General features: G+C 42.3%; 5 protein-coding genes across 20 annotated transcripts; 3 read left to right on the forward strand and 2 right to left on the reverse strand.

Annotated features, from left to right (window-relative positions):
• The first annotated feature begins 10,470 nt into the window (after nucleotides 1–10,470).
• Nucleotides 10,471–17,200, forward strand: CD8A (CD8 subunit alpha). Its single transcript, XM_062574513.1, has 6 exons — nucleotides 10,471–10,516; nucleotides 11,196–11,564; nucleotides 12,371–12,432; nucleotides 12,893–13,043; nucleotides 14,382–14,412; nucleotides 16,692–17,200. Exons 1-6 carry the CDS (start codon nucleotides 10,471–10,473, stop codon nucleotides 16,744–16,746), a joined length of 714 nt encoding a protein of 237 aa, XP_062430497.1. The 3' UTR covers nucleotides 16,747–17,200.
• A 9,125-nt stretch (nucleotides 17,201–26,325) lies between these two features.
• Nucleotides 26,326–50,895, reverse strand: RMND5A (required for meiotic nuclear division 5 homolog A). Of its 2 annotated transcripts, none has more exons than XM_062575135.1 (9): nucleotides 50,660–50,895; nucleotides 46,915–47,057; nucleotides 39,034–39,168; nucleotides 38,760–38,860; nucleotides 33,562–33,728; nucleotides 32,495–32,660; nucleotides 31,047–31,149; nucleotides 29,504–29,658; nucleotides 26,326–28,072 (listed from the first exon to the last, which is right to left on the reverse strand). In XM_062575135.1, the coding sequence occupies exons 1-9, from the start codon at nucleotides 50,799–50,801 to the stop codon at nucleotides 28,009–28,011; spliced, it is 1,176 nt and encodes a 391-aa protein (XP_062431119.1). In that variant the 5' UTR covers nucleotides 50,802–50,895; the 3' UTR covers nucleotides 26,326–28,008. The 2 variants fall into 2 exon arrangements, with proteins under 2 accessions (XP_062431119.1, XP_062431120.1); XM_062575136.1 differs by lacking the exon at nucleotides 50,660–50,895 and adding an exon at nucleotides 50,123–50,229.
• A 185-nt stretch (nucleotides 50,896–51,080) lies between these two features.
• On the forward strand, nucleotides 51,081–74,438 carry RNF103 (ring finger protein 103). 13 transcript variants are annotated; one of them, XM_062575153.1, is made up of 5 exons: nucleotides 56,651–56,919; nucleotides 58,636–58,775; nucleotides 69,517–69,632; nucleotides 71,829–72,239; nucleotides 74,085–74,438. In XM_062575153.1, the coding sequence occupies exons 1-5, from the start codon at nucleotides 56,694–56,696 to the stop codon at nucleotides 74,098–74,100; spliced, it is 909 nt and encodes a 302-aa protein (XP_062431137.1). In that variant the 5' UTR covers nucleotides 56,651–56,693; the 3' UTR covers nucleotides 74,101–74,438. The 13 variants fall into 13 exon arrangements, 11 of the variants coding, with proteins under 11 accessions (XP_062431133.1, XP_062431131.1, XP_062431137.1 ...); XM_062575154.1 differs by lacking the exon at nucleotides 74,085–74,438 and adding an exon at nucleotides 72,788–72,858; XM_062575149.1 differs by lacking the exons at nucleotides 56,651–56,919; nucleotides 74,085–74,438 and adding an exon at nucleotides 51,081–51,286 and having other exon boundaries at nucleotides 71,829–73,975.
• Nucleotides 74,439–76,854: 2,416 nt separating this feature from the next.
• Nucleotides 76,855–93,708, forward strand: CHMP3 (charged multivesicular body protein 3). Its single transcript, XM_062575156.1, has 6 exons — nucleotides 76,855–76,964; nucleotides 81,647–81,707; nucleotides 88,722–88,901; nucleotides 91,167–91,288; nucleotides 92,310–92,424; nucleotides 93,168–93,708. Exons 1-6 carry the CDS (start codon nucleotides 76,920–76,922, stop codon nucleotides 93,299–93,301), a joined length of 657 nt encoding a protein of 218 aa, XP_062431140.1. The 5' UTR covers nucleotides 76,855–76,919; the 3' UTR covers nucleotides 93,302–93,708.
• Nucleotides 93,709–97,596: 3,888 nt separating this feature from the next.
• KDM3A (lysine demethylase 3A) lies at nucleotides 97,597–127,770 on the reverse strand. 3 transcript variants are annotated; one of them, XM_062575141.1, is made up of 26 exons: nucleotides 127,683–127,770; nucleotides 127,086–127,280; nucleotides 124,243–124,398; nucleotides 121,983–122,093; nucleotides 119,654–119,756; nucleotides 118,088–118,212; nucleotides 117,796–117,868; nucleotides 117,622–117,710; nucleotides 115,886–116,037; nucleotides 114,305–114,876; nucleotides 113,092–113,293; nucleotides 110,913–111,127; nucleotides 108,211–108,363; nucleotides 107,910–108,005; nucleotides 107,454–107,581; nucleotides 105,458–105,644; nucleotides 104,852–105,021; nucleotides 103,889–104,125; nucleotides 103,275–103,446; nucleotides 102,272–102,362; nucleotides 101,658–101,788; nucleotides 100,644–100,763; nucleotides 100,415–100,554; nucleotides 99,110–99,286; nucleotides 98,893–99,027; nucleotides 97,597–98,351 (listed from the first exon to the last, which is right to left on the reverse strand). In XM_062575141.1, exons 2-26 carry the CDS (start codon nucleotides 127,257–127,259, stop codon nucleotides 98,271–98,273), a joined length of 3,990 nt encoding a protein of 1,329 aa, XP_062431125.1. In that variant the 5' UTR covers nucleotides 127,260–127,280; nucleotides 127,683–127,770; the 3' UTR covers nucleotides 97,597–98,270. The 3 variants fall into 3 exon arrangements, with proteins under 3 accessions (XP_062431125.1, XP_062431126.1, XP_062431127.1); XM_062575142.1 differs by lacking the exon at nucleotides 107,910–108,005; XM_062575143.1 differs by lacking the exons at nucleotides 124,243–124,398; nucleotides 127,086–127,280; nucleotides 127,683–127,770 and adding an exon at nucleotides 123,673–123,737.
• Between the last annotated feature and the right edge of the window lie 5,385 nt (nucleotides 127,771–133,155).

A 133,155-nucleotide genomic window follows, 5' to 3' on the forward strand; every position in this document is an offset into this window, starting at 1 on the left:
CCTTCTCCCGTCTGCCCCTCTCCACCTCCTCCCAGGAGCAAGGCACTTCCCTCTCCAGAAGGGAAAAATAACGGGGTCTTGTGCATAGCCCCAAGCCCTCAGATCAGCGGTTGATAAACGATGTCACCTTAAAAGACATTAAAAAACCCACAAAAACTAAAATAAATATGCCTCTCAATAGGAAAAAGAGATTTTTGTGGATCTCTAGGTCTAAATACAAAGTATTATCCAGCTCATGCCCACTCCCACGAGTCACTGGGCGGTCGAGTGTAAAAGAGACACAAAAACGACACTTTGGAATAACCTACCACGTATTCAACATGTTTTATTCAGTGCTATGTTAGAAAAAGGACTACAGTTATTCTTTCAATAAGCAGTGCACGTATATCTTGAAAGCATTAGAATATTCTAAGGACAGACAGCAGAGCAGAAATACGGGTTATGCGTTGCAGTAAATAGTCTTATTGCTTTTGGAAAACTTCTGCCGATAGTCTAAAAAAATAGTAATTATATTGTTAATCTTTAAGGAGTATCCCAGCTGGTACTCTGCTATTGGCAGTGCTCTATTTTTCTTTATTCTTTTAATCTGCTCAATCATTTCTACATTCAGTGGTCTGTGTTTTTATAACCCAAACAATTAAACACAAAATCAGGCACAGCTGAAAATATTCAACTGAAAGCAAGCTAGTGACGCTAGATCAGGAGTTATAACTGACTTTAAAGCAAAAATAAAATATTTGCAGAGTCATAAACATATCAGTTTGGCACACCAGTGCAGAAAGGATGAGTAACATCTCTATTAAATTATTAAACCGGAAATCTATGCAAAGTGGAAAGAGATATAGGTATCCACTGGTGCTATTTATACCCTTATGTATTTACCCTTGGTCAACACGGCTCAAGGTATGAGAGCTGGCCATTAAATATCTTCTTCCTGCAGGAAAAAAAAATAAAAGGGACTTTGAGGCAGCTGGACCTGTTGAACGTCCACGTGGGAATTTCTAAACCTACGTGCTGCGGGATGCCGGAGCGACGTTCCCGGGAAAACGCTGGCTCCGTCGTGCCTCCCGGCGGCTCAGGCTCGGCGCGTCGCCGGCTGCAGCTCGCTGCTGCCCCGCTCCCTACCCGATACAAAGCAAACGAGTTAAAGGACTCGGAGCGCGTTAAAAACAAATCTGGATAAACGATGCATTTTGCTTCTCTAGCAGCCTGCTGACGCGTGGAAGATGTTTGTGAGAACGTTTGAGGCACTTGTTAATACACCGGTGGTTGTTCCGTATGAACCAAAACTCACCCCACACTTTAAATATTCTTTTAGAGGAGTTTTAATATTCCCTCTCCTGCAAAAGACATGCTTTAGGGTCTTTTAGCCTTTAAGGTATCAGGGTGTATCAAGGAGGACCACACAGTGCTTTTAAATAAGGGGATATCATTATCACTATCTTCATTTTCCAATGTGATTAATAAAAGTAAAGCTAATGTGAAACCGTAAAAAAACCGATTTTCTTCTTTTTTTCTCTTGCAAGCGACACCGCATCCCTGTGCCTTTGCTCGCTGCACACGGGCAGCGAGCGACCCGGGAAGGGAACCTGCAAAGCTCGGGTGGGAAATCGTCCCGAGACACCTGCCCGCCCGCGCCCCGTCCCGCTCTGCTTACCCGGCCCCGGTGCCGGGCGCGATTCCCCCGCTCCTCTTCCCCGGCGGCGGTTCAGCCGTGCAGCCGGGACGCCGGGCAGCGAGTCGCGGGCTGGAGCCAGCCCTCCCGGGGCAGAAAGCGGCCGAGGGCGGCGCGGAGGAGACAGCGCGCACCCCGGCACCGATGCCGTGATCTCGCCCACGGGATTTCCTGCCCGCTGCCTCCCGGTGAAGAAAGCCGGGGTCAGAAAGGCCTCCTGCACCTCCCCGCACAAAATTGCAAAGTCTGGCTAAGCCCGGCCCGGGAGCGGGCCAGGGCACAGAGGAGCAATATTGCCCCGGGTCCCCTCTCCACGCAGCACGCAACCATGCAGGGAGCGCGGGAGAGCCCCAAGGGCCTCGTCCTGCCGGAGCAGCGTGTCCCCCGTGGGACACCGAGAAAGGGGACAGGAGAGGGCCACGGGGGGCTCGAGCCATTCCCCAGCCCAAGTTACTGTTTGGCCACTGCAGCCAGAGATTCGGGGTTGAAAACCGCACACGGTTCCCACGCACGAGTCTCCTTCCCACTGTGATGCAGAGGATGGAGCTGTCGGGAGAGCTACGCGATACAGCGGGGTTTACTTCTCGGGGTGAATTTCCTCGGGCTGAGCCAACAGCTAGGTAAGATTTAAGTGCTCTGCATTAAAGACTGAGATAATTGGAAAATTACTGCTTCAGAGGAAATGGATGTGGAGTTGTGCAGCAAATGGTTTCCTTAAAATGATGCATTGTAATGAGGTCTTATATTAAACAATATCAACGTGAGCAGTTTCATTCAGAGCAAAGGTCCACCGAGGCCACCATTCAGTCTCCAACACTGACTACAAGCAGTTGCCTAGAGAAAAATAAGGACATAGTCAGCATATACAATACTTCTCCTTAATATTCTGACTGTTTTCAACCCAAAAGATTTCCTGAGCTTGCTGCTGTGCATTAAGTAACCCATACAAGATCTCTTCTCCAGTCTCTGCTTGACCCACAGAGTCTTTCTGCAACCTCTGAGTCCTTTGGCAAGGAGTCCCACGGCCAGCTGGCTGCATGAAGGTCACCTGGTTTGAACCTGATGCTCGTCAGCTTCACCCACCACCCCTTACTTCACAGAATCACAGAATGGTCGAGGTTGGCAGGGACCTCTGGAGATCATCTAGTCCAACCCCTGCCCTGCTCAAGCAGGGTCACCCAGAGCCCGCACATCCTGAGCTTGCCCATGAGGATGTTATGGGAGACAGTGTCAAAAGTCTTACTGAAGTTGAGGTAGACAACATCCGCTGCTCTTCCTTCATCTACCCAACCAGTCATTCCATCATTATCAGGTTGTTTGTGTACGATTTTCCCTTTATGAATCCATACCTTATGAATCCAAGTATGGACAGCAGTGACCAAACTTCTCTCTTCACAGTCCCCAGTCATATATGTTCCAAGATACAAAACATATTCTAAGCACACAAGCACTGGTGGGAAGTGTCTAATGTGCTATTGGAAACTCTGCACATTATCTGTACTTTCCATATTCTAATAATCTCACAACTTGAGGATTTTACAACCTCGAGTGTAGAAGCAATGGCTGAGAGTCATACTGAAAAATCAGAGATCTTTCCTTTCTAGTGGCACATGACACATATTTAGAGCCCTGGTGGGGCTCAGAGTCTCTGACCAAACCTAGAGTTGTAGGAAACTGCACTGCAACCTCATTACAAAGTTCAAATCAAGACCCTGTTTGGGGGGGGATTTTATTTTAAAACAAAACCAGTTTCACTCATTCCCACTCACAAGCTGAGGCACAGCTCTGGGACACGACTGGTGGCATTTCAGTGAGCTCCAAAGCCCTGGCCCTGTGAGACCTCCTCCAGCTCCACATCTCCTTGTCTCCAAGCAAAGGCTGTTGTGCAAAAGTCCTTCCACCAGCTGCCGCTTTGGAATAACCCTGTGCCACAGCGTTCGTTGCTCTGTCCCTAACTGTACATAAATTTTACTGGCCCTTTGGTGGACGCTGAGGTGGGCGTGAGCATCCCAAGCGAGGCACTGTGGGAAGCAGGAGCAAAGGCACCCGCTGGCTTTCAACACCTACGAGGCACTGGACAGGCAAACTGGATTGCTGTCGGAAACCAACGGCCTGAACTCTTCCTAAGACTTATTCTAAGCAGAATTTAGGAGGACACCCAGAAACCACATATAACAAATAAAAAGAACCGAATGTGCCCTTATGTGTGTTGTTTCACCCAATTACTTTAAACCGGTTCCTGATCTGGGATGAGGGGAACCTGCAACTTCGCAATCCCAAAGCCAGATAACTCTTCCTCCCACAGGATGAAATTCAGCCCCACATGGCAGCTGATACAAAACCTCACTTAATTCCTAAAGCCCTCTCTCAGGAGGCAGCGGGGCAGAAGGGAGGAGGAGAATTGCATTTAAATGACGCCAAGACATCAGCACAGCAGCTGATTTGGCCTGGTGCACGCTACAGAAACGTAGCTCCGACAGAAACGCGCTGCAGGAAGGCCAGGACCGGGCACCTTTCCTGCTACTTCCTCAGCCCCCAGGCTGAACCGCACTGCGATTCGCCCGTTTGCAGAGAGTCGAAGTCCTTTCAAGGCTGATTTCAGTGTGTTTTGTTGACGACTGGGGGAACGTTAAACCATCCGCTGCTTTTTGATGGAACCGTCTCTCCTCCCCCCCTGCCTCTTCTGAACCAGATCCCCTGTTTACGGTTGTGTCTTCACAGGGCTAATTCTACTGCAAGGGGGGAAGGGGTAGTTTGTTTTTTTGTTTGGGTTTTTTTTTTTTTTTTTTTTTTAGTAAATGCAAAACAGGGAAGAAATAACTAATACAAGCCAGCCAATGGCACTGACAGGACCACAAAAGAGAAGAAGCAAATAATCTCAAGGAAGCCACAGAGTGCCACCCAGGCAGCACTGCTGGCAGGAGGTGTGGGTAGTCAGAAACGGGGAATGCTGCCGCTCCACCAGCTCTAATCACCTGGGGGAATTCAAGTTCCCCCTCAGGGACCTTAAGAGCAAAGACTCACAGCAACACCCTTCTCTGGCAGAGTCCTCCATCCCTGCACAAAAGGGCCCAGATACTCCCTGGAGTGTCCCCACCTGGCTTTGCTTCACCGGGACCTCAGGGAGGCAGGCCAGCATTGCGCTAAGGGAGGAGACTAGACGTGACAAACCTCCAAACTGGCCGAGTCTCAGCGCTGAGGAGACAACGCAGCAGGATCCAAGGCTGTGAGAGCCCAGGGAGCCTGAGCTAGGAGGCCTGCTACCAAACAATGTCTCAGACCCATTATAATTTGATTGCAGAAATGGGGTTTGCAACATCAAACTGTGAGATCATGAGGCCAGTTCATGAACTAAAGACTAGAATTGCTGTTCAGACAAAAATTGATATGCTATAGCTGAGATAATTTTTCTTTTCCTAAAGAAGGCCCATATTTAGTGCTAGAAGGTACGAAGTCTTTTTATAGTCCTAGACCAAATCTCAAGTCACTGCAGTATTTAGGAGATTGGGGCTGCAGAAAGCCAGCCTTTCTGCCAGCCCCTACTGTGGTCAAAGCAGTCCCCTTTCCAGAGGACAAAATGTAACCAGCCCCCAAACGATGATATCATCGACTGCTGATCCACCAAATGTCTGCACACATCAGCTCTGCAGCATCAATACAGAAGGTGCAGGAAGCCTGAATAAAGCCATGCACGCCAGGTATCGCAAACTCTTTAACACACCCAAGTCTCCTTACACCAAACTCAGCTGACGTACCTACACGCACCAAGATTATGGAGGGTTTTGACCTAGTGATGAGGTGGAAGGCTGGGCACTGGAGAGATGAGAGTGCAGGAGCATCTGTGGATTGCAAACTGTATTCTAAGTTACGTGATGTTTACGTTAGGAGTATCCAGAAGAGAGTAACAGTATTGGCCACTATACTGGAAACATACAGCTAGAGTGGAAAGAGAGTGTGTGACTATTGAAGGTGTGACAGTCACATTCTCCAAACCCCTTCAGTGCTACGGCTTTGCAAAGAAAAGGGGGCAGCCAGGTGTTCATAAACCGCAGCTTTATTTCACACCGGATAAGCCGCATGTTATAGTCTCAACTTTTTTTTTTCCTTCGTTCAAACAAAAGTTTGCGATTCAAGATGAAATTTTGAAATTCTTAATTTAAACTTTCCATTCTTCTCTTATCACAAGGCCCTTCAGGGGTGATTTTAATGTGAACAAAAATAATCATCAAAGCTGACATAAACACAATCGAATGTCACACTCTGAGTTATCACAACACGATCAGCTGCGGGGATCAAGAAGCACCTGTCATCTTAAGCAACCTGCATTGTTGCTTAGTTGTGGAAACAGGTTTCCTTCTTCTGAAGCCTTGTGGAGAGAGACCATCAGCAGAAGGAACAACTGACCTGAGAGAACATGGTCACTTTGATGTTCTGCTAGTATCTCCTGGCCATCACGACGTAACTCCCATGTCCCGAGACAGGCTCCTGCTACCAACCACGCAGTACCGTAGGACACCCACACCATGTCTTACTGCCGCTAAGCTGCTGAGTTTGTTACTGCTACAGAAAACTCGCTGATGCTCTGTACAACTGATCCTTCCTCAAATGGCTAAGACATCAGTCATACCCAAAACTCAGAACTTGATGCCCCAAGTGCCCTCTCACTTTCAGTGCCTTCTCTGTTAAATGGATGTAATTTTTAAGTACTTTGAAAAAAGAGCTGTTTTATTAATTTACAATTTCTAGAAGGACAGGGACAGAGACTTAATAGGTAACCCATGCAACCCCACTAATGTTTCCAAAAACCAAAATGCCCCTCATTCCAAAGCCCACTACAGAACATATTAGTACAAATATGTGTTCAGACGGGGTCTGTGTTGGAAAATCTCTCTGGCTTCACCTCAAATCTCCTCAGCAAGTACAGAGAAAATTGATCCTGAACTTACCTCTTGCCCATTCCTGAGATGCTAGTCCTTGTCCATCTGTCTCTTCCCCAAGTGATTTTTTTCTCCTCTCTTTGCTCACAACTTCTGTTTAATTGTTGACATAAATAAATTAAACAGAGACCTCATTCTCCCCAGCTTCTACATACTGCAAACCTTCCTGCTTCTATTTCTCACTGCAGAAAGGACTTGCATACCTGAAAGCTCATCTCTTTTCCAACTCTATCAGTTGCTCACATCAAAATTAGACCTCCACCATCAAATATTGCCTCTCTTAGAAAATCAGTGTAAGGTAAATGACTTTTGTTTTACAAATTCACTAGGATTCTGGGGGAACAATCCTATCTGCAGTGGAGGGAAAGATCTGACATGCTGATATGCTGCTTTTCTCCTTCACTGTGCCCATCCCATCTTTGCACGTGAGGTGACCACCTCTGGATCAGGATTTTGTTACATCATGGGGTGGCTGACACCCCACCAGTACTCTTGGCAATCACTGGTTTGGCAGGTAAGAACCCAGCAGGGCTAAGGAGTAAAGAATCTTAGTATAAGTGGATCTGAAATATTACAATTTGATTCAGGTTGGCCTTAGTATGTAATAAATCAGCCTCAGACATAAGCAACATAGGTTAGAGTTCACCAGCAATCAGAGCCCTGTGACTGAACCTAAAAGTAAAATGAAATTTATTGGTAGGTATGGAAGAAAAAAATTACCTTCTACTCTCTAACCAATCTGTCTGATCCCCTCATATCTCTTATACAATGTTCTGTAGAAGTAACTGGTTGTCTAAACTGCTTTTTCTTCCTTGGGCATATCATAACTGTGGCACTGCAACAGAAATTATTAATAAAAACATGTTATTAACACCAGCTTTCAGTGATTTGACTTCTGGTTCTCAGTCTAATGATGAAAAGTCTACTGCAGAGTATCATCTAGAGGACAAACTGCCAAATCAGAGCAGGCTAAAATCAAAGAGGTTCCTTAATTAATCTCATTAACCACCTTAACCACCCATTTCAGAGTAGATAATCAGTGCAGAACACACGTATAGCTTCTCAGTTGAAGGTGCTTGCTTGAATTTGCATTCTTTGCATTCAACGGGAGATTCACAGCATTAAGTCAAGGGACCTCAAAACCCACACACAGACCTGGCGGGGCCAATCTCACCAGATTTGCACCCCTCGGTGCCACAGCTCCCTGACCCCAGTACAGCTGAGATCAGAGCACATCACCATGCTGCCAGTCTAAATTATTTATATAGGAGCCGATTTGAAACTACAGGTTTTTTGGAGGTTCTGTTTTTGCCTACAGCTTTTCATACTCAAATAATTGCCATCGCAACTGTTTTAGTCTCATGTGTTTGTTGCTATAGAAACCCCTTTGTGCTAAGCAATATATAAATACAGGGACAAAAAAACATGACTGCAACCCCAGTTGATGTATTATTTAGGAGACAAGAGAGGGAGGTGCAGGAAAAGGTTGGGTTCATCTGATCAGATGTCTCCATGGGAGCAACATTTCCTCAGCTCCTTTTTTTGGCCAATGAAGGGTGTCCACGTTGAAAAGAGATGTATCACAGCCTGCCTGCATCTGTGATCTCTCCACTGACAACACACTTTTGTCTTGCCCTAAAGGGGTCTATTCATTAAGATATGCTATGCAGCATAAAGGAATAGCTCCCCCTAAAGCCATCTCCTGAGACTCAGCAAGGCTCTCCTTGTCCCACCCAACGCAGCGGGCAAGCAGCAAGAGAGACAGCAGCTGAAGGCATCTCTCTTGTAGTGCTGTGTCATGAAGCACTTCAGCAAAGAAAAATATCCAAAGGAAAAGGAGTCCTTTGAACATCTTCTCCTTTATTGTAATTATATAGGTTCTCCCAGCACCTAATTATACAGGTCTCCCATTACCAAATACCTGAGGACATTCACTCTGCAGTATAGGCAGGGCAGAGTGCTCTTGGGCAGAGCAAGAATCTACTCCTGCTACGGGCTGCAAAGAACACATCCCCCGTAAATTAACTATTTGCCAGTAAGTTTGTTTTCATTCAAACCACACCGAACAAAGAGCATCATGGATATTCCTCCTTGGGTCCCTTGGTGGGCCATGCTTTTTAAAGTGCTTCTGAATTTTGCTTTTGCATCACAGGGTTGTAATAGAGGTGCAAGTGGGGGCATTCACCCAGGAGTCTTGGTGTCAGGTAGGAAGTGGCTCTCTTCAGCATCTCCGAAAACATGAAATTCAACTTTAGCCATCTAAAAGGCAGGCACGTAACTGAAATTCCTTGCCTACATTCCTCCACTAGCAAACGAGGATGGACACCTCCAAAAGGCAGTATATCTCATTTTAAGAGAAGTGTGAATTCTATTTAGGATATGGAGAATAAACTGTCCACTGAAAATGGAAGGAGCCCAGGCCAATAGTATGTTCTGACTTGGAGATGGCAGGAGGGTGAAGGGATGAATTTCACCTCAAGTCTGAAGTTCATGTTTGCCTGATGGGAGTTCTAGATCTATAATTCTTGTAATGATGAAAATTATGTTCTTTCATTTTGCAAATATCTGCTCTACTCAGGCAATCATCAGAAATCTCACAGCCTCATGAAAGCATGAGCTGCCAGGTCTCAGCATGCCCAACAGCAGCTTTCCTTGCTCCCTCAAGAGGCTTTGATGCCCTGTGAAATAAACCCTGTGCCTAAAATAGCTCATTTGCCCACAGCCATCATCTCTAAGTAGCAGCCACAACAGCAATCACATCAAGGTTAGCAGCACCTGGTTTCTGATGTGCCCAGGAAAGGGGGTCTTTCTTTGCAAAGAGGTAACAGAAAAACAACTTGCACAGGGAAAAAAAAACAACAAAAAAAAAAAAAAGGCGAGATAAAAACAGTAGGAAAGCCAGGAAGTATCAAAATAAGAAAGAAATGAAAACAACAGCCCAAAGCCTCTCCGGTCTGGTGAAAATGTTGCTCTTGTGCTGTGCAAAGAAGCAGGAAGTATAAACCCCTACCCATGTGCAGCTGGTGACCAGGAGACAGCAGCAAGGGCCCCATGTGTCGATGCCTTTCAGGGTCTATTTGGCAAGGCGGAAGGCACTGTGGTTACAGTAGAAAACCTCAGAATGTTAAAGAAAAAAGGCATACCATCGGGATACGGGGCTTTCTTGATGGGTTTCACACCACACAGACCATCTGCCTTGCACAAAGCAACTTCTGTAGAGAAATTGCAAAGAACAATTGCAAAAAGAACAATTGAGCAAAGGCACCAGCGGAGCCAACCTACATGTCAGCAATGCATGCTCTCGGAGAGTTAAAAAAATGTATGTCTGGATACATGCTGTAAAATACCACTGTGGACTTTCTTGCTGTATAATAAGATACACTACACTTTGCTGTCCACACTAGAGCACTTTGGAGCACACAAGTGAAGGCAGAAAAATCTCTTCCAAGAAATGCAACTTGGGCTCTGCATCCCAGACATGGGATATTTTTGTGCTTCCTGCAGAGTTGAACCTGATGTAAATCCCCCAAATGGCTGGGAGACAGCAATCTGCAATGGCCAATCCCATCTCAAGCACAAGTGTTGTCAGTATTAATCTCTAGTGAAGTGGTCGAGACAAAGTCCTTGACATTCCTTTAGAAAAAATGATAAATGAGCCCAAATATTGTATTAGAGCTGAATTTCTTCAGAAATCGTTTTTGTGCTTCATTCTGCCACAGATGCTGAAAATTGTCCCCTTACATAAGAGGGTCCTGATGACATCACATCCTCTCCAAAAAGCGAGCCTCTGAAGTCAACCCGGAAAGATCATCTTCATACTGCTGCGCCGTCCTTGAGGACCATCATCACTAGGAGCAAATGGGCAGCTCTCCTTTGCTGTTGTTTCTGCTCAGTCTGGATCTCTGTGAGTATGGAACCAAGGAGGTATATGACCTTGTTCGGGAGGAGCAAGTTAAATGGGAGGTTAAGGTGTTCTCCTTTGTCTGAATCTGAGAAACCAGGCAAAAAAAGTCAAAGGGAAAAGAAAAAGCAAACCAAAAAGTCTAATTTTCAGGTTTGCTTGGTAAACGCATGAAGTGGAGGTATAAAACATCTTCTGTCCATCCGTGCAGGGCAGTGAGCGGTGTGACTCTGGTGTTACACTACCTGAAAAAGAGTCCAGCCAGAGGACTCTTTCTGGAAAGGAGGGTAAAAGGGAGGAAATGAGAATTTCATCAGTCAATATTATTAGGGAGTCACTTCAAATAAATTGAGAAATGGTACCATCCTGGAAAAGGCACCTGAAATGCATCTCTGAATGGCAATATCTGTCTTTACAGACTAAGTGGGCAACTGCTGAGCACCCTCTAAGCATGATCTTAGCAAGGGCTCCAGGGAAATATTTAAGTCAGCCAGATGGCATGGTCCTCCCTTTACATTTTACTCCACAACCTGTGTTTCTCCATAGCACTAACCAGCAAGGAAAAAGGACCAAGCCCCAAGGAGCAGACCCTGTGGTTTGTCCGGAAGGGACATTGCTTTTTCCAATCGTTTTCGCTGAGGACGAGCGAGCTGTGAATGGAGACGAGATTTCTCTCTTGCAGGCTGCTCTAGGATCCAGGGCCAAACAAACAGGATGACAGCCAAGTTTCGGGACAGCAAGATCACGCATCCCCAGCTGCGGCAGCGGCTGGAGCTGGAGTGCCTGTTTTCCATCAGGGACAGCGGGGTGTCCTGGATCCGCCAGGACAAGGACGGCACCCTTCACTTCATTGTGTTCATTAGCTCCCTGTCACAAACGACCTTTCAGAGGAACGAACGAACATCTGCACGCTTTGAGGCAAGGAAAGGCAGCACATCTTCCCAACTGGTTGTGAAGTCTTTCTCTCAGCAAGACCAGGGGAATTATTTCTGCCTCATCAACAGCAACCAAATGCTGTATTTCAGCACTGGCCAACCTGCCTTCCTCCCAGGTCAGTAATATCTTTGTCAACTTCTGCTTGCTCTGCCAAAAGCCTCAGCACCCCTTGCCTGTGCCTTTTCTAACCAGAACCATCTCCCACAAACCCCAGGTCCTCTGCCTGTTTGCCCAACACACCTTGTAATCAGTACGTGGTCCTTCTGCCAGAGGCTCTCTGCGCACCAGCTCTCCTGGTGAACATCCCCACAGCCCTCCTATGCGTGCTGCACCTCCTTTTCTCTTCACCTCCACTGACTACCCATATTATCAGGGTTTGGGAATCCCCAAATAGGGTGCAAGGTCTATACAGCCAGCTGGGGTACTGTCCCTGCCCAGAGGCAGAGAAGATTGGACAGACCCAGGGTCACCTTCCCATCCTATTCACAGCTCAGAAGGGATGGGACTAAAACCAAGTCTACAACCACCTCCTTCTTCCCCATTTTGCAGAGGCCCTGGAAGTCCTCTGAACCCAAAGTACTTTCAGCACCTCAAAAAAAAAAGCAAAGTAGAGGTTGCACTTGGGAAATAAAAATTCCCCGGGGCTTTACTGATAGCTACTGCGAAGAAGGGGCTCAGATGGTCTAGGGGTTGTGGCAGAAAATAAGAGAGAAGGAGTCTGCAGCTCTGCTGGGCTGTGATCCTGGGAGATCCCGCTCGGGGGAGCGCTGCAGGGGGGAGCTGCAGTCCAAAACGGGCTCTGCAGAGTCACCCAGGAGCCGAGTCCTGTGCTGGCCGGGGCGGCAGAGCCAGGAGGAGGGAGAGCGAGCGCGGCTTTTCTGCGTTTCACTACCTGCCCTATTCCTCTGTTTTCCCGCACAGTCACAACCACAGCTGCACCCACCACCGAGAGCAGCACCGCCGCGACAGCGACCTGCCCAAAGGCACCCACCGCAGGTGAGGGAGCTGCCGGGAGGGAGAGGGAAGGAGCCGGGCGCCCTGGGCCCCTCTCGGCCCACGCGCGGGGCATCCTCCGTATGTGCCGCTTGGCCACGTGCCGCCGTCCTACCTTTCTCCAGGCCGGCAGCGGCATTTCGGGGGCTGAAGAGCCACGCGAAAGCTTGTACTGACTAAAGGCGTTTGGGGAACGGGGGGAGAGGGACGATCCTTTAAGCTCTGTCAGGGTTGGCTCAGGGGCAGGGGAGAGGCTCCAGGGGCCGCGAAGGACACGCGGGCTGGGCTCGGGGACCCGCCGGTGACCACCCCGCCGTCTGTGGGACGGGGAAGCCCTCCGTCTCACCTACAGCTGAAGCCAGCCTTGCTGAGGGCAGGATGGGACCCTCGGCTGAGGGCTTCTGCCCGGCTCCACCAGCGCTGGCCGCAGCACCCGTCGCGAGCGCCTAGCACCTCTCCTCTCCTCTCTCCTTTACTCCTGCAGGGAGAAGCAACAAAACATGGCTGAATTTCTCCTGTGACATTTTCATCTGGGTTCCCTTGGCTTCCAGCTGTCTTCTCCTCCTCATCGCCCTGGTGATCACCATCATGCTGTGTCAAAGTAAGAGACCCGCGCTTAACCCCCACCCCACAAGTAGTCCTCTAGCCTCCCACCGAGGAGCACAGTCCTGTCCTTCAGGGGAACGCGTACTCTGCAGCCGTTCCCCTTAGGTAGACCATTCTTAAAATCGGTTCCCATATTCACCCCATCTCTAGATTTAGCCTGAGGGGGAAAAAAAATCAACTTTGATACTAAAAGGCAACACATTAGAGAAAATTTACTTCACCAAACGATACAGGCTCACCCTCATCAGTGCATCAAGGAGAAAGAAACCAGAAACCAAAACACTTTGATTAAGCAGAATAAATACACCTCAGCACAGGAGTTGCAAATTCAGATGCCAAGACTCCTGCTGGCGGCTTGAGCTGGCAGCTTAATCACATAGGTTCAGAGACTGGCAGAGTTAAAGCAGTAAGGCAAAATCCCCAGGAATGCAAAAGTCTGTTGGTAAAACTTTGTATCTGAAACACCTCTGATTACCTGAACAAGCAGTGAGTGCAAATATATTTAAATCAATTTAAATGCTCCCTGAAATGTGTTTTCTTCTGGGAGAGGCGCCCAGCTACACGCGTAAGCTATGCTGATCTCATTAAACCATTTTCATTTCATTTAATCGCTTCAGCCCATTTGTGAAGAACGCTGAAATGTTTCACCGCTGAATTAATATAACTAGAACCTCGCCGACCCTTTAGCCTAAAGCTGCCCTGAAGCGACCCAGCAGCCCTGAAAAGCCCTAATAAAGTCCTCCGTCGTAGGCAGGAATACACGAAAAGGCGGCTGACGAGCCACGGCCAGAGTTGAGGGGTAGCAGCCGCGCGCAGGCGGCCGTAACTGGGAAGAGCCAGCGCCAGGAGCCTCCTTCCCAAGGCGAGGGGCAGCGCAGCGAGCCCCGCCGCCCCCCGACGCTATTTCTTTTGGGCTAAAATGAACGGCTCTACCTTCACAGTAGCACCAACGCACCCTGAAGTAACGGCACGGACGTTACAACAGGGAAGAACGTTACTCAGCGGGACGGACCTTCAGCTGGTATCAGTCAGCCCAGTTCCACGTTGCGGGAAGACGGGATCTCGGCCACCCGGGTTTGCAGCCCGGGTGCGGTCGGTGCCACTCGCCTGCTGGAGACATAGCTGCTGCCAGTGAATTTTCAGCAGCGTCCCAAGCTCGCTGGAGCCAGCGCAGAGTAACGCGCCGTCGCCGTGCCCAGGCTGACCTCGCTACCGCTCGCCGCGTGAAAACGCTCTTGAACCCGTTACAGTCCTACGCTGCCCGAAGGCGAGCAGCAGCGGCGTTTTCTTCGCTAAGCTGCTTTGAACTAAAACGTTTTCTTTTCAATTTTAGAAGCCAGGAGACGAAGATGCAGATGCAAAAGGTAAGCGAACGACAGCTGTTGCTGATTTTTCTCTTGAACTCGAGCACATCTTGCACAGAAGTGATAAAGCAAGCAGGTGCCAAGAAAAAAGGTTAAGACCCCTTTATCTGATATAAAGTGGAAGGGAGGGAATTGTGCAATTAATTAATTGGGGCTGGGAGGGGTAGACGGTTCTTTTCTCCCTTGTTTTGTTTTTGTTAATATTTAATAATTCAGATCACAGTACTGCCATTACAGTATACGCTAAACAGAAAGAGAGGAGACGCTCACAGCAGTCCGAAAGCTCTCCACATCGCCCAGTGCTCAAAACTAACGTTGTATTTGTGCATTTCCAATCATCCGGGTCTCGTGATTTTCCAAGCACCCTTATCTCCTGACCAGGAACAGAGGATCCTGCCCCCTCTCTCCAACGCTGCTCTGCGGCACCTAGCCCCGTCCAACAGCAGATAACGTGCACGCTCCGAGCTCACGTACCCACCTCCCTCCATCGCTAGAGTAGCTGCAAGGGAACGTAGCTGCGAGGGGCTTCAAAAAGGGGCATTTTTAGAGTTTTTTGCAATCTCTTATGTCAGCCTGAATTTCATGCTCTGCTTTATCGAGTGCTTTGGCTGGGCTAATGCAGAATTTCATCCAGTCGACAGCACTGCTCTAGCACAGACCAAGGGGGTGACGGTATTTCATTTCTCTCCTTCCCCAAACCGTTCCCTTGAATTCTTCACTTGTCCACCAGGTTACATCCCCGGACTAGATACAAGTTATACTATCACCACCGAAATCTCCTTCTGCACAGTTTTGAACCATCACCATGGTTTTGGACCAACATCACCATGGATTTACACTTGTATCCCCCCAGCGTGCCCTAACTAACAGGGCTTCTTGCTTACAGGGTCAGAAAGGCTGATGTGGCCCCTAGACTTTCCCAAGAAACAGTAAGTTAGACATGTGCAGCTCTAAAGTTAACCAATTTTCTAGGGCAAACAGGAATCCTTTTTTCTGCTCCTCCTCTTTCCAGCCCTCTTTCTTCTCCCCAGCCCACTCCTCCTGAGCCACTAGGAAAATACCACGGGAATAAGAGCAATCGCAGGGTGGAAATTTTTCCATTTTTGAAGAAAACCCTCTGGTCCACGTTTTACGTCTGCAAACTTGACTTCCCTGCAGCCTGTTGCTCCACTTCTTTCAGGCCGTTGCCTGCTCTGTGCATTTGCAGCCTTGCGCAGCGAGCGCGTCCTCGGGCTCGCGTTCAAAGCGGCACTCCGGCGCGGAGAGCCCCGCTACACACACGCCGGCACCGCGCTGGCGTTTAGAAAAGCCGGGTTGCGAAGGAAGTTCGGATGAGTATTTTCACCCCCTAAATTCCTTGTTCCAGGTGCACAGGTTTCATAGTTACAAAATGAGTAACACTTTAGTTACCTAAACTAATACAACCACTCAGAAAAAAAAATTACTAACAGGAAACATCTCCTTGTAACAAAGGTCTGCTCTTGTAGCAGCGTCTTTAGGACGAGACCTACATTCTTCGCTTATCTATATCCCTGGCGCCAGCGCTGTGCAAGGACGTTTGCTCCCTCGGTGTAGGGGGGGAACAGGCTGCAGAGCTCTCCAATTTTTTTACTGACGGAGTGGTTGGATTCCAAGCGCTTTAGAAATCACTTTATCAAGAGGCAGCTCTCCTACGGCAGTGCTAACACAACAAAGTTCTGTTTGAAGCAATTGCAGCATTTTTAAGCTTTTTCTTTTTAGAGAGGAAATCCCTGCTGCCGCGAGCAGTTCCCACTCTATCACTTTGAGAGCACGGCTGGAGTTTGCGAAGCCTCCTTTTAAACTAACCCGCAGGAAACTAGCCTGCAGCAAGAAGAAAGCTCTAGGAGAACAGCTCACCCGGCTGCAAACGCCCCGGAGCTCCTTGCAGCTGCCCTCCCCGGATTTCGGGACGCAGCGCAGCACCTAACGTGCTAGCCGGGCCGGCGCTCCGAGCGCTCCCGATCACGGGGGAAAGCTTGGCGACGTGCCAGGAACCTGCAGAGATCGGGAGCAAGCAAAAAAGCCTCCACTTTTTTGTAATTATTTTAACACTTGGTTAGCAGTGTATCTTAAGAAAGCCGTTGCTACAGGCTGGCACACAGCTCGCTAGTCTGAAAAGGATTTGGCAGCACTTCACAGCCTTCTGCTCCAGGTCCCAGGGCTGCCAACCAAGGCAAAAGGAGCTGATGAGCAGCGACACAATAATCGCCTTCCCGTTCGCTTCACGTGAGACTAAATCAGAAATATTTCTCTTTCAGACCTGCAAACGAGAAGCCCAAAGGGAAGCCCATCATGCCAAACCAACGTATGTAAGCAGCTCCACCTTTTTGCTTCTGGATTGTCTTCAGAGAGCTGCTACCGTCCAAGCCCATCACCTACATTATCCGTATAGCTAATATTTCTCACGCGCTCTATCCTGCCGTGTTCGAAAAGATGAGAGTTCAGACGGAGCAGAGCCACCGCGAGCTAGAGCCGCCTCCTCTGCGAACAGCACGCTAAAACACAGCTCCTTCCAAAATTTACTCGGGTTTCTCAGATCGGTTCCCAAGACCAAATGCCACCTTTAGTCCCAATGACAGTGGCCCACAGTGCAGGCAAAAGAACAGGCTGACGCCGCTTTGTATCAGCACTAAAGAGAAATATGGGCAGTGGCCGGACCTTTGCTCAAGGACGTGCCATGATTCTTTCTAAAATGCAACAAAAAATTTGAATCTGCCACAAGAATGATTTAGAAATAGAAGTCCTCCCTTAACCCACTCTCTTTTCATGGTGCCATGCATCTCCTAGAGGTTTTACTGTTTTATCCAACGTAACACAATATGCTGCACTGAGGAGGTAAATGCCGATTAAAAGGTTTTACCTTTATTACAGTCCAGGAGGCTAAAGTTAACTGCTTCCCTCTTGCTGCCCTTGCTCAGCTGCTAGTCCCACTCCTGCTTGTTTCAGCGGGAGATTTCCCTGAACAAGGAATCTGAGATTTTCTTCCTTTCTGGAAGCAGTGGTTGGGCAGTGAAAAAGTCTATGCCACTTGCGTTGGTTAAGAAGGATTTTTAGCATACCAGCTTAGGGCTGATATGACAGGAATGAGATCTGCGTGGTTTTTTTTTAGCTCTGTATTTAATGTAAATACTTCTTTATTACACTTGCAGATAAAGAACTGAGAAAAAAAAAATAAAACAGCATTTCCAGCTAATCTTACACATGTCTATTACTTTCTTTTGCTCCTACCCTCAGAAAAGCTAAAAACCTAGAGTGAAAATGTAAAACGATGGTTAGAGGGAGTTTTGGGTAAGGGAAGAGGCAGGCTCCGTGATTCCCATACCAGCCTGACCTTTAGGATGCCCCAGTTCAGCTTTCAGTTTACCCCAGCCTAAGACTATGTCTTTAAAACTAGCTTTCCCAGGGGCTTTAAAATAGGCCTAGTACAACGTCTTGTCTCAGAGGGTGTTTTGAAGGTGAAATGAAATACTCTGGAGATGCTCAGATATCCTGGCCAAGGGGCTGAAAAGAATCTGAAGGATGAAAGCAAGCTCTTTGCTCATCTTCCCCCTTGCAAACAAGTGGGAAACTAGTGAAGTTCAAGGAAGCAGTTGCAGAGAGGAGCACAGTTCTTCCAAACTCCGCTCTCTGCAATATTTTACTGAAAAAAAAAATATTTAGGGAAATCTAAAAATAGCATGCAAATACAGAACAACAGAACTATATATGTAATATAAAGTAAGAACTACATCAGAAAAGTCTTACTATTGAAATTCCTATACATTCTGAAACAGGAAAGAACAGGAAGATGCATCCAGCCTAGCAGGGGAGACCTCACCGAAAGCCCAGGGGCTATGTACTGAAGAAGCAAGGGCCTCGTGCACCTGCAGCACGGGCACGACTCCAGAGCCAGCCGTAGCACTCAGACGCATTAGTACAGCTACACAAACCGGTTGCCAATCTGTTCTAGGCAGACTACATCCATTTCTTAGCCTCATTTTAATGTCCTATTAAAATGTTACCTAAACTAGTCCAACCTCATCGTACGGTCAGTTGATTCCTTTTACCTCTTCTCTGTGACCATCCATTTTCATTATTATCTTGTCCTGTAATCTTTGGCTGGCTACAAAAACCTATGAACATCACTACACTCCCATTAGCATTCCTTGAATCCATTTCCTACTTGTTCTTGACACTAGGTGCAGTTGTTCCACGCTGGATTTGCACAATATACTGGAGGTTTGGTCTACATTGTGGGCAGTAAATACTGCCACGTTCTTGCAAACCAGGCTGGCAGGAAATGCTCCACCTGAACTGTCACTATCACAAAAATCTAAATCTTGTTATTGTACAATGACGGGAGCTGTTGAACTTCGTATCTGAATGTAGGGATCTAACTTACTGCATCTACAGAAGCAACACAATAGCTACACTTAATTAACTAACGTAAGGAAGGGAGATAATAGTTAGAAGACAAGGTCAGCATGATTTAAGTTGTTCTGGGAGCTAACAGTACAAAGGGCTACACACAGTTACAAAACCTGCTCAGGAGAAACCGAGGGGAGAGAGAAAGACTCTGAAGATCTTCCTTCCCTTACGGCTGGCCCTTGGGAACACAGATATGAAGACTTAACAGTCTGAAGAATAATTTCTGATTCCTTGATTTTGTGCTAAACAAAGTATACTTTGCTTTAAATATCTACAGATACGAAGCACCCTGACCAGAGCTTGTAGAAAATCCTGCGAACTAAAGAAACTAAGGAGTTTTCTCCCCTATCCCTCTCTGCATCCAAACAAAAGACCATTATTTCACTCAGCTGTAAGGTCTGTTAAGTTCAGAAAAGAAAGTCCAAGCAGCTCATGCAGTAACTGATGCAAAGATCAAGTTCCACAACTGATATCTCGTGAACCACTGCTTATCACCGGATGCAAGTGGTACCTTTGCAGTGACGATGGTAAGGGTCAGTCCACTATAACATCAGAGAGGCATGAGCACTTAATCCAAACATGTCCTTCTGAGGACTCCTATCATGGGAACCATCTGCTCTAATGTTAATCCTCTCAACTGTAGACATTGAGCTCCTCAGTCAGTGGAGGGAGGCTCCTCCATGGGGCAAATCTTCCTGCTCTCTGGCAGGTGAGAAGACTGGAGACATCTCTGCCACCAGAAGCACCTGAAGGAGTCCAAACCACCGACTTAGCCTGGACATGTCTCCTTCAGCTTGCTGAAGACAGAGGCAAGGCCCATCCTTGCTGCCTCCAGAAGGGTCTTGCAAAATGCCACTTAAAGAAGGAGTCGCTGGTTTTTTTCCCTTCCATAAACATCTGTTCTCAGACTTTGCACTCCAGCTTCTCCTCTTCTGCTCCATTTTCTTTGCAGGAAAAAGGTTAAAATGCATTTGCATACTGTCTGTTGTTTCCCACACAAGGCCAATACTACATATGGGAAGCATTTCCTTCAAAATGCATTTTCCCTAGCTCAGCAGCTGAATGTGGCAATCTGTGGTACTGTAAAATCAAATGTGCAGTGTTAAACATTGAACAGAAAGCCTAGCAAAAGCGCTTTTCTGTATTTTACTCTGTAAATTATGCTAATCTGTCAGATGAAATGATTATTTCACAATCCGTGCATTAAATATTTATTGCTAGCTCTATTGCTTTGAGAACACAGAGAGGTCAATCCTGTGGTGAACAATTACTTTTATTGTATTTAAAATCATGGAGATAGATATATGTGTGTGTGTGTGTGTAAATATATATATATATAAAAAAATAAACATATATATTGATATATAATGGGAAAAAGGTATTTCAAGGGGATGAACACATGTGCAACAACTTTCTCACCACAGAAACCATGTGCAATCCTAATACAGGATAAGCATAGAGCAAAATACCACCCTAAGCAAGGCAAAATGTATCTAGCAGCTCTTAACTACCGGCATTACCAATGCTCCTGTGTCCAACACTGCACTAAGACCCTGCTCATGCAATGAGATTTATGCAGTCAAAGCTCTCCTGATGCCCCAGGTGAACATAGTGAAGGAACTGGAGGAAGCATAGGCTTTTCTAAGCAACCTTCATTTCAACTGGAAATCAACATCTGGAAAAAAACAAAAAAACACAGTACTCACAGTTGTAATTACCCTCCTGAATACTGCATAAAACCCACCGCACACCGGGGGTTACCTAATTTTTGATCTCTGGTTGATCTTTTAACCCTACTGCCAAATTTAGCGGGCGCCTAACTCCCTCTACGCACTCGTCAAGCCGAACCGACGACGTGCGCTCTGCTGGCCGCAGTTCACAGCGCGCAGCGGGCACCTCTGCTCACGCGGCGGGCGTCCAGGGGAAGCGTGAGAGCACTGCCCGTACAACACAGTCCCTCCTCGGAGCTCTGTATGTTTTCCATGCAGAGAAAGCAAGTTAATGGACACATTACAAACTCTCCTCCGTGCCAATTTCTGGACAGCGTAATCACAGCTGTCATCTATGAGGCTATAGTTTTTTACAGCATATAATCACACCATTAAAAAAAAATACCATGCCTGTTCATTGAACTCGATTAGCAGTTATCAGCTTCTTACTTGCTAACTATGAGCCGGATGTCACCTTCAATTCTCTATCTTCACTCATGCCTTCACATCTCTTTAAAACACTTGGTGGGCTCTGATTTGATTCTTAGATCTGTAAAGATGACCAAAGGGATCACTCAAACTACGCATTAAGGTTGGCTGCAAACTGCATATAACACAGTAGTAGAACTCCTACCCCCCTATATTTTTTAATAGGTATTATGAGCAAGCGTAAGCATACTCAGGAATGACTTTTGAAAGCACTTCCATCTTGCTGCCCATGGACTTTCCGTGCGATACTACAAGTACATGCACCCAGCCTGTTGTCCATCCTAGGATACCTAGAGGGAACTTGTTCACTTACTCTTCCAGTTCCTCATGGATTTTTCTGCCTGTGAACCAACGCAACTGAAATGATACATTTTAGAAGCAAACCGAATCAGTGCCAATTTACCCTTAATACTCCGTAATGCAAACTGCTGTGGTTCAGCATTTGCTACAAAAACAGCAAAATCATCTTTGCAGAAGAGTAGAAGTCTGAGAGAAGCAGAAGAGGCAGTTGGAGCAAGAATGAGGATCAATATGCTAGAATAAGCAGGTGCTCTCCTTAGTCACCGCCCCAATTTCATGCCAACACCCCAAAAATGAGGGACATCTCACTAGTAGACACATCCATGAGAAGTCAGCTTTAAATCACTAGACTAACTTCACCAGCAAACCCTCTAGCAGAGGCAGGGACACAGCACAGTCCCCAGAGCAACACTTGGCTTCCTTAACCAGTTCTTCCCTCCACATAGTCCCACAACCAGTTCACCTCCCAAATTCCAGTCAGTTGTAGTCAGCACTGCGTACACCTACTTTGATTTAAGCCTATGGCTCTAGAAGGCCAGCTAAGTTTCCCATTTTAAGTGTAGAGATGAGTAATAAACATTCTTCATAATCAGCTTAATAAGAGTTGGATTTTCTTCACAAGATCAACACTTACCTTTGCACCCCTACTGACAAGCTATAGGGTGGAAGGCAAAACCAGACCACATCTTTTGCACTGACATTATAATTATCAGCTGTAAATGTCACTGCACTGGTGGGAAGGAGCTGTAAGCCACTCCAGCCCAGCTGCAGAGGTGAATGACTAATGTGGCACCCATACTAGAAGGCAAAGAGATACCTCTAGCAAGTCAAACAAGCTAAGAGCAATCTGGCTATGTTTGTGGTTGAGCAGGAAGCCCAAGCTGCAGATTGCACCAATAAGGCAGGAAGGGCTGGGTGAGCTAAAGCCTAGCAAAACAGCTCAGGAGTGCTGCTTCCCTGTGCAAGAAGTTGTTGTGCAGGCCCTAAAGGTCTGGCAGCTTTTTGCTAATAGCACACAGAGGAGGTTCTGCGTCATGGGGAAAGGCCACTTCATGGGGTGCAGAGGCAAAGCTATGAGCTGCCAGGGTTGGTACGAGGATCAAGAGAGAGCTCCTAGGGATTGAACTGCTGGGGCTGGAAAGGTGTTTCTAGAGGTTAGTCACCGCAAGGCAGTGAAGACTTGGAGATAAGGAAGGATTTCCAAACAGAAGGGGAAGGTACAAATTCATCCAGAGGCTGAGGATTACCTAATAGTGGAGTGGGGCAAAACTCACAGAAGGTGATGAAGTCAAAGGAAACAACAAATGAGCGAACACTTTATAACAGAAAGAATGAGAGCTGATTTAAAATTTAAACATAACCTCAACTAACAGAGAAAAAAAAGGGGGAGGGTTCAAGACAGTCACTGAAAGCCCTGTGAAACTGAGGGGAGCTTCAGATGCCCCCGTAACTTAGACCACTAAGAATTTGTCTGCAGTAGACACCTGCTTCTTCCTCATTCTCAGTTTGCTTACTCTGAAATAGGCTGAGAAATAAAAGGTTTTCATGAGTTAAATAAAGTCCCAAATTAATAAAAGGGCCAAGAGAACCCCAAAAGAGCCAAGAACTGACTCGGTTGGTTGAAGTCAGTCCAAGCCAGTACTTGACAGATGGCCTGTCACAGGGAAGGCACCAAAGCTCAGCCCAGACTCCTCGGACTGACGCTACGGTAAGCTTCAGTGAGCCTAACTGTGCATTTTGTGGAAGCGCTTGGAAGCCAGCCCATAAAAACCTTACCCTTGGTGCCGTGTTTCTACCGCATTCAAGAAGGAAAAAAAGTCAGGAAAAGGTAAGGACAGACAGACAGGAAATTCTGGGAAGGACAGTTAACAGAAGGTAAAATATGACATCCCTGTAATTACATTTCTTCCTCCTGATTCATCTGAAATCAAACCTACTTGACATGCAGGGTCAGCATGACCCATCAGTCAGTAGATTCCAACCCTGGGCTCTACCTGCTGAATACACAGGGCATAATTTTTGTCCTAGGAGAGCTATCACATAAGCTTGTGCTACCTGTTTTTCGAAATCTATTGTAAAAATCTAGAAAGCCTGGAAAAATACTGGAACTTACTCTCAGTTCTGGGAAGAAAAATCTGTCAAACAAAAACAGTTGATATATGCACATATTTAGCTCCCCTACCCCACCCCCCGGGCAAATGTCTCACAGATGATACAAAAGACTTGAACCAAAACACTATCTGCATCTTCCTCTATTTTTTTTTTTAATCTCTTTAGCCAAAGTGGAAAAAAAAAACCACACCCCACCATGATAACTTCACACAGTTGCTACGAAAGAAGAAACCACTGCCAGTGTTACCACGGCTGAAAATAAATGCGAGGAAGAGGAAGCACAGGGGAAAAGGGAAGATCCATTTTCAAAGGCTGAGTCCCAGCAGGCTTCGTTCACTCCACTGCAGGTCACATTACCCCCCAGCTTCAGCACTGAGCCCCTGTTCCAGCCCACACTGGAGCTCTGCTGTCTGGCTATATTTATCATAATCCTCCAGATTTTGGAAAACTCTTAGTTCCAAAGTAGGTTACTAACAGAGCCACACTAGCAACGTGTTTTTATTTGAATATAGAGATACAGCTGTCCTTCCTCTAACCACACATTGATTTTCTGCCACCCTAAGTGCATGCAGTGAAGGAATAAAGGAATAAAAGTTAATGCACAGCCAAACACTAACATGGTTATGGAAGAAGCAAGGTGTTTCCCTTTACCTTAAGCTATGAATTGAAAACTGCAGAGGATAAAGCAAATAATGTAATTTTCAAAGGCTGCTGGCAAGGAACGACAGATTGTTAGCTGGATTCCTCCCTTCTCTACTCAGTTATTCTTACTGTCGATATTTTAGCTTTCATGATTTCCTCCTCTTCCTTCATGCTTTACATGTACAGTTATCGTCCTGTGAAAGTGCACCCACCACATCCATACGGCTGCACACTCCAAGTTTATTTTAATTTCTTGCTTTATCCCTGCTTCTACCTTTAGGTTCTGACTGCTTTTATAATGAGGATTTTATCAGCTTGTGTTAAGAGCTACTGTAAGGCAGTTTGATATGAAAATACCCGTTCCTGCATATAGGCCCAACAGGATTCAACAAGAATTTGCAATAGGCTATGGACAACTCCATTTTCCACACTTCCCTACAGAAATGCTAATTTAATGCAAACAGGAAGTCATGAAGGAGTATTATCCACCCTCTTCTCCCACATACATACTTAAAAAAAAAAAAAACTCTCCTCTTACATATACGTATTAGGGCCTGAATTAAATCAGCAATAGTAATGTGACACTACACTACAACTTATTACAGATCATCTCTGCCACTCTTTTTCCCTACTCTCAAAGCACCTTTCCCTTCACTGCTTTCTCCTATTCACAAAAGGAGAGCACAAAAAGGGACATGGATCATGGAAGATCACACACACACACACAAAAAAGGGACATGGATCATGGAAGATCACACACACAAGAAAAAAATAAATAAACAAACTCTGCACAGAAAAAAAAAGCAGTATTTTGCATTAGACAAACCAACCTTGCAAGGAAGATCTAACCCAAATTTCCTCTGCTAAAGCTGGCAACTTGGCTCTAAATAGTCATAAATACCTGAAACCTGCAAATTTTAGCAGTAGCCACCCTGTAAAATGTTAGGAAGAAAGAATGGAAGAGACAGGAAGGAGGGAAGTTTAAGTTAACAGAGATCAAAAGCTCTAACTCATTACTTCTAATACCGAGCTTTTACTGCAGCTTCTATACACAACAACTAGCAGCTTGGCTTATGGATAGAAGACTGAAATTAATACAGTACTTCCTGAGGGAAATGCACTGGTTTTAGTAGGCAGTATTATTTGCTCAACCATCTCTAGTTGCAATTTTTAGAGCTGATGTCACTGCAGGAAAGTCTCCTTTTTTTCAAAATACTTCACAACGCAGGTGAGTACTAAGAGCACTGAACAGGAGGGTAAGAGCATCAGCTTTGCGGTCAATAACTCTTAACGACCACTTAAGGTCAAGAAGACTCTGCACTATTTCCTAATATCTGTTTTTAAGATCTAATTATGTTTTATATTACAGCTCAGACTTAAAACCCGAGAAGAACAAATAGCAAATCTATTGTGATATAAGACAACACACAAAAATGAACATTAAAACTCAGTCCACCAGTGGACACAGAACTAACACTATTATCAAGCCATTGCTATAGAAATCACATTTATAAACATCCATTAACACTTTTCTACCATGGATGTCCCCAAACTGCATAGAGAAAATGTACACATATCAACTGCTATTACATTTTAAGTACTAAAACTATATATTATTACTTGCTTTCCCTTGTACAAGCACTTTCTCAAGTCATCAGAGGTATATCAGGCATTCGGAGGAGACACCACACATCACCACAAAGGTGAAACAGAACGACTGCAGCAATCAAAATCTAGACAGGGTTTCACAGATGCCCAGCACAACATCCCATTACTTGAAGCTTGCAAGCATTCTAGGTTAAACTGCTAGCATCATCTGTTGGTGGAGTCTTAAAAGTGCAAGCAATTACTTTTAAGTAAACATACAGGCAGCTTGGAAATTATCTGGTGGCAACAGCTGTGTTTGTGAGTTAGTTATGTATCTATATTTGCATCATTTAAAAACAAGACACTCTGTATTAGAAAGGTTCTAGTATCTAAGTTGAATTTTTAGCTTATTGCCTTTTAATACTGGCACTACTTTTGTATACCAAGCATTTGTGTTAAGGGCACTATCACCATTAACCAGCATTCACATCAATGCCAACATACGAGCAGTATGTCAGAGGGAGATGCAGCATTTACAATTAAGCATTTTTTTTTTAATAATCCATATGCCATTTCATTTAAAATCAAAGCATTAAGCAATTCCAAAAGAAACAATAAAAAGTAATTTCAGCAAGACTATAAAACCTGCATGAAAAATAATCTCCTCACCCGTTTATTGTTGATTTTATCACTTGGTAGCCCAGCTGTTCTGAACTCAGTGTGAATACAACTTAAGTTTTGCAGAAAGTCACACACCTGTTTTTGTTTCCACATATATCAAACATTTAAAGTTTAAAATTTGTATGCCTCGGTTTGTTCCTCTTAGCGTCTCTTTAAGGTTGTGCATCGTCACTGATCCAGCAGAGTCCAAGTCAGTCTCCCAAGACAGGCGATAAACAAATGCAAAAGGTGCAGATTTCTCAAAGACGTTCTTCTCTGTAGTGCGTTGTGCTAGTGCATTCAACCAGTGTGTCAGTATTCAACCATTTAAGTTTGGGGTTGTTTTTTTGTTTTTTAGGTTTTTTGTTTGTTTGTTTTTACTACACAATACAGAAATATATATTTTACATGTAGCTTTGCATGCCTTATGGCTGCTTGCCCTACTATAGGACAGTGCAATAAATACAAATATATGCACACTAGAAAAGACTTAAACTGCCATAATCTACATCTGGTTTATGAGTACAAATTTATCTAGTCAACAATATGACAAATTTAGCAGAAAAAAGTGGCAATGGCAGTAACAGTCTACTACAAAAACAAGGCTAGAAGCAAAGTGTTCTCAAGCTACAGAAAGTTTGCTACCTTCTAATATAACGACGTAGGGCCCAAATCTGCAAAGTGCAGAGTCGTGATCAGTAGATTGCATCAGAGCATGCTTTACTCCCATTTAACAATGAATACTTCTACAATTTATTTGGCTTTGATAACTGTTTATAAATAGTACACTATAATGACTATTAAACTATACAGCAACATGACATTTATAGCCTAATCTTGAACACAAAGTTCAAAGAACATGACTACAAAGGCCCAAGAGCAAATGTCATCGACTAAAAGCATTTCCACTTCAGAATTGCATTTTATTGAATATTCTTACACAAACATTTCTTGATCGTGAAACCAAACGAACAGGATTCCCTATTCCCACTCTGTTCCAGTAGTAATTTATCCACACACCACCCTTATAAATTAGTGATGGATTTTAACAGCTAGCCCCTTGGGGCTATATATTTTATATATTTTATATATATGCACATTTACTTTGAAATCTATGTAAAAGTTGAAAAAATGTTTGAAAGTAAAACTCAGAATATATCACAGCTTTTTCAGCGAAAAAAATACAAATTAGTTCTATAACCACTATTCAATTTATCAAACTTTTTTCTGAAGTATTTACTTTTAATTATGTACACATTACAGGAAATAAAACTTCTTCCACAAACATTCTCTAAGGTGACAGTTATCAATAGAATGATAGAATAATAGCGGGAAGAATATTAAACATATGGGGGTGATCAATTTCTGCTTTTAAAAAGTCACCATATAATTAAGTACAAAAACCTGCATTGAATGACAACTGCTGGTGTAGTAACTTGATCAGGTATGGAGACCAAGAGTATAGTAAAGCCCTATGGTAATAATATTTCTGTAGCATTTCCACTTGGTACATATATACTAAATGTTGGCAAAGTTTCTGTAGCATTAGCTTATACAAACATAGGAGTCCTCAGTCTGCTGCATAAAATGGAACAAGTGTGTTTTAATTCTCCTGAAATGCACCTGAAATTCAGAGTGTCACTTACAAACTGCATAATGAAACTTCTCTTCAGAAAAATATCTGTTTGGCATCTCCAGGACTCTGCTCCATCGGACAATAGGGGCATTTTAATCTGGGGACAAAGGCAACGTGTTAGAATTGCGTTGATGCAAAAAAGCCCAGCAGCAGCGCGCTTTCCAGAGACTTCGCACTGTGCAGACTACCGAGCGCTGAGTTTTTTCATCCATTACAGAAGTATCAAGTTTGTAGTGACAGTCCTTCCCTTTTCTGCCTGTAGTGTGAAACGAAGGTGCTCTAAAGCACCTAATGCTTTACCTGGCTCCATTAAAAGGCAGCTTTTAGCTGAAAGAGGCCCTAACCACACTTCTTCTCCCTGACTGTATTATCTTCTAGCTTTCACCCACGTACCCCTGCATTACTACATACTGAGAAATTAGTCTCCACAGTTAACCTTCGGGCTTATCTTGTTGTACTGTGCTCATTTTAAACAAGCTGGTAGCTTTCCTTCGACTTCATTAACATTCAGTGAGTTTTACTCTCTTCTTCCCAAAATGCTGCAGTTGTAAAACTCACCTAGACCAACTCCTGCAGGCTAGACCTAAATGGGGCAGCCTGGCCTCCCGCTGCTGTCCCCATCTGTACATTCCCCCCTTGCTTACAACGTTTCTTCTAGCATTGATCCTTTTTTCCTCCACCTGCGTGAGTCTGGACTTTTCACCCCTCTGAGTTAAGTCTATCAAAGCTGTGCTGTGGCTAGAGCTGCTCAATGAAAGCATCTGGAGCGAGCGATCAAGGAAAGGAATAATGTCTTTGTAAACAGCCAGTAGGTTTACACTGGTTAAAGTGGCTAAGTTACCCATGAAAGTATACCTTTATTTTTTTTTTCTGACATGATAGATGATGTAAACATCACTCAACATTTTTCCTGTTATCATTTCCCCCCTAGATTCCATAAAACAACTTGTATTTCTAAATTAAGCTGACAAACACCACAGAGGCTGCATATATTCAATTCAAATTACCAGCGGTTCTTCCTGAAAGAAACTTATACAGCTCTTTCTCTCACATTCCTCCTTCCCTAAGGCCTGTAGGCACCCCACTAATATCCAAGTGAGGAGTATTTCCACATCAATAATTCAGCTACTTGCTCAACTACAAGCCATATTTCCCCAGAGGGTTTTTTGTTTGTTTGTTTGTTTTAAAAAAAGAAGTGTTTCATGCATTACTAATCATGCTCCCAACAGAAAAGTATGTGTAAAAGCCCATTGTGAATTTGTGACAATACAATGGTACTTACAGCTTGGAAAATTACTCTGCTCGTTGCATTCCTTCGCATAACGTCACTTTCGATAAAATCAGAGGGTTTATTATGCTATTCTCCAGCACACCATCCCTGCTATCTGTCTTCAAAGTCATGCTCTAAGATTAACCAGCTTGCACCAATTATTTAATTACGAATTCAGCTTTCCCCAAACACTTAGGCTCCTAGGCTTAAGACTTGTCCTTGTCTATATTTTCCTTGAAATACAAGAATGATACTTACTTGCTGCCATTAAACATTTTATTCAAAGCATCTCTTGATATAATGTGACCGCAGACTAATTTCATAGGTGGATTATTATCTGTTGTTTGCTGACGAAGAATGGGGCAGGCAAATATTGAATGATACCAGCACTTTTTACCGAGGTCCACTTCAATCTGTGAAAGAAATTAAGATAATCATTTATCTTGTGAAACTACATTTCCAGACAATTATCCCTCTAGGTCATTGCCCTTATTTAATGGATTTCACAATTCAGTTGTGAAGACAGGAAAAATCCTTTGTGTTGATGTCTGCCAGTTTCCAGCCAAAAATACTTAATTGTGATCTTAAAATGGTAATTTGTGTTGCTTCTCCCCACCCCGACAAAGCTGAGTATCCTGCTAAGAGACAAATTTATATTTTAGTGCAGACTTGTGCTCTGCCAAAATTCTGAGCTGATGACCCAGCAAGACTTTCCATATTTTCTAGACAGTGATTTCCAGAGCGGACTAGGGTGTTTGGATGCTAGAATGCATCCATTAAAACAAACACACCCCCCTACAACTTGGATATGTAACACACATGTTCTACAGATTCTTGAAAGACTCTCAACACCTACACTTCATTATTCTTGATGTGACTTGTATCTGAACCATTTCTTTTCGGTACTGCAGAAAACCCTGGTACAGCAAAAATGCTACCAGTAATCAGAACTGTTTGAAAGCATCGAGAACTGCAAAAATCACAGCTCCTGTACCTGAAGCTACTACTGACTCTGACCAGGCTTCAGTTCTGACAGACATAACCTCTGACAAAATCTGGTAAGTTAACCTCTTTGGGCTACTCAACCCCTCTATCTTCATGCATATGATGAAAACAGGGCTTCCCATTCCGATACGCACTAGAGACTGTTCAGTTTACAATATGCAAGAAGCCACTAAACTGCATTTGACAGCATGCCTTTCCTGGATACTTCCTAGTAAATCATCCCTGTCTGAATACTACAACACGAACCAGTCACCCTTGCATATTCCACACACGCTACTAAATATATACATATATACATATATATATATATATATATATATATCTGAATGAATCGTAAGACATGCATTGAAGCTATGTATGGATCTCTTCCAAACGCAAAGAGGTAACTCAGTTTGTGTCCAGTCTGACACGATATTTTCTTTCTAAATCAAAAGAAGACCATTGAATAGGTGCACACACCTGCTAAGAGCCATAAAGAGAAACTAAGATTTCACTATAAATGAGTTGTTCTGGAAGCATAACACACTAGATCTCAATCATGTCTCTGGGGACATGGATCTCATGTCCCCAGATATAGTACTACTACTCCTCACCTCATATCTCCCTAATAAAGCAGCAATGCAGAACAACCTGTGGACAGAGCTAAAGCCTAGATGAAGGAAATTAATGTTTCTGAATGAGGTGCATTCCCTTTCCACTTATATAGGAACATCTTTTACACATTCAGCACAAAAGAAATTTGAAAGTAATGTTCACTGTTAAAAATCTGCCCTGCAATAGCTGAGCATCAACTCACCGGTAGTTCATCCTTCTGGTTCCAAACACCTGTGCACTGCCTCTGCTCAATAACAGCCTTGATATTAATTAGAGCTGGTAATGCTACACAACCTGCTGAAAAACTGCAGAACAAAGAAATGTCAACATAAGGTACCTATTATGAAACAAATATTTTTCATATTTCTACTTTAAAGGTTATGTGGGATAAAAGAGTGCTGTACGACTTCATTCTGTTCTTGTCTGTACTTCTACACTGCCAGTAAGGCTGAACAAACTCTTTGCCTCCTTCAGTATAACAAGCAAGAGTTTTGGGGCAGATTATCTGGGCCCGAATCAAACGTCCAACCAATCCAAATATCAATAGGAGGGATTTTTCCACTTCACTGAAAATCTCTTGGCCAGCTGCACTGAGATCTGCAGGATTACAGTCAGTGCATGCGCAATTAAAATGTAAAGGGTGCCTATTAATTTGACGGAGGCAGGAAAAAGATAAAACTAAAAATCAGAGCTAAAAGTTCTGGACATCTATTAAACTGTCAAATTGAAGCTGATAACATTTATTCCAGGAAGACAGATTAATCTGCAAGTGCCCCTTTTGTTGCCTCTGTTGTATTTTACAATAGTGATGCAAATAGCTGAAGGTTTGACACTTTTAAAGAGCTGTAAACTAAGCAGAGACGTCTAAGAATAGTAATATGCAAATGGAAAACCAAGAAAAAGTAGTGAAACTTCTACTAAGTACCAAATCTAGCCTAGGAAGAAACACACCATTTATTTTCCATCCAATGTCTAAAATGAAAATTAGAACATTGGACAAGTATATCCGGGGACTTGGCATCAAAAGGCTAATCTACATTATCTTCAGGAAGGCTAGAAGGAGATTAGATTGGATTTTTCTTCACATTTGTAACAGCCTCCAACAGATTCGCGTTTTGTCAGATCTGCTGGCCTTCAAAGCACCTCTTTTTTTGCAAATGAGATTCAGCAAACAATTTGGAAATTTTAGCAGCTGAAATCACATTACAACTGTTTCTAAACATTCTTCTAAGTAGAAGAGAGGTAAAGTACAGATTAAAAACAGAGATGATCAAGTGCCAGCAGAATCATGGTTAGTGTTTCAGTTTTTACAGGGACAGGTTTTTCACATCAGATGTAGCAATAAATGGTTGATTGCCACCCTCATCTTTCGTACTGATGTCTAAACTACAGAAGCCAAATTCTTTCTCTTGAGCTGAGAGGGTACAGGACAGCGCATGGCACACCAGAACCCCCAATTTCTAAGCTTTGCAGATCTCACTAGAGGTATTGGCTACCATACGCTTTGCTTGATGCAAGCTCGATGAGGCTGCTTCTCAAAAGTTCTCTTTTGTCCTCAAGAGGAAAGAGAAACCAGAGCACTATATACCCGTTTTTTGTTTTTTGCTTTAAAAAAAAAAAAAAAAAAAAAACAAGCAGAAATGAGCATACCTAACACTGAGGGGTGATTCAACTGAGAGACCCAGAAGAGCACAGGCATCTCTTGTAAAGATGTCGCAGATGTCCGCCCACTGATTTGCATCTAATAGATGAACGTAGGGAGAGTTCTCTATGCCTTGCCGCAGGTACACCAGGCTGCCCATCAAAACCTGAATATCTGTGAGGGACCCACGAACAGTTGGTTATTTATTTTCTACCATAAACAAAAGCCAGCGTCTACACTTCCAGCTTTTACATGGAAAACAAGCAGAAGTGGAACAGGCACCAAAGCGGTATTTACATATCCCTGCCCCTCTGCTAAACAGAGCCAGAGCCATCTCGGAGCAGATGTCGACCACTGCGACAGCTCCAGTCCTCTGTGTCTGAACTGGGGGGTTTCTGCCCCTCTACAAGCACCTGCATGGTGCCTCTTAATTTGTTTTAAGCAGTAAACTACTTTCAATGGCCTACAGGCTTTGAGACAGAGCCTTTTTAACAAACAATACCCACTACAGAAAAGAAAAACAACGCGCGTCTTCCCTTTCAGCAGATGGCAAGATCCAGAAAGAGGCTAAAGGAGGGATTATTGACAAATTCTAAAGTAGCGTTTTTGTACCTTCTGACAGACACAGTACACTAAAAACTAGGCTTTTCCGGGATGGTTTGCTTAACTCGCAAATTCCCACTTTTCAAAAGTTTCAGTTCTCTTTCTATGACCCCACACAGCAGAAAACAGCAGATGTCTATTCCAAGAATATTTCTGTGAATTTTTAACACTTTATCCTGGCAGCAAGACAATGGTAGCTGTAATCCAAATAATCACTTAAAGAGCTAAAAACCTTAAAATCATCCAACTCGCAGATAAATTAAAATAAAACTTTTTGTGTCCTCTTTAAAAACAAGGAGTTAATTCAAATTGTAAGGATTCAAAACTATACATGTTAAATACGTAAATACAAAGCCTCTGATGAAATTAAAATAATGGATGAGACAAACATGTTTTGATTATGATTTATGTTTTACTACCACATGCCACATCTCGGTACTGCTCCTCTTAAAATAACCAAACCCATACTCACCTTTCTGATGATTTAGGGCAAACGGCTGGAAATTTTTCGCATACTGAAGTGCTTCCCTTTGATTTGCCGTTCCACCCATCAATAAACTAATGAAATATAATCTGTGCAGCTTAAACTCCAACGAACTATTCTGTGCCATAAGCATTTCTCTGTTGGATACCGCCCACCTGAAAGAAATGAAGAGATACAAAGGGACACAAAAGAAAATAATCAAATGTCAACCTACGCAACACGAAGTAATTGTTATAATTACACAACAGCTACTTCAAGGAGAACTGTGCAAGAATATGACTTGGCCCTGAACTTTCATGACTCCCAAAGGAGCACAGAAAATGGTAAGTCTCTTTACAGGCAACTGAGCTTCACGCATGCAGAACATGTGAACGATGCCATTTCTGGTGCTGCTGAATTCAGCGCCAGAATTCAACACTCGCGGACAGGAAAGCAGCGCTGAATTAGGTACAACATAAAGTACAAATAGTTGAAATCTAATTGCTGTATTTGGATTAATATCTTCAACAATTACAGAGAGTCTTCAGCTGAGACGTTAAACAGGTTTGATCAAGCCTATAAAAATGTATTTTTCAACTTCCTCCTTCCCAAAACATTCTCTACTAAGCCACTATGTTTACATATGTGTGCACATTGCCCTGGAGAGGGGAAATACATTTATGAAGGCCTCAGAGAAAAATACTATCAGGAGCTTATGCTGGGGGTGAGGGCAAGGGAAATCAGTTTAAACACTATACTTCGCCCTGCTACAACTTTGCCTTCTGTGTTATTTTCAACTTGGGTCTCATTCACCACACTAACGTTAGGCTTCCAAATAGCATATAAGGATGCTTAAACTTGCACCAAGTAAAATCAATTGGAATTTTAATACATTTCCTACAAATGTTTTTATTATTTACATTTTATCCATCTCTTTTCTTTTTCTTTTTAGATTAAATACCATGAGGCTTACATCAATCCAATACTTTTAAGAACCTCAGGTTCCAGTGCTGTTCAGTCACATCTGCTTCTCATCAGCATTAATTAGTTATACTGTTTTCACTGCAGGGGCCCCATTAAGCAAAGAGGAGCCTTTTGTTTTTCAACAGGGAAATGAGGTGGTCTCTATTTCTTAAAAAGAAAGAGTAAGTGAAGCTTCTGTTCTTTTCTGCACAATACTAAAATAAGGAAATTGAGCATTCTTACAGTACAGGTAAAGCTTCCAATGAAAGTTGGCCTTCTGTGTCAAGATGTACCACTGAACAAGCAAGTGTCTGTTTTCAGTTTGTTGCAGTGAAAGTATCACAAGTTTGACTTTACTGGTAAGGCTTTGTAATAACAGCAGTAACCGTTCGGTGAGAAAGGGTGAAACACACAGCCTTTGGATGAAGAACAAGCCCTAACGTCCCTAATTTCAAGCAGTCCCAGATTAGCAGGCTCAGAAGACCGCCATCACTGTTATTTCCACCAGGAGGAAAGGGTATACTCCCTAATCACGTATTTTTGTGATTAGCATCCATGGCTTACACCTAGCTTACTTGCAATAAAGCTCACTCCTGAAAAAGAAAGAAAAAGAAAGAAAAAGAAAAGAAAAGCCTGCAATTAACAGCCACAGACCAGTAAGATGCTGAAAGAAAACCCATTATCAGTAAACTGTAAGACTAACATCAGTTTGAGGTTGAAGTCCCACAGTCACGCTAATGAGATATTAATCTACTGCGTCAACAGGGAGGCATCAAAAGAGCCTCCCATCCTTTCCCTGCCAATATTCACAACCATGTGACCACATGGCAAGATACTTCATCTGGCTGAGATTGAGTCTATTTTTCCAAATTAGCTTTTAGCCAGACTTTCCATTTTTAGCTCTTTGAGTGGCAGCACAGATTGTATCAGAAGAAAGCAACCACAGGACCAAGGCCTGAGGTGTTTAGTCTAGGACATTCTGTTCCTGTTCAAAAGATTTCTAACAGAAAGGCAAAAAGCAACAAATGATGTTTAACTAACTTAATATTCAACCAACACACTACTCTACCACAGTCTCAAATCATTAATAATCACACCCCCTGTCTTCCTACCTCCTTTAAAAACAGTACTTCCTGACCTTTTTCACTTTCACAACTCACATCCGTATGAATTCTTAGAGTACATCAGCCAAACCACAGAACTCCTCTAGCTCTCATTCAGGATTTAGTTAAAATTACTTTCATAAAGCCTAGCAAAAGATTAGATGAAGTTTAAATCACATCCCAGAGATCCCAGCAAATACCAGGATCCGTCCACCTCACTGCTGTGATAGTAACTGTGAAGATATAGGAAGGAAACATCGTCATCTTATATGCAGTTACCATCAAAAGCTTTAAACCTACAAGTCATTCTCACCACACCCTCACGCAGAGGCCCACCTGGGCTCAAAAGAGTCAGAATCCACCCGCAAGAACCTACGCGTTTCCCTCCCCACTGCCAAATCCAAATGAGAAGAGTCACCAGACGTTAACGGGATGCTGAGGATGTACAGAAATCCGTACAGAAGTCTGCTTGGTGTGCAGGCCTAGGCTAAGCATCTAGCTTAGCAAAGTAAGAGTAAGCTAGCAAAGTAAAGCTGAACATACAAACACTATACCTCAAAATTAAATTTTGTGCAACGGGCCCTAATGGTTTTCTTTTTTGTAAGTGTTGGAATTTGAAATAGTAAGAAAATCTGAAAACCCTACTGTTATCTCTTTCTTTTTTTGATCTGATATTAATATGAACTTCTTTCCATCACCGTTTGCAGGACAAATGCAGGGCACTGAAAATCTTCCTTAAAAATCATTAATCCGGCAATTCCTTTTACAAGGCAATGACCAGGAGATATCTATAGTGTTTGCTTTTTTTCTAGTAAGTTTAACCTAGCATCAGCTGCAAAGCACCAGCAGAGCCAGAGATACTGGTTACTGTTTCCATTCAAACTTTGCAGTTTTGCATAGGTAAAAGCTGCTGTACTTCCCTTCCCGGTTCATGATGCTGTAGCTATTCACTCCTGTGCAACACCTACTTTCTGCTTTAACATCACTGCCAGCAGCCTAGCCATGGAACCACTCAGTTTGGGACTGCTTTTAACTACCCTTGAAGCTATATTTAATGATGCCAACTTTGCCTATTTATTAGCTTTTCACTCAAACAGCACGATACCATCCTTACAAGTTCCTTTCGTATAGCTGCTGCCCCTTCTGGGGCTGGCAGCATGGTTTCTATCCTTCCTCCTGAACACTCATGTCTGCTGTGAAATAACATGGAAATAAGTTCACGGGTTCCAGCAATTCTGAGGAGTAACCAGGCATTTTAAGGCACTGCTTACCTCTCAGATCGTATGAAGTTTTTTACATAAGCACCGAAGGGTCACCATACACGAGGATCCTCTGTACTCCTCACCACGCAAACACAGAAGCAGGTAGCTTTTGCACTGGAGAGCTGCGTTACGAAAGCACGTGAGCGAGCTGGGGAGGGAGCCTGGCGCACAAACTGTGCTAACAACACGCCCTAGTCTCTGTCCGCTCAGCCGTCTCTGGAATAAAAAGTTCCTCTGGAAAAGGACTGTGCCTTCTCCTTTGTTTGAAAAATACTTAACACTTTACAGGAACTGCAAGAAATGACTAACCAGCGGTGAGTAAGGCATATGGCCTAGCTAGTTAGAGCTAAAATGAATTTAGTGACGTGAAGTGGACAGACATTAATAACAGCACGTTACCATTCGACAGGAAGCATCCTTCACAAGGGCTGTGTTATTATTTGAACTAAAAGAAACAAGGGATGTAAGTGACAACAAACCCTGTCTCAGTTGCAGTATGTAGGGCATGACAATGTTGCTTCCCTTCAATTAACCAATTCCACAGCAATAAACCAGCTGAGCTTTCCACCTATGTAATTATATTCAAAGACTATTTAGGTCATATCTGGCATGATCCAGAGGCATCCTCCAGGACTCAGTTTATGATGACCAAAGCTTCAGGTATCACTGCATTTAGTTCAGATGCCAATGACCTCCGAATTGTTGTACCTGTGTTTGCTCATGTTAAAACAGAAAATATGTTCGTTGATATGAAAATGTATTTAACTGAACGATGCAAAGAAGATATTTCAAATGTATGAACTAAGTAAAACAAAACTTTAGATTTGCCTTGTTTCATTGTTTCTACTTTTAAAGAGTCACTAAGAAGCTATTTTGCTATTCTGTTTTCTCATACTTGCAAGATCAAGCTAAGCTCATTGAAGCTCATGCAACCTAAAATAAATAGCATCACGGTTTATTTGGAGGTTTTTTGTTTCTAAACTAAAAGCTATTCTGATATGGTACAGCACAGTTAGGTATCCATGATTGAAAATTATAAAACGGTAGCCCATAAAATTTTTCAGCATCTCTTGTTGTTCACTGCTCTACCCTACATTTCTAATGGCAGTAGTTTATTAATTTCAAGACAACGTTCTGGTCTACGGTTGATCAATACGCCTCAGCTCATTCCAGATTTAGTTTCTGTCCGAACATTTGGCATTATCCACTGACTCTTGCACTGACTGAGCTATTTGCGCAGAAGAGCTCCCACGATCAGATCTCACTACCAGTCCAGACTCCCAACCAGAGCTCACGCAGAGACATCTCCTGCTTTGGAAAGAGCCGCACCTTGATTCAGAGGTAATCATCCTCCACACCACCTGCAGCCTGCAAAGTACACACCTATCGTTTCATTCCCTTTTCCCACCCTGTGGTCTCTTATCTGTTCGGAAAAGGGAGAACTTTGATCCTGATTCAAGTTCTGACCAATCCTTGGGCTCAGTGAAGTCAAAAGGACTTGATGATACTCAACGCTTTTAACAAGCCCTGTTATCCTTCAGAATTGGACCTTTTTACAACAGATTCACCAATGCTGCTCTATAACTTGGGTGAAGCACCACCAAGGCAGACAACCATTTCAGTGATGTTTCTTCCCGAGATTTTCTATTAACATCTCAAATGGTTCAAGTTAGTCCCTCCTCTGAGAAAGAGGCCCTTAGTTTCATGCTCCCCATGGTGAAGGCCACATGAGTGAGACAACAGGAAAAAGGAGGAGTTCACTCAGTAACTAGTTCTCTCAAAATACAAAGGGGGATACATCAAAACATACAAAAGACAATACTTAAAAGTGAAAAACTAAGGATTTATTAGAAGTATTCAAAAAACTGAGCAGACTCACTCTAATGCAGGTCTCAGAACTCTAACTTTTAATGCTTCCAATATTCGATTTAACTCCACAAATGGTTCTTTTTGACTTTGATCTATTGATAGACCAGATTCCTGAAAAAACAAAGTCACGTGTTTTAGACAAATGATAGAGCATTTGGGGCTTAAATTGATGTTTTTCTAACACTTTAAAAATTCCACCTAGAATATTAACATTAAAAAAGGTATAATACAAAGCACAATTTCCAGTTTTTGATAACATTAAATATCCATATTTATATAGTTACCTGACAAAGCTCCTCGGCTACATCCAACATCCCCTGCCGGAAAAAGTGCTCCACCATTACCTCATTGAGGATTCGCTGGCTGTCAGCCTGCCAGCACCCGTCTATCCCCACGCTGCTGATGTCGGAGTCAAAATTCTGAAATGTACAAATTAACATTTAATAGGCGGGAATAAATAACCCCACGTAATTATTCTTTAATTATGCAGGACACCTATGTCTCCATTCTGATGTTTTCTGTCTATTACTGAGTTTGCCTTCAATTACCGCCTGCTCAAAGTGAAATATATCTGTCAGCTGCTTCATTATCTCCTGTGTACAGAAGAAGAAATCCTTGGACTTGCTCATTTCAAGTCAGAATATTGTCCACTATAAGGCATTACACTGAGAAATTACAAGTCCAGCTGGCAAATCAGAAATTTAGTTAACTAATAAAGGGATTTCCAGACCATGATGCACTTTCAAAGAAGTATCTGCAGAAAAGGCTTTTTCCATATGTGAAAACCAAAAAGTGTAAAGAGCAGAAAACAAGATCGCCTACACAAGGATCAAAATAGTGCTATCGGTGCATCACTGTCACTATGGTAGACAAAATTAGAAGCAAATGCTTTAGAGACTTTTTGACATAGCTAGGGGATAAGACAATGCTGGAAAAAAATGAACACAAAACAATGGAGGAGGAGAATGTCACTGCCCTCCCTCCAAAAAGACAAAGAAGAATCAAAACTCTGAAGACCTCAATAGGATGAGCTTTGAAGATCTGAGAGATCTTTTCCAGATCTAACCCATGATAATCCTACTGCAGTGTATTTTTAGGTCAGTGGCCTACAGAGATATTCCAGGAATAAGAAAAAATATTGTCACAATGATGCTTTAGTAACACTTGGCACTACATACTCTTGGCAGTAGGAGAGCAACATTTATTCTAACCCAAGATATTTAACTGCTAATGTTTGCAGATCGGGGACAGGCAAAATAATTTGGATAAAAACCTTCACCCCTTGCCCAAAACAACATGCAAAGAAATACTGTCTTTTGTTAAAGAAAGTATTTGAAAGAGTGAAGTCTAAAAGGCAGCACATTGCTTGCTGCATGACCTGATCACCTCGTAACTGCAGTCCTCTCTTCCAGGAAGGAAATTTGGAAACCAGAGTTTGGTGAAATAAGCAGTGCTTCTGCTGCGGCTCTGTCACGATTAACAGTTCTGCGCATACAGGAACATCTACCCCATACAAACACACGCTGCTGGCAAAGCAGCCACAGCAAACAGCACAGTTTTATCAGCTGTCTGCCCACCAGGTATTAACTGAAGGGGCAGGGGAGCCAATACCCGACCTGGTAGAGGGTCTGCTAGCACAAAAGGGGCTAATCAACGTCAGGACAAATTTGAAGAGGTGCCATGGGTTTACACGAGATCAACACTTTGCATCACAGCTGCGGCATCTCTGACCTGTAGTAGGAGCCCAGAGAGTCAGATTTTGTTTTGTCAAAACACAGACCAAGCAACAGACACTTGCAGAGCAACACTGCCAAAAACATTTGGGAGCCTACCATTAACCCATCTCAGAAGCACAGTCGAGTTTGAAGGATATTCTTACACTAAAAATGGTAGAGAACAACATCACGGCAGCTTTCCTCCCCCAGAACATGTGAATATTGTGTCTATTTTTGCTGAAAGGATAAAGGAAAAGTTCTTCTTATAAGGTGCATGTGAAGAGATCTGTCAAGGGAAGCCCAGAGGGGTCAGTAAGCTGCTTCCACACCCATCATTTTGAGAGCATGAGTTGATAACAATTCTCAGAAGGTTCAAGCGTCTGTACTTGAGCTAGTCCATACCTAACCCGCTCCTCAAAATTTCAAACCAACAGGTCACTTCTGCCTTGCACAATTCTCCCTTACAAACACACACAGTTATGCCTCACTGCCTTTTTAACAGATACCGAAGAGCTAACCAAACTTTAGATGTCAACGTCAAGGACTGAACTGCTGCCTTTTTAGGCCAGCTAGAGGTGATCAGAAGAACACAAAGTGATTAGCTTTAGAGAAGACAGAGGCAGGGCAACACCTCCCCAGATAGAGGGAATCAGTCCTTCAGAGGCAGCCTTACTGACGGTGAGAGGAGCATACATCCGCTAAACGACAAATGGGAACGTCACAAGTTTAGGCTGCTCTGCCCTCTTTAAGCTCCTCACCGTTTCCGGCGCTCTGCTCAGCCCAGCTTTGCACTGCACCATCCTTTTATTCACCACTTACTGCTCTCCTTCACCAACCATCTTCACGCTTCCTTTCATACTGCTCTGCGTACGGGGCAGCCTTCTCACCTCAACATACATACCTTCAACCCACCACTCCCTTCTCGCTTCCCATCAAGTCTTCTGTAAAATGCTGATCATGGGCTAGCAAATTGTCTCTTCTGCCTTTCAGAGATGGCAGGGCAAGAGAAGCGTTCATATTATTGCCATTTGCAATTCAAAACTCGCGTTTAACAAAATTTGCACTTAGGTATCTTAACCTGTAAGCTCCTTGCCGTGCTGCTTGTCTTTTAGCTATATCTTGAAGAACCTAAGCAGCCTGAACACTACAAAATGATGTTCTTTGTGCCAACCCTTTGAAGCCTTTAAGGTTAGCTATCGTTGGGGATTCTGGTATCACTTTCCAAATAACACTAACAGAAAACATAAATCCATCAACAACACATTAAAGAAATACCAGAGGTTGGATCAAGAACACTGAGTCTTCTGTTATTACTTAAATTTGGGAGTGGGCACAACATCATAAAGTTGAGTATTTTTAGGTTCGTAATAAGTTATTCTTCATGCAGTTTCCACTCCTAGTACTTGCACACTCCAGAAGAAGAAATTGTATTCTTTTGGGCCAGCTATCAACCACTACAGCTGAATCTAGGCCTTTTTCACATCCTTCTACTCATTCTGGGGACAGCAATGGCAGAACTGTCTACCTCTGCACCTTATACAAAATCCAGAATTTGACAGCAGTAGGAGTCCAAAGGAGTATACAGAGGAGGATGAGCCATGAATCCACAGGACAACATGCCACGGGTATGATTGCGTCAAGAGTCACCAAAAGCCAAAGCAAGTTTCCTCCTGCCAGCAACTGCTATCACTTAACAGTCTTGGAATATATCCATCATTTAAAACAAAAATCACACTGACGGTGCCCATCACCCAGAGCCCCTGACAAAGGGCAACATTTGAATACTAGAGAATCCCAGTGCTGCTATTAAATGATCATTTTCATTTAGAGGAAGTTAAACAAGTTAAGAATCCTGTCTTGGTGACTAGGAGGTAAGGTGGTACAGGGCATATACTTTGTTTTTCAAGCAATTGATTTGGGGGAAGAGATAATTTCATATAGAGCAAAAATAAACATATCTAGCTGGCCAAGAAAAGCAATTTCAAGCCTACAAAGCATCCACTTGCAAGGGTCTAGTTCAAACCAAGTGTGACCAAAACAAACAGGCATTACAATAGTCACTTTTGAATTGCAGTCTTGAAGCTTTTATCAGATTGTATATCCCTGTTTTTTGTATCCTGTATTATTTCAATATTACTTTTAAGGGAATACTTGAGATAATTTGAAACAAGACTTCAGATAATTTTCAGAAGCCCTTTGTAGATAAGATTTCTTTTAATTCCACAGTAAAAGATGGTAATAACCCTGATCAACCTAGATGTGCCGTAGCTTTAAGTCACAAGTCACATAATAGGATCTGGGACCTCCTGAAATAATTCTTTGTTTTCCTCCTCCCTCATCTGCTCTCCAATCAATACAGTTTTGACCAGATTCTCATTCCTATAACTTTTTTTCAAACACACAAATGATTTCCAAATTCTTTACTACATGTGGGATTCAAAAACTCTGTCTTCATTGGGCCCTGAAGAGTTTCAAGAACTGACTACATGTATCACAGTGACTGTCTGTCACATGTCAGAGCAAACTACTGCTTGCCATTTGCTTATATATTTCGCAGCTCTCACACAAGCATTATATGATGGTGACTACACATTTCTCAGTGTTGCTTTCTAAATGCTAACAGTATGCTATCTGATAGCATGTGGGGTTTAAGAAGTACAAAATCAACTTTTCAGGTTTTTAAGCTTACAAGAATGTCACTACTTACTCCAGAGAAATAAGTATTTTAAGGACTTAACTAGTAAATCTAGGACTAAAATAGACTATTACGTGCTAAATATATCAATGATACACTGTAAAGCACATTACTGATAATTGCTGAAATGTGAAAAGAACTTCAAGACACATACACATGAGCTTCCATGTTACTAGTAACAACATGATAATGAAGGAAGAAGATGAGTAAGGACAATTTTTCTCCTAAGTTTCCCTACTGAGATTACTTGTACACTCCCCCCTCCTTCACCCCCTGAATTCTGACCTGAAATAGAAGTAAAATACATCTGTTTACCTTCTCCGTTTGGTTTTTCAGTTTGTAAGATAAAGCTTGAGTTGTAAAGACTCCATATTTATCCAGCCCTATCTTTTTTTAACAGTAACATAATTAGAAGACATCAGTATATGTTCAGTACAGATTTTTGGTTTGTTCATATACAAGTTTTTCCATGTAACAAGCATGGAAAGGAGCTAGCATTTATTCCACTTGTTTTCCTGAATGAAGGCATTTAATCACATAGATGATACTAGAGGGAAACAATTTCCTAGCCCTATCAGATATGCTTTGAGATGAACTTAAATCATTCCAGACGAGTGAGAGATTCACAGGAAGACTGCTGAGCGAGCTACACAATAACAACTTGCCAAATAACAGTGACATGATTAATTCTGGAAGCAGAGCAGATGCCAGTTAAATAAATAAATAAACAAATAAACAAACAAATAAATAAATGAATGGAGGGTGCACACATTTCCTTTCAAAGGAGGAAAAGATCTTTAGGAGAAAGGGTAACCTTCACAGGTGGGAAGTGTGTAATACATGTAGAACTCCTATGTGGGAAAAAAAAAAGTTTAACTTATTAGACAAACTTTTCAGTAACTGCTAAGTAATAAAGTTTTGGCATTTCAGATTTTAACATACCCAGTAATATTTGATGCCAAATTTAATCTTTTTTAAAAAAACAATAAGGAGCCTCTGATCTCGGACAGAGGAATCTGGCTCCTACCCAAGTTTGTAAGTAATGACTGCCCTAACTTGAAAGGTGACCAGACTAAATCTGACATATAGGTACATCCCTTCCTTAACACTGGGAAGAAAAAAATTTAACATGAAACTTGCCAAGAGACAGATAACACAAGTTTGTTCAAAAACAATCAAGCTTGTTAAGTAGGAAGCTTGTTAATTCAGTATGTAACAGCAGCTCTCATATGAACACGTCACATGAAAAACAATATCCGTACTAGCATGTTTCCCAGTCTCAAATCAGGCAAGAAAATCATGAGTTAGATTTTCCTGTGCCTGAGCATATACCACTAAGGCCACCATAACCAGCACTCTAGAGACGTAAATCCACCTAGACAATAAAGGAGAACAGCGCTGGAACGGGGATTTACAGGTGCCAGGGACGAAACCCCAAGCTCGCGAACAGAAGCAAGAGCTGCTTCTTCACGTCCTGACGAGCGCCGTACGCGGGAAGAAGAAATATTTCGTTCAGGATGTGTCCGGAGGACCCTGAAAATCAATTCACTACATCAATCACACTTAATTACTTCTATTGGTTTAAGCTTAAGTATATTATTGGGAAGGAATGGGGGAGGGGTAACTTCAATAGGTTATGGGACTCAGAGGCCAACAAAGGCTTTGCTGGTAGCTTTTAAGCATATTTTCCAGCAGCACAGGAGAAAGGATTAAATGCACGTGGAAGATCCCCTTCAAGTGTCGCTGGCCAGGGAAGTGTTAAATTCCACCTGAATTTAAACATTACAGGTACTTATCTGAAAAACAGGCTGAGATGTCGGGATACACTTCAAGGTAGTTAGCTTAAGATGCTACAAAATAAGAAAACTAGCAAAATCCAAGCTACTTGCATAGAAGTAAAAAAAAAAAAAAAAAAAAAAAAAAGACACACAAAGTTCATATTTAAGACAACTATTCTAACTGATGCCAAATAGATTGAGAGAAATCCTGCTGTCTTCAATCCACAGCAAAATCGGCAGGAACGAAGGGTGCTCCGAACTCCACAAAACGAGCCCTTCGTTACCAGCACAGCTGGGGACTTGCACAGTTCCTGCTGCTCCTGGTCTCTTGTTCCAAGCTTACAAACACTAATCCAAATTCAGAACCTAGAGCAGTAAGCATACTGCTCATTTTTAAACACCTCACTGAAACACCCTGCGTGTCACTCTGCAGACACAGAGCGTATTTTTGTTCCACTTTCTACTATTTTACCAAACCAAATGTCTGAAATTTAATAAGTGCTTCTATTATAGTCATGCTTTTTAAAGGGAAAATAGTAGATAAAATGCTAGCTCAGCAATAAGACTTCAGAAAAACTATGCACGTAACCGAAGTAGAGATGTGGGGACTAGGCTCAAGTGTAAGCTTTCTTAAGCTTTAAAGTGTTGGGTTTTTGGCTTCTAAGAAATATTCCCAACAATTTACCATTCAATATTCACGCTGTCTACGTATGACTTAGTGTGGCTCTATCTTACAGATAAAAAAAATATATATAGTCAAACCTGAAAGGTCATATGAATTCATATGAAGTCCACTTGCTTAGGAAGAATAGGAGGGTTTCAAACTTAGGACAAGATTATATAGATTTATTTCAGGCTTCAAGCCAGTAATAAGGATGGAATTTTACTCTAGTTAATTGGTTTAGATACAGTAGCAAGGATTAGAGACAGATGCATCCTTAAGCTTCGGATAAGGGTGAGACTTGTATTAGTGCTATTAGTACAGTCTGAGCTTCCCACAATGGTCAATCATAGATGTAAGCAAAAACATCATAACAACTGCACAAACATTCTGCCCAATAATGCAGTGTTATGCACTTTGTTAGTTCACTATACTACTGTTAAATTATGCTTAGATTACCATTACTAACCAAGTTTATATGAGACACCCAAAGAATTTATCAGTATTCTGCAACAGTCCATGTCTTTGTACAGGCAAAAAGACATATTTACTAGTTGCTTCATTGGTAAGGTTATAAATCAGACCTCAACTCAAATGTTAACACTGTCAGTCTAAGCATGTTCTGATATGGAAGTATCACGCAAAAGTGCCCACCCTTCCCAAGTACAAGGCCTCCTGCACGCAGAACTACTTTGTAAGAGAAGAATGAACCCATCACAATACTGAGTCACTGAAGAGGGAGAAGAGCCTGACTCAAAAGAACATCTCAAAGATAATGCTGCATTACCTTACTATTTGTTACAGCACAGAAAAAGATTTTTTGAGATGTTGGACTTACTCTGCATCTTGCAAAATCAAGCCCTAAAAACTGATGCACCTGAAATATTATGTACAAAATTACTTTCTTCAAAAATTATCTCAGTTTTAAAATTGTCTTCTAGTACAGAAGGCCACTTCTTGGTCATCTGTTACCAACAATCAACCAGAAATGCAATACAGAAATAATATTTCTTACTGAGACTGATACTCAAGCAGACTGCTAAGCTGATATAATACAGACTATTGCTGAGTCTACTAATACCTATAGAGCAATGCTCTCTCTGAATAATAAACTGCCCAAACAACAGAGTATACAGTGGGGTCTAAAAGCGAGTTTTTACACCCACCTGTCCTACCTCTGCTCCCAATCCTACTTTTCTGCAGTTGATGGGAAGCTTTCATTAAAATTAAATGTAGTATAACTCCATATTTCATAAAGCAGAGTACACAGCATAGAACACATGGAAAAAATACAACCAAATCCACAATATAAATACCTTATCAATGGCTTTTCCAACTCGGGAAACACTGCTGTGAATGTCTTTATGATCAGAGGCCAATTTTTGAACTGTATCTTTTATTCTTTTACAACACTGCGTCATAACAAGGGAAATTGTCCCTGACAAGTCTCCATCTTGATCTAGACAAAAAAAGAGAGGGAAATTACTAACTTGGTTATAAACAAATGATAACATTAAATCTTGCAATTTGCAACAACATATATAGACAAAAAATGGTATTAAAAGAAATGCAGAGCAATAACAGTTTAAATGAAGTCAAAGGTACAGGACATGGCTAATCCTATTAAGAAATCAGTGTAGTAGAAAAAAACATTGAGCAAATATAACAGTTTTAAAAAACTGATGCAAAAATCTCATGCATCTTTTCCTTGAATTTAGCAGATTAATAAATAGACCTCAAAGAAATACCGCAATGCACAATTCTTACAAAATATAACGGGGAGCAGTCTCTGACCAACTACAGAGTCAGCTTGCTCGTAGACAGTTCCATAAAGATGCTTTAAGGCATCGTATTTCAATGCAACAAAACTAAAGCAAGATTAAGATCTAAAGAGGGCCAGATTCCTTTTTGCCCTACAAACTGCCCATTTATATCATACCCCATCTGCACGGAAGAACCGCTGATGCTACCCAGTAATTTGACACACGCAAAACTTTTGCTTCGCCACCTGTGGGAATACCTCTAAACAGTTCAGCCAGTGAGCTTCAAGTTCTCCCTTACCGCTCAGAAACAGCCCATAAAGGACCTGATTGTAGCCCGCAGAGAATTTATCTGAAAATCCTCTTTCTTGTTATCTTGTAAAACTTACTCTCTAGAAGTTATGATGTTTTTAAATTATTGTCCAGTTATCACTGCTATATGATCTGCTCTGTGGACAATAAATATGAAAAGGTTTACAAGCCCCCCCGACCACAACATCTCCTTGCCTGACAATTCGCACCCTTCATGCTGAGGCTCAAACACTCTTCAGTGGCTTTAGTCAGAGAAAAATATATTTTTCTGTGAATTATTTCAGTCCTTCCTCTTAGCTTTTGATTTTAAAATACAGAGAGGATCTATTTTCCAGTCTTACCTCTTAAGGCCTCTCCTTCCTCAAAGTTCATTCTACATGAACAATTTTTCCTGTAGGAAAACTAGCAGTCTTCAACTGTGCTGAAGGATAATTTAAGTAGGAGACCTGGCCAGAAATGCTTTCCTAACATACCAGATGTAAACCCTTCATATAAAAAATAAAGACCTGAAACTCCTCTTTAAAAGAAATAAAGCAGCCATTTTCCACGATGTCTATTCCCTTCTTATTCTGTATTTTAACATACTGTTAGTTTGAGCACAGTGTTAAGAGTACAGTTCCACTTCTGGTATTTCACGTAATGCAAAATGCACATTGAGCTGCTGCCACAGGACTGGCAAGCTGAGAACAACTAAAACAAACCACAACTATTACAACGTCCCCTTAACAATACGCTTGGAGAGCGCAAAGGAAATGCAGCCCCACAAAGGAAAAAAAGGCTGTAATCAAAGGGGGGGGGGTAATAATCTACAAGCCGCTTGATTTAAATACCTTCTCTCACGCATCCTAACTTTCAGCTCTGCTGTCGGCATTAACAGCAAAAACTAGCCTACGAAGTTAGTACACTAAAACAAGCTCAGCTCTAGAAAAATAATTAGTTCTTGTTCTGTCTCCACAAGCTCTAGCCAAGGAAATTTTAACAGTATTTTCGCAACAGCTATAGATTTCAAGGAGAAACCCCCCAAAGTACTAACTCTTTTCTCCCTCCAGTTACAAAAACCCAATAATCATCTCCCAGGTAAACAGCTAACAGTGCTCTGTATTTTTCCTAAAGAATGAATGAGGAGTAATAGAATGGGAACAGCCTCATCAGTGAATTGTTTCTAATTTGACTCTATACAACCTAAATTAAAAATAAAATTTCTGTAAACTATATATAAGGGGGCTTCCTAAATTATTTCAAGAATAACCACTACCTCTTTCTTACTATTTAATTATGATACACATTTAAAAATCATATAAATGATTTTAAACAACTCTTTGGTCAGAAATTATGAGTTCTGCTACGACAAAAATAACCAAAGATTACACAACAAACAAAATGAAAATACTCACTCCACTAATCTGTATTGCCCAATAAACAGGAATGTCGAAATAGATTCTCTTAATAGTCATTTTCTGCTTGAAAAGTCATTAAGCTAAAACCCAGAGTACGTCCAGTCAGACCTAAGCAACTTAACTACATCGGTATTTTTACCAAGTGAGTGGATTATTCTCCCCTAACACTTACTGTAGCAGAAGCCAACAACAGCAAAACAGTGAAAATGTCTACAAAAGCGATCAGATTCCCGAGAGAACAGATTTCTCCTTCACGCACATCTCCCTCAGCTTTAAACTCAGAAGTTACTTATAATAAATCAGCAGAAGAAAGCCTGCAGCTAGTCTTTTCAGTAATTCAGCGTTCACAGAATACTACAAAACAACAGCTTCTCACTGCGTTCTGTATTACAGTCACAATTTAAAAGAAAATACATTAGCAGCCAGACACTAGGCACAGAGTGGAGTTCACAGCCAAGCTTAGTCAGTCAGACACATGTTTATACCGTCCAAGAAGACTAAGCAATATTGCCCTGGCGACTCAGGGAGATGAAATATATTAGGGGAGGAGAGAAGAACAGCAAAGTGTCTCTTCCTAATCAGTGGCTTTAACATAGGAGTGGGTTGAGCTTAGGCTTTATTATAAAAACAACTCGAGACATTTTAAGAGACTGTATGAGTGGAGGGAAAAAAAAAGGGTAGAGGCTGAAGCAGCTTCTAACAGTTTCCTTTTCTCCACCCACTTCCTTTTCATATTCATTGAATATTTAAGGCCTTTACATACATCTCTGCTCTCAAATCTTGTCCTACAGAATGATTTTCTTCATCAGTAAGATTTTTTTTTAATTATATATATTAGTTTACTTTAGCAGTTCAGACCTCTGAATTATGAGGCATGTTAGGAGGTCCGGCTGCTTCCACTTCTATCAATTTCCTACAATATTCAGGAGATAGAGGGTTATAGCTGCAAATAGCTAGTCTCATTAAAATATATATATATATATATATATATATATATAAAAACAACATGTTAAAGACAAAAATTAAGAGTTCTGCCACCCACGAAGACAGCTCACCCTCAACGGGCAGCAGCTAACAGAGCCCCGAGGCGGCTGCACACGCAGCTCGTGGGTTTCACTCGCGAGCGGTGACCAGCGCGAGGCTCCGGCGGGGACCCGCAGCGCCGCGGGCCGGGAACGCGCCCGGCTCCCGGGCAGGCCGGCCCCGCGGCCCGGCGCGGCGGCGGCGGCGGCGGCGGCGGCGGGGGGATCCCGCCGGGTGCCGCGCAGCCCCACACACGCTCCGCGGCCGCGGCGCCCGGCGCGGGAGGGCGCGCGCAGGCCAGGGCCGCGCTCCGCGCTCCGCGGGCCGCCGGGGCGAGGCCCCGCTCCGGCCCCGCCGCGCCGAGCGCGGCCGCGCTTCCCCCGCGGAAGGCGCCGAGCGCGGCGGCGCCCGGGGGGGCTCGGCGGGGCCCGGGGGGGCTCGGCGGGGCCCGGGGGGGCTCGGCGGGGCCCGGGCCCGGCACAGGCGCCGGGCGGCGGCGGCGGCGGCGATGGGGCTCGGGGCTCGGGGCGGGGGGAGGGCGAGGGGGCGGCCCGCGGCCCCGCACGTACTCTCGGTCTGCAGGATCTCGCGGCGCAGCCCGCCCGCGTACTGGATCAGCTCCTCCAGGCTGCGCTCGCAGAGCTGCCCGTAGCCCGAGAACTTCTGCAGCACCTTCTCCAGCTCCCGCTCCACCGTCACGCACTGGTCCATAGCGGCCTCCGCCGCCGCCGCCAGGCCCCCCCCGCCCTCCAGCAGCACCGCCCGGCGCGGCCCGGCCCGGCCCGGCGCTCCGCCGCCCGCGCAACTTCCCGCTCCTCTCCGGCGGCGGCGGCCGTCGTGCAGGCAGCGCCGCGGGCAGCCGGGGGCCTCGGCGGCGGCGCTCGGTGCAGGCGGAGCCGCGGGCAGCCGGGGGCCTCGCGGCGGTGTCGTCGTCGTCCCCCGCCCCGCGGAGGGAGGGGCGGCGAGTGTTCGAGCGGGCAGTGCCGCGGGCAGCCCGGGACGGGCCTCAATGGCCGCCGCGGGGGCGCGGTGGGGTTGCGGCGGTGTCCGCCCCTCGGGGGCCCGCGGAGCGCTCAGCGGCGCTGCGCTCTAGCTCCTCCTCCGCTTTAGACAGCCCACGGGGCGGGCGGTGGGAAAAGCCGCCTAGGAAAAAGGAGGGGGTCCTTGAGGTGCGGTGTTCGGAGTCAGGCAGGAAGGTAGGCAGCTAAGAGCGGGGTCCTGCTGGCGCTGTCGCCATGGTGACGGGCCGGGCCGGGCCGGGCGGCGCCTCGGTGCGCGGCGGCGGCGGCGGCGGCTGCCCGGGCCCCGCAGGAGGCGGCGGGGGGCGAGCGGGTCCCCTGCGCCGCGGGACGCGGCTGGGCGCTTGGGGGTAACTTCGTCCCGGTGCTGAGGCGCAGATCGCCGGGCGCTGCGCCGGGACGCGGCAGCGAGAGGCCTGCAGCAGGGCCAGAGCGCCGCCGAAATCCCGGCGGGCCGGACACAGGCAGCTTAGCCGGGCATTAGGTCATCGGCGCGGTCTGTAAACTTCCTCCCGAGCGCTGCGTTCATCTCACGGATCTGAAGTCTTGCACCCGACTGAGCGTCCTGTAAAGCGCGCTTGAAGGAGGTGGCCCTGCTCGCTTGGCTCTCGCTGGGTTGCTGCTTCAGCGTTTGGAGAGCGTAGCACAAACCAGAGGCGAGCCCGTGGTTTCTGTATCCCAGCACATCAAACCCTGTTAAACTCGGGCAAAGTTGGTTGCAGAAGCAGCACTTGGTCTGAGCCCGGAATGATGATGCCTGGTCTATGCCCGTGTAAAATACCGCTGAAGCAGAACAAGAAAATACAGAAATCTGTATCGTCTTACAGGAACACGACTTGCATAGATGCCTGCCAGTGGCGGCCATTCTTTTGGATTCAGACCAAAACTGCTGCTTTTGTTTGTAATCTTACTCTCTATGTGATCAATCATACGTGAGGTTTAAAGCAATGCAAATATCTTCTTGGTTTTTGTCATTCTTAGCATGCTGGTTTAATTTGTTGTGTTCTTCACTGTGTTTTCCTTTGTCATCTCAGCACATGGAAGTAAGTTCTCTTTTCTCCTCAGTCATTAAACAAAACCTGTGCATTCTTCAGGGAGCAGTAAGTGGATTCTCACTGTTACAAAAAAGAAAATATCGACTGCCTTGAATAAAAAGACCCTTTGTTTCAAGGTTTGATTTATTCTGCTCCTGTATTTTGGCATAGCCTTGATTCATGTACAGTTTTTGTGACATTGACTGCTGCATATTTGAAGGCAAGAGAACTTGCCACAGGGGAGGAGAGAGCGACTCTCGGCTACAACTAATAAAATGTGTGCCTGGATAAAGCTTTGAGCAACCTGGTCTGATGTCATAGCTGGCCCTGCTGTGAGCAGGAGGCTGGGCTACGTAACCTCCTGGCTTCCCTTCCAGCCTGGATTATTCTATGATTCATAACTAGATCATGTAGGGAATGCCTCATTTAAATAGCACTTAAAGTGCTTTAGCTGAGCTGTCAAGTCTTGGCCATCATATTGCAAAATAACAACTGCGTATTAAATTGGTTTCTTTTTCGCCACTTGGAGATAGTGGGAAACACCTGTCTTACAGTTCCTCTGCGTACAATAAAACAGTGTTGTTTGGTTGCTCTGATTTTGCTTTGAGACTCTCGCATGCACTTACTGGCTTTTTTAATAGTATCAGTTAATGACAAGTAGGCAGGGTGTCCTATAATGTATATGATTTGTTGCAATGAACCTAAAAAGTTGTGTAAAAAAGTACCTTAAGAGATAATATGTTACTGAGCTCCTAAAATTAGACTTAGAGAGTAGGATGACCGTTAGGAAAAATGGGTTTCAGAAAGTGTAGATGTTAGTTTGCTGAACTGTGTCGTGTTGTGTCGCAATATCAAAACTGTGCAAGAAAAGGGTATGATAATATTTTAACTTGGTAAGGGATTGACTTAGGATTTTCAAATTTCAATGTTACAGACCTCAAAATGACAGCCCTTCTCTCAGAAAGTGTTTTATTGTCTATATATCCAGGCTGTGCAGTCAGCAACTGCTCATTAGAAAGGATGGGGGAGGAGAGGGAATCCTTGCCATTTATCAATGGGCAGCTGAGACTTCAGATTTGGGCATCTGACAAGAAAAGATGATTGTCCCAGTTCTCAGGAGTTGGTCTCATTCTCTATTAAATCATAGCAAAATATTTTTGCAGCCAAGATTGTTTAAAAGCAAATCCCTGCTTTGGGTTTGTGTTTAAAGGTAGATTTTATATATTTTATTCTGTGAGCTGTCTGACTGATGACTGTTTAATATCATTAAATAGGTTGTGTTAACACAAGGGTCTTTGAAAATGTCAGCATCTGTCTTGTTTGTCTTCAGCCCAAATGAGTTTTTAATTCACTGTTAAGATCTTTAAATTTTCCAGATAATTAAAATCCCTGAAAACCTGTTTGCAGGTGACAAGTCAAAGGCATTCTGAGTTACAGTTAGAAACCAACAAGAAGTGCCAGCTGCATCTGGAAAATCACAGCAAGTTCAGGTGGGGTCAGTTTATTAAGTCAGGATTCGTCGGTGGGGAGGAAAGACGGGACAAGCGAGTCTGGGAGAGAATTGTTTTAGGAAGTCTGTCTCACTATACTCAAATAGGCATCTGAGAAAGAAAAACCAAGACTGCTTCTCTGGTTTGTTTGAGCAGAGCCCTTGGTGCTGTGGGAAAGTCTCCTCGGCAGCAGGGTTTCGGCGCAGAGGCCCCAGGCCTGCTGCTCGAGTTTCTTAGCAATAATCCTAGGCCTTAGGTTAACTCACTTGCAGTTCTGGGTTATACCAGTCCCCAGTATGCTTTTCATTTGCTGCTGTGCCGCTGTTCATCCTCTCTTTCCAATACCTGTTTGCTTCTGTGTTCGTAGCTGCTTTGCTTTTGGTTGTTCGGGTGGTTTTGAATAGTGGTTTGAAACATAATTTTTTACTTTCTTGAAGTTACTCCAGGATTTTGAGTTTTGGCAGATGATTAGCTTAGGATCTGCAGGGGACCCATCATCAGTTACCACTGGGGAATGTTAGGGATTGATTTAACTCAGCCCATAAACATTAGGAAATGACATATTGGTGACAGCCTCCCCAGCAGTTGGTGTTGTGAATAATTTTGCTGTGAGTGTAGACTGTTAATTGCTGTTAGGTGCTTTCCAGTTGCAGGAAGCTGGGGCATTGCTAAGCACAGCACTGAAGCAAAGAGGAGGAGGAGGGGATACAACAAGTGATGTGAGTGATCAGCTGCAGAGGAGTCTACAGCTTTTCATATTAGAAACAAAACACATTTCTCTAACCAAACACACAGGGTTCCTCTGCAAACATTTAACTTCCGTATCTTCCTCCCACCCATCACCCCACATACGCTTGAACTGCTCACTTGAAACAAAAGGTAGAGAAATCAGGCAGCTTGTTGTATGTGTGAACAAAATAAATGGGTCTTCACGAAGCTTTTAGAAGAGAAGAGAAATGCAGTTTTCTGGCATGTTTTCAATGCTTGGAGCAAGCCTGCCTTTGGTCCCAGTGACAGGTGCTGTAAAGTGTGCTTTTTATTGGAAGTACTTGGGCTCAGCCAACAGTAAGAACAAGACCATTCTCAGTTTTGTTTTTGCCAGGGGGAAAGGATTAATCCTGACGATGCCTTGCCATGGCCACTTTCACGTTAGGGAGATGGGCCCTTACTCTGTCAAAGAGGGAGTTTACGCAGCTTTAATGTACTACGGAGGAGGAGGCAGCACTTCATCCCTATCCTCCAGAAGCTCTTCCCGTTGACCGTTCCTCTGGCACGGTGTTTCAGCCCGGACTTCCCACAAGCGGCCCTCTTCAAATCGGAGTGACCCGATTAAAACAGTTTGTGTTTAATTAAGCAGCATCAGCAGAACTGGCTTTTGCAGTCCACCCTCTCCACCTTCGATTTTTACAGCACCACATAAAAAAAGTATGGAGAAGAAGGGTTTATACGAGTGCCGACACGAGGCACAAAATTTACAAGCCCGTAAGGGCTTGGTTTGTGAGCAGCTGCTTCTACAAGCTCTTTACTCTTCCAGTTTCAAAAAAAAAAAAAAAAAAAAAAAAAAACCCTCCAAACTGCACCGTGTCTGTTGCAGAAGAAAATAGTGTCCCGAATTTTCGTCTTGAAAACAGCTGGGTAATGGCAGCGCGCTAACTTGCAGTACCAGGCAGGCTGAGCCCGCACCGCACTGTGCCCAAACCTTAGGCAGGGTAAGGCAGGGAAAGACAGAGGGAAACGGGACGGGTTTTCTTCCTTTTCTAGAACTGTTGACATGTTTTGCCTTTTTTTTTTCTCTCTTTTTTAAAATTGTATCACCTTGCTGAGAACCCTGTAAATGTGTTTAGCAGTTCTGAGGAGTCTGGATATTTCAGTGCTTTCTCCAAGTCAATTTTAATGTTACCATTTTAAAATGTGATTTTATACCCTAGTGTGGAATTATTTAAGCATGTACACTCAGCGGGGTTGTCAGCGTTTTCAAAATTAAGCTGTGCTGTTTTGGCACTCATGAATTGACAAATTTCATGCAAATTACGGTGTCTTAAAATAACCCAACATGCAAAAGAAACGTCGAATTTCCTTCAGAGGAGAGCCTTCAGCTCAGCGTTTGATTTTCGTACGTGTTTTGAAGCAGACTAAACGGAGTCTTTAGAGCCCTCTTGGACGGCCCAGGATTATCTGCAGAGCGCTTTAACAAGGATCCCAGTTGCATTTAGAAATGCTTCAGATTTGAAGAACAAAAGCAATTTAAACGTCGTTCAGGGCGAGTGGAGCGGTCGCCTCGTACTCCGGCAGTTTAACGCGACGAGCTGCTTTCCCAGTTTGTGACTCCCGGGCGCAAACCTGCACAATTCGCCTCTCGCTCGGCGCGGGTGGGTTTTACTTGGCGATAGCGGCCGGGAGAGGGGATAAGACCCCACGGGACCGGCGGGCCGTCGCCCTCCGAGCCCCCCGGCACCGCTAAGTCCAACGTCTCCGCTGTGCTCCGCTCCGACGGCGCAAATGTCTTGCTCCTAGACGGGAAATAAATAAATAAAAAAAATAAAATAAAATAGAAGGCCAGCCTGGGTTTTCCACTTTCCCCCTGCTTCCTGGAGAGATGATACGTTTAATAGTTACGTTGTTAGGATTGCATAAGCGTGAGCGATATGTAATTAATATTAATTATTTAGTGTGTGTGTAGGGGGGAGGCGCTGGGGGCCGCCGCGGTGCTGAATCACCGCGCGGGGGGAGGGGAGGCGCCGCCTTGAGGCTGAGCCGGGCCGAGCCGGGCCGAGCCGAGCCGGGCCGAGCCGAGCCGAGCCGAGCCGGGCGCCCCCTGCCGCCCTCGGCGCCTGGCGGAGCGGGGCGGCCCCGGGGAGGCGGGGCGGGAGGGGAGGGGGGATCGCGGCGCCCCGGCCGCCTCCTCCTCCTCCTCCCTCCTTCCTCCTCCCTCTCCTCCTCCTCCTCCTCCCCCTCCTCCCCCCCCCTCCGCGCTCCCGCTGCCGCAGGCGCGGCCCCGCCGCCGCCGCCCCGCCCGGCGCCGCGCAGCGCAGCGCAGCGCCGGCGCCCGCCGCGGCGAAGATGTGGCTGAAGCTGCTGCTGCTGCTGCTCTATTTCCTGGCGCTCTTCGCGCTGGCGCGGGTGCTGGAGGCGGCGGCGTGGTACGAGACGGGCTTCTTCGCCACGCAGCTCGTGGACCCGGTGGCGCTGAGCTTCAGGAAGCTGCGCAGCATCCTGGAGTGCCGCGGGCTGGGCTACGCGGGGCTGCCCGAGAGGAAGGATGTGCGGGCGCTCGTGCAGGAGTCAGGTAGCGCCGCGGCCCAGCCGGGCCCTCGGCCTCGCCCCGGGCCCCCGCCGGCAGCGCGGGGCCGCTGCGGGCCGTGCCGGGCCGTGCCGGGCCGTGCCGGGCCGTGCCGGGCCGGGGGAGGCGCCGGCGCTGCGCCCGCCGAGGCCCTTTCGGCGTGGAAACTCCCCGCGGCGGGCGGGCGGGGGGGGGAGGCCGAGGCCGCCGCAGCGCCGCGCTTTGGGCCAACTTTCTTCCTATGATTTTATTAATATTTTTATTATTATTATCGTGTGTGCCCCCTTCCCCCCCGCTCCTCTCCGTGCCGATCCGCCTGTTTTCTCGCGGGTGTCGCCCTAAAGGCGGGCGCGGAGGGGGCGCGGGAGTAGATCCTACGTGCCGAGGAGGGACGGGGGAGGGAAAGGATTTTTTTATTAAAAAAAAAAAAAAAAAAAAAAGGCACGGGGCAGGGCGGTGGCTGGGAAGGCGGCCGAGGGCAGGGGAGCGGCGGCGGCGGGGCCGCGCAGCTCCGCACCGCACCGCGCCGCTCCGCGCCGCGCCGGCGGGCAGAGCCCTGCAGCCGCCGGGGCGCCCGGCGGAGGGGCGCGGCGATAGCTGCCGTCGGCGCCGGGCGTTGAAACCCCAATTTGCTTTTATCGTTCGGGGTTTGTTTCTGTTGGTTGGTCGCAGCTTCAGAGGCCAGCGGGCAGTTCCACTTCCGTTGTCCGTCGCTCTCGCTTTGGCTGTCGTGCGCTCCTGGTGCCGTTATGTTTGGGTTGCAGACGCTGCACGGAAGCGTTTGACTCCAAACAAACTGTATTCACCGACTCCCTAAAACGTCGTGGAAACGCTTCTAACATCGATAGGCTTTGCTGGGTTTCTCTTTTTTATTTTTCTTTTATTTTTCTTTTTTCCCCCTAAGTTGTATTAATGCATTTGGAAACCCTCCGAAGGGTTTCAGCTGTAATTATTATTATTATTGCTTTTCATTTCGTAAGAAACAGCCTCTTTAGACAATACTTCATTTTTTTTCAAACTTAATTTGCATTTTGACAAGTAACTTATTATTAACAGTTTTTGTAATGACTGTAAGCAACACATGAGAGGGAAATGAGATTACAAAGGAAATACTCTGAAATGATTTTTACTGTAAATTACTTGCATCACCAGGACTGGAGATTTTGGAAGCCTTTTCTTAGCAGACAAAACCCAACTGCTAACCTGTTCTATGTTACGTTTTTGCTTGCTGTGGGATAATCAACACATTTTTGGGTACAACATTCCAGAATTCTGGAAATCTGTTTGGATCGTCAGTGTTAACAGTTCCTGTGTGCTGTAAAGTTACCACCCCATAAAATAAAAGTGGAAATACCTAAATTAAATTGCTGTCCACTGTTTTCAGATAGTGAGGCTTACATGTTCATTAACTTTTTTTGCATGTTTGGTCGCACGTATGCGGTACATCTGTCTAATCAGACAATAATTTGTCTAATCTAATATCGTTAATGCTGCTTGTGGTCTGAAGTCAAATTGTTTGTAGTCATGTCACTACATATAGAACTAAAATAAATTCTAATAAAGTTTAGCTGCCTTCATACTGACAAAGCCATAAGAACAACCACATAAAACATATTTAATGAAATTGCGGCTCTCGGAAAAACAGTTGGCATTAGTATCGAATTTATTAATACTCTTCCTCAAGTGCTATTTAAATTGTATTTTTCTTGTTGTCTGTTTCAGGAGACCTCATGGAAGGAGAGCTTTATTCTGCTCTTAAGGAGGAAGAGGCCTCTGAATCAGTTTCAAGTACAAACTTCAGCGGTGAAATGCACTTCTATGAGCTTGTAGAAGACACAAAAGATGGGATCTGGCTGGTACAGGTATAGAAATTGTATAATTTATTTGTATATGTTTATCATATCCAAAGCATGCTTCAAAGGAGGAATTTATGAAGGTAGTTATGTAGCAGAAGAGTGTGAGATCTAATGAAAAAGCAAGCAAGGCTGGAGATGGCAATTCCTAAACAGATGAAGAGAGTAACACCTGCTATTCCGTGGATTGCTCTTTGAAAAACAGGTATTTTACAAGCAGGAAACAGCCATAGGAGCACATGCCTGCGTAGTATTTGGCCCTGGTATTGTAAGAGGTTGCGTCTTATGTGTTAAGTAGGTGCATCAAGTGTAGGTGCTCTCAGCAGGCGTGGGAGAGGTGCCTCTGGTCCTGCTCCGTTGCTCCGTGCATTCCACGCTCAGACCCAGTCGGTTTAAGCTTCTGTTTATCTGAGGGGCTAAAAGCACTTTTGCAGCCTCTGTTCGCTCTTCACAAAGGCAAGACCTCAGTGTACTACTTCGAGGGCTACCGGGCTGATTCTGCAGCGTATTCCAGTAACTCCAAGCCTTGTGGGCACATTGATTTATAGCATGCTGCTCCAAAGATGCATGAGAATAGGGGTGCATTTAGGAAAAAGGGGGAAAAAAAGAAAAGACTTTTGCAAAAGGGATTCTGAAATAATTTGTCTTCGCTCTTGAGAAAGTAAAATAAGTAATCTAGACAGAAAAGTAAAAAATGCTTTTCTGCATCAGCTTCTGCATTGATAAGAGGTGCTTTTGTTTTGGTTTGGTTTTTTTAGGCATAAGTTCCCTTCTATCAGCTACATTAGGCAATTAGAATTTTCCACCAGGCAATTCATTGTTTGGTTGACAGCACTCCCTTCCTGGAAGAAATGTTTGTCTGCTCTCTTCATGTTTTCTATTTAAGGACATTATTATCAAGATCTAATGACTTTCTGGTGTTAGACCTGCACTATCACCACATCAGCTCTGACCTTAAAATAGACAATAAGAGGACAGATTACCTTCATAGTCCAAATAGTATTTATATTTTGGGAGAGATTTGTTCAGTGCTCATTGAATCTAAATTTCAGGTTTAAGTCATGCAGAAGGGGACTCTTCAGTCCAAAAGAGATCACTGAAAAGAAGTTTACTCAACATCTCCTAAGCAGCTGATAAATACCTGCATGAATATACTATGAAAAATCTTCTCTCTTCCTCATGCAATTCAAAAGAATAAAATGCAGTAGTTGCATGTTTTTAGTACCTTGCAGAATTTTAATCATAATGTATTTTCAGCTAGTTTTGTAACACCAGATCGAATAGGCTGCATTTTGATATCTCTTAATGAGCTGAATGTTGTCATCATCTTGGAAATATATGAACAGCTATTCAGTTGGTCACAATAGCTGTGGAAAGAAAATGTGAGAGGCATTTACTGAATAATTTACTTGCTGAATGCTATTTGTCTGGTTTTCCACAATAATAATAATAATAAAACACTAGACACATCATATTTCATTTCTTTTCTTCTTGCTTTCACTCCCGTTTTCATCACTATGAGTTTTCATTTGTTCCTTTCCTCCTCTTTCCCTTCCCCAGTCTCCTCTCCTGCACTGTGTTCTTTATGTTCTTGCACAGATTTTTTTTCTTGCTGTTCTGTTATTCCTCTTCCTTCCAAAGCTTCCTTCTACCATCACCTCCTTATTCCAGTTCTTGCTTACTCTCCCTTGCCCAGCCTCCCTTATCCTTAGGCATACCTTGGAAGCTTCTCCAGCTAATCGACTTGATGCTTAAGCAGGAGATAACATCAGAGTGATGATGCCTTATGCATGGATTCAGTGACCGCAGTGAGGGAGAGAGCACTCCCTTGCTCTGCTGCTGCTGCTGGCTGGGAAGCAGAAAGGAGCTCCAGGTCTTTCAGGATCCTTGACCCTTGCATCTCTGTTCCACGCTGGCTGCTGGAAAGCACTAGAGGAAAAGGGGCAGTTCTGGCTCAGCTAATACAGTGGCTGTTGGTTGAGCTGGTTTCAAAGACTTTATGATCCAGTATCAGCAGACAGGGACTCTGAATATGGCTTTATTTTCTAGTGATTCTTTCTAAGGCATGTAAACGAAATTTCTAGGTAGCACAGGCTGGTAATGTGATAGCAAACTCTGTCTGCAGAGAATCAAAAGAAAAAGAGGAAACAGCTGCTATTTCTTGGTATCATTTGACGCCAATTCAGAAGTGAATTTATCAGTTAGAGCCAGTAAAATGAATTTCTTGACAAAAATCAAACTCTGTGCATAAGGAAACAGTGTTTTGTGGCTGTGTGCCTTTATTTTCTGGAAATCTGCCTGGAAAGCATCCAGATTCAGTGATAACTTGTTTGTCAGTGTAGCTGTTCACAAATCCCCGATGTCCCTACAGGGAGCTTCCATATAGCTGCAGAACAGCAGCACGTTCTCTCTCCTATTAGTTCATGATATCATCACCTTTCTTTTTACGCCTTGCTTGCTCGCTGCTGTCGTGGCACTTCTTTGGTGGGTGAGGAAGATGAGTGGTAGTTTCTGGAGCTGAGACTGGTGCTGCTTACCCTGTTGGTAGAAGAGTAACACATGCTATTCTTGCTTTTCCAGATGGGTCCTATCCAAACCAGTAACTTCATAATCATTACACTGGAATGCTGTTACGGTGTATAACTTCTTAAAAACATACAGCTCTACAGAGCTACAGATTAAAGGCTCTGCAGATAAAAAAAAAAAACCCTCTTTAAATGAAGTTACAATCTAAATGTCTGGATGTTCAAAAAAGAAAAGAAGCAATCACTGTTATAACATAGTGGAGGAGAGAAGCAAAAGGAACTTCCTTGCTGGATTTGAAGCATGAGGGAGAAGCATTTTCCTCATGTCTGGTAAAGGTGCTAAGGACATTATTATGGATATAAAATTTTGCAGTCTGTTCTGCATCTGAACTGCTTGATGGAGTGGTGTAATCGGTGGTGGATGTGTGTGTGGTTTTGGTTTTTTTCCTTCCTTTTTTTTGCTTGCATGCAGGGTGGGTAATTTTCATATTGCATTCTTACTTTTGCCAAGTAACTGCTTGTTTTCATTACAAAGAAAATTAAGTAGGAACAGTTAGTTCTTATATATTGTTTAGTATTTGTGTCTTTTTTCAGTAGCCCTTCAAGATAAGCTTACCATAGGATACCCAATTTTAACTTTCCTTCTCGAGAGTCTTCGTATCCACCCAACAGCAGAGAAATACCGTCAGCTAGAAAGTCATAGTTCGCATGTTGTCTGCTTATCTTTGTTAATCCACTATAGCAGCTCCTTCATCCTCAACCTCTGTGTATTGAGATGACTTCACGGATCTTGTTCAGATTGGTACCTACAAATCCCCCCTCCTCTGAGAAACTGCACTTAATTTTGAGGTAGTTAATTTCTGCATGTTACACTCTTCTGTCATCACCCGTTTTGATCTAATTTCTCACAATCTCCTCAGAAAAGAAAAGCAAAAAACTTTCAGACATCTTAAATCCATATGAATGGATTCTGAAACAGTTGTGAATTCTTGGGAAAGAAATACATGGAAATTCAATTTTATCAGTGCAACGTAGAATAATAAATGGTGAGACGTCTCAGTATTACTAAAAGTACAGAGAGTCATTTAGAAACTATTGATGTTGTCTTGAATAACATTAGTAAGCATTTTTCTGCAGTTCTAATAAATATTACACCAGTTCAGTTTTCACTGGACTAAATGAGAATTGTCCAAGTATTCCTGCTTCTGTTCCATCTACAGAAGGTGGGAGGATAGTTTGTAATATAAATGGTTAATTGTAATGGAGTTCTATGAAAAGCACACAGGAAACTTAGTAAATTGACCATTGTTCTCCAGTCTTTATGGCTCTATGGATCCCTAAAAATCTTCCAGTAAGTACACAGGCTCTTTACAGTAATATTGGCCTTCCTTTGCTCATTTACCTTCTTCAGGCACTATAAAAGTAGTTCACGGACCTCCAGGGTCTGCAGCTCTCAAACTGGGAACTACTGAGCTAAGCTGACAATTCTCACACACGTACAACCTTACCAGTTCAGTAAATGAGTTAAAGTGAATTTTGCTCTTGGCGGAGTGTGCAGGTTTTTCAGACTCAAATGTTTGTACTCCTTCATGCAGCGCCCGGCTTGCTAAGCTGGGTGAGGTCTGACTGCTCCCGGGCGAATTGTCTGTACCTGTTTGCATGCAGCAGGAAATGGTTTCTCTGGCTTTGTAGGTTTTATTCTTCTTGATTTAAAATCTGTCGCAATGCCCTAGTATCCACTATTAATGAGCACTTGGAGTTGGTGTATATGTGGCCAAGCTGTAAAACTAAGTTTTGACTATTGCGGCATATTCAAAATTTTGTGTGTTCTTGGTATGAGCAGGTGTGCCTACACCTGGTACCCTGGCTAAATTCCAGCTTAAATAATGTCTGAGCTTCCACTGGCACTTGCATTTGGATATGGTTCTCTCTCTCTCTCTCTCTCTCTCTCTCTCTCTGTTTGTTTTTTTATTTTATTATTTTTTTTAATGGCACATACTCATATACCCACAGTGGCTGAGAGGTGCAAGGTGCTGCCAACATGAATATTTTTCCATCAAAAAAATACGTATAAAAATACAGGTGCATCACTTAGCTCTGAACTTCTGTTATATTGTCATGATTTTAGAATTGTGCCTTTATGCTTTCTTTTTTTTTCTTTTTTTTCAATGTTGTTCCCATCTTTGTTGCAACATAACAAATATTCACAATAGAATAACTGTTACCAAACTAGCAATGTGCAAGGGTTGTAAAATGTGCAAAGTAAATAATGCAACAGGAAGTTTTTTTCATTTAGTGTTACTGAGGTTACTTCAGGTTCCTGAGAACTAGTGGTATCTAGTTTAAAAGACTGATTTTAAAATGTCCTCTTTCAAAAGAGCTGTCTTTCAAAGATGTTTAGGTTCTATGTGAAGTTATTCTTGCATATGTTGTGGTTTGTAAAGTACTTGCATTTCTGCAAGTCATTGGGATGGAAGCAACCTCTGTACTTGTGAAGAATGTTGTTATCGTTCAAGACAGCGTACCTTATCTTGTGCACAGTGAGTTGTAAGGATTATTCCCAATTGAAAAAAAAATACTGGTTAATCCTGTTTTAATATCATCTGTATCAGATTATGTATAAGCTCTTTCCTCCATCATGCTCTAATTCTTCTTGTACTTCAAGTGTGTACTTCATGTGTTTCTTTTCTCTGTATCTCTTAACTATAGGAGAAAGCAGAGAAAATAACTTAAGGAGCTAGAATTGGTTATAATAATGACAGCTGAAATACTATGAGATGCTATTTGTTCTTCACTTGTCAACATCTGACCTTCACTCTCACAACTTCTGGTATTTGAACAGTTTCATCAGTTTTAAGGGAGCCTCAAAACTTACTGAGACCGGATCTTATTGTTAAAACCTGTTTTTTTTTTTTTTTTTTTTAAAAAAAAAGTCTGTATGCTTGTCTAAAAGGGGATGAACAATATCAGAATTAAATCTGCAGAAGGAAGGAGAATGTTCAAAAGAGGCTACTCTTGTACTGAAGTGCTGCTGGTTTAGTAGAACAGGGAACGATTTTGCCTGTAGCATTACTACAACAACCTCTGTAAGGACAGCAGTGTTTAGTTTCCTAGAGCCTCTTCAGCTTCTGTAACATCTTTTAACAGTGTTTGTGTAAAATTATATATATATTTTTCTATATATACAAATGTATCTTACAAAACAATTTTTGAAATTCTTAATGATAACTGGGAAGTTAGGGAAATTGGGATTAAGGAGCAACTGCATCAATGACAGTTATCTGTAGCCACTGTGTATCTATTGGAGAGGCTTTCATTTTGGTTAAGCAAGAGAGGAATGTCTCACTGACATTGTCCTGTTTTTCTAAGTGTTTATATCTTTCTTATCTCTGAGATATTTGTTCTTAAAGTCTGTTTGCTTTTTTAATGCTGTAACTATGACTATTTTAACCTAAGGAGCAAAATGATTCTATTAATAAGGTTCTTCATTGTCCTCATTTGGGACCTTTCCATCTATTTCGGAGTCAAAAGAGCTCTTCCAGTACAAAAATTACCTAGGCCTGTCAAAATCATCAGGAATTCAGTACTTTGTTACCTTATGTGTCCCTAGATTAGTTCTATTTTAATTTTGTTTTCTGTGGTATCTGAAAAGGTACCTGTTTTAGTTATTCAGCTATTTGGTGGAAGATGCAAACAAAAATAAACAAATATATCAGAATATCTAAAAATAAAGGAGATTCCAGAACTCTGTCTTTCCATTTCTACTTTTAACATCTTGGTGGCATAAACTCCTGGCAGTATTTTACAGTCATAGTAAAGAATCTCCTAACCTTTTTGTATACTTCATGGTCCTCCCAAATTCACAGGTGAAGGACTGAGAAACTGCAGCATCCAGGGCTTCAGAGGAAGTTTACGGACAGAAGCCCAGTGAGGGCCTGATCTTCTCTCTAGTCTCTTCTTTGGTGCTAATTATTGCATGAAAGCAACTTGTAATTTATATGGAGAGGAAAGATGATAAATCAGAGCCTGCAATTAGAACCTGTCCTCTGGCCTGGGTTCGGTGTAGATTAGGCATCAGATCTATAACGTGATGTGGGCTGCTTGAACAGCAGGGTTACTTTGATCCTAATGGATCCTTTCCACTCATTAAGGTGATTAATAGATTGCTTGGATATAATCTTCATTTACTATTTTCCACTCCAGCAGATGATATTTTGCAGATTGAGAACACAGCTAATAATAAGAAAAGCTTGAAGGCCTTTTGTGCCTCTAAATGTGCTGGTTGTTTTCCCACGTGTGCTAGACAGTCTCGTAACCAGGTACCTGCCAGCTTTGTCTTTATTTCTGTAATACAAACCGGAGCGTGTGACTGGAAGCGACCTTCTTGGTTTTAGAGTCCAGCTCTTGGCTGCACTGCAGAATTTACCTTTATGGAACCTCTCATCCTGTCTCTTAAATCGTAACTTGTCTGCGTGTGAGACTCCTAGCGACGGTTCCTCTTCTCTGGGACACCTGCACCTGACTTCCGGCTTAAGTGTGTTCATGGCTAATTAGCACCTTTTGTAGATGAACTGACGTTGTCCTGTGTTCCTGTAACTCCTGATGTCCACCCTACTACTCCCACAGCATGAGATCGATCAACCGATTTGTTTTGTCAGGCATAATACATCCTAGGATTTACTTATTCCGCAGACAGTTAATACTGATAGCTTATAGTCCCCTTCGGATAAACTAATAGACTCAAGCTTTCCTCCCATCACTCTTGCTAACCGATGAACTCCCCGAGTGTCCTGTTCATTATTGAATTCAATTTTATTTCTAACGTTCTGCATTACAAGATTTGTGCGATTCTTCCAGTGTGGCATTTGAATCCTCTTCCATGCATAGACGTGATTCCCAATCGACAGATGGCTTCGGTAGCCTTCAACTTTCTACAGCAAGGGCGTGAGTAAGAACGTATGCTGAGCTGATGTCTAGAGTAAGTCCCTTAGGGAAGTCTGTTACTACCTCTCTAGCATCCTGATGTTTTCCTGCCTTGGCCAGTTTCTTACTCATGTTAGGGTTCATATTATCAGCATTTATCTCCAGTTCTGCAGAAAATTTTCCCTGTGGCACTATATCCAGATGATCTACCAAAGTAAAGAAAGGATATGTTTCCTTTGCCTTGAAACTCTTTTCTTTGCTTTTCCATGAAAAAATGTTTGGTTTTTTTAAACTCAAATTAATCGAGAATGATACATCTTAGTAACCTCATGCTGGAAAGGGGAGGAAAATTCAGTCATCTCTATGCCTTTAATTATTCTTTCCTTCAAAATTTGTTCTGAAGTTTTGCATACTGTTGAGATCAAACTGGTGGGATAATTTTTTCATTCTCTCTCAAATATAGTTACTAATTTGTTATTCTCCTGTCAAAGTGTATATTATGCTGAAAATGGCTTTAGATGAAATCTTTGCAGGTGCAGCTGTAATTTTGAGTTCTCATTATATTACCTTGTGTGGTGAAGATTACCTACTTGTTCTGATTTAGGTGCATTAAGTTAATTGAGATTTGTTTCCATTTGCAGGTGATACAGTCTCTTTCCATAGACTTGTTGACCTGGCCATAGCCAGCCATCTCCTCTTTATTGAAAATTGAGTCAGAGCAATAATTTTGTTCTAAAAAGAAAACTTAAATTTCTTAAAACTTAAATTTCTTTCATATCCTCGTTGTATAGTTTCATTAGCTTTCCAAAATTCACACTCCTTAAATAACTGGCAAACATTTGTTACAGATTTTCTTTAATTTAATTTGAGTTACCTTGTGATTACTCAACCTACAGGTCTTTTCTATGACTCCCTCTTTCACAGTGATGACTCTGCTTTCCAAAATAAAAACTCTTGCCTCCCAATGTTTTAAGTGGGTGTTGTCTGCAAGGAACAACTACTAGACTGGCTTTTTTTGCCACAATGCCATAAAAAAACACAAGCTCAAGAAATCTTGACCAAGCCTCAGCACGCAAAACCATGTTAGGGTTCTCACTGTCTGGTTACAAACTACAAACTCATTTTCCTGCAGCATAAATAACTTTCTCCAGCAGGAAAGACCTTTTTCATAGAAAGAGAACTAAACTCTTATAAAGGAAACAGGGCCAGGGCAAACAGCCAGGTTATAATAAAACATATTAGTGGCTGTCTCTTCAAGAACTCACCTTCTCTTGACATTTAAAGTGAATATTGCCGTGTCAGGCAGAAGAGTGAGCCGAGCAGCATTGGTTCTCTTGCACGTAATATTAACACACTCTCAGTGACTACAGCCACACGCTTTGCAGTTAACCTCATGAATTTGCTGAGTTTCCACTTAAGTTTAAAAGCAGAAATTGGAACAAGCTACACTGTTTCAAAAGTGGCATAACCCATATTGATACGTTTTCTTTGCATCTTGGGAGCAGGCTTTTTAATTGGTGTATTTTCCAGTTAGATTTCACTAGACAGCATCTTAGTCAGGACTTTGTATTTTTTAATTTATGAACAGCTATCTAAGTTTATAACCAGTATTTCATGGGTAAAATATAGACTCAGCAACTGTGCTAGGCTTTTACTGAATATACCCACAGAATTTTGGAAGCAACCAATCTCCAAGTATTGTACCAAATAGTAATACCCACGTTTACTTTTATCCTTACTAATAAAACTTAGCGATTCTTTTATGTCTGGTGCATTTATCACACACTGGTAGCTCTGAGGATATAGTGATACGTCTTAAGGTGTCCTTAGGAATGTAGTTTCTTTTTATTGGAAGTATGTGAAAGGAGGAAGTTTAAAATACCCAAAGGTATTTCTTCGATTCCTCTGGTGATGTAAAGATACCTTAATAAATACAGCAGATTTTCCCAGCTGGTTGTCTCAGTATTTGAAGGTTACATTTAGCTAATCCATGGGGAGATTTGAGAATAATTTGAAGGATTCTTATCTAGGTGTTCACCTGTGGTTTTACGTAAACATCTTAGGCTCACTGGAATGGGAGTATAATCCGTAATTTCAGTTTAACTCTGTTTTCCTATATGGAACATTCTGCTTAGTGAATCCTCTTGTTTTTTAGAATCTGAGGGGATGCCAATTACCACAAAGTAGGGGGTGTGTGTTTGTTTGTTTGTGGGATTTTTTTTTTGAGTCTTTTGACAAACTTTTTAGCTCTACCTCTCACTGTTAATCGTGGTGACAACTGCTTAACTTGAGAGGAAAGCTGAAATTCCTACTTGCTAAGTCAGAAAATGACTAGGAAAAGTTTAGTGGTGGGTAAACAAATACATACAGAATGGAAATTTCAAAACTTAATTTAAAAACATACTTCAAGCTGTTACCAGTCAGCTTGCAGAAGCATGTGAGGCATTACTGAAATAGAAACTGCAGTGCATCATGGAATAATGCATGATCAGTCACGTTATTCCAAATTACCTGTCAACAGCAAGCAGGAGGGGTTCCCTCCTCTCTGCTTTTTTTTTTTTTCTCCTGTACACTGTAACTCAGAGGATGAGTGCTTATTCTTTTGTCATTTACATCTGCAGAAGCTTACATCTAGGTAACTTGAATTACTTAAACAGATTATAGAAAATTTGACCTGGAGATATATTACAGTAAATTTTCATTCTGAAATTGCAGATGGGGCATTAGAGTCGGTCAAAGAGTGAGTCATTGCCAAAGCTGGAAGGAGTCAATATTATTAGACATTGTCTGAGAATTTAATCACTAGTTTCCACCATTTAGAAGTGGTTGTTGGCAGTCTAATTTGGTGCCAGTTGCATGTGTTCAAACACATTTTACTTGCTCTGAGACACCGTTTCTTTGGTTTGTTGTAGCTTTTCATGGGGAATGTTGATAAAGTAATTATCTTTTTACTGTGGAGAACAGGAACCTGCTGCACCCTCTTCCTTATCATGAAGTGCTTAACAATAATTTTCTTATTTTCCAAAGGTTTTTGTGAAGTACTAGTGATCTTAGAATCTTAGTGGTTACTTAAAATGATGGTACACTTTTCTCTTTCTGCAGAAACAATAATGTTGCAATCTTAATGCTTCACTCTCCAAACACAATTAGGATGATGATATCTTGTATACACCTATTGTATGATCTAGGAGAAGGGGAAAAGAGTATCAAGGGTAACTAGATCTCTGCTTTCATGAAACTTGTTTTTTATTTCAGGAAGCAACTTCTTCTGATACTAAATTATTATTTCCTTTTGGCAATAGGTCATAGCAAACGATAGAAGCCCACTGGTGGGTAAAGTCCACTGGGAGAAAATGGTGAAGAAAGTATCAAGATTCGGCATACGTACTGGCACTTTTAACTGTTCCAGTGACCCCAGGTATGTTCTTAAAGGTCTTTCTAAATCCCAAGAATATCTTAAGGCTCAGTTGTATTCTGACAGCAGTCCTTCCTGCATTATAAAAATAGCTGTGATAGAAGATGGCTTTATTCATGTTTCCATCTCCACTAAAGTCTGCTCAGAACTCTCTATTATATTATTTATCACTACAATAACCACAGATCTGCAGCTTCCAAAAGCATCATTTGGGACATGCATGATTATATAATATGTAGAGGGCAATACAGCAATGGAAGAGAATGAAGAGAGGAATCTGATGGCCTTACGGTCAAGGCATTTGTGGATAAGAACTGTGCTTGCATAGAACAAAGCTGAATATAGCCTAATATAAGACAATTATATCAGCTCTACAGTTGTTATATTGCTATGGGGAAAGAAAAAACACAGGTTAGCATGAACCTTGAAAGCAGTACCTGCTTCTCAGTATTACTGGCAAATGCTGTTCCTGACAAATGTGTGTATGTTTATATATAAACTTAAACACACCCTTTGACAACATACCCTGTGCTGTACAAGATTCTCTGTTGTTTGCTTATGATTTCAAAAGAGGAACAAGAGCGGGGGCCAAAGAAGCTGCTAAAGCAGTAGTTAATTCTGTGCTGTTGTAAAAAGAACTGCTTTTTTAAACTTTTTTTTTGTAAGCATTTGCTTCACATGACAGGAAACCTTGTCCTGAGTTCCAGTGATGTGTATAGAAAGGCAGTCTGTTATACATACGCCTATTACATAGCTTAAGTCACGAATGTTTAGAAAAATCTCAAAGTTAATCATATGGAAGAATTCCTAGACTTTGGAATGGCTACAAAAAATAATCTTGTATAATCAAAACACTGATATTTGGACATCTTAAATTTGGCAGTGTTTATGTGCGTAGTTCCTAACTAGTGTTAATGTTATGATCAAATACCATGTTTTAAATGAATTCATAAATACTGTTTTTTCTGTTCTAAGAAATGTCTTGTTTTGCTGAAAACCCCCTTGTGAATAATCCTGATCAGGTTGCAGCTGAAATTCTGAAGAACTAGGGTTTAGTAGTCAGGATACCTTCATTAATGGGGTAATATCTTACAGCTTTTTCTAAAAATGCTACATTCAGATTCCTAAAGCAGGGAATTGCAATTGTCTATATATATGTTGAAAGACTAAAACCAGAAAAGGAGTAGGTAAAACGGCTGGTGAATAAGGCTGATGGCCTCTGTTTTGATGTGTAATTTGTAGGGTTTTCAGACAGTTTGATATGCCTGTGGATTGATTGTGTGCTTTTTTTAATTGTATGAACTTGCCAGACATTGTTAAAAGGAGAACTAGATATACTGGGTGGCATCGTGATGCTGATACGAAAGGTATGAGAGGAGGGATCATCTGAGTCACCAGACTAGTCCCACTGGGGTCTGGACCGTGATTAAGGGTTCAGTCTTTAACAGCCTCTTCTATTAGGTCTGGATTTGAAGTTCATCCCATTTCAATACTCTGCTTGCCAGAAAGTAGCAGTTTCCGTTTAGTCCCAAACATCTGGGCACATGTGTCTGTCCCTCCATCGGTCTCTGGGTCTGTGGCAAGCTCTCTCGCTGCACCTCTTTGCAGCTCCTCTCCATCCTTCCAAAATGGCCCTGGTAGGAAGTGGACACTTTCAGCTGCTGTGAACAGACCGATACCTTGTTAACTTCACCCCGCTGCTACTTAACAAAACCAGGACTAAAGGAAGCACTGGAAAAGGGATCAGCAGAAGCAGGAAAGCTGTGGGACTTTGATTGTCACTGTAATGGTTATCTTCTCAGCTAGAAAACCTAGGAAAATAGCTTCTAATACTAAAGCTTTATACTGAAGAGTGAAAAACAGCTTGCTTATTTTTCAAATCTTATTATAAAGCATAAGCGGTGCTAATGTATGGCCTTATTTACAATAATGACACATGAAAATTAACACTCTTCCAGCGTTTTGTGAATATACATCTCTTTACAACATTTTTGTAAGACAGGTAACAAATTTACTGTAACAATAAATACTCTTTTATCAGTGAATTTTTGGTGCCAATATTTGCTATTGATTTCTGTGAGGATTTGCATGTGTTTGGCATCTCTGATTGTTAGGATCATTACAGAAATGTAAAAACTGCAGCTCTAGGAGTGTGAAGCTCTGTAATCTAACTTTCCCCCCCCCCCTTTTTTTTTGTAGGTACTGCAAGAGGAGGGGTTGGCTGAAATCCACTCTCATTATGTCTGTTCCGCAAACTAGTACCTCCAAGGGGAAAGTAATGCTTAAAGAGTACAGTGGGCGCAAAATTGAAGTGGAGCACATTTTCAAATGGATCACAGCCCATGCCGCTTCTCGGATCAAAACCATCTACAACTCTGAACATCTAAAAGAAGAATGGAACAAAAGTGACCAGTATCGGGTGAAAATATATCTGTTTGCCAACCTTGACCAGCCTCCAGCATTCTTCTCCGCATTAAGTGTAAAGTTTACTGGACGAGTGGAGTTTATTTTTGTGAATGTGGAAAACTGGGACAATAAAAGTTACATGGCAGAAATTGGTATCTACAAGACACCATCCTACATACTTAGGACTCCCGAGGGGATTTATAGGTATGGAAATAATACTGGTGAATTTATATCACTACGTGCCATGGATTCCTTTTTGCGTTCGTTACAACCAGAAGTTAATGATTTATTTGTTTTAAGCTTAGTTTTGGTTAATCTGATGGCTTGGATGGACTTGTTTATTACACAAGGCGCTACTATAAAGCGCTTTGTGGTTCTTATAAGCACTTTAGGGACGTATAATTCATTATTAATTATTTCCTGGCTACCTGTATTAGGTTTTTTGCAACTTCCTTACTTAGATAGCTTTTATGAGTACAGTTTAAAACTCTTCAGGTACTCTAATACAACTGCTTTGGCTTCTTGGGTAAGAGCCGACTGGATGTTCTACTCTTCACATCCTGCCCTCTTCCTCAGCACTTACCTTGGTCATGGTTTACTAATTGATTACTTTGAGAAAAAAAGAAGACGCAATAACAATAATGATGAAGTAAATGCTAATAATCTGGAGTGGCTGTCCAGCCTGTGGGACTGGTATACCAGCTACCTGTTTCACCCTATTGCTTCTTTTCAACACTTTCCTTTTGACTCAGATTGGGATGAAGATCCGGATTTGTTCTTAGAGCGACTGGCCTTCCCCGATCTCTGGCTTCACCCTCTGATACCAACTGATTATATAAAAAACTTACCGATGTGGAGGTTTAAATGCCTGGGTGTTCATTCTGATGAGGAAGTGCTGGAAGACTTTCAAGACAGCGAAAGTGACTCTGACAGTGAAAACAAAGAGATCTTCAGTAGTGAAAAAGAAATCTCTGAGGACGATGAGCTAAATACATTTCACAGGCCCGACGAAGGAGCACCTCGGTGCGGCGCCGAGACCTGTTCGTGTGCCAATAAATATTGTCAGAACGAGCCATATGAAAGGAAAGCGAGATCATATGGGTCGTACAGCACTACAGATGACCTGGAGCCAGATTGGTCAGCCTGGCCCTCGGAGATGTTGCACTGTACAGAATGTGTTGTGTGTCTAGAAAACTTCGAAAGCGGCTGTCTGCTCATGGGCTTGCCCTGCGGGCACGTGTTCCACCAGAATTGCATCGTGATGTGGCTGGCCGGGGGGCGGCACTGCTGCCCCGTTTGCAGGTGGGCTTCGTACAAAAAAAAGCAGCCATACACACATCCACAGCCTTTGTCAAATGATGCCCCATCTTAGCTGTGTGCTGATGTCCTTTGTAAGCTTTCAGGATATTACTGCTTGCCTTTTAAATGTTAGTCACTTTAAAAATTATGTGGTTTGAAGTTTTAGTTTAAATGTTAGTGCAGTGAACTAAAATACACGATGCTAACGTTAACGACAGAATCATTTGGTTGCCTTGTATGTTGAACTGAATGCATACTTATCGTACAATAATTTTTTTCTTTTCAACATTTGGAAACTTGATGCTGTTTTTGTAAGCACAAAAATCAAGCCTACAACAGAAGCGTACTCCAGCAAACGTTTACAAGTTAGGACGTGGGTGAAATTGAAATTCTAATCAGAGACAATTGCTTAATTTAAGTGTTTCTTATTTTAGAGTCTGTTCAGCACATCTTTGTTGAATAATGTATGTTGTAAGACAGTACCATTTAAAAAGAAATCCGTGAAATAAATTATTTTAAAAGGAGATTTGTAATGTTAATTGTTTTGATAAATATTTTATGTGTATGGTTTCGGATGTCTTGCTGGTCTGATTTATCTGTGAAGACAATAAAAATATAACACATGTTTTGTGACTAATAAATCATCTCCTGGTGATGCTGGAATTCATTTCCCCAGTGTTAGCCACTTGCCAAGCAGAAAGCAATGGTGTTTCACTGGCCTGAGGCGTTTTCATTTGTGATCTGGCTCAGGTGCTTCTCTGCTTGACCAGTGGTTTTCCAGTTGATTACAAACAAGTGTGTCAGACTGAGATCTTCTCTTCTAGCAGCCTTCTCTCCAAAACCCCCATCTGCAGACATCTAGGAAGAGTTTTGGGCAGTCCCTCTACAGCCCCAAAGTAAAACATTGTAAGTAGCGGAACAGTGTCGTGGCGTGGCTAAAATGGCTTTTACTGTACAATTTACCAGATCTCGGATTGCTGATATTTTAAAATCAGAAATGACTTGATTGCTGATATTTTGAAATCAGAAATAATTTAATGGAGAAAAGTGATAGTTGTTCGATGCCGTGGAAAATTGAGCTGGTTGCCTCCTTTATTTTTCAATGTGAAACTGCAGTGTTGGTTGTGCCTTTCAGAAATCATCCAGATGAAAATTCAGAGAGCAAATTTTCATTGGGAAGAAGAAAAAAAGTCAATAAAAGTGGAAGAAAAGGCTAAACCAAGAAGGGTTCTTTAATTGTTAGCTCCAACCGTCTTACGTGCTATGGTAGAAGCAACAATCTCATTGTTTTGTTTCTTCCCTAGTTCTTGCCCATGGGCTATAAAAGGAGGGTCAATTAAATGAAGATGATTGATAGGAAAACACAGGTACTTCCTGCAGTTATGATCCATCTCCCTTTCTTTCTGTGCCTTTGCAGAGATGTGGCTGACAGTGAAAACAAAGAGATCTTCAGATCTGTGGTGCCCACAGTTGTCTGGCATTGCTTTCTCTGTGCGGAGTACCTGGGCACTGTCTTCCAGTAGCAGAATGTCTCGTGCCTCCAGTCACCAGGCATTCTCACAGGAAGATCCTTTCTTATGGCAAGGACTGGTTTTAGTTATGAATACTTTTTCCTCTCTCATTTCCTTTCTCCTATTGCAGTACTGAAGTAGGGGGAGGGGATAATAACAGCAATTCTCCTGTGCTCCCAGAAGTAATTTTTCCTTCATTTGAGGCCTGTCAGTTCGTGCCTGTTATCTGTCATCACACTGGGAGTAGAGCGAGGAGAGGCATAAGGAGGGCAAAGAGCATTTCTGCTTCCAGCTTGTGATGCAGTGGCACCTGGTCATGCACTTATGATAAACAGCTGTGCTTGAAATCCATGTCATTTCAAAACTATCTTGAAACCTGCACTGAACAGAGGTCTCGCTGTCTCAAAGTGGAGATACAGAAAAGCTTCCATGAAAAGAAAAAACCTTATAGTTGATGTGCTAAAATTAAAATTGGGAAATACGAAGCAAACGTAACCTACACTGCAGTAGAAGGAAGGATCTTATGCACAGCACAAGCCATTTAGTTGCACCTAGGTGTTGGTGAACACCACCTAGGAGGTTCAGATGTTAGTGTGTTCTCCAGGCAGCACGTGCTGCTGGACTACAGCTCTGCTGACTTGGTAACACAAAGCCTGGGTCCAAGCAGCTTTGCTTCTGCGTGAGAGTGTGTGCGTGGGTTCCGTTTTTATTTCTAAATCCTTTTACATGCCTGTTGCAGCTGGTGACTTTTAATGACCTTGGTTGCTCTGCCAGTCCAATTCTTTCCATAAGTGACATAAACTGCTGTTTAATTAGTAGAAGAGCGGCAGAGGGCACATCTATGTGACCAGTCGATAGCTGTAACTAGAGCTTTGATGTCCTCATGTCTGCTGGCTTATGTTACATAAGTTGCCATGATCCAGCTCCCGGAGGATGTGTCTGCTTCAAAGTCCGCAGCAGCTGCGGTCATGTCTTGGTAGTCCCAACAGAAAAGAAGTGGTTGGTGGCTGGATGTATTTATTACATGAAATGTTTGTGTCAGGAGTAGCAGAGACATCCAAGTAGGATTATTTTCTGTGGAGCACACAATCTCCGACAGCCCTTACTCCAGTGTGTTGACGGTCTAAAAACGGGAGAACAGCCGAAAGGCTGTGCCTGGGACAAGGTCAGCAGTTTTCATGCTTGTTTTGCCTTGCTGGTGCTACTATTCGTGAAGTGCCTTGCTGTATGGAGATGATAAACACGCCTAAGGGCTGTGTTTTACTCTCTGAAATCTCAGGCCTGAAAGCTGGTGACTAACTAAATTAAAAAAATCAGGTATCTGATTTTGGAGGTTACCCTACGTCAGTAGACCTAACGAGGGCAAAAGGGTACTGACAGGTGTTTTGTTCTGCTATTAAGGGGGGGTTAAGCTGCTACAGGAAGGTCTTTTTCTGCCTTGCTTTCCACAGTCACTGCTCTGTTAGGCTAGCTCTCCTGCTGCCGGTATCCAGCCCCGAAGGAGAGCTGCCTTTTCGGAAGCATATCGAGCTCGGTCTGCGCTGGGCCTACGAAGGGAGGCGACGGTGTCTGTAACGGTTATCGCAGCGGCCTCCCCCGGGCCGCGGGCGCAGGCCTCGGCCGGGGCCTCGCCAACATGGCGCTCGCAGCCCAGGGCGAGGTGGGCGACGCCGTCTCCTTGTTATTTCTCCGCTGCTTCCTTCTCTCTTTGGCTCTCCTGTGAGCCCACTCGGGACACCACCGCATCTCCAAGGGGAAAAGCTTGTAAACGGACGCGCCGTAGCCCTTAAGTGACTGATATTTAGGAATTTTCTGCGTGCGCCCCCCCCCCCCCCCCCCCGGAAAAAAGCGGCGGGCGGCGCATGCGCGGGAGCGGCGCGGGCGCAGCAGTGCTGCGCGCATGCGTGACGGCAGACGGGTGCCGGCGCCAGCGCCGCATGCGCAGTAGGGGCCCTTGCGCGCGGCCGCCTGCGCGCCGCGCGGCACCGCCCCGGGGGGGGGAGGGCGGAGCCGGGGGGCGGGGACGGCTCCCCGGAAGGGTCAAACGGCGTGAGGTGGAGGCGCGGCTGCCGCCATGGGGCTCTTCGGGAAGACCCCCGAGAAGCCGCCCAAGGAGATGGTGAGGCCGCGGTGCGGGGGCTGTGGGTGTCAGCGGGCCCCGGCGAGCCGTTGCCGTGGCGCCGGGCTCTGCGGCCGGAGCGAGGGAGGCGGCGCCGGCCTAGGCCGCGTCGCCCCCGGCCCGGCCCCGGCCCGGCCCGCGCTGGGCTCTTCTGCTTCGTGAGGAGCTCGCCGGCGTCGTGGGGAGCGTCGTGCGCCTGGGGCTGAGGCAGCCTTGAGCGTGGGAATGGCCGAAGTGGGGGGCTTCTTAGGGTCGGCTTTTTTTTTTTTTTTTTTTTTGGACGGTTCCCCCCAGTTTTCTGTTGTAATAGTGAAGTGAAATAGTCAAGGTTCTGACTGGCTTCAGCGCTGCCTTTCAGAAATCATAGCTAACGTGTTAATCAAAAAATCCCCTGTCGGCAGGGAGGGGAAGCTGCATAGCAGATACGATAAAGATAGTCAGAAAGGAGGTGGTGGCATGTGCCAAGGTGAAGGCTCAGAAGAGCTGCAGTGTCCAAGACGTTCCCTGCCCCTTTGGAACCACTGAGTCCTAGGGGCAGGTGGCTGTTATCGGTTATTGGCTGATAACGTTAGATGAGCAATGTACGTCTGACTGTGTACACACCACTCCTCTACCTGTGTCGGAGCAGCACCCAGGTGGGTTATAATTTCTTCTGTTCATGAGCAGTGTTGGAAGATGTCACAGAGAGAAACGTGGTTTGGAGACTGCTGCTCCGGATGATGGGAGAAAGCAGCAGCCAGTCGCTTTGCTTGCGCAGTGAGGTTGTACTGCACCACTTGTTTCTTGTTGTTTCACGTCTGACAGGCCACTTGGTCCCCTTCCTCAACGGACAAACGTGTTGTGTTTTCCAGTGTTGTAGCTGACAGCGCGTCTGCTGCTGCCATCAAGCTGTTCACAGAAAAGCTCGTAAAGGCGCTATGAAACATGCCTGCCTGAACCGCAGGGAGGAGTGACTTGGGTTGTCCTGCAGCCGTGAGAGCGTTCTTGGGGTGGCAGACCAGCATGGTGACTTGACAGGTTGTAACAGAGGTAGTGGCAAACCCATCAATAGGAAGGAATTTCTTGTCTCCTATCTTTAATTATTCAGTTGTAGAAGTAAGAGGAGGAAAGTTCTTTCAGCTTGCTAGGAAATGGTGTGTGTGTGGTGGGGAGGGGGGAATGGCACCATGTATCTTATATCGGGTAGCAGCTGCTACATGAGATACTGTACCTGAACAGGTCTAACAGTGGCGGCCTGGTCAGCATCCAGCAGCGCAGGAGGTGGCTGATGGTAGGAAGACACTGAGATTTTTTGTGATGATGTTAACTCTGCCTGGATTTGTTTGTATACACGCCCTCCCTCATGGAGAGGCAACCTGCTGACGGAACGATGCAAGGCGAACTTCAAACCTACTGAAGAATTAGCGATACATTTCAGCCCATCTAAAGACAGGGTGTCTTCTATTTGTTTAATGCCATGTCTGAATTGATTACACTAGAAAAGTGCTTAACCTTCAGCATAGTCCGAGCGGTTTATTTCAGTGTACTTGGCTTGGTGCTTGCTGTCGGACTCTCTGGTGCCGTGCAGTGCTCTGGGAATGACGTGTGCTGGCCAGAACTGGGTGCAGTATAGCCACATCAGCGTGGTGGTGTGCCTGAGATAATTAGCCTCGCTTAGTCGGCCAAACAGCTTCTGTGACCAGAAGTACTAGCTCTGTGTTGTGTTAGGCCATGGTTTGCAGCTGTATCCTTGATGTCCTGCTTGAGATCAGCGATACAGCTTTTTTGCTTCCCTGTGAATTGCTGTGTGTGGTGTACCTGGAAGCGTCCGGTGGTCTATGTGCAGAATTAAAAACAAGGGTAAAATGGAAAAGTCAGCTGATAGTAACAATTAAATGCCCACTGTTCCATATGGCTGTGCTGTGGAACAGCTCCTACATATATACAGAATCACACACTGAAATACTTGCGTGATGCTACGTAACGGATGGGTGCTGTTGAGGGCCTGTCTTTAGGATCAGAGTTCCTCCCTCCGGAGGCAAGGGGGTTCCTCCCTCCTCTCTCCGTCCTGTACACAGCACTGGGGGTGAGCGGCAGAAAGACCAGCACCTAGCTCTACTTTCATGTGGCTGGTGGTGTGAGGCAGGTTGTTCGAGGACAGTGTTAAAGATGAGCTATTAAGGATTTTCCTGCTGTCAGAGTTGGCAGGAATTGCTGAAAACATACTGCCAGTCATGGTTTAATGGTTTTGTTGTGCTGGGTTGTGCATCTCTGCAGCAGGAATCTCTGAATCCTGCTATGGTTATTTTGACAGTTGCTGACAGAGTGTACTTAAATGTTGGCTTGTTCCAGGATACAAGTTTTAGGAAAAAAAAATCTCTGGGGGATGTTGTGTGTGACACTTGACAGTTGACCAGCGAGAGTTCAGTTTGGCTTACCTTATTCTTGCTCCCCTGTCCCTCCAGCGTAGGCATACTCAAAAGGGGGGGGGCCTTCTCAGCCTCTTAACAGGCTGAGGATTGCATCCATGTGCAATTTTCTGCCCCATCCTGTGCACTGAAGAGCAAAAGAGGAGGCTGCAGTTGGTCCTATGTGGGATGTGTATGTGGTTTTTTTTGTTGTTGTTTGTTTGGTTTTTTTTAATAATTCTATTCAAAGCTATAGGTACAGGAGCCTTCTAAATTCTTTCAAAACTTCTGAGTGCCTGTAATGTGTGCACACAGAACTATGTGGGTTTTTTTTCATTTTGTTTTGTGCAGCAGGCCTTGTGCTGGGGCAGCTCAGACTGTGCTGCTGTTCTGTAGTCAAAATACGGCGGTGTTCATTGTGATTGGGAGTGTTGCTCCTGAGACCAGTAAAAATATAAGCATCTGACTTGGGTTCTGTTGAACTGCAGAATACTCTCTCTACAGTTTTATTTCAAAGTTCACTCAGATTTAAAAAAGCTTTTTTCTGTATTTGAAAAAAACTCACCTTATTCACTTAAATCTCAGGATGGTTTTCATATGAAACTACTCAAACAGCAAACTAGACGTGAGTGACCTACATACATGCATATGCAGTGTGTAAGTGTATTCTTGAACTAGAGAACTTCTTAATACTTGGGGGGGGTAGGTTCATGCAAAATTTGTTTTACTGATGGGCAGAATCATAGTAGTATCGCAGCTCTAGAAGTATTTGGTGCTGTGTTCATGTGTTAGTGTATCTCGTGATTCTTGATTCTGGTTTTGCGCAGCACCTCTCTGTTCTGCTTCCCTTCCCACCCCAAGAGTTTCCAGTTTTCCTCTGGACATGTAACAGCTGCTGCCTGTTTGACGTCCCTGCAACCAGAGAAGCGGTTGGGGGCAAGTGATACTCCGTTGGCTCCCTATGCTGGCAGTGACAGGAGCAGAGAGAGATCTTAGTTGGTTCCAGGAGGAAAGTATACAGGGGATGGCTGTATTCTGGATTAAGGAATCCTGCTGGGATTTGATCCTCACCAAACGCAGCAGAGGGGGAGCAGTTGATAGGCTGGAGGGCAGAGCTGCTGTTCAGAGGACCTGAGCAAGCTGGAGGAGTGGGTCAGCAGGAACATCATGATGTTCAGCCATGTGGAGTTGTGTGCATGGACAGAAGCATCTCTTCAAGAAAGGATGTGGGGCTCCCGTGAAAAACAAGGTGACCTTAAGTTAGCAGTGTGCCTCTGCAACGGCGTAGACAAACTGTCTACTGGGCTACGTTAGCCGAGTGTAGCTCTCAAGTTGAGAGAAATGCCTGATGGATTACTCTACTGTATGTGGCATTCAGGAGGCCGTATCTATAAAGCAGTGTCTGGTTTTGGGCACCCAGTACGAGAGGGGATGTCAGCAAACTGAGCAGAGTGCAGCAGAAGAGCACCAAGATAGGCGGGGAATTGGTGCACGTGACAGGAGGAGAGGCTGAGGGACCTGGGCTTGTTTTAGTCTGGAGACGAGAAGGGTAAAAGAAAGGATCTAAAACCTTTCACAGCTTGTAGCAGATTTATACTGAGGACAGAGCCGGGCTCTTTTTGAGTGTGGCCAGCAAAAGCAAAAAGAGGCAACAACTATAAGCTGCAAGAAGGGAATTTTTAATTGCACATGGGGAAAGTTCTTCACTGCAACAGTGGTTAAGTGCTGGGAGAGATGCCCAGAGCAGTTGTGAATTCTCTGTCCTTGGAGAGTGCCAAAACTCGATGGACAAGGCCCTGAGCAACCTGTCCGTCCCTGAAGTTAGTTCTATTGAGCAGGAGGTTGGACTGAAGACATCCTAGGGTTTCTTGTGATGGAAATTTTCCAGTGCTTGAGTGCTCTGGGGTAGTGGGATTCTTGGTGCTGTCATCTTGTGCCAAAGTTTCTACCTTGTGGTGAAATCCCCAGGGGCAAGTTCCCTCTGTGCACTGACATCAGGTCAGCTGGGGCGTGGGAAGTTAGTGAGGCAGGGAGTGCCTCTGATTCACGGTTCACTTCCTCCTTAACCCTTCATCTAAATGTTAAGAGCATTGCAATACTCGATAGCTAGTGTCTGTAAAATACTTTCTTGTACTTGAATAATAAAATATTCAAATATCATTCCTCCCCTAAAGTCTGTGCATTTTGAAGTGCTTGTTTTGATATTGACTGGTTACGGTGCATTTAAAGGACAACTTGTTTTTGCTTCCGAATCAGGAATTTTAAGTAACTCTCTTGCTTTCTCTTTTTTTTAAGGTCAACGAATGGTCCTTGAAGATAAGGAAAGAAATGCGAGTGATTGATAGGCAGATCAGAGGTTTGTACTTCTGTTGTCTTTTCTTTTTTTTTCTCCTTTCCATGACAGCCTTCAATTTATTTATTTATCAGTTAAAAAATGGTGGTGAGAGGGGTGCAGAAGCAGAAACTATGAAGTTTAATAACCTGGGATACTCTGCTGTACCTGGAATAAAGGAAGAACGTGATCCTGGGGCTGGACTTGGTGTGTGGTACAAAAATGACCTTTCTCTAAAGTTCTGCATATGAAATTTTCAAAAGAACCTGCATGTTGTATGCTTCTAGTAAGACTTAAGGCTCTTACCCATCTTATCAAATGAAACTTACTATACAAAACTTCATCTCCATCAAATTAATGAACAGGACCACTGTAGTGTGCAATTCCAGGTGCAGGAAGTTGCAGCGCATGTGCCAAACAAATGCAGCTTCTGTGGCAGATTGAGGAAGTGACAAACAAGAAAGGAGTGAAGACTTCTTCTTTACTCAGTGAGTGTTTTGCCATTAAATTATAGGCATGACACTTTTAAAGGTGTTGTTAGAAGGGTTGCTTAATATTAAACTGCAGCTAGTTCACTTTTCTTGCTTTCTCTTCTGCCCATCATCCTAGAACCTGAAAAGAAGTTTTGAGCCAGATTCCGATTTTCCCTTTTTGGCTTCTCATTCTCTTTGTGCCTTCAGGATATTGGTCCATGGGATGTACTAGTAGAGGATACTTTGTGTCAGCATTTGGTTATTGTGTGGGTGTCTGTGTTGAGTGACTTCGTCCTGGTATCTTCTCCCTTCCTCCATTCCCCAACCCGACAGTTCTGGAATAAGCTGGCAGGGCTCATAGCTTCTGCCATGTGTATATTTGTGTGAATTGGTTGGAGGGAGATGCTCTCGAGTTTCATGAAGTACAAAGCCTGTCTTTGTTCCCATCTGGAAAATGCCTCTTCCAGGAAAACTGATATACAGCAATGTTTATTATGCTTGTGAGTTGTTTTGAATTCTCCAGGGCAGTTTATGTGGCTGTTTCAGGCACAGACCAACTGGAAAATATGGTAAGACTCTGATCCTATTAGCAAGCTGTGTTTGAGAGAGCACATATTTTACAGGAGCAAACTGCCAACAAGTTCACCATTCTTTTTTGTATGAAAAAGAATATATATAAAAGGTTATAGACTAGTCTGATATCTTGATGTGGATGTAAATCTACTTGTTGTCATGGTTCTCTCTCTCTCTCTCTCTCTCTCTCTCTCTCTCTCTCTCTCTCTCTCTCCCCCCCCCCCACCTCTCTGTGTCTGTGTGTGCATGTATATATATTTGTGTTACATTCAAAGAAATATGATTTAACACTTAAGAATTTAGACTAAACACCGACCACCTGTAGCTCTGGTAGTGCCCCCTAAAATGAAGTACAGAATATCTTTAGGATGTTCATATTGTGCTAGGATTTAACATTTTACTGAAGGGACAGGTGTGGAGGTATGTGGGACTGCTGGACACCTAGCAAACTGCTGCTGAAAAATGACAGGCACATGCAGCCAAAGGTTTTTGCTCAGCCTGATAGGGTTCTGCTGTGCTTCGCCCTTTCAACTGACATTTTACGCAAGAAATCACTACGCTCTTTGAGTAAGGATGCTGAGGTGGAACCTGTCGTAGCTTCCCCTTGGGAAGGCCGTGCTAAATGTGTTTCGATGTAGCAACAGTCAAATCCACCTGGGTTTGCCCGAGGGAGCTTGGATCGCTTGAACAGTTGGCTCATCCAGTTAGCACGGTTCCTAATATGCTGTTCCAAACCATCTGTCGTTGAGTTGTTCTTGTCGTGATGACTTTTGTTTAGTATGATTTGCTTTTGAGGGCTTGGATGTTCGAAGAATTAAAAGGTGTCCTTTGTGATTTCAGAAATAGATTTGGAGAGTTGGAGGAATGCAATAACTTTGTACTTTACTGATCTTTTCACCTGTGCTCTGGACTGCTTTGCACCTCCGCACTGCGCTCCGTCGTGGTCCCGCACAACAGTGGAGGGGAGCAGTGTGTTGTCCTTGCCTCACTAAAGGTGCATTCCTGGCATCGCCCCTCATAGCCCGAGTTCGTCCTTCCTGCTCATTTTTGTCTCTGTTGTCACCTTCGGCTGTTTGTCCTGCAAGCAAAAGCCCCTGCTGAAGAGCCCTGCCACCTGGTGGTGCTTTAGAGGTGGTAATAAAACGCTTGTGCTCGTCTTCGGTCTAACAAAATGAATGTTGTAATGTACCACTGAGGAATTCTGTTACTGAGTAAGGTTTGTTGTGGATGTGTCTTCTGGCTTTGTGGAGCCTGTGACATAGAGCATTTTTTTAATACTTTTTAGTATCATCCATTCCTAGTACCCTAGACTGTTCAGTAAACATCAGTCATAACCGCTGCACTCTCGGCACCCCTAAGAAGTAGAGCTGTATCTCTTAATCTCTTAAAGAGACTCTTTGACCTGAGCAAGGTATATGTTTTGGCATCTTACCGTATTGCATTCGGTGATGGGGCGGCAGTCTGTATTGACCACCTTACCTTGCTGCTGGGCTGTTTCTGTTAATCCGTCTTTACAGCAATCGTGTGACTAGATTCTGCCTGCAAAGCAGTAATAACTTATGAAGAAACGTGAGCCTTCTAAAAGGCAAATATTTTGCCCAAAGCCTTTGGAATACTTTTAGTGCTTTCTGTTTTCTATTTTACCGCTTTAGCTGTTTGTGTTACCCTGCTCTGATACACTGGGACTTGGCCTGCTTTCATGTCTCTCATACAAATAGCTTCAAGCTCATGACCTTTCTGCAGATACTAGGGAGGAAACAACAAGGAGTGTGTTCCTCTGAGACAATACAGCCCTACAGATATCTTTGTCCTAATCCCACTTGGATTGGCAGGAAAAGATGCCACTGAATGACATTCAGAGTGACTCATCCTGAGCATGAGGTTCATCACTCCCACGTGAGAATATGTGCTGCACTCTCCAAGTCAGGCCTGTGCCAAAAAGTGCCTTTAATCTTGCAAAAAGCCAAGTTCTGATTCTTGCCTAGATATAACTTCTCTCTGGTGTGAGTCAAAAGTGAGCAAAACTGTCACAAAAACAAATGATGCTGAAATCGTTTGTTCTTGTGGTGATTTCCTTCAACTTTTTGCAGTAAAATGTCCATGAACATTATCTGAATCTTTCATTCACTTTGCAGTAATTTCTTGCAGACCAACTTTGAGCCACGTTTCATCAATGACTGAGTCAGGAGAAGGAAGGGGCTAATTTAGCTCCTACTCGTTCCCAAGTGTCTTAATCAGTTTTTTCTGGTACCTTGCTTCTGCTGTATGCAGCCAGCATTATCTAACGAGACAGAAGTGTGAACACTCACCTCAGATTTGCTAGAGAAGCCTAGGTTAATTAAGGAAGAGTATGTAGTGTACAAGATTTCAAATCCTATTCTTTGGTGTTCATATGGTTCTCTATATCTGCTCTATATGCTTATATCAAAAACTGAAAGAAGCTGTGTGCTAGGAGAGTTTGAAGAGTCTGTTTTAAGCTATGTTTAAAGATTTACCACCATACTGGTTTTACCTGATGCATTAAGTAAGGCAACAAGCAGGATTGCAGCGCTGGACTTCAGGAGAGTGGACTTTGGGCTCTTCAGAGACCTAATTGGTGAAATCTCATGGGTTAAGGCCCTAGAAGGAAGGGGGGTCCGTGAGAGTTGGCTAATATTCAAACATCACTTCCTCCAAGCTCGAGAGCGGTGCATCCCTATGAGTAAGAAGTGCAGCAAAAGGGGCAGGAGACCTGCATGGGTGAACAAGGGGCTCTTGGCCAAATTCAGACAGAAGAAGAAAATACACAGACTGTGGAAGAGGGGACAGGCTACTTGGGAGGATTATAGGAATGCAGCCAGAGTATGTAGAGATGCTGCGAGGAAGGCTAAGGCCCAGCTGGAACTGAGACTGGCAAGGGATGTCAAGGACAACAGGAAGGGCTTCTTCAGATACATCAGCAGCAAGAGGAGGACTAGGGAAAATGTGGGCCTGCTGCTGAATGGGGCAGGGGCCCTGGTGACAAGGGATACGGAGAAGGCAGAGTTACTGAATGCCTTCTCTGCTTCAGTCTTCACTGCTAAGAGCAGCCCTCAGGAATCCTGCAGCCTGGACGTGAGGGAGAAAGTCCGGAGAAGGGAAGACTTTCCTTTGGTTGAGGAGGAAAGGATTAGAGACCTTCTGGGCAGGCTGAGCATACACAAATCCATGGACCCGGATGGGATGGGTACCAAGGGAGCTGGCGGATGTTGTTGCCAGGCCGCTCTCCATCATCTTTGAAAGATCCTGGAGAACTGGAGAGGTGCCTGAAGACTGGAAAAAAGCCAATGTCACTCCAGTCTTTAAAAAGGACAAGAAGGAGGATCCAGGCAACTATAGCCCAGTCAGCCTCACCTCCATCCCTGGAAAGGGGATGGAACAGCTCATTCTGGATGTCATCTCCAGACATATGGAGGAAAAGTAGGTGATCAGGAGTAGTCAGCATGGATTCACCAAGGGGAAATCCTGCTTAACCAATCTGATAGCCTTCTCTGATGGAATGACTGGCTGGGAAGATGAGGGCAGGGCAGTGGATGTTGTGTACCTTGACTTCAGCAAGGCTTTTGACACTGTCTCCCATAACATCCTCCTAGGCAGGCTCAGGAAGTGTGGGTTAGACGAGTGGAGAGTGAGGTGGATTGAGAACTGGCTGAAAGGCAGAGCTTAGAGGGTCGTCATCGGTGACGTGGAGTCTAGTTGGAGGCCTGTGGCTAGTGGTGTCCCCCAGGACTCAGGACTGGGTTCCATCCTGTTCAGCTTCTTCATCAATGACCTGGATGAGGGGATGGGGTGCCTCCTCAGCAAGTTTGCTGATGATACCAGGCTAGGAGGAGTGGCTGACACACCTGAGGCCTGTGCTGCCATACAGAGAGACCTGGACAGGCTGGAGAGCTGGGCAGAGAGGAACCTCCTGAGGTTCAACAAGGGCAAGTGCAGAGTCCTGCACCAAGGGAAAAATAACCCTAGGCACCAGTACAAGCTGGGGGCTGACCTTGTGGAGAGCAGCTCTGTGGAGAAGGACCTGGGAGTGCTGGTGGATGACAGATTGACCATGAGCCAGCAATGTGCCCTTGTGGCCAAGAAGGCCAATGGCCTCTTGGGGTGCATTAGGAAGAGTGTTGCCAGCAGGTCGAGGGAGGTGATCCTGCCCCTCTCCTCAGCCCTGGTGAGGCCTCATCTGGAGTACTGTGTCCAGTTCTGGGCTCCCCAGTACAAGAGAGACCTGGAGCTCCTGGAGAGAGTCCAGTGTAGGGCTATGAAGATGATCAGAGGGCTGGAGCATCTGCCCCATGAGGAACAGCTGCGAGAGCTGGGCCTCTTCAGCCTGGGGAAGAGAAGACTGAGGGGGGATCTCATCAATGTGTACAAGTACCTGAAGGGAGGGTGTCAGGAGGACAGAGACAAACTCTTTTCAGTTGTCCCGTGTGACAGGACAAGAGGCAATGGGCAGAAATTGAAGCACAGGAAGTTCCGCCTGACCGTGAGGGGGAATTTCTTCCCTGTGAGAGTGACGGAGCACTGGAGCAGGTTGCCCAGAGAGGTTGTGGAGTCTCCTTTTCTGGAGATGTTCAAGGCCTGCCTGGATGCAACCCTGTCTGCCATGCTCTAGGTGACCCTGCTGAGCAGGGAGGTTGGACTAGATGATCTCCAGAGGTCCCTTCCAACCTTACTGATTGTATGATTATCCATAGCTTTGGCAGCAGACAGCTGAAAAATTTTGAATGTGTAAGTTTATATGCACAGCTAACGTGTGCGTGTTAAATTACAAGCAGTGGAAGCTTAAGTACTTGACTCTTTAAGAACAAGTACAAATTTGACTTAATGAATGCCTGATGGGGGGGGTGGTTATTTGGTCTGCAAGGATGAAGATTTTTTTTGAGGTAATGAACAAATCTGTGGTTTGAAAGGGGGAGACCCCTTTACAAATTGATTCTGTAAGTGCTTATTCTTTAGAAATAAATAAATTAAAAAAGGCAGAGTATATCTAAAGTCTTTCAGCTTTTGTGAGATCAGTGTGGTACCTAAGTGCCTTCTATGAATGTTCTACCTGGAGTATTAGGAGAAATACATTTTAAGGGATTTAGAAACAGTGAGGACAGCTTTGCCCATGACAGCACTCGCATTAGGATCGTGTTGGGAAGATGGGTTATGCTTTGAACATGAAGCCTGGCAGTTAAGTGTTTTGACTAGTAAAACCCCTGTCATTCTCCTGAGACTGCTAGTTTTAAACTCCTTGTGACTGCTCTGTTCATTCTTGGTGAAGTGGAGCCGTTTGGTAATGAACATGGAAGAAGTAATCTTGTAAACAGCAAACCAGTACAGTAGCCTTAAACTGGACCATCCTATATGAAACTGGATTCATATGTGTGTGTGTGTGTGTATATCTATATATATCTATATATCTATATATATATATAGATATATATGAGTGTATATGTTCACCCTGTAAAGATCAAGAAGTGAGGGCAATGGGTTCCTGGCAGTCTGCACTGGTAAGTGGACATTTCTGGCATTGTAGCTGTCTTTCTTTTGAGCTCTGTGCAGTGTCTAAGGGAAGTACAGCAGGTATAGATCAGTTTAACAGGGAGCTGTTCTGCAGGTGTAACTAAAGTATTTTTTTATCTCTGTGTGCTTTGTTCTTTGTGGAATGTTTTCTGCTTCTTAAGAATTCACCTTATTCAGCTGAGCTTCCTGTGTAATATTCCCGGCAAGTCATTTGGAGTACTCTTAACTGTAAATAAAATTAGTAGAGCTGGATGTTTAGTCATGAGGATTTTACTGCAAACATCTAGCTGAATTCATCAGTTAACTTGTAAATCAACCTATAACAAGATCTTTCAGTACCAGATTGAATCTGAAATTAAGCAGAAACAATTGTATTTGCATTGAAAATATATCCCAACAAATGGCTGGTTTCACTTCCAAATCCTTATCAGCTTGTGACTTTTGCTGTGTCTGTTCTTCTGTACTCCAGATATTCAGAGAGAAGAGGAAAAAGTGAAGCGATCAATAAAGGATGCTGCCAAAAAGGGTCAAAAAGACGTGTGTGTGATCTTGGCAAAGGAACTGATCCGCTCTCGAAAGGCTGTAAGCAAACTCTATGCGTCCAAAGCGCACATGAACTCTGTTCTCATGGGGATGAAGAACCAGCTTGGTAAGAACGTCTTTTAAGTTCAAATGCAATGACTTTTCTAACTCTAGAGGTGAGGTCTGAGGTTCTGTTTCCAGAATCAAGGTCAAATGCAGCCGAAGTCGGGAGAGCTGAGACCTGGATGCAGAAGGACAGTTGTTAAGGTAGCTGATTCCAGGGGGCCTCAGAGAATTTCTTCCTGTCCCAGCACTGTAGAGGTGAAGCTGTGGTGGTTCTGTGTCCCCACATCCAGTGGGGCTGAACACCTGTTCCCATAGGCACACGCACCCTCAGCGGTGTGTTTCCCAGCACTCACGTGAACACATCTGCACACGCATACGAAGCTTTTGCACAAATAGCACTGCTGGCCCAATCCTGCGCTTTTTCAGCTGATTTGGATTGAGGTCCACTCCTGGGATATACACTTTTATATATACATATATACACATACGCACACAAAATACATGGGTCACTCCAGTAGACGGTCTTAGAAACTGAGTGTGAGCCAGCCAGCTCTCCAGCAGCTGGCCTCAAACCCCTCGTTTGCCCCAGCTGCTGGCACCTGGACCTCTGAGCTCCTGAGCTGTGTGATCCCAATCTAGTGGCTGGTACTCACACCTCTTACCTGACTTGCTGGCTAGTTCAGCCCAATGTTTACATTTCTCCTCTCTTTTTCCCATAATAAGTTTCTTGTGTTCCCTCTCATTCCTCCAATCCCTTGAAACATCCCATAGTAGGCCTTACTCAGTCCAAAAATGCCCTTTCCCCTGCATCCCATGAGTCCTGTACCACTATAGGCAATACACCCCCTTCCAATCTTCAAGGCCCCCTTGACCCCTCCGGGTGGGTTTCCCCTCCAGAACGGTGGCAGTCAGACCACTGCGCTTCTGCCAGGTAGCTTCCCGGAGTCCCTGCCCCCTCGGCATTCCCGAGATCCTTGCTGGGCCTGTGAAGTTAGCCCTTCTTTGGATAACCAAACAGCCCTCTTCAAGCCTGAGGGATGGAGTGAGGTGAAAATCATGTGCCCTGAAACACAGCTCGCTTCAAAGCTGTCTGCGGCACGTTTTTATTACGTATTCCTGTACAGTGGGACTAGATGTCTCCTTTCTCCGTATCCTTACGGAGCATCTGAGAGAACCTGCTGTTCCTTGTTCTGATAAACTTGCTTTATAGAGCTTATTTATTTCCTTCAGTAGAATTCCTTTCATCTAGTAAATTACAGTTGTTTCTCTAATAGGAGACTTAGGACACTTAGTACTAAGTAGAGCTGGGGGTGTTTGATTTCCTTGTTACGGATGAATCATAGAATTTGCCCTGTGGCTTACTATGTGGTTCTCGGCCTCCCCTACTTAAGCCTTTGTGCTCCCCCAGTACCAGCATGTTCCTCCCTTATCCCCATGAAAATCTTCTGTTACAATAGACTTTCTGCAAGATTTCTTTCATGCCTTGCTACGTTCCAGCCTCTAACAACAAAGCAGAAAAACAGAAAAGACAAGGAAGGTCTTGGTCACAGCTGCTTGGGGGAAGAACCAAACAGCACGGGCAGCTTCACTGGTGATGTCCTTTAACCCACGAGATACGGGATGTGACGCTTATGTCCAGTTGCGTGCTGGAAGCTAGTTGTCTCTGACCAGCTCCATTCAGGAGGAAGAAAAGGATGCGTTTTAGTATATGGTGCAGGGAGGGGAATTGGTGTTGGTTTTGCAATACCCTGCAGGCCAGAATGGCAGTGGGGATCTGTCTCGTGTATCCAGGCACCCTTGGGTGCCAGGCTGTACAGAGGGACAGGAGAGCAGCAGGGAATTCCAGCCTCCTGGGGAGCCAGCTGGGGTTCAATGTAAGGCCTAAGCCAGGAGACCAGAGCTAAAGCAGGGCCAAAGGCAGGTGCAGACCCAGCTGTTGGCTTAGCCTGGCCTGTGTCAAGAGTTAGTGAAAGAACCACGTGTGACTATTTCAGTCAGACTTCCGGCTGCTGAGAAGCACAAGCAGGAGCTCCTCGCAGATCTCTTCTAGGAACTGGGAACACGTGGGTTGATACCTCCTTGTAGGGACTCCAGATTGCTCCACTTGATCATATAGGACCAGTATCTTTATTAGAAGCTTAGTTTTTCTAATGGGGACTGGGATTCAGCTTTTCCAGGAAGGCAGACAAGAACAAAAAAAGCATGATGTCCATTTTCTGAACAACATTGCCTAAACATTTTTTTTTCTTCCACATGGGAAGAATATAGTTTTCTGCTTTCTGTGATGCAGGGATTGTTCAAGCTTTTTTATACTGCTTCTTCACAGCTGTTCTCAGGGTAGCAGGCTCACTGCAGAAGAGCACAGAAGTTATGAAAGCTATGCAAAATCTAGTAAAGATCCCTGAAATTCAAGCAACAATGAGAGAATTGTCCAAAGAGATGATGAAGGTAAAGTAAGACTTAAGTAAACAAGGGGGTTGTGCTGGGTGCCGAGTGCTGTGCTTCCACTTTGGCCTGTTGCAGAGGCTCCTGCCTAATGTAAGGGTGGAGTTAACAAATAATAAACAGGAAAGGAAATGGCACAGTAACAGCTAGGAGCTTCTCAGGGAGTGGGAGCGGGGAAAAAACCTGAAACAGTGGTATCTGGAGCATGTTTGGTGTAAAGCTTTCAGGAGAAAAAGCCTGTCAGGTGGAGGATGGAAGGAGCAAGACCAGTCCCCATGGTTTGGTGACTGTAGTCCCAAAGGCTTCGGAGAGAACAAGGCTGAACGCAGGATTTAGGCCTGTGCCCCAGGACTGCCTGTGTTGCTGAACTTTAGTCACACACACAAAAAGATTTCTTTGTGAAAGATGTACCACTGTAGTGTTTCCATCTTACAACAAAATGCTCTATTTAAAGTATTCTATATTGTGGCTATTTACGCCACCCCTACCACAAACTTTTATTTCTTCTCCTGTGTTCTATTATTTTAAAGGTTAAATTGGCTCATTTTTTAACCTACTGCTATGCACCAGAACAATTTGGCTATAGTTAAGTGGCACATCACGTATAAGATTGTTTTTAAATGTAGATATGTCAAACATTAATTTTATGGAATGTTATAGAATGTTTTGTTACTGAGCCATTACAAGTGTTCAGACATGCAGCAGTGAGGAGTAATAGCTTGAGGGACTGAACAGGAGGACATGCGTGTTTAGTCTTTAATTTTCCTGCCACCTTTCCTATCACTTATACAGATAGGTGCTTGGGAAGTGTGCAAATGTGCTGGGCAGCTTTGTGCAGCAGAGCAGCCTTGCTCTGAAAAGCTAGAGCAGCAAGCAAGCAGCAGGCTTTGGGGGTAGTTAAATGCCTGGATTAGTGTAAGCTGATCTTGAAAAGCCCAGTTCAAGGGGTGGGACTGATGTCTGTGACTGCCCTGCGACTGCAGTTCCCAGGGGCATCACGTGCTCTCATTTTGTTTACTCTTAGGCTGGTATTATAGAAGAAATGTTGGAGGATACTTTTGAAAGCATGGAAGATCAAGAGGAAATGGAAGAGGAGGCAGAGATGGAAATCGATAAGATCCTCTTTGAAATAACAGCTGGTGAGTTTGCGACTCTCTGCCAAGAGTGGGGTCTTGCTCTTGCCGTTTTAAATAGCAAGACACAGCGACTGAAACCTCCTTATATGCTGACTTAGCAATTGCAGCCTCCCTGTAATGTCTTTCCTTGACTTTGCTGATAGGCGAAGAGTGCTCCCAAAAACTGATAAATTGGTTTCTTGGGAAATGCTGGCTAAGAATTCTAGTGAGGTTCAATAAAGTATAAATAATATGTCAACTGTTGTCTGCTCAATTCTAACACAGGCTTTAACAAATGAGTGGATTTTCCTAACACAATGGATCTGATAGTTTCAAGTGTAAGTGCATATTATTACTGAACACAGGAAATCAACTCAGCTTCATTGCCTCAATTTTTAGGCTATGTTGAGATTCTTGGTTATAAAATGCTGTTACAGTGCCTAAGTGTTTTCTTTTCTTTTTTTTTTTTTCTTTTTTTTTTTTTCCAGTACCTTTCAGCTTGCTATTTATAAAGCTATATTCTACCCTGCTACACTATAGGCCAGTGACAGAACAGTCAAGAGTTGTGCAGAGCTAGCTGCAGTGGTCTGGTTGTCTTCAGCTCAGGGCTTGCTTAAAAAAAAAAAAAAAACTGTAACACAGTTCTTATTCTTCCATGTTATCTCAACCAGAAATGACTGGCTAGATTATTTTGAATAGATGTACCTGAGAGCTGTTACTTACCAACAATTAATGCATACTAAGGGACCTTTTTCTGTTGTTCACAGGGGCCCTGGGCAAAGCACCCAGTAAAGTCACAGATGCTCTTCCAGAGCCAGAACCCATGGGAGCAACTGCTGCTGAGGATGAGGAAGAAGATATTGAAGCAATGCAGTCACGATTAGCTACTCTCCGTAGCTAAGGGTGAAGCAAACGTGTACAGGTTGCCTTTTTTTTTTTTTGCAAGGGGATATTCTATCTTTGAAATGTAAAACTTTAAGTGAGAGTACTTTCTGTAATATATGCATTTTTTTTTTCTTCTGGGGGATTATACTCCCAAAGAACTTATTGTAATATATTTCTTCTTGGGAATTGCATTCTACAGAGATTATTTTACCATTTTTTTTTTAGCCTGTCATCACCTGTGAGAAGTTATGGTGAAATGGCAATGGTGTTATGATGCTACAGTCTTTAAATATATTCTTAGGCTCAAGCACCATCCTTCCCTTACAGGGCACTTCAGCTTAATTTGCTACCAAAAACCTTAATGGTATAAAATCTTTTGTCTGAGTCACTACAAGTTTTATTAAAGCTGCTTTTTAACAGTTACTCCTTTGCATCAGTTAATTTGCATCATCTTAAGCTTTTTTCTCAGTCCTGGTTTTTCCACAGCTGTTGGGTTTTTCAGCACACAATCCATTTAGGACCTTCACAGCTTGCTTCAAGAAAAGCTTTCTTTCAGAACAGCTGTTGAATAGAAATTCTCCTCCAGCTACATCCAGGCATCACATATTCCCTGGACAGTCTTGTTTAGCCCAGGCAGCATCAGGCTGCCCTGCCTGCTGGGTGGCATTCCTTCAGAGATGGGGGAATGTTTGCTTAGAGGACTTCTACTCATGCGTTAACAGAATGCGCGGCCTGCCGTGCGCTGACAGGAGCGCTAATGCTTCTCCCTTAAGGCCGAGGATACAAAACAGTTTCTTGCACCAGAACAACTGATTGCTCATCTGTCTGGCGTTCTCTTCTTTCCCCTGTATTCAAATGACACTGTGCCTTACCTGCTGCTCTCCAGGACCTTCTCCAGAACTGTTTTGGCCTAGGGAATCCATCCTTGCAGGCAGCTATGCTCCAGGTAAATGACTGGAGAACATTCCCAGGAGGCACTGATCTTGCTCTCAGCAGGCTGCAGGACACATACCTTCTAGAGAACCATCTATGAGATGAGTACAAACCCTGCCTGAGCCCCTCAGGTTGCTCCCTCCTTTTGGTCTTGGCCACCTTTGGTAGTGGAAGCACAGAAGCCCTGTCCATTGCTTTACTTCTTATTCACAGGTATCTTAAAGTAAGAACTTCTAAAGAGAAGGCAAATGAGTTCTGTGCTTACATAGAAACTGAATGATGGCTGACAGCACCAATAGATACACAAATCACAGGTTTTCCTTCCCTCTTCTCACAGTCCAGTCTCTTTGGGTGGTACAAGATGGCAGCTGCCATACTTCTACCTGAAGAGGAAGAGCACTTAAGGAATTGTTAATCTCCATCCTTTGTGGGAGAACAGTCAAGGAGGAAGGTGAAAACTACCTTAGACAAAGACCTGCAATGACTGAAGTCCATACAGCAGGGTGGGAGAGCCTGTGTGCCCCTGTCCCCTTCAGTGAACAGTGAGAGGTTGCTTTTGCCTTCTCTGCACCCCATTTTGCAGAGCTGGGAGCCAAGCTGGGGAAGAGACACAGTTTGAGGAGATCTATTCAATATGTTTAAAGTGATGCAGAATCAGCTGACTCAGCTGAAAGATGGGGCTCATCATTGAAAGCACTACACTAACACACATGATATTGCTGGACCCTGAAGTGGCCAGGCCTCCTCTTCTGCCCTTGGCTCTGCCAAGTGAAGTGGTCCACTGCTTTTGCAGCCAGAGGGTCATCTGATCCAATGACAAATTTTGAAGTTTCAAAATTTGGAAAATTAATCTCAACCTCCACTTTTCTGGACTCTTCCAAACTTCTCCTAGGAAAAACCCTTTATGGTCCATCATAGCTGCTGAACATTTGTTATCCACCTCTGGTCATCTGCAAACCTGGTAAGAGCACACATGCTGTAACGGTACAGTAGCTAGCTTTTTTTTCTTTTGGAAGCAAACAGCTGCTAGGCAGAAGTCTTTATCTATTATTTTGTTACAACCACTAAAGCATTGAACTGTTGAAAGGAGAGTTTACTTAAGAGGGTCTGATTTTTTTAATCATCACAGCTATTACAGCCTTTATCCCACAGTCCTTAGTGACGGAAACACTCATCTACTATTTAAAAAGAACGCAGTTCTAGAGTTAGAAGAAGAAGAAGAAAAGAAGAAAAACCCACCACCCCAGGAGAGGTGTCTCTCCTCCTAAGGAAAAGCTTGTTGCAAGACTAATGTCTAGACTCACAAAAAGGCAGTTTGCAAACTAACCAACCCATTTGTCTCTCATCTGAACACATCAATCCTGTGAGAGCTGCACAAGTAAAGGAAACGACTTGTATAGAGGACCACCAAAAGAAAATGAACCCTAACTAACCCTGTAACTAACTGTTTTGCAACAGTAAGAGGGCAAGAACAGAAACCTCAGGTGTTATCCAGCAGGGTCGAGTTTCAACCATGAAGTAAGGAGATGAGCACAGTTCACCTTCATGCCACTAGGTGGCAAATACAAGATCATCTCACAACAGACATCCTCAAAAGTCAAAATAGCCACAACTCTAATGTAGAAGGGTTGTGCACAAATCCAGGTATCTGTGACTCGCAAGGCAAGCACTGCATCTCTAAAGCAAACAAGAGGATGGACAAACAGGACGGCTTGTTTCTTGTGGTTTAACCAACCAGAGAAAACAGATTAGAATGAGAAGAAAAACATTAGAAAAGCAGTAACATTTTAGCTGAAGGATATAATAAGAATAAATTGAGTAACAGCAAGAAAGTTCAAAATCCAGCTTCAACAACAGATGTATGTATGTGTGTATATATGACTCATTTCACTCACTGGGAGGTGAAATACCTTAGTGGTAGCTCCCCACAAGTACTCTAACTGGATACAAAAAAAGCAATTAGATTGATTTGGTTTACTTTACACTTGCTACTGCAAGAAAAAAAGAATGTTTTAGCTAAAGCATTGCCTTGCCTTTAAGGCTATTTAACTAGTGGCTGTTCAAGGATAAAGTGTCAAATTAGCATTTTATTGTTTTTCCTTACAGAAGCCAGCTGAAGCAATTCAAAACAGGCCAGGCTATTTACTATCAGCTAGAGGTCTCAGCACATGGAAATGCAGGGAAGTTCAACCTAAACACAGCAAAGACCTGTAAGTGTTTAAACAGCATTAAAACTAGCCCAAACTAAATGAACTGGATCATCTGTGCCTGCACAAGGAGCAACAGCAGTGCGCTTTACCATCTCACAATTGCCTAAATTCCTCACCCAGCATTATGGCATTTTTATGTGCTGCTGAATGCGTCTCCTATATAGGCACAAAACATGAAGCTAAAGCCACAGGCTACCTCAGTTTGTACAGTCACTTAAACATCTAAGATCCACAGACCTCACAAACAAGATCACCTCCACTGCTGCAAGCCAATAAAGACAGGCTTTGGGAAGATACATACCAGGCCAGGCTGTCAAGGGTGGCACTCCCAGTCAGAGGAGCGTATCCAACCCATAACCACAGGCAATTTATGTTTTCATTTTGCTTTAGTTCTTCTGGGTGCTTGCTTTTGTCTCAATTTTGAGATGATGAAGGAACAAATTACCTATTCACACTAGGCAAACTTTTATGAGCCCATTTTATTCTAACTTAAGAGACATTTACTCCCTGCAAGTCAAAACAAGCTCAGCATCATTTCAGATGCCGAAGAACAGAGAGGCGATTTCTCTGAAATAAAAGCTATTACCTGAAACAGACTTGGAACAATTAGTGCTGATTAGTAGCATGTAATAGCACAAGAAGAAGAATTTGCAGTTTTGACTTTTGGCTAGGTAGGAGGTTCCCCTCCTGCCTGGCTTTTTACAACCAGCTATCCAGTGTATTATTTCAGTTGCTGGAAAGGAGAACAGAAAGGCTAGCTTTCTCTTAGCTAACCTTGTTAGACGAAAGATACCCTTTCCCACTCTTGACCCTTTTGCCTGTTTAAAAAATTATGATGCTTCCAATCTTGCTCTAAATTTTTAGAGCAGAGTGCCTTTGAAAGACTGCAGTTGTGCATCTCATCTCATACAGACTAGTGCCAGTATTGGTTGAGAAGCAGTAATCCAGCTAAGCCACACTTTGGTTAACTGAAGAAAAAAAAAAAACACTTAGGCACAGAATTATCACTAAATTCAATACCTTATGCCTTCAGGTTTTTCTTAAAAGCAGAGACAGTAAGATAAACAATTTGCTTTTGCATTTGAAAGCACTGCATCAACTTAAAAGCACTGCATCAACTTAATCACAATTTGAACAGTCAACGGAAGAAGCTGGGCAAGGAACAGTATCTGAAATAGAAGAATTTTATGTAGACCATTCAGTGTTAAAAACCAGAGAATCAAACATCAGTTCAAATTAAAGATCAGTTTCAAACAGAAGACATTTTTTGATTAAAAGTTTTTTTTAAACATTTAGAAATTTAAATACATTTACCTAAAGATGGTTAATCCCCATCTCTATGTTACTATACAATAGCTTAAAGCTACTTTTAAATGCTAGTTCTATGTTAATGTGAAATCTCAGAACTGCATTCTCAGTTTATTTTTACGTAAATTGGTTATTAAATTGGGTGACTTCACACTTCCTCTCACCCCAAAATAAAATTTAAAAAATTGGAGCTTTACAACATCTTGAATAATATTTTTCAAATGAGTAATTTGGAATAGTTTCCGACAGTTCTATAGGAGGTATTTTGTACAGTTTGGAGAGTAACTCCATATAAAGTTCTATTGCAACTGAGCATTCACAGTATGCCACAGTCCATACATATTACTACATATACATATCAGGTTTGTAAACATTGGAAGAATACACAGAACATAGTACCACAATCCTCTGGTACTGCTGAAAGGAAGATGAGGTAACATTCATATAATCTCAAAGTCCACAGAGGTCCTGACTGAATAGTTAAAACAGCTGCCAACGCTTCTGTTTCATAGTGTGTGGTTAAGGCTTTCTACTTTATGGTCTGCTAAGGCTGGATTCGTTAGCTCTCAGTATCCCAACTGCATCTTTAACTGCGTGGTATATGACATTCTTCACCTAGTAGGAAAAGAAATAGCGTTTAGTTTTAAAACTAAACAACATGGTTAGGGTCATTTTGAGACAATAACATAGAAAAAACACATTGCACATTCTTCACACCTTCTACACATCCCATTGTGCTCTCCTTTCAGTTTAAAGGCACTCCCTTGAATGAACTTCACTTAAAAATCACTCACTGGGAAAACTAGGTTCAAATTCTAACAGGATAAAACTGTAAACTTTGTAAGGAGAATATAGTGGGTTCAGCTAGAGGAAAACACAAATGGAAGAAGGAAACATTTCAAAAGAAACTCAGGAGAAGTTTCAGAATGCCTCCTTTGAACTTCGCTACTAAAAATCTGCAAGAGTCAAAAGCCTAGAGAAATTCCTCCTTGAAGTACAATATATTAAAGCTGATTAGAACATGAAAGCAGTTTTTGTTCTTAGGTTGTACAGGCAGCTGAGCTTAAGTTTTTACTTTGTTTGTTTTTGGTTTTTTTTGTTTTTTTTTTTTGGGGGGGGGGGGAAGTGGTAGGATTCATCATAAATATTAAGTTACCTGCAGTTTATCTTCATGGTTTGTATGCGTATGTGACAGATACCTAAATTCCTGAGTGAGCCAGAAGCAATGTTTGACATGCTCTGGGGATACAAAGTCTTCTGCAACTTTAATACAACTGTACAAATTATGAACCTATAGAGAACAAACAAAAATTAGCCATATGTTCAAAAGTCTGCATAAGCGGCCAGTCTGTCTCAGTATCATTAGTTCTTGCCTGATGTGGAGCTCCCGCTGGAATGAAAACTACATCTCCTAGAAACTGTACAATTGCCCAGCCTTGAACTCCATACTCTTGATGGAGACGTTTTCTCAGAGATCGGTCCAAGTACCAACTTTGATCATGAATAGGATCGTGATCTACAGGATTTTCTTGACCTTGTTCTTCAGCAACCTGAGAAAACACAGGACAGGCATTATCCAGTAAAACTGGTATATATAATCAAGATGCACCTGGGGTATTACATGTGCACACATGCCAAATAAGCTGAACACATGATGCAATTTACAATAAAAGCTTTGGAGTTTTACTTTCTTCTTGATTGATTTGTAAGGGCTTCATCATTTTCCATTTCCACTGTGATTAACAGCCTAGACACTTGGCTTTGCAGAAGCACTGCAAAGAGGGGGGATGCAGAAGGGTTAAACAACTCATATGTTCAAAATAGGAACTACTGTCATGAGTGTCAATACTCCTGCAGCATTACAGCTACTAACTAAAAAAAAAACAAAACAAAAAAACCCACTGAGCATGGAACTCAGCAGGCATTTGTCCCGAGACCAGCACTAGCTAGTGTTTTCACTGACTAAAATAGAAGATGCTCACTGTATTTTTACAAGATATCAGGCTAGGAGGCACTAAAGGTGTTCAAGAAGAGAAACTTTGGGACAAGAGAAAAGAATATCTGGTGGAAAAAAGGCTACTAAGTATAAAAAAGTCATCTGCCTAAGTATGTGACTAAAAAATGACTGGTTAGGCAATGGTTCTGCAGAAAGCAGCTAGAATAGTGCAACCTAAACCCAACTCAGACCTGAGTTCTCTTAAAGAAAAGTCTGACCATCTCAGTACATACAGTAACATACTCAAGACAAGCAGCAGTATTTACACTACTCCGTTGTAGTAAGGCCTCAGCTGCAGTATCACTTTCCAACTTTGAGAAACAGATTTCAAGACAGAAAAAATAAACTGAAGCAAGCCCAGAAAGGAGTTAAAAATGATCAGAGTTCTAGACAGCATGATCTGTTTTGAAAGAAAGAGGATGTTTGACCCAGACTAGGAAGACTAAAGATGAACCAAGACTGTGCAAGTGAGTTATGTGCTATAGAAGTACACAAAAGCTTCAAGCTTCAACTCGCCACCCTCTTGAGATCATACAAGTTTCATAGTGCCACAGAATCTCTCTTGAACACAATTTAAATATTTGTTTCTAAACCAACTGGGAAAGAAAGAAAAAGAGTAACAGCATGCATATTTGCATATTTACACACACGTAAGATTATTTTTTCAGATGTAACAGCCTACCTTTTTAAGGAATTCCCGGATCTTCTCTGTATCTTTAGCAGCATAAATGTGCCACAGAGCTCCAGGTTTTTCTCGACTTTCAGTAAAACGCTTAATTGTCAATTCATCAGAATCGCCGTCTTGTATGGTTTTAAGCACTTCTGTTACAGAGTAACCACAAGCAGTTACACCAAGGGACCTTTCTCCCACCCACAGAAACAATGCATACCAAACACAATGAAGACTTTACCTTCTTCTTGATCAACCTGACCTTTGGGGATACCCACGTAAACCATAACATTAGCTGCATCAGACACATCTAAATGAAGGTTTGTTGTGCCATATTTTCTATCCTCTGGTGTTATTAAGCCTGAAAGGAAATGGAAGTGCAGCCAATACATTAGTGAGTCAACAAGAACGAACCACCTCATGCCACCCTCTAAGGAGCACTATCTGAAAAGCCTGGAGAGCTCTTACTTTCCTCAGCAAACAACTGCAGTATCATGATGCAGTATCAAATGATCTCTGCTTTATAGCCAGGGCTTTGCCCCACCACTTGGGAAAATACAAATAAAGGTTAAATTTACAGGCTGACACATCCATCTGTATCCACAGCTAGCCTGAATGTTATAAAAGAATCATGGTCAAGTCTTGCTAAAAGAAGGTTTCTTTAGCAATTTAGAAACATTCTCAAACACTCTTGTCCTTTCTAAAGGCACCTGTACTAACAACTACTGTGCTGTAATATTTACTAGTCGTGATCTCTTTACTAGCTGTGACCATGCTTAAGGTTTTAAGAACCTTTTGGGCTACTGCAGATCAATAAGCCATGGAAAGAGTTATTCTGAGATTAAAAACCTAAATGACACAGCCCAGAAAGAAATGTCAGAAGCAACAGAATAGCAAATGCACATGGGCAGCTATAGGCAGTAGAGATGTGTGTGTGTGTGTGTATATATATATATATATATATATATATATGTATGTATATGTATAGAAATACACACACACACACACACACAGAGCAAGTCCTCTGAAAGACTGGGTTTAAGTATTATTAATTTGAACCCATCTAGACAAAGAAATTCCGCTAATATCAACGAAAGCCTCTGGGCACCACCAGTTCCTACGAAGAAGCCAAAATTAAGTTTTGTGATCAACAGGCTTAATCAAATTGTCTACAATAGCAGCAATTCGTTTAAATTACAGATTTGAATTCTGAATGTAAAGACAGCATGACTTTTACAGTAAGAAAATTATTTACCGTATGCATTGTACATCTTGGGGCCCAAATCTGGTCGTACAAAATAGCTGGGAAGACGAGAGGCAAGGTTAAGCTTGCCACCTCTTCTAGTGTACTCTGGCAATGGAATATTCTTCATCAAATCATCAAACCTAAAGTAATACAGCAGGTTTATCGGACAATGGTACGCCATGAAAAAGGAACAAAATGGGTAAGGCATAGCACTGTGGTAGCTAAGGAAATTTAACTGAAATTTCATACTGAAACCTTGATGCTATTTCCTTGTGTCTTTATCTTAGTATCACTCAGTGCAAGTCAGAATACTTATAAGATTAGCAAAAAAATAAGCTTCAGCTGAACTTCAGATTTCAAAATGATTTAGGCTTTTAATCAATCACTGGTAATTCCAAGCATTCACTTTATTTGACAATGAACACGATGAGCTACATACCCATAAGCATTTGTCATAAAACTTATTTAACATTTCCAGCTATGTCAGGCATCTTTGACAAATAGTTCGATAGTTCGTATGTGAGTTACTACTGCTTCTTAAAGCTGAAGCAGGTGTTAACAGTTCCTGCATTCTACTATCATTTTTTATCAAACAAACGAACAGTTTCTTTGTAAATTAATACCTAGAAGGCATCATGTCTCTGAAGTCTTCTCCTGGAGGCCAGTCCTTAAGCTTCAGCACCATTGGCTCTCCTTCTTCTGTTCTCAGACGGCCTATTGTCAGAAGTTGACAGATATTTGTTTTTAATACTTTGTACAACTCAAAATACAAAGAATCAAGGCAAAGAAATTCTTATCTTAGTTTAAAATCGTGTTCCTTCTACAACTATTCATGTGGAACCAATACCACGCAGCTCCCCTGACACCAGGGTCAGGTATTAACACCACGACAAATTTATCATGACAGCAAGAAGTTTTTAGATTAGGTACGGGACCTTTATCTGCTCCCCTCCCGAAGTATTTCCTAAAATTTAGCTTAGGCAAGTACTTTGTGTTTGAGGCTACAGCAGTTAATGATAAAGCCAAATCTCTTCAAGGCTTAAGTAACAGAAATTAAAGATAGAAGTGAGCCTTGCAGCTCCCAACTTTTTGCCTCAAGTACCAGATTCCAAAAGATTTGGTCAACAGATGAGTAAAATCAACACAAAGACTACCACAGAACCCCATGTGCCTTAGTAAGTATTAATTCTCCCTCAAAAAAGTTTGTTCCCAGAAGCAGAAAAGGCACCTGCAAGCTGTAACAGCAAAATCCAACTCTTGAGGGTCAACCTCTACACGTGCTTTTCTATGCTTTATTCACCTGGACAAAAGCTGAAAGGTGAACTTGTTGGGCTAGGGAGATCCCAAAATGTAAGTGTTTCCCCCAAAAGACTAAGCACAGCCAAACATGCTTCTGAAGGAGAGTCCTCAAATAAAAAACAAAATTTCTATCCAGTGAATCATGCTGCAAGCCTGTACGGTGAAGATGCACTGCACACACACTGTACTTCAGGATGAAGAGAAAGCCTGGAACATCTTTGTATGCTGCTCTAGGCTGCTTCAGGATGACAAATTTACATTAGGAAGAGGTTACTGTTGCTGAATATCTTATCCACTGAAATGAAACAATAAATTTACACTACTTACTTGAAATATCTTCAAATCCATCCCAGAAATCTCCTACAGTAGCTCCAGTGATAATTTCATTGGTCCTGCAGTTAACCAGATCTACTTCCTGTTGGCCAAATTCTTTCCTAAAGGACTCTGGTCTCCAGAGTTCTGCATTTAATTTGTGATGCACTCCTGACACCATTACAGGCTATGAAGAAGAATACATATTGTAGAATTATTAAACACCAAAAATTCTTAATCCAGTCAGAACAGGAAATGCATAAAATGTATGGAACATCGAAACACAGGCACTTTGCAAATTCTGTATTTTGCAAAATAAATGCTCAGCCTGACATACCAAAATAATGCATCTGATCATCTTTTATTTCAAGCTGCAAAACACCTTTTTATTCAGAGTCAGAAGTTCAGCATTGTATTTAGAAACTGATCTGAAATACCAAAATACACATCCTTTTATCCACGGATCTTTTCATTGAACAGTGCTCAGGTATTACATTTTATGAAGTTTTATACCGTTACTCATCATTGCAGTAAGCTGGTATCTGCCCTTTGGTTAGAACACAATATATGAATTGAAAACGGGGGGAAAAAAAAAAAAAAAAAAAAAAAAAACAGAAAATCTTGAATACCTGTCCCTGCTTCCAGCATTCCCTGAAAACATTCCAATTACTTTCATTGTTGGGATCCTGAAGACACAGCAAGCGGTTATCACATAACCAGTAGTGAGGAGTATCAAAACCCATTATAGTAGGCTTTATAGTCAATCCTTGAGGTTTCTTAGGTAAATCTGTAATGGTTCTATTTTGCACCAGAGAAGCAAAAATGTCATCAAGAATTTTGGGTGTACTCTTGAGACCATTGTCGGTCTGATTTAAAAAGAAGAGAGAACAAAAAAAATTGTCACTTTTCTGTTGTCTTTTCCCTTGCACTACAGAGTTTAAAGAATCTATACATGTAATATTGCAAAACAACATTGTCCTCTTTTGGAATTTTAAATTGAGCTCACAATCACATAGAGAAACAAAAATCTGCAGAACATCTATTCTCTAGAAACTTACCATCATTAAATGCCAATGCAATTTCTCACACTTGGTCTACAGCATTTTGGCATAAGACTCTGCTCTGATTTACATTTCAGCAACAATGCAGAAAACTGAAATGCAGCATGTAACAGGACTCAAGACCAACATTTACCCCACCATTTTGAAATCATATCTGTAAGAGCAAACAAAGCCCAGGAACATCTGAAGTGAACTATTTTGCACACTGCATATCCAAAGACAGTTTCCCACCCACATAAAGAAGTTTTTAGTTCCACCTGTCAATTCCTTGACACTTCTTCTGGAGACTATCTAATGAACACATTGATCAATGCATCTGCCAGACACTACCCTGACTTAAATTTATCTGTGTTATCACTTGGTTGCCAGCCCCTCACCAAGTAAGTTTTGCTGATAGTACCATTAAGTTACCATTCAAGAAAACATTAAGTGGAACACTGTAGCACACATGTTTACCTGTGTGTATTGTATTACACACAAGTAATCTAACCTTGGTAACAAGTTAAACCAGTAAGCCAAAAGTTCATATACCTTTCCTCCAGAAGAGTTCAACAGATTCCGCAAGAAACCCGTGTTGTTGTTGCTGACAGGTGTTAATATTGCACTGTTGAATGTCTGCAAGGCTGTGGCAGGCTTAGCTAAAGTAGGGAGTGTCTGAAGAGGCTTATTTTCGTTCTTTGAAACGGGGGTGAGGAGTTTCTCTGCAATGAAGAAAACACCACCTCTGAAACTGAAGGAAGGATTAATCCCCTGAACCACAACAAGTATGTTTTTTTTTCTCTTTATATATAAAAGTATACATTTCTTTATACAGATGACATTTCTTTTGCTCAACTTTCTTAAAGACTTCAAAAAGTTTTCAAAGATCACACACTTTAAAATGATTATCTTTTCAAACTGGACTTTCAAAAATATTTACATCACTGTAATGTTAATCCAGTTTTCAGTACTGGTATGCTAACCCCGCCAAATTTTACTCCCAGTCATTGCCACAGAACAGTTTCACAATACAGGCACTGAACTCCAGATCCAGCAATATCTTGCACTGAGGATGGTATAATCTGCCTGCTAAGATGAATCTATATTTTTCTGACCAATAACCACAAAGGGTTTACTTTTCACTGGTTACGCACATACCTTTGTTTTCTTTATTCACATTTCCACTTGTTAGATTTGATAGCCAACTTAATGAAGGAGAAGTATTTACTGAAGCAACTTGTTTATTTCCAATCACTGATTTTACTGCAGGGTCATGTGTAGTGACTTGTGGGCTTACGACAAAATTGTTATGTTGAAAGCCAGTCCTCTCTCCAGCTACCAAGGTCTGAAAAAGCAAATTGAGAGCTTGATTAAACACACACTCTACTCAAGGAGGGGAAAAACAAACAGTATCAAACACATTTTCATTCTTTTACAAAAATGCAAGCAAGCCTGGCTCAGGGTTCATAAGTCATCTGATCTCCAGAAGAGGTCAGTATTGTTTATTGCTATTGGCCAGAGACTAGGATCCAGCAGGAACTGGGGGCTCCCAAGTACAAGCACAGGCAACAGAGTCAGTCCCTCAAGACAAGCAAACAGAGCAGAGTCTGCCAAATGCATTCTCTAGGACTGGTTTGGGAACCAATTACTATTTTAAGTCACTCTTCAGCAATTCTAGTGATAGTCAGAGTTCAGACCAGGGCTAAGCTAGAGGCCTTGTTCTGTAGATTTAAAACAAGCATCTAGAGCTCCTGTATTTTTTTCCCTTAAGAAGACAGCAAAAGTCTACTCATCTGCCAGCTCTAAAATACAGCTGCACAGGGGTTTAAGAGTCTCCTTGGCCAGCACTGCCCTTGCATCAGATATGTATATCTACATATCTTATGCAGTTGACTTATCTGTTTTTTCTGGAGCTCCTAGGTGGTAAGTTAGCCAGAATATTCTGCTTCAGCCCATCATGCAGAAATCTCAGGTCAAATTCCCACTTTCTGCTCAAAGACCTTTCAAACAACAAACAACTCTGCACTTGTGTCTACTTATTGTACTGCTTATGCCTGGTAAGGATTCCAGACACATGCCGCATGACAAAAACGCCTCAAACTTCAACAAGCTTATCCTCACACAATCTGTGCAGTGATATAAAATGAAGTAGTATTTAACTAATTATACAGATAGGAAAGAGAGGTAGAAGGAAGTTTCAATACTGCTATTTGTCCAGGGTCACACAAGAAATCTTGAAAAACAAAAAACTGAAGCTAAGTCAGTCACAGGCTAACACTTCAACCACAACCATCTTTCTTGCTCTTCATGCTTCACATTCCTTTGTCTCTGCTGTTATCAACACCACCAAAATCACACTCAGCCTGCTTTTTAGACTCAAGGTAACACATTTATTTTTAAAAGTTTATGAATAATATGTAGCAAAATTAAACTAAAGTTACGTAATTTAAGAGACACTGGTTTCTGGTAAGTCTCCACAGAACTAAGTCATTAATTTGTGCTGTATTTTAGTAAAGTAGAAAGTAATATATCCATTTAGAAACATAACAAATACGCACAGAACTTTATCATTGCCTAATTAAGACTAGTTACTCAAATAACCTGATCATCTTAAAAAAAAAAAAAAAAAAACAAAAAAAAAAAAAAAACAGTAAACTTCCCACCAGGGTCCTCAGAGAAATCATTGCAAGAACTGACTCAGGGCTCCAGTCAACTTTTTAGATGCTGCATGCATTAAGTCTCCAGGACCCAAGGGATATCCTAAACTCCTCAGTCATTCTGACTAGTATGTTCTTAACAATTTTTATTTAATTTTTTTTTTAACACACAAAAGTTCCTTCAATCTGATCTCATTTTTGCTTTAAAAACCCACCTCATCCAGCATTTTTCAAGGATTGGCTGCTCGCTGACATGTGTTTTAAAAGGACAGATTAAGATTTGCCCTAACACTTTCAAGAACAGCTGAACATAACAGATGACCCTGAACACAACTACTGAGCAACAACAACAAAAACCTACATGGTGGGGTTATCAGAAATGTCTGGGATTGGCATACCTACAGAATTAACTACCATCGGCTTCAGAGGCAGACTGAGGCAAACCATCTATGGATATATTTCAGCTACACATACATAGTGCGAGACAGTAGCAATACCTGTTTTGCATCCTCCTTTAGAGTTGGCTTTGATAGTGCCTTGAACTGCTTATTTGCACAAGGACAATTTGCCTTTATTCCCCATTTTGTTCTTACAGAGTGAACAATGTCACCAACATCATAGAGAGCTGAAGGAGAAGAGTCATTAATGAGCTCACATTTAATTAGAACATCCAGCATTCAACAACAGTGTGCATATTACACAGTTAAACAATAGTACAGAAACACAGTTCATCTTTAAACGTTGCTTTACTGTTTTTCATAAAGGTCAAAGATAATGAAATGGTATTGAGTACACAGACAGTTCCAGTCTTTGAACTGAAACCTTTTGACAATAAATATTAAGCTTTGGCTAACTTTATGGTTCAAAAAGCCCACTTTGTACAGTATCAACACCATACAAGACAGCAGAAAGCTTGCAATATTTTTTCCTCCCAATTAAATATTTAAAAATACCTTTTCCAGGAATTATTTGTGTAGGCATTAAATTCTCTGGTTCATGTACCTGCCCCTTCACACATTTAAACCAGGAGAAAGTATCTGATTCATCATCTGTAAAAAACAACCATTGGACTGTTGAATTAGTAAGCCTTTCATCTTCCTCTGGACAGCAGCCATATATTCTAATATAACTGGTTTTGTTTGTTATTTCAGTAGTAGACCCGTAATGTTGATAAGACAACTCTTAACCTTTAAGTTCAAAATACAGGTTTCCTTCCCCCACCTCTCTGTTTGAAATAGTAACATATATTCTCACCTTGATGCAAGCTTTTCTTCCTCATCCTGTAACAGTCCACGCACACACCAAAGCCACACTTAGAGCAGACCCAATGAAGGTTAAAGATTGTGGTGTCACAGACATCGCACATTTCTCGAACTCCACGAACTGCACGCTTCCAGGCTACTTGTCCTGTAGATCAGTCAAAATGTAAGTTTCAACAAAAAAAAAATCTGTACGTTAAATATAGTTACATCAGAATAAGTATTTTAATTACACCAGGATTTTCTTTTCTTTTTTTTTCTTTTTCAGATCCACATTCAGACTCGTTTCTGATGACCTGCACCTGACATTCAGCACAAGAAGCGGATCATAGATCAACCCACCTGGGAAACACCATATTCAACTTCTTGCCCACCAGGACCTCCAGGTCCTTCTCCGCAAAGCTGCAAACTCATTTCACACTTCAGTTTTCTAATTTTGTCTTTCTGTGCTCATCTTGGTCTTTTACTTCCTCTCCATAATCTGCCCCCGCTTCCTCTTTCTGTAGGCTTCCTTTTCACACTCTGTGGCTAAAAATCTTTGTGACTTAACCAAACTTCTTTCTACACTGATCAATCTTCCATCTCACTGGGATAGTTTTGCTTTTGATTCTTCTACTTATTTGTTAAGGAACTGCCAGCTCTCCAAAATCCATTTCTTCCTTGCATTTGTCCTCCTTGAGATTCTTCCTACCAGTCTTGCCTCAGGGACTACTACTTTGACATGATTCTCCCTTGTAAAGCATTCCAAATTCTTTCCTCCTAGTCACTCTTGCTCAAGCAGCCTCGTATCTCATTCAGTAGCCTGTTTCCTACAGTTTTCCCACTAGTAATACTTCATTTTAAACTCTTAAGATGGGTTACTTGTGATAGGCAGCAATTTTGCAGTATCTAGCAGGGTACTGAGGACCAACAGCTTTACCCACACTTTCAAAATGGTAACTTGAAGATAAAAGGGCTGACCCTGATGCACACCATGCAGTGCAAAAAGGTTGAAATGTAAATGATCTCCCAAGATGCAGTACCTGAAGAAGAAAGGACCAACTACTTTTTTTTTGCTCTATCAGACACATTAAGAGTGTAACTACAGATGCAGTTTTTTAAAGGTCAGCACTAAAATCTGATTAAGATTTTGCATTTAAGTATCATCTAAACAACATTGTTTCTGCCTGCCAGAGGTAGTACATTGTAACAAAACATTTTGACATTTTATAGAAAGGGCCAGTTTGTCAAAGCCACAATTTTTATGAAAAGGTATCATTTCAGTTTAACTCTGCCAAGGAAAGTTTACCAGAGTTTCAAACTGAGGGGTGAAGTGGGTATGTGCAACTCAGTTTCCTCTCATGTTAGTTGTGTACTTTGTTACTGAACTGTTCAAAGAAGAATGAGTATCTAGATTACAGAATATTTCTTTTCTTCCTCCATTCTCAAGAATTTAGTTCCCTCACTCTCACTAACCTGTGCTATGAACAATTAAACAGGAATTCATAACATTTTTCCACTGAAACCATCTCCAGAACTCACATCTTCTACAAAACTCTCCCCTCCAAAAAAAAAAAAAAAAAAAAAAGCCACCCACACCCAAGGGAAAAAAGCCTTCCACACACCCTCTGTTTCATCTACTTCTGAAAGGGGTTTTGGTATTTCACTTTTTCACTTTCAATCTGACTACGGATGCTCTGTCTCCACAGGCCTGAACTCATACCAGTGCAAGTGAAAAGCAAAGCAGAGCCTGTGGACTTCAAGTACTCCAGGTTAAGGCCCCACGAAGTTCAGCTGAGGAACATATTGGAAGCAAGCATTTCTGAAAGACCTAAATATTTTCCCTCTCCTTTTGAAGTGGATTCAAACCAATGTTTTGTTTTGTTTTTTTTTTTTTTTTTCCCTTCTATTCAAATCTTGGGAGTGATTGATAGCACTGGCATTACATAGTCACATCAGTTTATGCAGAGCATTTCAAGTCTTTAAATCATGCCGCATCTGTCATATAGCTGCAAGAAAAACAAAACAAAGCAAAAAGTTTGAAGAGTCATTTTACTCTGGAAGCAATTATGCAAGATCACAAGGTTCCACGTCTGTCAGCTCCTATTTGGTACAGAAACATTCCTACATGGCTGAAAACCTGGCTTCTAAGATGCAAGGCTTGCCCTACTTGCGATAACAAAGCTCTGCAGCTGGTTACCCCATCAATACCATCTCTTCAGTCTCTCTATGCCCAGTAGGGCTGTATGAATATCCAGTTGAAAGAGTTCTACTAGAAAAATACAGGCAGCATTAGGTCCATAATGCAGAAACAACAAAACAGGATCAGAAAAACAGCTTCCTCTTTGACTGCAGAGATTCCATTATTTCATTTACACACTAAAAATAAAAGCAGTAAGGCAGCTTTTTGTTTTGTAGTTTGGGGGTTTTGTTCTTTTCCTTTTCACACTTAGTTTAATTCTCTGCAAAAGAAGTAGTTTCATAAATTCAGAAAAATCTAACATAGAAAAAAGGGTAGAACTATGTTTTTTTTCCCCCCATGAGCAAAGAGTTATTGAAAATTCACACTAGATCTTCACCATTACTTCTACTGCAGAATAAAGACTGAAGTCTTAAATGAAATTACCAAATGCACGCAGTGTTTCACAGAAGCCAGAAGCTTAAAGTTTCACCTAAACCTCTTAAAATACAGATTATTTTACTATAAATGGCTCTTACTGTGTGGTTCAATTGTAGACATAACTTCCTTTTCAGATATCACCAGTTGACAGAAGTGGTCTCCGATGTTGGCTAGGATATACTTTGCTGTGTCTAGATCTAGGCCCACAACATTTTTTGATAAAGGTAGCCACAAACTAATAGCCTCAGGGTCATACTTATTTGGAGTTAGGAAGCCTTCTTCACGCAGTAATCCATGTTTATTAAACTGTAGCCTGTTGAGAGTGGAAGGGATAAAAAACCCTGTCATCTCAAGTATTTTAGTTTCCATTCATTCCAACAAGTCTTGCCTAAAGGATAAACATGCACACTGTATGCCTATGCATGTAACATAACAGCTAAAACAGATATGGGTAAACATACACTTGACATTAGTGTTAAGTGCTAGATGAAAAGAAAGAGATAAATATTTTACTTAAAACTATTAACAGGAGTTCTGCACATATTTCCAGGAAGCTTTTTAATAAATACCATAGAAGAAAGTTGACTTCTGATGACAACTTGTGCTCCCTACAGTGCAAAAAAAATGTGCATTGGCAATTGAAAACAAGACAAAAATTAAGACGTTCTAAATTTCATGTTCATAAAGCAGGTGGATTCCCCACTTTAGTGTTCTAAACTGAAATATTCAGCTGCTTTGAATTGCAGTCAATGCTAGATTTTTTTTAACCCCTGAAAAGATGAACTAGCATAGTTTGTTGTTATTCTAGTCTCATGTTTTTGAGCATTTCAACTCATGTCAGATTACACCAATAATTACTATAGTAAAACTATCCAAAGAGAAACAGGAGACAAATACAGTAAAAATTTTTTTTTTTTTTTTTTTTTAAAGAATTTTGCAACATTTCTGCTTTTATTTTTCTCTCTTCAAAGGCTCTTCAAGTCTACAGGATATATCTTCTAACTGCAGACCCACAAGAAGGCCATTCCTCTGAAAAATAAAACCAAGGATCAGGAAGCTTCCTGTCTTCCTCGTAATAATAGGGATTTGTTTTTCCTCTCTAACATCATGAGTATTATCTTCTTCCCCTAAAACCCAGTCCATGCCTCAAAGCTTAAATTCCTAGTGAAAATAAGCAGTAGCATGCAACATCTTGTCATGAAATCAAATAATCCATTAAAAGAAGGATTTTTATAGAACTTGAAAATAAAGAGAAGTACGTGTTTAAAATCAAATGCTGCAGTTTGGCAAGATCTATACCTGGGCTTACTAGTATGCTTTATAGAGGTTTTTAAAACATCTGAAGACAGGATACACTTCTACATGGTATTGTAAGACTGAAAAGTTAAATACCCAGTGACTGACCAGCTCAAGAGCCAGGATCCCACAGGGGGATCAAGATCTGCAGATCAGGTTTAGAAAACCAGACAGCATTCAGCAGTCACTGAATTTTCTTCAGAATTGCCCCACTCACTCTCATCATAGCTGCCCCTGCTTGAGCAGGGAGGTTGGACTGTATGATCTCCAGAGGTCCCTTCCACCCTTACCCCTTCTGTGATCTCATCCTCATTCACCCTCCTTGAGCACACAGCAAGCACACTGATTAAACATTTCTATGTCAAACCTAAAGACAAATTGGCTCAGGCTCTGAAGTGTGAACAGGAACAAAAGAATGGAGCAACAATGTAAATTCAATGCTTTATCTGTCACTATTCCATTATTCTTGCAAAAAGCCCCTGGCCACTTATTCTAAATCCTTCCACAACTGCAGATAGATGTAGGAACATTTTAGATGTTCAACTTCCAAATTTTTATGGGATGTGCATGGAATCTACTCTCCCACTATCTCCACTGCTGTGCTGTAGCATGGAAACTAAACTCAAGCTATCCTATTGGTATTCAGCACAGAGTATCAAATTAAGCAGCTTAAAGTCCTGACAAAGTATTTTCTATCCAAATGAAGCAACTGCAAAGTTTCTAATAGCTAGACAATATAGGTAACCTCTTATCCATTAGCTATATGGACCTGTAATTTAACAGCTACATACTGATACCTAGTAGTTTCGAACTAGAGACCTAAATGGGACCACACTGCTATTTTTTCATTTTGACCTGGAAAAGGTGACAAAAGCTATAGTTTAAAAAACAAACACAAAAGCACCGAACTCAATCATGACAAATTTGTTATTCACATTTAAAGAATATCAAAAATCTACAGCCAGTTAAAACTGCTCTTACCTTCTAAAGTGAAAAAATCGGCAAAAGACAGTGGAGTCTCTTTGCTCTTTGTTCTTTCGGTAACTGTCCAGACGGCATTCCCTGCATTTATGCAAGTGAGGTGCAATATTATTGCAGGAACCATCCTGTACAAACGCTTCTCCACTTTGCTGCAGCTTCTTCACTTTAGAAGCATCTGCTAAAATTGACTTGCGAACCATTACTGCAGGGATAAACAAGTTTTACTAATTAGTTTCTCACACAAAAGTGAAAGCAGACATCTTTAAAGGAAAGATTTGCATCAACTTTTCCTATAAGCCTCACATTACACTGAAACAAACTTATCTTAAAATATTTGCAATTGACAAACTGCTTTTCAGGTCAGTAGAAACTTTTTCAAGCTATAGTCCCACTGAAGTCAATTTTGGGACCCAAGCACCATTGATCTCTCCACAGAAGATCTATAAAAGTCTATATAAAATAAAAGTACTTCTTCAACTATCAGGGCTGAGCACAGAACAGACCAAGGTGTGAGATGACTTGTTTCAGAAGCACTGAAGCCAGATGTGCAAACTGACCATTGCTCAGTCCTGTTCCTCCCCTTCAAGATACAATGGATTTCAGCATCTTACTGCAACAGATGCCAAACTTCCGTCTTCCTGCCCCACTGTAGGCGAGATGCAGCAGGGCACAACAGTGACTACCTGGCTGGCTGTTTACCCACACTAATTATGGAATAGCACACTGTAATCCAAGGCCAAGTAACACTAGACTAGAAAGAAGAGGTGGAGGTATAGAGAGATTCCCAGAACCCAGGAAGCTGCACTGTCTGAGGCATAGACAGCATCAGGAGTCCAGCTCCTTAAACTACAAGCCTTCCCATTCTTTGTCCTATCTGGAAAACTGAGTAATAGGTAGAATTGAGCTACAGAAAAACACTGAAACAAGGTTGTTCTTAAAAAAAAAAGTATCAGCATTTTGTAACCTCTTCTGCTTTCCTTTCTTGTATATGTTTTGTAGCAATTTTATTTCTAGGGATTAATGAACCAACTCCAAGTGATATAAAAGAATTGTTACATGCCTTTTGTAGAAGAATCCACAGATTCCTCAAAATCCGTATCACTCACACAACCGAATTACATTACTAACTTTGTATATGTTAAAGGATACTATTGTATATAGCTACACAGAAACTAAGCACTTTGCAATGATAGGAAGCTTTAAAAATACTTACCATTATCCTGGATTTTACTGCTTCCAGTCCAAATGCTTTCATTTTCATTTCTCTCAAAAATAAACTCATTCGAATTTCTTCTAAAAGCAATTTCCATGTCTGTACGTTCCTCAATCCTGTTTCCTTTGTGGCTGTTCTGACTATTGTAATTGCTTTGTGATTTAACGCCAGACTCGGTAAAGGAGATAAGATGAGCATCTGATGTTGAGGGTCTACAATCCAAAGTCCTCTGCAGTTCAACAGCACTACTGACTCTGGGTATTGCTATGGAAGAGTTGAGATGTTGCAACTGCTTCACAGAAATGCATTCTTTTGGGAAGTTTGTCGTGGACTTCATAAAAGGTTCTTTCATATTTTTTATGTTGGTCAGTTTTTCATTAACTGAGTCAATCAAAGATGAAGATCGTGTGTTTATCAAAGAGGTATATTTACCATTCTGATCATTGGGATTTTGTATTTGTTCTTTACATATATACTCCACTTTAGGAAAGGCAGTCAGAACTTCTTTTGATGGTTTAATTCCAGCATTAGGACAAGAAGGATGTGTTTCTGGCAAGCTTCGTCTACATGTGCTGAAACACATGACATGCAAAACTTAAATGTCCTAAACAGACATCAGCTCCTCAAATCTATTCACATTTAGAGTTTGAAAGAATAAAAATTTAATCCTTCAATTTGAATTCTGAAGTTTGGGATGTTAAGATTTTTGTGAAATTAAATAGATTTGCTTTTTGTTTAAGTTGAACAGGAAGTTACAGCTATAAATACACATGTAAGCACACAAGTTTAGGTATGCAGTTACTGTAACACCTTCTCTCACATCTAAGATTTTTTTTTCCCACGCAATGGCTTCATAACAAAATACGAGTTAAGCTGCAGTCAAACAACTTACTGTGCTAAACACACTCTTAAGCAGGCATGCTAGTGAACTGCAATATGCAAGAAATTTTAGTGATAATGGTTCATATGGGCATTACAAATTAATATTGAGACAGTGAAACTGACCCCCATATAGAAAAACATCAGGTGATGATCTTTCCTGCATTTATTTTGCAGATACTATGCACAACAGTAAGTGAGAAAAATTACACTTTCTTTTAAGCCAAAACAAATTTGCCTGCTATCATGGTGTTTCTACCAGGTATGTTCATCTTTGTGACAAACCTGGGGGCATATGCACAGTATTCCAACCCTCAAATTCTGCAAGTTAGTAAGGAACTGTAGTTCACACTTAGGAAAATAGGTACATGATGCAATGCATCTCCTATAGTCAGGAGATGGAACAAAACAGCCTTCGCTTCAGGCCTCAGACTCCCTTTCCCACTGTGAGAGTGGAAGTAGAGATTTTTTTTTTTATTTTGTACATAGATGGTAGACATTTACTGAAGAGAAAAATGCCTTGACCACAGGACTGCTAAAGCTAGTTTTATAATGAAAATGCAGTATCAGCTCTAATTATTTCAAGGAGTGGGAAACTCTACACTGGAAGAGTTTGGCAATTTGTAACAATTAAGTCCAATGCTTTTCTCTGCCAATGTTAGAGAGTTTAGTTACTACATTTTCTAAAACACAATTCCTTACCCCTGAGGAGTTTCTGCACCAAGATTGGGAGGAGAGTTAGCTGGCAGGGGCAAACCTTGATGCCTTTGGTCTTTATTAGCAGGAGTACATCCTAGCAATGCTTCACCAAACACTGTTGGTACTGACTGCACATGTCCCTGATTGGGAGAAACCTGTAAGGGAGATTTAACAGTTATCAACACTTTAACAAAGAAAATACTGCTTCTCAGGATTAAGCTTAAAAAGAAAGTACATTAACACACACTTCTTGGTATATGTTTGATAAAATCAGTCAAAGTCCATTCTTCACCCAGTCCCTAAGATAGTAAAACCTCAGAGTGTCCTTTTAAAGTCTACAAACTTTAATATACTGCTAATTTATTTTCCCAATTCACCACACAAATTTTTAATGGCCAGGGTGTGTGTGTGTGTACGGGGGTGGGGGGGGGAAATGGTGGTTAAGTGGTTGGAAGGAACATTAAGAAGGTGTAAAGATGATAGGAAGATCTGTTCTTAACTACCAGTGCAATCACAACACATCTTTCTACATCAGCAGCAATCAGAATTCAGAAGTAGCTTTCAGGTCTCATCTGAAACCCCCAGAGAAAATTAAAACTCAAATCAGTCTGACAGTGTTAATCACACAAAAAAAATCTAGATGTGAACAAGCTAAGAATTCAGACCATAATCTCTCTTCCACATTAGATTTAGAATATGCAGACTGGCTTTGTATGCACTGAGCAGCCTGAAACAAAGAATTGCTGTGTACTAAGGACGTGAAAGATGTTAAGGGCTACATACAAACAAGATACTGGAGCAGACTACAGCTGCTTCATGCTGTCTTGCTGCAGTCACACTCTTCCACAGCAGCAAATGTAAGATGGATCACTTTTCATTGAGGACTCTTATCTTGCACTTGGTACCTCAGGCTGTATCTCTGTGAATCTGTTAAAGATTTCTAGTAACAACATCTAGTCGTTAACTAGACCCATGTAGCACAGGATTGGCTGCAAAGCAGCCAAAAATAAGTCAAAAACAACCCACCGCTCTAAAGCTTGATGAAGGCTGTTCCTGCCTAAAAAGCAGCCTTTGGCCTGAAACACTGGGACAAATTTATAAGGTAAGATCACAGTACTGTTTAGCCAAGCCATTGCTCTTCATTTACATTTCTATACCTACGTTATCCAGATCTTCCTTTGGCCTTTGAGACCAGTTTCTTGGAACTCAGCCATACTTGGCAGGCTACCCACAAAAGGAATTTAGATGGACAGGGAAGTACTAGAAAAAGAATTTGGCAACTTCTCTATTAAAACAACATTCTTCTAGTATGCTGTGTGCCTAGTTTGACTCCTCAAAGCAGGTAAGCACTGCTATAGGTTTGGGGTTTAAGTACAAAGCATTTAAAACAAAAACATAAAAAACAAAGACTTATACTTGAGGACACCCCTTCCCTTCCCCCCTTCAGAATACATGACTGAGCATGCTAACTCCTAAGCTGAACAAAGATGCAAAAAAAAAAAAAAAAAAAAACCCACACAGTTTAAAAAGCCCACACAACACACTAAACTTCAAGGCTCAACTGTTTTTCTCCAACTAACACAAGGCTTTACTCATGCCTAGACAAGTTTCAGAAAACTCAAATCCACCCAGGGATTATGTTCACTGTTCTTTTCTATCTAATCCTCATTTAAGATTATCCCAATGTAAAATACAACAACTGCTGTAAAACAGTCACATATAGCATAGTAACACATTACCTCAGGAGAAGATCTTGTGTGTTTAGCATCAACACATCCACCTGTCTCAGAAGACTTCCTTTTCATGCCTCCATTTCTTTTAGATTTATCTGAAACAGACAGCGATCAAGATTAATCTATTTTAACACAATGTTGTTGCTTAATATCTTAAGTATGAATAATAATGTATCTTACCACATTTTCCATTATTGTCATATATGATTTCAACATGAATTAACTCTGGATCAAGTGTTTTTAAAGCAGGAATCTGGGAAAGGAACAAAAACATGGAAAACTAATTTCACCAGCGGCATGAAGCAATACAGAAGCGTTTTGAGTTAACAGATTATACTGCACTATACCAATCCCTATCTATATTTCTCTACAATAAGGACAGAATCGCAAATAGTGGGAGGGGAGGTATACATAAAAGCATCCCACCCTTTTCTCATCGCTGCTTGCACAGCTCACACCAACTGGTTCTTACCTCCTGACAGTCAACTTCTAGAGTCCTTGTAGCTGGATTACCATTTACAACAACTGCTGTAAACCACTGGGTAGATGGATCCAGGCTATAAATTCTGATTCTTGAACCAATGATATTTTTGCCACCTTAAAAGAAATACACACACACACAAAATGCTTTAAAAAAGGGACCATGAAGACACTCATGTTATCATGGATTATGCAGCTATCAGCATGAGTTTATCAACAGTACTGCATGTGAGAGGCAAGTACACAAAAACTAAGAAGCTTGAACTTCCACATAAGACTCAATTAGCTGAAAGAAAAAAAACCAAAACCCACATGATATAAGTACATTCCAGCTATTTCCTTCCCTGGAATAGGTCAATATAGTTTTCTGGATGTTAAGACATGCAAAGGTTGGGCTGACCTTCAAATTTCAGCTAGTGGGACAGATCAGAAGACTTGGAAGAGGAGATTCATTGATTACATGTGGAGTTTTACCATCTTTACAGAATAAGAAGTGACAATTTCCAGTACTATTTTCCTTTACATAAAGGCAAGACTCAGCACTGGTGAGGTCACAGTACTCATCTATATCCAGTTCTGAGCTTTGTAGTGAAAGAGAGATACGGAGCTACCGCAGTGAGTCCAGTGAAGGGCAGCTGAAATAATTAAGGGACTGCAAAAATCTCTCACGAGGAAAGGCTGATGGAGCTGGGATTGTTTAGTCCAGAAAAGAGAAGGTTCGTGGAGGTTTGGGGGGGGGGGGGGGGGAATCTCAATGTGTATAAATATCTGAAGGGAGGCTGTGAAGAAGGCGAAGCCAGACTTTTCAGTGGTGTCCAGTAACAGGACAAGAGACAATAGGCACAAACTGAAATGCAGGAAGTTCTGTCTAAAAGAAAGCTTTTTTGTACTGTGAGGGTGGTTAAACATTGAAACACATTGCCCAGAGAGTTCTGGAGTCTCCATTCTTGGGGATAATCAAAACTCATGTGGATAAGGACCTGGGCAACTTCCTCTCTGTGACCTTGCTTGAGAAGAAGGGTTTGGACCAGATGATCTCCTGAGGTCCCTTCCAAACTCTACCATTTCATGATTCTGTAATTCCTGCACATGCAAATGTATGACTACAAATACACCTGTATGAACCAGTAACCAAGAAACCAGAGCTGGCAAACCTAAAAATAAAAATTAACTTGATCAAAAGAACCTCCAAGTAGTCTATACATAAAGTTTTGCAAGTTTCTGAACCAGCAGCTACTTTAAAAGCTATAAGCAGCTTCCACAAATTCAGTGGGAACTGCTACCCATCTGACACTTTCCTGAAGTCTAGAAGCATCAGGCCATCCACGTTTTCTATATGTACCTAAATTATGCATTCTCTCAGAAAGAAAATGTGATGCTAACTTTTCTATAATTCTTCACATTTTACATTCACTACTGTGAAAGAAACTACATAGAATCAGTCTTAAAATAACAACATTTTTCATCTCTAAAACAGATTATTGTAATTTACACCATCAGTATGAAGATTTGCTTTTTGAATTGAAGCTTTATCCCCACAGCTTTCCACTACTTGTACCTTGTACCAAGCGGGTTTCATCCAGGTGTTTCTTAACCAAAGCCTGAATTTCTTCATTAATATTTTCATCATCCATAAGAGGAAGCCTGGAACTTTCCACCTCCTATTAGGAACAAAATAATAAAGTTGGAATTAAGGATAGTGCTTCTGGATTAACAAAAAGACTTAGGAATCTTTAGCAACAAGGCTGGCAGCAATTCAGGTAAACAAGTCACTCATTACTCTATCTTCCTTCAGCTCACAGGATACTGCATTATCAAAAAAAGACATCACTTCTCTACTGCTAACTTGGAACTACCATCAGCAAGCCAAACCTGAGTGAGCCCTCCAGGTCCACTTCAACATTGTTCTAAAAGCAAGCTGGCTACATCACATTAGCTTTTTTACTTGGTAATGAGCACTAAGTTTGACTGAACCATTCATTTTTAAGTTCTTAGAAGCAGGAGATGCACATTTTCTAAATAGTCCTGAGCACATGTAAGTACAAGTATTTTATGTTTTTATTTGAACTATGATAGCAATACCAGAATCCAGTCCAGCTCAAGATGCCATTTTTAAAAGTTCATATGAAAACAGCGTGCTATATCCAAAACATTGGTCATGATTCAGTCATTACCATGCATTTATATATATTTATATATATTGTTATCTAAAACAAATCAACTGAAGATACTTAGAATCAACTCTGAAGTGCAAAGTTTAAAGCAAGTTCTTAAGGCTAAGAGGGACAAACAAGAATTTTTATTCATCAGTACAAGCATCACTGGTATTTGTAAGAGGCAGAAGGCTCAAAAAATCAGTAGTAAAGGAACTGCTATTCAAAATGCTAGAAAAGCTCCTTTCTCCACTGCAATATTGAGGTTAAACCTTCCATAAAAACAAACTCTTCTGCCTTTGAGGCAACATAAGCAAGGTGAAAACACACAACTGAAATTTAAAGTGATTCATTAGTTTCTCAACATGAAAGCAGCCTGCTTGCTGCTTGTTAACAAGTCAAAGTAGAATATTAATGTTGGAGCTTTAAGCAGTCCTTAACACAGTCCATCTGTTACTAGTTTTATTCAGATTGCTTACAGGTCATTATCACAGAAAGCAACATTACATCATAGAATTGGTAAGGAGGTCATCTAGTTCAGCCCTCAAACAAGCGGCCCATACAGGGACCGAACCCACAACCTTGGCATTATGGGCACCACGCTCTAACCAACTGAGCTAAACCTAACCCTGTAACTTGAAAGTAGTTTTCTAAATGATAAATCCTTTATCTTTACTCTTCTTCAGAATCCTTGACCAGCCAATCAAGCAGAGCAATTCTTCCAACCTGCCTCTACCTAATTTTCACTGACATATTTTTATCTTGGTGCTCTTTAAAGGGGACTTGATATTGGTAGTATGCCTTCATTCAGAGCCACTTTCTCTTGCGCTTGTTTCAACTTGTTCACATTTTAAAAAGCAGGATGTTGCTTAAAATATGCAGGAGAGTACTTTTACTTTCAAGATTAATTTAAATTCAACCACCACAGCAGAAATGAGGGTTATTTTGCATCCTGCTTTAGAGGTCTCCTCCCAAATTCAGGGGAGATCAGTAAAAAATACATTATCACAAAAAACTGTTTAAAAAGAAAAATCTACAAAAACACAAAACTAAGCAACTAATGTTAACTGATTTATTACGCTTATTAACACTCTTACCATTAAATTAAGCTACCTTTAATTCAGAGGTATCCACCTTCCTCTCTCATGCACTGGAGACAGGGAAGGGGAAAAATTTTCCCATTCATTCCTTTCAGGCATAGTTAAAGTTTGATTATCCCTTTAACTAGTTAATTGGTACTATCCATAAAACATCTTACAAGAAGACCCAGAACATAACACTGCTCCTGAACGTAACAGCTTTTGGATAGAAGTTTGAGTCTCATCATCTATAAATTCAGCCATCTCCTTTATAAACTGCCCACCTCCACCACTGTTAGGATTAGAAGTGATGCATTTCTATTAAGTAGGAAGACTTATTCTGCAACTCCTTTCACAACAATGGCAATCACGTTCTCATATCAAAATGAAAACCATTTCAGATTACCCCTCATGCAACCTGGACTCAGGACTGTTCTGATGAGGACAATCCATTAACCTCTCAAATGGCCATGTACTGGAATGGCTTACAAAAGGTAAAGCCCACACACAATGTTCAGAACTGATATTAGGAATTACAGCAATATTCCAGGTTTGCACTGGCCTAGTGATTCAGCAATGAATATACTACTTAAAAATGAATGATATTTAAGATACCTTGGGTTAATATATTCTAAACATTTATGTCATACATTACCTGAATAGGTGTCAAAAGCTCTTGAGAAAGAAAAACACATCTTTCTTCACCAAGATAGCGTACTGAAACCATTGATCCCAAACCAGCCTTGTCCAATAACGATTTGTACGTCTAAAAAAATAATAAAAATTCTTAGAAATAGAGCAAGGTTTATCATTTCTCATTTGCATTTGAGTTAAAAAATTATCTTAGTTTTGCATCTATTTCCCTATTAAGATATTCCTAATAACTTACTAGAGTATCTTTGAAATTCACCATTTCATATAAAGGAAAGAGTGAAGAATTCAGTTCAGGTCATTGTCATTAATGATCTTTGAATGAGGAAGCTACTAATATTAAGAGTGATTAGAGAATTGTGGATATATGTCTTTGAAGCAACTCTCCTCATGCTGGGAGTGTACAGAATAACTAGCAAATCAATCAAGGCCTGCCCCAGGGCCTAAATATAAGTTTTTAAAACTCATGTAGCATGTTGACATATACTGAAGCCTTAGTTTAAACATATGTAACGAGTTACATAACCTCAAAATTATTATGCTCCAGTACAATGATATAGTTACGCTCAGGTGTACCAAAGCTTTTATGAACAGCAGAGAACCAAAATTTCCCTACCAAGCTTCTGAGCTCTTACCAATGTGTATAATATTAGATTTTGCCTTGTCCTTTGCTCTGAATAGGGAGGCATCAGAGGCCTAGAATGTCAGAAGTAGAAAGAACAACTCGATCCAGGAAACATCCAGGAAAGGTGCACTTGTAACTCATTTAATAGAAAAAAAAACCCAAAACATGATAGAGTCTGCATCTGGGTTTCTGAACGACTGATCAAGAACAGAAAAATTTTGTTATTTTCTCTTCAGTTATAACAGCATTGGAAGCAGGGCGTAAGAGGAGCAGAAATCTCTCCAAGAGTGCCTGGACATTACAAAAATCACACAGAATTATTCTATTTGTCAATAACACACCCTCCTTTATATTGGAATCAACAAATTGCAATCAGAATTTAAAACAAAACCTTTTGTGACCCCCTCTTTCCTTCCCCTGTACAATGGGAGTGGTGCCTCTTGCAAAGGCAAACTCCAGGACTGTGCTTTACTTTTTCCTACATCATTCTTCTGCTAAAGCAGCTTTGTAACACATGCTGCACATTCTGATGATTTAAGCACATCAAGAAGGAAGTCTTTTACATAAAACAGAGCACAAGTATCCAGTCAAGACTATCTAAATGCATGAAAAATAACAATGCCTAAGCTTAAATATGCAGGTTTTCAGAATATTTGTATCAGCAAAATCTACTAGAAGAAATACTGACAGTAACTTGAGGGTCAGGAAACAAAATAAAGTACTCATACCACACACACACACTTCCTTTCTCACCCTAGTTCCAACAATTTAGATTAGCTTTGTTTAAGACAAAACTCAGCTCAAAATACAGCAATATGAATTACATGGCACATGAATTACGTGGCATACTTAATATTTAGCAAAGTCAAGAGTACCAAACAGTGACTGCAACATTAGCACAGCTGATGTACAGCAGTGTACATCTTAGTTTATTTCACAACTGCTTGTTTGGACAGCAACATCTGAAGCAGTCAAATTAAACTAAACTGGATAAATACATTAACAAAGAAATATTCTCTGTTCCATCTCTACTGGCTGATTTATGTAAACTCCTAAGGCTGGCACTTACAGTAAACTTAGTTCTCCAAGTGTAGAATAAAGCTCAGGTTTTTGTGTGTCCAAAATCAGATCTCACAAATGACCTGTGGCAGACAGGCGCAAGAGAGTCATTCAGATTGTCTCAGATCAAGAATCTCTGAAGAATTAACAGTACTTGAAAAGCCTGTATCTTCATCTTAAATGCCAATTTTATGCTATCTTCAGAAATCTATTATTTATTCCTTTTCTCTTCATTCTTGAAGACTGTGTCATGAAAGAAAAGCATAACAGCAGGGGGAGAAGGAATTAAAAAAAAAAGTGTTGTCCATAACAGTGGTTATGGGTGGGAAGCAAAGTCAAAAATACATCCCTGGATCTCAAGACACAGCCTACCAACTTCAAATGCTTACATGTAGAGCCTAGTTTTAGTTGTACAAATAGTTTTAATCTCCTTTCAGACTACCCCATGGGTAAACCACACACCATTAGTGAAGCTGTATTTGAGAAATTTAACTTGCTTTGATTTTCATAGTTCCTTTTGTAAGGAAAATGCTTTCTATTGTTAGGCCATAATCACAAGTTAGGCCAAACATATACTTACCATTGCAGGCCACTGGACAGGAGATACAGAACTGGCATGATACCTTCTTTCAGCCAGTACCAGCTTTTGCTCTACCAGGAATGCTTTCATTTTATGGCTGTAGACCTCTATCCATCTTCTCTTCTCCCACGGCTCATCATCAAATTCTACACAAACCTACAAAAAGAGAGCAAAGGGAAGGAGTAACTAACCCATAAAATTCAAATGTATTGAAGATAGAAAAGGATAAACAAACACCAAATTATCCAAAAAACTTTAAAAGTACTTACATTGCAAGTATGATTATTGTCTTTCTACTAAATAATTAAGTAATCACTAAACTGTTCTAGGCCAACTAAGTATTTTATAAGTGAGAGTCAACTTTAACTGGTTTGTCATCATTCCTGTTGCATAAAATACATTAATACTCCCATCTATGACCTTTCCACCTCCTCTGCTGTTCAAAGAGGGTTGATATCCATCAGCTCTGCCACCAATATTTACAACCAAACAGGAGGAAGGAAATAAAAACCAGAAGAAATAGTTGTAACACCAGAACTTTAAAAGACTTTGTACCATAGTAGTAAGCACATTTTCCACGCACTTTTTAGAGTACCTGAAAATACAAACTGTTTTCCAGAAATACTTTAAGGGATATGACTCCCAAAAAGCAATCATAGTTATTTTATTGAAAAGACAAATGACAAAACGTCAGAAAAGGAGGCTAAGTTATATACGTGAAGGTCATTTGCTTCCTGTTTTTAATTGGCTCGTAACTTGACGAATCTCTGAAGCATACACACAACCTTTTGAATAAAGCAGCATTGGGGCTACATGGCAAAAACATGGTAGCTTGGCCAATTCACTTGGAATGGTATTACCACTCTTTCATAGGCAAGATGAAGAGATGAGGAAAATAAAAAAACCCACCACCACCAAAATTGCTTTGTCTGAATACATGAAGTGACTTGGTAGAGAATACTATTTCCAGAATAACCTGCCTTTTCCCATAAAATACCACTGTATGGTCTAAATATAACATTTAATTGACTTTTCTCCAGGGTAAGTTAGTTAAGTGAATCTAAGAAACACTCCCTTGTGTTTAAACTTCCCTCTCTGTAGGGAGAGGTAAGCAAATACACATACACAAACAGAACAGCATTACTACAGACAGAAGGGTCATAAAACTAATGGATGCTAAAGTCAATTCAGTCATTTTGAAAGTCACTGAAACAATGAAAGATAAGCAAATAGCACAAGTATCAGAACCAGAATGGCTTGTTTTGCTGTAGTATCAACTCTGCACATACAGGAGAATACAGTTGAGAAAACACTTTCTAATTTAGTTGTGTTTTATATACCATTAGGAACAAGCTACAGGAATTAAAGTACCATTTCAAAGATTACATTTCTCTTCTCCTCTAGAGATTCCTTCAGTGCATCACTATTTCGGGTCCTACTATACATACTGCTTTCACAGAGCTGTGAGACAGAAAAGGAGGTGGTATGCATTTCCATGCAAGAGCTCTTTATGCTTCGATTGTCTGCTTCGCAACTTAACACATTTACTGAAGAATGCATTAACTTAATCTATTCTAGCAGAACCGTAACCACTTATGAAGCTCACAATAAAGCACTGCAAAGTTCTCTACAGCATCTGCTTCTTCTCCTTCTAAGCACCCAAGAAGGTCCTTAAGACCGTTCTGCAGCGACATCCTCCTCGCACTAAGTAAGGCTTAGACACAGCCCAGGCTGCCATACATGGGGAAAGCCCCACCTCTGCCGCAGAGGCACAACAAGAAGCTCGGCCTCTAAACAATTCAGGACTCTCCATAATACGTCCCGAAGTTTACACATTCGGAAAATGGTTAGAAATATTTCAGGTTTCTTCTCGTTTGAAAAGGGACATATGCTTACTCAGTTTATCAGAGCTCACAGTTTTCCCCTTCTCTTTTCAACGTGAATTTTTAACCAAAAGATTTGGTTGTTGTTGCCACCTTAACAGCCTGTCACCAAAGCCACATGTTAAACAAGTGTAACAGATCCATATGATAAGACTCCACCACTATGATCAAGTTCTGTTCTCTGCAAATAACTTTGCATACTACAGTAATTGTTTAGACAGGGTTGAATAGTTTTTACCAGCTATGGCTGCCCAAGAGCCCAGTAAGAACTTCAGTCATCGGTAAATCCTCTTGATTTCCACCCAAAATATATAGTTAATAAGTTCCAGTAAGTTTGCAGTAGTTGACTAAGCATATAAGAAAACTACTAATAATCATTATTAAAAAGCAGCCACTATGCAAGAAGAGTTTAAGGAACCTCCAACAGCAGGCGTGAGTGTGACATGTCTGCAGCGCTGTTTTAAGACAATAGAAATGCTTGTTTACCACTAACTGCTGCAAAGGGCAAGAAAGAGAGAGAAAAAAAAAAAAAAACAATGATCAACCCCATCTGAATATAAACGTTTCGGTTTCATAATTCACTGCAGCCTCTGAGAGAGGGAGTGATTCACCAAAATCGCGCCTCAGAAAAATGCAGAAACGAAACCAAGGCAGCGGAGACACAACACAAAACCGAAGTTTCCAAAATGCCGGTGGAAGGCAACTAATGCGCAAAGTCCGTTGAGGTAGTTTTCTGGTATTAGCATAAGCACATCGGGGGTTTACCCAGAGGGGCACATACGTTTTGAAGTAGTTACGTCTACTAAGCAGCACGCGCTCTCTTCCAGAATTTTCTCCAAAATATATATACGTACACACACACATAGATATATAAAACCCAGATACATAAACACGGGGAGTTTGGGGCCGCAGCGCAAGCCCTCTCGTCTCGGGATGATGCCTGGGGAAGTTCCCGCTTACCTTCAGGTCCTGTTTGGATATGTCCGTGTGCGAGACGGCCCGGATCCTGCCCGACTTCCAGGGCCACTCCGCGACGCGGCCCGTCTCCCACGAGCCGCCCTCCTCCTCCTCGGCCAGGCTGAGGAACCTCTTCCCCACCAGCAGCGACCAGCTCCCCTCGAGGCGCAGCACCATTTTCACTCATGGGGGAGGCCTCTGAGGGAGGGAGGGAGAGACGAAACCGCCAGGCGGAGAAAGAGAAAGCGAAGCCGGTTTAAACGCGGGCCGGGAGGGGGGGAAGGAGCGGCAGCTCCTTCTCCCTCAGGCAGCCCCGCGACGCCGCTCTGCCCACGGCCGCGTTGATTACCGCCTCGGCGGGGGCGGGCGGGGAAGGAAATACCAGCGACGCGGCCCCGAGCCGCTTCCCCTCGGACGCTGCCCCCCGACGGCCTCTTTGTTCCCGCCCCGGAGGCGAAGCAGCTGACGGGGAGGCAGGGAAGGAGGCGGCGGGGCCGAGCGCCTTCCGGACGCCTCTTCCCTTCCCTTCCCCCTCCCTCCCTCACCGCAAACAACACCCCCCTCCCCGCGGCAGCCCCCGAGCTTCGCCCCGGCCCTCACCTGCTCTTCCCTCCCCCCTGCTCCCGCCGCGGCCGCCTGCGCGCGGCGCCCGGGCAGCGGGTCCGGCGCGCGCGCGCGGCGCTGCCCCTCCGCCCCAGCAACGGCCGCCGCGCAGAGCGCTCCGCCGCGCCGCGCCGCGCCGCGCTCACGCACGCAGGCACGCACACACCCCCTCGCTCCCGCGCCCGCCCAGCCCGCCCCCGCCGCGCCTTCGCTCGCTCCCATTGGTTCCTCCACGGGAACGGGGCGGAGCTCGCGGCGAGCCTCCCGCCGTGATTGGCTGGGGCCAGGCGTTGCTTGAGAGGATGGCGAATTAACAAAGGTATCCCTCCGCAAAGCCTCGAATAGAAGAGTTCTCTGGCTCGCACCTACCCACGAAGACCTCAAAGACGGGGCCAAATGGGAAAGTAAACATTTTATAGCTTATAGCGTGCCATTAAGTTTTTATTTCCTTCTCTGACGCGCTGAGGCTTAAGCTATAAGGGCTGCCTTTGGAGTCGGCGGAGGGATCTGGCAGGCAGGCGGTGTGAAAAGACCGCTTATACGTGCGGTTCGCGGCGTACTCAGATATAGCACAGGGGGAGGGGCAGCTGCGGGGCGCCGCTGCGCAAGCGCACAACGGCAAGGCGCACCTGCGGGGGCGCTGCGGGCGAGCTTCTGCGCAAGCGCACTTCCTGCAAGGCCCGGCACCTGCTCGGGGCCCGGTCTGCGCGTGCGCAGTAGGGAGGGCGGCCGACGGGCGGCGGCGAGGCGGAAGTGTCTCACCAGCCACCATTTTGTATGGTGGCGTTGAAGACTGAGGAGAACTTGCAGCACCGGCAGCTGTGTAGCTGCAGGCATTGTGGGGGAGAAAATAACAGGTTCTAGAGGTGTTTTGGGAATATGTCAGGCTTTGGAGAAGTTCTAGTTGTAGTTGAGCTAGTTTATGTCATACTATCTACAGGCAAATGTCTTCTTCCACCTCACGTTCCTCCATTTTCTGCATGCAAGACCTGCATATTATTATGAAAAACTGTGGCCATGATAGTTTAACTACTTAATCCCTTTATAGAAAAAAGTGGTACCCAACTATGCTGCAGCAACCCAATGAGACACAAATACTCATCCCCTACCACAAGATTTTTCTACCAGAGGGTGTGGGAGGAAGGAGAATAAAACCAGAGAAAGTACCCAGGTTGCTGAGTCATCTAGTTTACTGGAACGTCAGTCTTCTGCAATGCTCCTCCTTGGGTTCCTCTCATCACAAAAGAGCTCTGAGGTCAAGAAATCCCCTTTTAACAGCAGCGGGGGCTCAGTCCTGCTCTGCCACTTCTGCCTGAAGACTGGATACTCCTGCTACGTCCTGGTGTCCTCCATTTTCTCAAACCAACCTTGCTTGTGCTGAATGCCTTTTTAAAGCTTTTCCTGCTATTTTACCTCAAGACTCCACGGTGACTGCTTATTTACTGCTACATTCAAGCAAACATATTAGTGTATGAACTCAAAAGGTGCAAAAAGGCCCTGCTGGCTGTGAGGAGCTGGTTGTTGTCCTTCACACAAAAGATTAGGCAGCCCAAATTCCTTTGTGACTTTTAAGAGCTCTCCAATGGTTGCTAGCAACATCAGACAAGTGTTATGCAGTATTTTCAGCAGTAAAAACAAACACACAAAGTTGGATAATAGAAAACAGCCTAGTAGATCATCAGCTACATATAGCCCTGAGAAATACTCATCAGCAGACATTGAAAGGAGAAACAGGTAAGTTTTGTTCACAGATTTAAGAGCAGATTTAAATTTCTAGCTCATATCCTGGAAATACAAATTGAATTTCAGATAAAATATATTTGTATAAAGCCAACTACACTTGAAACTAAATTCCTTCTTTCATTGTACGTATTAAACTATTGTAACAGTTGCTATACAACATACTATACACATTGTTGTACAGTGTAGGCATGGTATACACCCCTTATTCAAAGCCCTTGTATTTTATCCTTAAATGCACTTTGAGGCAAAGGGCAACTGGTTAATACATAAAAAGGAGCGTGAGGCAACAAGGAAACAGTATTTAGTACAATAGATCAAACTGGTGATGGCATACCCATTGGCTAATGGTAAAAATTTTCTGTAGATACTGTAATAAAGGCTTTAAGGGGAAGGAGATTTGAAAAATAGCAATGAGGGTTTTGTGAATGAGCAACTCCTACATGCAAAGAGAATGGTTAAAGAGTAATGTTTGAGAATTTACTGGGTTTGGGTAGGTACTGGCCTAGAGGGCTGAGAAACTGAGGTAAACTTTAGAAGATCAAGTATGGGATGCTAGTTAGGGTGACATGGTCCATGAATGACCTTGAAAATAGACTTATATTTAGAATGATAGATAAAGGAGCCAGTAGCAGGATACAAAGAGAAGAATTATCAAAATGCTCGGCAGCAAAAGTGATCTTTGAAGCAGCAACATGAATGTACATAAAGTAAAATAAATTAGCAAAGGTCAGAACAGAAGATGGTGATGCAGACAAAGTACAACTTGAGAGGAGTCTGGACCAAAAAACATGCATTCAGTATATAAACAGCAGCTTTCAGTCATGAAGGAATGGAGGTATTCAAAGCCCAGGGACTGGAAATTGAAGCCAGTTAACTTAAGATTTTTTGTTTTGCTTTTGCAAGGAAGATAATTAACTCTTTGTTTAACTTCTCTAGAATACTTCATCCGTTAAAGAAGTTGAATCAGGACCAAATATCTTTCAAAATTATTTAGCTCCTTTAGAAGTTATAAATCTGGGGTAACCAACAAAGTCCTTTGTCAAGAAGTTGAAGAATCGTAACATTAAATTGTGGCTATAAACACCTATGAATTTGTTGTCTAACTTTACAACAAGTATAATTCCCAGTCCATGTGGCCAGGATTTTAACCTTACACTTCAGTGAAAAAAAAGCTTTTGTTTTTCTACCTGTTTGTTTTTATTTTTTATTATTATTTTATTGATTAATGATTTTTATTCATTTATTTTAATGTTATTTATGAATAAAAATATGTATTATTTATGATAATTATTATTCTGTGGATACAGAATAGTATCCACAAGAACTTATGTCTGCTAGAAAAATTATACATGTTTGTGTGTGTTTATTCACTCACACGTACTTACACTTTGTGTCAATAAGAAGAAATATGGTCATGTTCAGAAATAGCTTTCAAACGAACCCACTTACGATAATGGCATAGATACAAGTGTCACACTCTGGATTATACACATACAGATCTTCTGTAACTATATCATTGTGCTACACACACACTATTATATATATGATTATATATAAGTATATATAAAAATGTGTTTATACACACACCGCTAGAGAAACACATATGACATTTAATATCCCTTTTGAATGTGTATGACCCAACTACCATCCAAATGCTGCTTCACAGATTATTTTCTAGCCTAGTGTTTTGATCGTATTACTTTTTCTTTGTATCTCAAGAACAAAATGCTATTCAAGCTACCTGCAAAACAAACTGTTCTGTAAATATGCATAACTGTGATTAAACTATAAAGCATCTTATTTCAACCTGTTCTACTGCCTGCAAGGAATTTTGTACATAATTTTTATAGCCAGCTTTACTGACTGGGGTGAAATGCTAATAAGTAAGTCTTTAGCTCCTATTTAAGAGAGAAGAAATCTCTGCAAGCAGGTGTTCTTTAACAGTAACTACAGAAAACACTTGAATAAATTCTACATTTTAATCACCATTTAGTAAGTACAAAAAGTTTCTCGTGTTGTTTCCAATATTACTACTGAAAAAAAAGGGCAGAGGCTGGATGAAGAGAGATTTATATTAACAATACAAGCAATTAAACTTTCCAATAGCTGATTTTTATAACTAAAAGTTGTGTCTAAAAATTTCCACATTCATGAATTTAAGCCTAGTTCTCCACATATAAAATGTAGATGTGCTATTCAAATATTTGTGTTTGAAAACTAGGTTCCCACTATCAATAAGTAGTTGATACCACCAGTCAGACAGTTTGCACTTTTTATTCAAAGTACGGCAGGTGGCTAATGTTGATTATCAAAGTGCACATGTTCTTCGAAGATGCTTTCTCTGATAACTGGGGGCAAATTGTTATAGAGGGCTCTCCTAGTGGCGGCTAATTTGCTTTCCAGTGCTAGCTGTCAATTAATAGGGCTTAGACTTGTTATCACTTCACTGTAGAAACAGGAATTTGTCAGAGGAGTTTTAGGATAATGTCAGGATAGGGTGTTAGGATTGACTCTTACTGACTCTGATTGACTCTAGCATTTAATGATTTAATTATTTATCTGGATGTTAACTTTTATCTGGGGATTGGGATTAGATATCAAAATTTTCAGATTCATTCTAAAGTTAAACAGATATTCATAGATCAAGTGATGCAATAACCCGAAAAGAATAATCATAAGCAAACCTTCAACATCAAGTGTGGTTAGTAAACCCATACTGATGTCTTTCTTTGGCTCTTCTAGATGAAGAAGGGCTGCTTTGGAATAAAAAAGCTCCTTTTTTATAGGGTTTATTATATTATCAAGTAATAATTCAAAGAGTTCATGATATTGTTCTTCAATTAAAGAAGACAAATCAATATTACCTTGATTTATATAGTTGAATCAAGTCTCAGTGACAACCAATATGGTAGGAATGTCTCAACAGTATTGCTACCCATGTGGAAAGAGCCACAGAAAATTAAGTAAAGCTATTCATTAAAAATTAAACCACTTTATTTAGTAAACTGAGGAAAATTGTTCCTTGTTAATTAGCTTTACTTCCAAAAGCCAAGGACAGACTGAAAGCATGTCATGTTCTGCATATTCTATGACTTTACAATGTCTAGGCTCCTTCATCATTAAAATAACATAACCTGGATTTGGCAAAGACCAGTTAGCCATTATTTCATTCCATTCCAGTGCCAGAGAGATTCTTCAACTTTATTACGAAGTGCTTCCTGATGTCTGTTTTAGTTTTAAACAAATTTCTCTAATGATTGAGCTTCTTCCCTTGAAGAAAAGTTGTTCCTTTCTCTACAGGATCTCACAGGAAGTTTCTGCAGCTCAGGCTTGTGGGCTTGTATAGCTAGGTGTCAGGTCAGTAAATCCTAATCTATTTGATATAAATTTTATTAATACTGTGTTTGCCTGCTACATGCCTTCCTAGGATAATTTGGACAAAATTTGGAGTGCTGCTTTTTTTCAAAAGCACATCTGTATTGTGTTTTCATATCACTTTCAGCCTTGGTAATTCGATGTAACATTTTTTGACAAACTATTGAAGACAGGGAGAAGTAGTGAATATTATGAATTACAAATATGTGCAATTTGGACAAGAACATTTGTTGTTCTTGAATGTATATACACTAAAAAAAAGGCTCAGCCTTTTGACTCGGATGTGAAGAAGGCACTCTAGAGTGATCCTCATGGGTAAAGTTATCTGTACTTGAATCTTACTGAATGCACT

Source organism: Rhea pennata, chromosome 4 (assembly GCF_028389875.1).
Source record: "Rhea pennata isolate bPtePen1 chromosome 4, bPtePen1.pri, whole genome shotgun sequence".
NCBI classification, from domain to species: domain Eukaryota; kingdom Metazoa; phylum Chordata; class Aves; order Rheiformes; family Rheidae; genus Rhea; species Rhea pennata.

What these genes read in the sequence shown, in the direction of transcription:
- CD8A (XM_062574513.1), top strand. Translation starts at nt 10,471, where the DNA reads ATGGGCAGCTCTCCTTTGCTGTTGTTTCTGCTCAGTCTGGATCTCT. An exon ending in TCTGCTCAGTCTGGATCTCT is followed by an intron (nt 10,517 to 11,195) that starts GTGAGTATGGAA and finishes TCTCTCTTGCAG; the next exon opens with GCTGCTCTAGGATCCAGGGC. An exon ending in CACCATCATGCTGTGTCAAA is followed by an intron (nt 13,044 to 14,381) that starts GTAAGAGACCCG and finishes TTTCAATTTTAG; the next exon opens with AAGCCAGGAGACGAAGATGC.
- RMND5A (XM_062575135.1), bottom strand. Translation starts at nt 50,801, where the DNA reads ATGGACCAGTGCGTGACGGTGGAGCGGGAGCTGGAGAAGGTGCTGCAG. An exon ending in CGAGATCCTGCAGACCGAGA is followed by an intron (nt 47,058 to 50,659) that starts GTACGTGCGGGG and finishes TTTTTTGTCTAG; the next exon opens with ATCAAGATGGAGACTTGTCA. An exon ending in TTGGAAAAGCCATTGATAAG is followed by an intron (nt 39,169 to 46,914) that starts GTATTTATATTG and finishes TGTACATTTCAG; the next exon opens with AATTTTGACTCCGACATCAG.
- RNF103 (XM_062575145.1), top strand. Translation starts at nt 56,694, where the DNA reads ATGTGGCTGAAGCTGCTGCTGCTGCTGCTCTATTTCCTGGCGCTCTTC. An exon ending in ATGGGATCTGGCTGGTACAG is followed by an intron (nt 58,776 to 69,516) that starts GTATAGAAATTG and finishes TTTTGGCAATAG; the next exon opens with GTCATAGCAAACGATAGAAG. An exon ending in AACTGTTCCAGTGACCCCAG is followed by an intron (nt 69,633 to 71,828) that starts GTATGTTCTTAA and finishes TTTTTTTTGTAG; the next exon opens with GTACTGCAAGAGGAGGGGTT.
- CHMP3 (XM_062575156.1), top strand. Translation starts at nt 76,920, where the DNA reads ATGGGGCTCTTCGGGAAGACCCCCGAGAAGCCGCCCAAGGAGATG. An exon ending in GATTGATAGGCAGATCAGAG is followed by an intron (nt 81,708 to 88,721) that starts GTTTGTACTTCT and finishes TCTGTACTCCAG; the next exon opens with ATATTCAGAGAGAAGAGGAA. An exon ending in GGGGATGAAGAACCAGCTTG is followed by an intron (nt 88,902 to 91,166) that starts GTAAGAACGTCT and finishes GCTTCTTCACAG; the next exon opens with CTGTTCTCAGGGTAGCAGGC.
- KDM3A (XM_062575141.1), bottom strand. Translation starts at nt 127,259, where the DNA reads ATGGTGCTGCGCCTCGAGGGGAGCTGGTCGCTGCTGGTGGGGAAGAGG. An exon ending in GGTGCAGAAACTCCTCAGGG is followed by an intron (nt 114,877 to 115,885) that starts GTAAGGAATTGT and finishes CATGTGTTTCAG; the next exon opens with CACATGTAGACGAAGCTTGC. An exon ending in TGGATTTGAAGATATTTCAA is followed by an intron (nt 102,363 to 103,274) that starts GTAAGTAGTGTA and finishes TTCTGACAATAG; the next exon opens with GCCGTCTGAGAACAGAAGAA.